The sequence below is a fragment of the Carex rostrata genome, chromosome 2, assembly GCF_964058835.1.
Source record: "Carex rostrata chromosome 2, lpCarRost1.2, whole genome shotgun sequence".
NCBI classification, from domain to species: Eukaryota; Viridiplantae; Streptophyta; class Magnoliopsida; order Poales; family Cyperaceae; genus Carex; species Carex rostrata.
Window position 1 is genome coordinate 6,086,868 of NC_135919.1, and position 128,338 is coordinate 6,215,205.

Genomic DNA, 128,338 nt, shown 5'->3' on the forward strand with positions numbered 1-128,338 from the left:
TGGTGAACAGTCGGGAGCGCTTTGGTGAACAGACGGAGCATGCTTTGGTGAACAGACCTTCCGCCAAAAAAATTTGTAGGGATCATATGCGGCGCTAGTGATGCGTGATTACGTGTTGAAGCTCAAAATTTGAAAAATTATGAGATGTGTGATCTGAAAATTGGATGGATGAGAATCATTCCGTCCAAAAAAGATTAAATCCTGACTCTTGCAGAATCTAGACAGTAAAGTCCTTAATAAGGAGGAGAGAGATATATATATATCCATAGAGCGGGCGGTTGCAAAACCCAAATCAGCTAACATATAATTAATGCGTCGAAATTCCACACTTGGTTTCCATGTGGTGAATTTGAACCATGCATAATTCCCCAAAACATCAAGCATTCCTAATTACCATTAACAATTAATTAATGTGAATGAATGATACTACAAATATATACATGATCATTGATCTGTCTCCAGTCTCCACAACATAGGATAGAGCACTTAATTAATTACTATGCGCGTCTGTTTTGCCACAGGTTGCCATGCACACCCATGGCGCATTCTGATTTATGACCAATTTCCACACATTCTTCCTGAGGAGATCCACATTTAGGCCCCCAGACTATGGAGAGGATCCCTCAAGTAACCCAACTTTTTAGTTTAGATCCAGACCGTCAGATTCCAATCCAGCCCAATTCAGCCTTCATGGAGCGCACGGGACCCCAATTTAAATCTGACGCTCCCAACGTAAAACTCAAAAATTAGATTAAGACCTCGTAGAGGAGGAAGCGCATGAGATAATTAGGGAATTCGCATCGTCTGCCTTAACTCAAAAATGAATCTTTTGAGTTAATACATCTGGACCGTTCGATCAGCTTTAAGATTCGTGTAAATTAAATCCACACTAACCACGGTCTGTCCACGTCGTTTATCTACTCCAGAAGAAGATAATCAGAGAGGGAAGGGAAGGAACACGGATACTGTAGTAAGGGGAACGCGGGATAACACGCTATACGAAGTTTCAAAATTTGTACCCTCCAATTGAGGGTGTAGGTTTCACTGTAGTGAGGGAACTCGCGCGGTGCTCCTTTCATTCCTCTTCTTTCCCCTTCCTCTCCGTACTAAGGTTGTGGAGCACAGCTTTAAGGTATGTATAGAGGATTAAGATCCGGACAAAAGAAAACTAAAGAAGATAATTTTAATTAGCGCTAAGGAACCGGTGTTTGGTAGGATTTAACAATTAAAAAAAGCTAAATGAAACGGATTAAATCTTAAGAAAGCTTAATTTCTTGTTGTTGAACAATCCCTTAAGGAGCTCGTTTTTTTTTCAATCCAATATTTTAATTTGTTATTTCAAATATCTCTTGTATTTGCGGCACTGTTTCTTGGATTCAATATAAAAAAGTCCAAACAACTACTTTAATCCAATTGTCATTTTTTCTTCTTGAACTATTAGTACGACGTTTATTTATTTTTATTTTTTTGTACTAATATTTATATATTTGGAATTTGGAACTATGTTTTCCAGCTTGTATAATAATTAATTAAACCATTTGTCTATTTGTTAATTTTGGGAATCATTTATCGAGAATAAAAGTATTTAGTAAATCATGCCACGAGAATAAAAATTTGTTGAAAGTGACACTAATATTTCATAACTATTTAAAATAAAAATATAAATTAATGAAAGTATTTCCTTCAAAGTGCCTTTTCTTAAATAAGAAATAAAGTTAATTGTGATAGAACTAAAAGTGCCTTTTTCTTTCCCCTGTTACCTGCTTAAATTGTTGGGGAATCAATTGCCTAGGCACGCACTCGTTTCTATTTCCCTTTTATAACTTAATACTATAAACAAGCTCTATTTTTATTGGTTGCTCGGCTCTTTTAGTTCTCATTCTGAAAATAAAGAGAAAATTGAGGAAGAGCGTTGAAGGGAACAAATTCTGCGACTGGGTCCGACCTTGTGGCCACGAGCGTGACCGTGATGTGATGATGCCACATTTTGGTCCCATACTACAAATATCTCTTTTTTCTTATACTTTTTGCTTGCAAATCAAGCCAAACATTCGAAAATATGTTGAGAAACGACAAATATTAATTAATTTGTTTTACCAGTAAACAACATTTTATTTACACCGAATGAGCAATAGATAGATAGCATGGAATGAAAAAAAAAAAGTTGATTACAGAAATGAGGCCCCGCTTTGACCACCGAATAACGAAAAATTGAGCATTGACCAAAAGTAGAACAGATATATTTAATTATTGTCTGGACCATATCGCCTCTGGCTCTGCCTCACACCAAAAAATAATTATACGCGGTGCCAACTTCAATTTTTGTTTCCTTGCTGGACGTTATTTATTTTTCACAAAACTGTGATGGAGTGACCAATTACTTGACAAGTTAAAGGATCAACAAAATATAAGCAGTTTTTTTCAGTTGAACAATTAATACAAATGCGTGCTGCTTTTTACAAACCCACCATGCACACATTTTCAATTGATACTCCTGGAACTCAAATTCTAATTCAACATAATCATCACACTTAATTTGGGTCGGATTCGGATATATACTCCAATGCAAATGCAAATGAAAATGAAATCAGAAAATTTTTCCTACACTTTTTTTGGTGAAATCCATAATTTTCTTTTTTTAAGACTAAGATGCATTCTTTTCTCTTAGATTACAATAAGTTCAATTCAAATTATTTGAAATCCTGCAACATCACGTTTACTTTGTTCAGCGAGAATACAATAATAAGAAATGCTTCAAATGAAAAAAGAAAAAGAAAAGTACAACAGATATATAGGAATATTATAAAGGGGGTTAGTTGTCACAGCCTCACAGGCCACACAGGGTGATAAAGGGGGTTAATTTCCTCCATTCACTTAGCATACCATCTAAATTCTACCGGCCATTTTTTTTAATACCCCAATAAAAAAGAAAAATATTAAAAATAACCTCTGTTTTGGATTTTTTTCATATATGCCCTGACCGCCTGGAAACGGGGCGGGCCAAAATTTTAGCAAACCGCCCATTAAATGGGCGCTTCATGCCATTACCAAACCGCCATATTATGGGCGGTCCACTTTTTCTTTTTGTTTTTTTTTTTTTTTTTTTAAGTTTTGTTTTTTTTTAAACAGAAATTTTTTTATTTTTTTTATTTTTTTTATTTTTTGTAGAAATATTAGAAATATTGAATATATTTCTTTAAAAATAGATGAAATACAATATAATTTAATTTATTAGAAAGACTACAACAAATAACCCGGATCAATATTTTCCAGGCTGGATTTTTCGCGGCTGTAAGAAAAATTAATATATTTCTTTATGTGTTATTGGACAAAAATAAAAATGCTTAGATTCCGAGTAATTGATCCCGGTTCAAAAGTTACTTCTATGTAATCTAGAAAATATTATAATCCTTCTAGGATATTTAATTTATAAAAAGTTGTATCTATTTTTGAAAAAAAATAAAAACTTTAAGTTATTTAATAATTGTTATTCAAAAAGAATTCTCAAAATAGATACAACTTTTTATAAATTAAATGTAATAGAAGGATTATAATATTTTTTAGATTACATAGAAGTGACTTTTGAACCGGGATCAATAACTCGGAATCTAAGCATTTTTATTTTTGTCCAATAACACATAAAGAAATATATTAATTTTTCTTACAGCTGCGAAAAATCCGCCCTGAAAAATATTGATTCGGGTTATTTGTTGCAGTCTTTCTAATAAATCAAATTATATTGTATTTCATCTATTTTTAAAAAAATATATTCAACATTTCTAATATTTCAATACAAAAAATAAAAAAAATAAAAAAATTTCTGTTTAAAAAAAAACTTTCAAAAAAAAAAAAAATGAACCGCCCCAGGTTTGGGCGGTTTGGGTTTCTAATTTTTTTTTTTTTTTTTTTTTTTTAAACAGAAATTTCTTTATTTTTTTATTTTTGGTATTGAAATATTAGAAATGTTGAATATATTTCTTTAAAAATAGATAAAATACAATATAATTTGATTTATTAGAAAGACTGCAACAAATAACCCGGATCAACATTTTTCAGGCCGGATTTTTCGCAGCTGTAAGAAAAATTAATATATTTCTTTATGTGTTATTGGACAAAAATAAAAATGCTTAGATTCCGAGTTATTGATCCCGGTTCAAAAGTCACTTCTATGTAATCTAAAAAATATTATAATCCTTCTAGTACATTTAATTTATAAAAAGTTGTATCTATTTTGAGAATTCTTTTTGAATAACAATTATTAAATAACTTAAAGTTTTTATTTTTTTTCAAAAATAGATACAACTTTTTATAAATTAAATGTCCTAGAAGGATTATAATATTTTCTAGATTACATAGAAGTAACTTTTGAACCGGGATCAATTACTCGGAATCTAAGCACTTTTATTTTTGTCCAATAACACATAAAGAAATATATTAATTTTTCTTACAGCCGCGAAAAGTCTGGCCTGAAAAATATTGATCTGGGTTATTTGTTGTAGTCTTTCTAGTAAATTAAATTATATTGTATTTCATCTATTTTTAAAGAAATATATTCAATATTTCTAATATTTTAATACAAAAAATAAAAAAAATAAAAAAATTTCTGTTTAAAAAAAAAACAAAACTTAAAAAAAAGAAAAAAAAAAAAGAAAAGATAAAGTGGACCGCCCATTATATGGGCGGTTTGGTAATGGCATGAAGCGCCCATACAATGGGCGGTTTGCTAAAATTTTGGCCCGCCCCGTTTTCAGGCGGTCAGGGCATATATGAAAAAAATCCAAAACAGAGGTTATTTTTAATATTTTTCTTTTTTTTTGGGGTATTAAAAAAAATGGCCGAAATTCTACATTAGCCATATTTTATTTTTTTTCATCCCTTTTTTATCTCTATTTTTTGTTTCTCATTTATTACAATCTGCACTTGATGAAGAATTAATCTTTATTATTTTCTTTAACTTATTTTAAGCTATACATTTCAGCAAAACTTGTGACAAGTGATGTTTCTCTTAAAAAACTTCAATGTGAAGTAAAATTAAATTAATCAAGTCATGGCATGTGAAAATTAAATATGTCTTGATTTCTTCTATTCATAGCGTGTGGAGGTGTGTTTTGGATATTTGTGAAAGGTGTTGGAAACATTAGTGCATGAATTTCTCTCTCAAAGGGATATATATATAGAAAAACCCACCAAGGGTTGCATTCCCTAGATGCAGTCCCCTTAAAAAAACTCCAATGTGAAATAAAATTAAATTAATCAAGTCATGGCATGTGAAAATTAAACATGCCTTACTTTCTTCTATTCATGGCATGTGGAGGTGTGTTTTGAGTATTTGTGAAAGGTATTGAAAACATTAGTGCATGAATTTCTCTCTCCATGAGAGATATATAGAAAAATCTATCAAGGGTCGCATCCCTTAGATGTGGTCCCCTTAAAAAACTCCAATGTGAAATAAAATCAAATTAATCAAGTCATAGCATGTGGAAATTAAACATGTCTTGCTTTCTTATATTCATGACATGTAGAGGTGTATTTTGAGTATTTGTGAAAGGTGTTGGAAACATTAGTGCATGAATTTCTCTCTTCAGGGGATATATATAGAAAAATTCGTCAAGGGCCCATCCCCTAGTTGAGGTCTTTCGGGGCCGCACTTCTTAGATGCGGTTTCCTTCATAAGTCCGCGTCTAGATGATGCGACCAGGATAAATTTATAATTTTGGAATATCAATGGTCTTTTTGTTTTTTTTTTTAATAATGGTATTTTTAAAAATTTCGGCAGCCTCACAAGCCACACAGGGTGATAAGATAGAAAATACGAGTAACGGTACCCGGTACCATGAAATTTTGGACATTATACAGAGCGAGGGGACCGTTTTTCTTGAAACCATAGTTTTGAGAATTTGTGGAAATAAAAAATTCGGGGACTGTTTGTAATAAATTATAAATTACGATCTAGAGAAATCATCCAAAAACAATTTGTTTCAAGTTAACAGGATAAAGCATTGTGATTATATAATTACCACAGGATCCTCTGTTAGACAGGTCGGTTAATGGTTCATTAGAGATCCATTGAACAGCTACTGTACTGTAATGGAAAGCAACAAACCGACCTCGACCTCGACCTCGACCTCGCAGGGACCAAAGTAGTAAAGTAACAAGGTTTCTTAAACCCAATGAATTTTTTTACACGTTTTGAGTACATACAAGGGAAGGAAAAGTATTTTCTAAACAATGAACCAATGAAGCATCGACACGTTTCACCACATAAAGTAAATTTTGGTACCTAAACGGGCTCTGAGCTCAAGCCATTTTATCCGGAGCTTTTGTCCCGTAGGCTCCATTTTCTAACACTGTCACCCAAAAAATAAATTATTCCTTTATACTTACAAAAATTTGACTAATACATAGTTACATATGGGGCTGCACAAAAAATTTGTAGTTGGTGATTCCATTTGAGTTTGATTCGAAAAAAGTTTGTAATTAGTTTGATTCAAAATTAGTTTGTTTTGAAATAAATCAAACCAGTTCGGTTCGAATCTTATTCAAACTGATTATAGTTCGTTCGAAATTGATTCGTGAACTATTTAATAATGCAACTAATGGTTTCAACCATCAATCTTTAATAATGCAGGAACCAAACTTATATCAGAGCTTAAAATTGTTGACAGTAGTAACTTATAATAGGAAAATGCTTCAGTAACGTAACAAATTAACAATGGAGATAAGTTTCATTTGACTAGATCATTGCCCTGATTTTAATCAATCCAGCAGCATAAAGGTAAGGAAATTTTAAGCTGGCCCATAATTAATGTGCATTCGTGAAAGGTAAAAGATAAAAGGAAACTGCGTGAATTTTGTTCCACGTGAAGAAAACTAATGTATAAACTATCAGTGACTGTCATAAAAATGATGAACTACGATTGACTTCAATTCTATTCAAAATAAAAATTCACAATTAATTCGTTCAATTAAAGTTCGTTTTTAAACAAATCAAACCAATTCAGTTCGAATCTTATTCAAACTCAAATTCAAACTGGGGTAAGTTTGATTTGGTTCGATTCATTTGCAGCCCTACACTTACATACACATCAGGGGGGAGGCAGGAGAGTTCAGATCCAGTGAAGTAACCCAATCTTTGAGCTTTAAATCGGGACCGTCCGATTCGAATATGTGATAATCTATTCGAAGTGGAGCGCACACATCCCGAGATATGAATTCGAATTGCGAAGCAATCTCGAGCAACAAATTCGAATCAGACGGTCTCGATCTAAAACCAAAAGATCAGGTTACTTTAGGGTATCCGGACCCGAGGCAGGAGGGTCACAACTAGGGCTAGCAAAAAAATTCGAGGTTCGTGATTCGATTCGGGTTTGATTCGAGTTTAATTCGATTCGAAATGGATTCGAATTGAAACGAACTCAACCAGGTTCGGTTCAGAATTAATTCAAACCAAACTCAAACCTAGCCTGGTTCGATCGAAATAGGTTCGTGATTTTTTTGTGGTTCGAATCTCATAAAATCACCGACCATCCATTTACCTGATGAAATTAAAATCCAAGATAGAGAGTCATAATTTAACTTAGTCGACACTCCCTCGCTCTCAAATCTCAAAAACCTAGTTCTCTCTCCACCTCTCCCTAACTCACTCTCCCTCTAGCTCTAAAATCTAGCTGACGCTCTCGGCGACTGGCTGTCTCTCCGGCTGTCACTCCTCTCTCCGGCCTAGATGACTATCTCTCCTCTCTCTTCGGTCGTCTCTCATAGTTCATACCAGGAAAGCCGTCTCTGATGTATTTTTTTCATGAACAATTTTTTAACTTAAAAACACTCATTTTATAGTTCATACCGGTAAAAGGAAGTCATGTGAATTTTGTCTCACGAGAAAAAATTAATGTATAAACTACCGGTATAACTAGGGCTGCTAAAAAATAATTTAGTTCGTGATTTGATTCGGGTTCGATTCGAAAAATGTGTAGTTCGCAATTAATTCAATTCGAAATGGGTTCGGTTCGAAACAAATCAAACCAAGTTCGGTTCGAAATTAATTCAAACCAAACTCAAACCTAAGGTAAGTTCGGTTCGGTTCGGTTCGGTTCGTTGCCACCACAAGTCACAACTCACAACAGTTTGAATGTTGCAACGTTAATTAAATTAGCACTAATAAAAGGAAGCAACACAGAATAAAAATGAAAAGATTTGAAAGAGAGAGGCAGCCTTTGTCCATAGTTTGTTCCCCTGCAAACCCCACATTCTCTGTCCCCTCGTGCTCTGTGGAGCCTCCTTCCCTTCCCTTCCCTGGCTATAAATATACAATTACAACTCGTACCATCGATCAATCCACTTGTAAGTTGTAACAATGGAGAATAGATACTTGTTTGGGAGAAAGAAGAGGAGAGACCAGCTTGTGATGAGTTTAGAGAATGGAGAGGATGACAGAGAAAGGGATATTAATAATAAAATAGTAGTGCCCGAGATATCTATGGAGCCGATGAAGTTTCTCGCGAGATCGTGGAGTGCGTCGACTTCTGGACTATCAAAGGTGCTCGTTTCTGGTAATCGTAAAAGGAATTTTGTGGTGGAGAGGCTGCCAGAGTTGGTGGCCCCAGAGACTGTTACGCTCGCAGCAGCAGTTTCGAATGATGATTGGAACAGTCGTCATAAGAGGGTAAAATTCAAATTTATTTATAGCTAAAACAGCAACCAATTAACAAATTAAGTAAGCAAAAGGTATATATTATTCAGACTTGCAGGAGCTGGAACTCAATCCATCACCATTCAATTGGAGGTTGGTTCCATTACAAGGATCATCACTACAGAAGAGGCAATGAAAAGACAAAGGAGAGAGTGCGAGCAGAGCAAGCACAACTGCATGCTGCCATTTCTGTGGCAGGGGTAGCTGCAGCTGCTGCTGCTGCTGCGGTGGCTTCAACCACGGTTGCTAACACTGATACCGATGCAGCAAAAATGAATGCCGCCATGGCTTTGGCAACAGAGTTGCTTGCTTCACACTGCATCGAGATGGCCGAGCTCTCTGGGGCCCACCACGAGCAGGTGGTGGCTGCCGTTGAGTCAGCGGTTGATATGACAACTCCAGGGGATTTGATGACTTTAACGGCTGCTGCTGCAACAGGTACGGTCAGAATAAAATTAATTATAAATATAAAAAATGTGAAAGAGGGATGGTTGAATAATAGAATTGTATTGTATTGTATTGTGGCAGCTTTGAGGGGAGCTGCGACATTGAAGCAGAGATTGCAGAGAGAAGGGAGGAGCAACGCTGCGGTAATACCTTACGAGAAGAGTAGTACTTGTTGTAGCCCTGATATTTGGTGCAAGGAAGGAGAGCTACTCAAGCGAACAAGAAAAGGTAATTCATTTATTTATAACTAATTGCCTCCTCAACACCAGATCGATCGATCATGAGCAATTCAGCTTCAGCATCCAGGCCAGGCTCAAAATTAATATTGAACATTAATTTTTTTGCAGGGGTTTTGCATAGGAAGAAAGTATCAGTCTACGTAAACAAAAAATCACAGGTAAAATCGGTAACATAACATAACATATCTATTACATGCTAAATAAATAAATACTTTTAACTGAAAAATTATTCAAATGGCAGGTCATTGTAAAGCTCAAAAGCAAGCTTATGGGGGGTGCTATCTCCAAGAAAAGAAAAGGTACGTTTTGGTTTCACTGATCGATCAAAGCCTAGCTAATAAAAAGTTTCACCGAAGACTCAATCAATGCAAGGAAATTAATTAACTATTGCTGGGACTATGCTCAGGCTCAGCTCAATGTAAGATTGCAAGTGGTTTATTGGGCCTTTTTGGGCCTTATCTAAGCCTCTAGCTACAATTTTACAAAAGGTTAGGAAAACGGAAGTGCAAATCAAAGCACAAGTTTAGAGAAAATACAAATAAACAAGAGATGAAACTGACGTATATATATTTGTACAATATGATTGAGTAGGTGTTGTTTATGGTGTGTACGAAGAACTTCCGGCGTGGCCGGCCGGGCAAGAAAGGGAGAGAGGAAAATACGGGTGCAGCTTCGGGCTGAGAACAGCGCAAGGTCTGATAGAATTTGAGTGTGAAAATGGAAACAGTAAGAAAAAGTGGGTGGCCGGAATCAATAACTTGCTCAAACAAGTAGCTGTCAAGGGAATCGGAGAACTTTCCGTTCCGTTGGAACGCCCCTTTGAATCGCTACAACTCGGTTGATCCATCCATGTACTTTGATTTAGATGTATAGTACATAAGCGACTTGATTGCTACTTTTTTGTGAGCAATGCTGCGCTCTTGCACTATATATATACATATTCGATCTAGCTAGGACTTAAAATGTAAAAACCAATTAACTAGTACTCATAATATGAGAAGAGGAGGTGATGCACTCATAAATTTAAAATTTCAAAAGGAATCAGATGACATTATTGATTGTGTTATAGTTTTACTAAACATTATTGATTGATTAACAGAATTATCATAATTATTCCAATATACTCACTTTAAAAAATGGATGACTAATTTTTTTAACTGTTACAAATTAAAATTCAGCATTCAAATAACAGAAAAAAAAATCATTATTTTGAAGTGATTCGTATATATATCCCCTTTTCTTTGTATATGTACATTGGTTTCATATTGATGACATCAAGAGATTCGTAACATTTTCATGTGGATAATATCTAAGAATTGATTTTGTGTGTTCTTAATGTCTAATAAAATAAATTTATAACAACAAAAAACACATTATATGCCGGCAAAAAAAAATTAATATATATCAAATGACTTCCGCAGTTTTATTTTGCTTTTGCCATTTAATTGTCAAAATAAAATCATTAGACGTGATATATATGATTTTCACTACGTGTTCATAAAAAATTATTACATTTTAATTTTCTTGATGACAAATAACACAAAGTTGATATATTATAATTTTTTACAAGTGCGTAGATAAAATGATATAATCACATCTAACAGTTTTATTTTGACATTTATTGTTTAAATTTTGAATTTTTAAATTTTTTAAAAATGGAGACATGATGAAAGCATAAAAATAGAGACATTTGAACTCTCTTCTTTTATAATTTATAAGGACTTAACTATATAATAATTTAAAGAAATTTTTTAATTAAATTCCAATATACATAATTGAAAAAATTAGCGACAAAGTTACTGATCAAAAAGTAAGGTAATTTAATCGTTGTTGGTGAATCCGGCTAGTATAACATCAGTGTCATATGACACTAACTTCAAGATCAATTAAATAAACTTCAAATGACTAATCCAAACCGTTCAAACCGATTTACTTTATAAGTGATGCGTTTACATACAATTTTTTTTATATTTTCGAGTTATTTTAGTATCAAATCAAGCGGTAAAAATGTTGAAAAATTAATGTATTAAAATTAACTTAAAACCTCACACATTTGACCGCTTGACTTGATACTAAATAAATTCAAAAAATGATAAATTTTGATGTAAATGCACAACTAATGAAGTAGATCGGTTTGAACGGTTTGGATTCACCGTTTGAAGTCGATTCGATAGAGTTTGGAGTTGATATTATATAGACTGAAATGACACTGATGTTATATTCGATAGATTTTGATCCAAAAAAACAATGAAAGCAGATAGAAAAGGAACCGAAATTTTTATTAATAATATTAAAATTAATCGAACTAAGAAAATAATATTAGTATTTGAATATTTCAAATATAATACTTTTACTGAATAATTCAGCAAAATTAAATGGACCAATTCTACTTAATAATTCATCAAAATTACAATTTATTTAAACAAACCGCAACTTTTAAGCAATTTAACTGACGTAATTTTTGTAATATTTTAATAAATAAAAACAAAAGGTCATGATTACCTTTATATTATTATTATTTTAATTAAAATAGTGGATTCATACTGGATTCAACGAGTCAAACGTTAATAATTTAATATATAAAAACAAAGGAGTATATTCGAATATTTTTTTTAATGGATGAATTGTTGGTTTTGTTGGATTAATTCAACAGAATTAATCATTTCTCTAAATTATTCAGTAGAATTGGGTCATGTAAGTCTGTTGAATAATTCAACAAAATTAGCTATGCATTCCACTAAATTATTCAACAAAAATGTTATTTCTAATTTAATTCAGAAAATATTGTTATTTTCTTTAATTTAATTTATTTTAATGTTATTAATGAAAAAAGTTCGGGAAAAGGAAATTTAAGTTTTTATATAACACGGACACTTGTGCGATTAAAATGTGCGTTGACATGCCACAGGCTTTGATGATCAACTCGGACATTGACACGTGTAGGACACTCCTTAGACACGGACAGACACGCTATATAAATAAAATCAAGCGGTGTGTGGAATGGGATTGAAATTTGAGAGTGCATGACATAAAATCCAGCGGTCTGTGGAATTGGACAGACACGTGTAGGACACTCCTTAGACACGGACTTCATCATGTTTGGTTGTGGCCTAAAGGGTGGAATAAGGAGTTTAGGCTTCGTTATTCCACCAAACGTGCCTTAATTGAGTCGGACTAAGATGACATAAGCCAATCTTTAAACTGGCCTAAACTAAACCACCTCACATGGTGGTTTAATTTTTATTCCACCTCGTGGCCTAACTTGAATGATTATAATAATATTTTATTTGTATATAATTAGTATATTATTATTAATAATTATTGTTAATATATAATTATATAATTAATACCTTTTATTGTTAATATATTAAATAATTATTATAATAACATTATATAATTAATATCTTTTTATTAATAATTATTAATAATAAATAATTATATAATTATTATGTTATATTGTTAATATATTAAATAATTATTATATAATATTGTAATATATTATAGTTATTATTAATATATTAATATTATATAATTAGTATCTTATTAACGATATATAACTATATAATAAATATGTCATACTGTTAATATATTAAATAATTATTATAATAATATTATAATATTTAATAGTTATTATTAATATATAATTATGTAATTAATATTCTATATTGTTAATTATTAAAGAATTATTAGAATAATATTATAATATATTAATATTATAAAATAATATTTTCTTATTCATAATTATTATTAATATGTAATTCTATAATTAATATGTTATATTGTTAATATATTAAATAATTTTTATAATAATATTACAATATATTATAGTTGTTATTAATATATTAATATTATATAAGTAGTATCTTATTATTAATAATTATTATTAATTTATAATTATGTAATTAATAATTAATATTGTTAATATAGTAAATCATTATTATAATATATTATAGTTGTTATTGATATATTAATATTATATAATTAGTATCTTATTATTAATAATTATTATTAATATATAATTATATAATTAATATTTTATATTGTTAATATATTAAATAAATATTTTAATAAGATTATATAATTAGTGTCTTTTTATTAATAATTATTATTAATTTATAATTATATAATTAATATTTTATTATTAATAATAATTATTAATGTATAATTAATATTTTATATTATTAATATATTAAATAAATTTTATAATACTATATAATATATTACAGTTATTATTAATATATTAATATTATATAATTAGTATCTTATTATAAATAATTAACCAATTTAGACTTCAAAACTTTAGTCCTCCACCAACTCTAACCAAACAAGGAATAATTTAAGCTATAATTTAACTTTAGACCTCAACCAAACATAAATAATTTAGACCGGCCTAAGTTGGAATAACCAATTTAGGTCTCCTTAGCTTTAGGCCACAACCAAACATAAGGCGGAATTAAGGAGATTAAGGGAGCACCTCATTTCAAATAAATAAAATTAATTAAGAGAAAAATGCATTTTCAGCAGATGTGTTGAGTAGGTGAAAGGTGAAAGGATGTAGTGACGGTAAATTGCTTGAAAAATTCTTCACTTTTTGGAAATTCGTTTATTTAGTCCACAATTGCATTGGATGTTAAAACTTGGTTTGCCCCACCTAAAATGGATTATCAAAATATATAATAAGCAAGTGAAAAATATATATAATTGAACGAGTGCACGTACCATGTTAACACCAGATTAACATTAATTATTGTCTAGTTTTTTATTTAATTGCTCTTTTACTCAAGTTATGGTGCTCTTGATTTGGTGAAACAACTTAATTTCAATGAGAATTAAAACCCTTTCTTTTTCTGTATGTATAGACATATTTATCATTACTTGTATTGAATATAATTTATATTTTGCTAAACAAATTTTGTTCTTCTTTCTTCATAAACCCTTTAAATGAAACTATCGCACCAAAAATTTAATAATTATAATTTTTTTTGGAAATCTAAACCGTTCAAATATTTATATGAAACTATCGCACCAAAAATTTAATAATTATAATTTTTTTTGGAAATCTAAACCGTTCAAATACATTCTGCACAAATTATACTGCCTAATGCTCCATCTCTGAATAGGCACCGGACACGTAAGTCATGCAAAAGTTGTTAGAAAGCTCCGGCTTCATGATGAACAAAGAAAATATCATTATGTGAGGTAGTCATTTGTTCCAAAAATTTTATTGGTAGCATTTAAGAAATTTGAAAATAAGAAGTAGCCTCCATTCCTCAAAATCTCAAAACTTAGAAGAAACACAAACTCATATTTTTTAAAATTTAAAAGTTACATTTTATTTGTCGTTGTAATTGAAAATATTATGGATTAATATTTGTCATTGTTAGTCGTTTTAAACAATATACATTATTATTTGAAAACAAAGTATTAATAATAAGAAATGTCTCCAACTTTTTTAAGAAAAGTATTAATTTTGAGTCATTGAGTTGATGAAATCTAAAGGTGTGACACTTTAGGGTTCCGTATCCTTCCAGGTATCTGACTCAAGCAAATTGAAATTGACGGGATAGATTAATCCCAGCTGGATCAAACTCAATTCGGTTCCTGGGAGACTGTAGGGGTCCTTTTTGAGATTCGTGCTTAACTAAAAGAACCGAACCGTCCGATTATAATTGTACTTATGCCACAGAAGATCAGAAGTTCTTCCGCAGAGGCAAGACGCAAGAGCTTTGCTAGCCGAATCGGGCCTTTTTTCTTTAAAATCAAACCGAATCGGATTTGGGCTTTTATTTATTTTTTAATGAGCCCAGGACCTCAAATTAGCAGGCCTAATCATTTGTTTCGGGCTGTTACAAAAGCAGCCCGCAGATCTTAAAACCCTACAAACCTAACGACTGGGATCAAAAGTTCATAAATCGGACGGTCCTATCGGGATATCTCGCTATATATATATGCCACACTACAACTAAAACCCTAGTCCCCTTCTCTAGCGCCGTCTGTCTTCCGTAGAGAGAGAGAGAGGCGAGAGGCAACCATGGGTATACAGATCCTTCTCCCTCTCCAATGCCCGCTCTTCTCCGCTTTAGAGATTGATTTATAACGCCTTGTCGATTTTGTTGTTTGAGCAGGTGCTTACAAGTACGTGTCGGAGCTATGGAGGAAGAAGCAGTCTGATGTCATGAGGTTTCTCCAGCGTGTCAGATGCTGGGAATACCGTCAGCACCCATCCATCGTGCGGGTCACCAGGCCAACCCGACCCGACAAGGCACGCCGCCTTGGCTACAAAGCCAAGCAGGTATTCACTTATTTCTCTATTCAGATAAGCAACTAGTTTCTAGGTATTGTCCTCAATTAGAATGAATGCTCCTCTTTTCACTGCTGTGTATTATGTATTTATTAAATGAATTAGCTATTTTATTGGACGGCAGTAAACCAATTACTCTTTGAAAGGGGGGAAAACATGTTATTGTACTCTCTTGTACTTTGATTCAAACGAAATTATTGTTTTTAAATATATTCTCATTAAATTGCATCTTCATACCAGCACCTTGATAACATTTGCTCTATTTGCCCAAGTATGGTTATTGAATTTTATCCTGTGCTGGAAGTTCATTTTTGAAAATTACATGTTCAGATTAAAATGTGCTGACCTTGTGATGATTCTTCATATCAGAATGTAGATCTGAATTTATCCAGGCCTATTATACCAGGATCCAATAGCTTCTAATGCTTAATTTCCTCGTAAAAATAGATATGCTATGTTTGTCATTTTATCAAGTTATTTATAATACTGTTGGTCTCAGGGGCGGAGCCAGACCTTCAGAGTATGAGGGTCAAATGTAAATGGGGGTCAATTATATACACATTTATACTACGAATGGGGGTCACTTTATAGTATTCATAGTATTTTGTTCTAAACTATATAAAAATTTCTGAAAAACACATGTTAATATAAAAATTGCTGAAAAATAATGGGGGTCAGTTGACCCCCATACCTTGTGCATATCACTGCCTCTGGTTGGTCTGTACATTTTCTTATAGGGCAGCTCAAATTTTGAATTTAGTATGCTCCTTGCCAATATTGAAAACATCGAATGTAATAGTACTTCATTGATATATTCATGTCTGACATGTATATATATCAACTGGGTGCTTTTAGTTCTACTTGGTTGGTTGCATAGAACTCTGTTTCATTTTTTATTAAAATGGTTATATATCTTTGTGCAGGGTTATGTTGTCTACCGTGTGCGGGTAAGGCGTGGTGGCAGGAAGAGGCCTGTTCCAAAGGGTATTGTGTATGGTAAGCCCAAACACCAGGGTATTACCCAGCTCAAGTTCCAGAGGAACAAGAGGTCTGTTGCTGAGGAAAGAGCCGGACGCAGGCTTGGTGGTCTTCGTGTGCTCAACTCATATTGGGTCAATGAGGTTAGTTTATCTTGGTTGCAACTATTCAATCAAAACAATTTTTGTATGTCTGTCTATCGGAGGATAGTGTTAGTACATACCTTCGGTATGCTTTTGGCAAGGAACAAAAGTAGGTTTACTCTCAAACCAACCTGGGGTTGATTTCTTAGTCTGTGAAATGTCGGTTCTGGTACCGCACACAAGTGCAAGTAGTAATGCAATGTTATTATATTAGAAGGAAGTATTTTTAAACACTCACTAATGTATCTCCTCCATACGAGTGCAGGATTCATCCTACAAGTACTTTGAGGTTATCCTTGTTGATGCTGCCCATGCAGCAGTGCGTAATGATCCTAGGATCAACTGGATATGTAATGGAGTCCATAAGCACCGTGAGCTCCGTGGTCTTACCTCGGCAGGAAAGAAATTCCGTGGTCTGCGTGGCAAGGGTCACAGACACCACAAGATGAGGCCATCACGCCGTGCCACCTGGAAGAGGAACCAGACACTCTCCCTCCGCCGCTACCGCTGAACTTAGACACTATAATATCTTTGTGGTTGTTTGGAGTGTCTTGTTATTTTCAGATTTTTGTTTCTGGTAGAATTTTGCAGTTTTAACAATTGGATACTTGAGTAATTGCAGCGTTGAGTATCAGTTTAAAGACTGGTTTGTTAGTTTCTTTTTGTTTGGACAAAGTAAGAGTAATGCATGAGCAATTGGAATTTTTCAGTTTTCATGTGGTTATATAATATCATTTGCATCTATTTATATTAAATGTCGGGTTAGCTAGTTATTTGATTGATTTCTGGTTATCCTTTACATCAATGGAGAATCTGGTACGCAGCCATTGTAAACTCTTGGGATCTCAAGAATCATATTACTAGAAACTGTGAGGAATTTGGTATCTTTTTTAATTTATGACAACACAAGTCTAGAAGGAAGTATGCCTGGATGCTGATTCAATGAGATATCAATCTAGCAACGGATGATCTATTGCTTTATTTTTGCAATCAATTAAGCTGCTAATGAATCAGGTCAGAATAATTTTAGCTAATGCGTCCCTATTAAGCATCTAGCTAATTAGCATGTGGAGATGGGTAATAGAGAAAGGAAGGAACGAATCAGGCATTTGTTTCAACTAAAGTGTTAAGAGGGGCAGAAGAAGCTGGTACGCATCCAAATGCATGCAAAAGAAGCCGGTACGCAGGAGAGGGAGACGAAACTTTGTATACACCAAAAAATTGAAAGAAAAATTCAAGGTAAGGAGGCTAAGAATGAGAAATAAAAAGATTTGTATAGATGAAGCCAGTTTTGAAGGTAAATATCACAAATATATTTCATAATTAATACTCTTTGCTTGAATTGATATACTTAAGCATAATTTTTTTCCTTCAATAATAGTGCAACATAAATCTAATTTATTCATATATCAGTGCTAAAACGAAGTGTCGGTGTGTGTATTATGTGTGATGGTTCTGTCCTGGAATTATCCACCAAGTTAAAAGTTTGAATATTTACAAATTATGGTGTGTAAATATATATGATCTCCTGGCCATTTGTTATATATCTGCATCTCTCATAAAATAGCACCACAAAGAGGCCTCCCAGTCCCAGTTTGCATAGAATTTGCTATTCTTCCTTGCTTGTTGTCTCAGTTAACAGTACTCTGTGCACCGGCTTATCTCTTGCCTTTTTGCAATTAACTTCTAAAAAAGTAGAGGTAACTTGTTGTATATACTAAATATTAAAATGATCTATGAGGAGCTACATATAATATGTTTCCCTTAAAAATGTTACCTCTACTTTGATTGTATATGCAATTCAGCAAATTGCTCGCTTGTAAGCTACTTTGAGTTAATTCTGGACACACTTTTAAATTGATTAAATCATAATAACTAACACATGATTCAACAGGATAATATAAATTTTATGTCAAAAATAGATGTAGTGCGACAATTTGTTGCAAATTGCTTAAATAATAATTATTTTCGATCAACTCTGATGATTAAACAATTGTCCCTGGTCGATTTTCTTCCGAGTCCCGTACGGTCTGTAATGTTGGTCATTCTCTGTACTGCCTTCATCTTGAAGTTCCTAAGATCTTCATGATCCGTAATAGCATGATTACAACCCGTAAAGTGCAGTTTTTGGACTGATTCCTTTAATTCCTACAATGACAAGCTAATAACCGTAAGTCAATTTTTGGTGTAAAATCTAAGCTACTCGAAAGTTAAGGAAATTGGTATGGTTTTAGAGGTAAAATCCTATCCAAAAACATATATAATTTGCGGCTATCACCATCTAATATCAATTACTTGATTATCCTTCAATTAAATGGATGAGATATTCACATGGAAGGGTCTCCTAGTAATTAGTCACTATATTGGTCTAATAGACCATAAGTCTATTTAAATAAACATAGCTCTCATAATGCTGTCCCAGTCAACACAACTCTCCGTTTAATATTGCAACTAATTACAACAATACCACTCTGATTATGATATATAAGCCGAAATTTCGAATCCGTTTTTCACTGCCACATAATATAACCTCTGTTATCGGTCCGTAGAACTTAGACTTTGTTAAAATTTTAGAAACGCTCCCGCTCGGATGCTCTTTCCCACAAAAAAAAACAAAGCAGGACGCTCTTCCCCCACACAAAAAAACAAATCAGCTCTCGTTTCAAATATCATCCAACGATCCATGAAAGATAATACATTGGAGCTCAAGAGAAGGATTATCATTATTGGTGCTTTGGAGCACTTCGGTACATACATTACAAGAACCTGCGCAGAACACGCTAACTTTACTTTGGTTCTGATGCTAGACATACAAAGTGCTAATGGCAAGATAAATGCATGATTAAAAAAATTTCACGAATTGGGAGTAGCATTCATTAAGGTAACGACTTCAATGTTTTTTTTTTTTATTATTTTGACGTTTTTGTCATCTTTTATGAAAAAATTGATTTCCTCCAATATTTATTTGTGAGAAATTAATTAAAGGTATTGTTCCAAATTGAATAAAAATAATTATATATCAAATGATTAATATTGCTAATATATTTATAGAAAACGTATATGACATCCCGTTAAAAATAATGATATAGAATCGTTGAGCATGCTAAAGATATGAATTTTGACAAACAAAAAACTAAATACATGTGATCATATCACACAATTACGATGAAATCTTAGTACATGGAAAGTTAAACAACCTTAAAAACAATATCTATTGAAACAAAAACAATCAAACGGCCCAAATGTTTCGTCATGCGCTTCCTAATAGGAAGTTCCTATGTTACTCCAATACTCCACATACCGTCTCGCATACATACATGTATGCGAATCTGTATCGAACACGCATCCAATACAGATTCGCATAAATACACGTGTGGTGCATGTAAATCCTACCCAGGACTCAGGACAGCACCCGAAGGGGCTACGAATGAAGAGCATGTGGAGCAACAAATTTATAATTGAAAATAACAACTTGTCACACTTTGTTCAGTTCATTCACCAAATCAGACCTACACATTTCAATCAACTCGTGGATCATTTCACACCCTAATTTTATTAAAAAAAGGTCCTCAAATAAATCAATTTAAAAATCATCTTGAAAATTATGTAGATATCTATCTATTATCTTTATTATATATATGAAGTTGAAGACAAATTTGATGCGAATCGAGAGTAATCTGGTTATTAATAAACTGATCATAAAACTGAATTGTTAATTTGATTGTTGTTTAAATCGCAAACTGGTATAAGTCTCATCATTTTAGTGAGAATATAAGAAAAGGAAAAAGATTATCAATTTGCATAATGTGAAATCAACAAACTGTGAAAATATTTTTATTTAAGTACAAGCATATGTTGCAATCTATGTTACTCTAATCTAGGGTTGTAAATGAGCCGAATTTGAGCGAGTTACGTACCTCCAACTCGTACTCAACTCATTCAATAAACGAACGAGTCAAATCGAGTTGGGATGATAATAACGAGCTGTAGGGCCAACTCGAATTCAGTTCGTTATCAACTCGAGTTGACTCGCAACTCGTTTAACCAGTCAAATTCTTAGGTATTATTATACACTAGTATGTGTTTATCTATACCCAAATAATTGAAATGATCTAGTAATAATTTATCTAAATACAAACAATCTAACACATAGATAATAGATTAGCTCAAAGCAAATAACAACTTAGAATCCAACAATTTTTCATACAACAACTTAGTACATAAGCACCAGCAAACTCATGTTATTTATAAATAAGCGAGTTGGGCTATGCTCAAACTTAGCTCATTTATTAAACAAGTCAACCAACTCGAGTTAAAACTGACTCAAATTGTAAATGAACGAGTTAAAGCGAGCCACTAACGAGCGAGTTATGAGTTCGAGCAATTTTGTACAGCCCTACTCTAATCTATGTTTGATACCTTAGGTAGGACTCCGCACTCGTGTTTGACACGTATCCGACACTACAGCCATGATACGTATCAGCATTATGATACGCGATACCTCGTTGAATTGTGCCGATACGGTGTCGGGACACTTCTAAATTTTTGTTTTGTCTCCGCAGAATTTGCTCTTGGTCCCAAGTTTTTAGAATATTTCATAATTTTGCTCCTGGACCTGGTCCAATACACCCGGCCGAAATATTCCTTGCAATAATTGAGCTATTTTGCTCCCTGCGTGGTGCGAAACCAAGCCACTTGGTAAGTACGGTATTTAATTTAGGGAGCATCTAGCTATCCCCCGTAACAATCCTCCATTTCATCCCCCAGTCATTAACTACTTCAATAACTACTAACTACCTAGGGGGACCACTTACTATTTGGGGACCACATAATATTTGAAAGATTTTACAACTGGCGCGCGCAAGTATTCATCTATAATGTATCAAGTATTCATCTATAACACATCAAGTATTCATACCTAATATATCAAGTATTTTAAAAAAAAACTGGACACGTTTTTAGAGGTGGGATTTTTTTTTCTTCGTTCAATCTAATTAATATTTCTGACGATCGGTGAGGAATTTTTGCAAATCTAAAACAACGAATGTTTTTGACATAATTTTATCTTTAAAATGAGATCCATGATGATATACTTTCGAGTTGTCCGTTGTACAAGTATTCATCCTTATCGAGAAAGTATTCATCCTCGTCGTGCAAGTGCAAATATAGAAACTGGACACATCACTCATCCATCTTTTACACATTTTTAGAGGTGGTTTTTTTCTCCGTTCAATATAACCAATATTTCTGACGATCTATGAGGAATTTTGCAAATCTAAAACCACGAACGTTTTCTACACAATTTTATCTTTCAAATGAGATCCATGATGACATACTTTCGAGTTGTCCGTTGCACAAGTATTCATCTCTTATCGAGAAAGTATTAATCTCTTATCGAGAAAGTATTAATCCTCATCGTGTAAGTGTAAATATAAACACTGGACACATCACTCATCCATTTTTTACATGTTTTTAGAGGTGGGTTTTTTTTTCTCCGTTCAATCTAACCAATATTTTTGACGATCTGGGAAGAATTTTGCAAATCTAAAACCACGAACGTTTTCTACACAATTTTATCTTTCAAATGAGATCCATGATGACATACTTTCGAGTTGTCTGTTGCACAAGTATTAATATCTTGTCACGCAAGTATTCATACATAAGATATTAAGTATTCATTTATACACATTGAAGTATTCATATCTAAGACATCAAGTATTCATTCATATATCTCTATTTTTTTTTTCAAAATTTGTTTTTATGTCATTTATTTAATACGCAGTGGCCTAATTCACCATTAATAAAGCTTTGTTCTTTGTAAAACTCGCTACTTCATGAGGAAGGGGAACATAAACATGAAAAAGATTAATTGCATATACATATACAAATTTTTTTTGATATGATCGACAGTGACGGATCTGACCCGGTAGAGACGTGTTCTAGTATTCATTCAAACACATTGAAGTATTCATTCATACACATTAAAGTATTCATTCTTGGCAGAGGTGTGCTTGATTGGGATGGAGTGACGGATGATCTCCGGCAGAACGTTCGCTAGAGCAGGAGCAGCAGGCATAGAGGGAAAAAACCGAGGCGAAAGAGTAAGAGGGAGGGAGCTTATTGTATTTATTATTTCGAGGTGGGAGAGGGAGGGGAGCTTATCAATGGAAAAACGGAGGTGGAGGAGGAGGTAGGATGCGGAGGTGAGAGAGGGAGGTAGAGGCGGAGGTGAGGTGAGGTGAAGGTGAGAGAAGGAGGTGGGAGGCGGAGGTGGGAGAGGGAGGCGGAGGCGGAGGTGGGAGAAGAAGATGGATGTGAAAGAGGAAAATAGAGGTGGAAGAGAAAGGGAGAAAGAAGAAAGAAATAAAGGTTGTTAGAAATAGTAGTTATAGTTATAGTTAAAATAGAAAGTTAGTTGGGGGATGAAATGGGGGATGGATAGGTGGGGAATATTATAATTACCCTTTAATTTATACTTGAGTTAAGTCTTTGTGCAAGTTTGGTTTAAATTTAATATTAATCTAAATATCATAATTAAAATTTAAAATAATATATATAATTGACGTATCGTATCCTAAATTTTTTTTAAGATTTCCGTATGGCCGTATCCGTATCATATCTGATACAACACCCGTACCCGTATCCATGCAACATATGTTGCAATGTATCAAATTAGCTACATTTTCAGGACTCTTAGTCCGTTCATGTAGTAACAAATAACTGAAAAATAACAATAAGATCATGAAAGAGAAAATAAACAAGTCATTATAATTGATTTGCAGATTTAAGATCAATGGCCTTGGCTCCTGTGGTTCATCGCCGAGGCCGATCGAAGGGGACATGCATTCTATGCTCTCAAGTAGCTCAATTATATATACTGTCAACCGAGGTATTTGGTGAGGCAGGAGATAAGGTAGAGAAGGATGAATTAGATGGAATGCGAGGTCTGTACGTAATATATACGAATATAAAGATCATAAATACATATATGCATAAACCACATAAGATTTATACATAAATTAAGATTATATCGGATTTTATGATATGAGAACTTACATGGAGCACTCAAATGTAGGTGTAAGAGGGTTAAGAGACGGCTCTGTGCACATTTCTTGGCTGCCTATAATAATGTTGGGTCCTGACTCCTGACAGTTCAGTGCCTCTCTCTGTTCCAATTATATATATTCTTGTTCAGTTCTACCTTAGTTAATTTACCACATCCTACACAAGAAAGAGAGGAAAAATACATTAAACATATATAGTACTGGTACAGTACTGTGCTAGTACAGCTATATATATATCACCATGTCCATGTCAGTTCCCATTGCTTCAAATAAAGCTGATAAAACCTCAGTTGACCCAAGATTCAATTAAATTCAGAAACAATTAACCCTAGCTTGCAAAATATATAGCTACTGAGACCTAAAAGATGAAAATATATTGGCATTCTCTCTGCAGCCTTTTTTTTTTTGCCACTGACAACTGTCTATGTACTACATATAGCCTCATGTATGAAACAAATTAAAACACAACAACACATACATAAATTAACACCACAAAGAGGCCTCCCAGTCCCAGTTTGCATAGAATTTTCTATTCTTCCTTGCTTGTTGTCTCAGTTAACACTACTCTGTGCACCGGCTTAATTCTCTCTTGCCTTTTTGCAATTAACTTTTAAAAAGTTAGAGGTAATTAAATTGTTGTATATACTAAATATATATTAAAATGATCTATGAGGAGCTATATATATATAATATGTTTCCCTTAAAAAATTAAGGTCACCTCTACTTTGATTGTAACAGTGCAATTCAGCAAATTGCTCGCATGTAAGCTACTTTGAGTTAATTAATTCGATCTGGACACACATTTAAATTGATTAAATCATAATAACTAACACTTATCATTCAACACGATAATATATCTAGTGCGACAATTTGTTGTTGCAATTAAATTGCTTAAATAATATATTTTTTTTCAATCAATTCTGATGATTAAACAATTAAATATTATTGGCAGATATACCTAATAACTCTTAATTTTATCTGTTACAATTACTATATTTAAATTGCAACTAATTTTATAAGATTAGCATATCATCCGTCGTTTCTTTCAGGTGCGGACAATAAATTAATGCATTTATGGAGAATTTGAAAAAAAAAAAAAACTTCAACAATCAACATCTTTCATTGGACGTATTTATTAAACTATTCATGATTAATCGACCGAACAAAAGTTAGACGTCAATTCCTCTGTTATATTTTCCTATGACAAATTTAGAATCGGTAAAATTATGATAAAGTCTAAAATTCATTGTTGAAATATATATATAACATGAATTTATTAATAAATACTTCGTTATCTTACGATCGACAATATAATACATATAAAATATATCAGAATTCTTAGGTATTAAGAAATGAAAATAAAGCATTTGAATAATCCGTGTATAATTAAACATTATTCGTATATATAATTTATGACAAATGTAAGATTCTCAAATACCTGGTGAAAAGGAATAAGTCTTGAACTATTTGTGAATTTGATTACCATCTCACCTCTACATTACCACTAAGTAAGTTACAAAAGTGGTGGCAGTGACTCGTCACATAAATTGATCTCCTGGAATGACAGTAGAGGAACAAACGGTTACAAACATGTAACCTCTAACCACGCACCGCTTGTTGTGAAAGGAAATGCCAAAAATCAAAAGGCAAAAAAGACGAACAGATTCCCACCTCCTCTCCTCAGCTCTAATCTCCCTTATCCTATCCAGATTCCAGCACTCAATAGATAATTAGATATAGTCTATAGACATACCCCTTTGGGAATTGGGACACAGAGAAGAGAAAGAACACGAATAAAAACCATGATGAGATCATCGCGAGTGGGAGGAGGGAACATGCTTCGCGCCGCTAGCCGGGTCGTCTCCGGCAAGGAGGCGTTCTCCTTCGGCGCCGGAAGCTCCACGGCGAGGGGTGGTGGCACGGAACTCCGTACCGTGAATGTCCCCTCTCCGCTTCCCCCTGCTGCCTCCACTTCACCGACCTTGGCCGGTGAGGAGGCCGCGTGGAATGAGTGGGAGACTATTAATCCAGAGGCAGGAGAGGTAGGATCACACGAGTTTTGGCTTCTCGAAACGATGCCCAGTTCAGAAGAGGTCGAGGCCGCAATCTGGAGTCTTCAACAGTTACTCCCTTTCTTCTATTCTATCCTTTTTTTGCATCCTCTTTCTTAAATTAGTACATTTGTTTTCTAGTGAATTTGATCTTTGCACCCAAATAATGGACAAATGTTGGAACTTGTGAAACGTTACTGACCAATTTAAACAGCTTGAATCTTTGCAAAATTAGTACTGTCCAGAGTAATGGCTCTGCGCAGAACTGTACAATTGAAATTTTGAGAAGTCACTGGTAAGGTTAAATTTTTTAAATATTAAGATGGTAACTAACTGTTAAATTTTTGAATCGGTAAAAAAGTGTCTCAGTAGTATCTCCAACCCTTGGTATTGAGTCCTCACTCAGCTGCTCCGAAATTATAACACTTTTGGACTTCAATTGCAGGATGTCAATACCTTCCACATTTCCTCAACAAAGAGATGATGGTGATGACGCTTATGAAGATTCAAATTCTGACACTGCTGAGAGAGAAATAATGTCAGTATCAAGGACATCAGCTACAACTGAACCAGAATCAGATTGGATAGAGCCAGCACTTAATGCATGCAGCGAAATATCTACTACACCAAACAATTGCCAGAAAGCTTTGGAAGCATTTCACTTGCTCAAAGTTAACCCGTCAATTAAGGCATGCTATTATATTTTTAAAGGCATTTTCTGATTGTTAGATATATGTTTATATTTTATCATATAGTCCACATTGAATTTTCTTCCCTCCGTAGAGAATGGTGGTCTCACTCTCATCTGACAGAGCTGTGTGGGATGCTGTTATGAAGAATGAGGCAGTACAAGAAATAAAGAAATCACTCTCTGAAGGTATCTTAGTTTGATTGTTGTATTGTTCTAATTTACAGAAAGGCAGAAATGATTGCTCAGCTATACAATTTTTTGTTTTAACCTGTAGGAGCAGGCTATATTTTGTCTTTGTTGATGATGATTGATGAATATTATTGCGAAAAAAAATTAGTTTTTATGCCAGGAGGGTTGTATAACTACATTCGCTATGAATCTCATTCAAAGAATGCAACTTTTGTCAAATCAGAGAAACTTGTGGCCAATTTTATAATAATTGCGTAATTTAGGTGAATATAATATGGATGGATATATCTTGTCTTTCTTTGGTTGCACGAGTTGCGTCACTAGATTTGATCATACTAATTAATATAGATTGCATGATTGGCTTCTAAGTTGTTGTGATGCCCCTGAGATGGAATCATTGATAGTATCTTTGTTCATTTGAAATCCTTGTTTTCATTTGTCTTGTGCAGCAGGAGTTGCTGATGCAAAAAGTAGGGACAGCACAGGTCCTCTAGAAGCCATTGTTTCAGTTCTAGGTAGTTTATACAGCAACACCAAGACAACCGTAACGGAATTAATCGAAAAGGTGACAACCTTTGTGAACAATTTAGTTCATTCCTCAGAGAAGAAGGATAACGAGGAATCAGAGTTCTTTTCTGATGCAGTGAAGTCGTCGCTAATGCTTTCTGTCTTTGTTTTTCTTATTGTGATTCTGGGACGTCTTCAAAAATAATTTGCCGACATGACCTTTCGGAGATGATACTTTTGTTCTGGTTGTAGTGTATTTGTGGTTATTTTGGTACAACTGTAGTGGTTAGTTTGAAAGATGATTTTAGTTACTTGTATCTCAACTATTTCCGGAAACTTGTTTATGAATTTGGTTGTTTGACATCAATATTATCCCACAATGGATGATTTATCGTTTATTGCATGCTTTATTTCTGATGTATATATCATATCAACAAGTGTCATGTATTTGTAATTATCTGCCATGCATTGTGCCAGTGTTCTTAATTTGGTTCTCAATGGTAGATCATGCATTAGTCACTATAATTTGATAATTTGTGTTTAGGTGCTCACAATTCTCTTTTGCTTCATTTCCTTTTGGGTTTTTTTTTCTGTCTTTTTATTTCTGGGCCTTCTTAAAGCGCTATAAAATTCCAACCTAAAACGGAGATATTGATCAAGCTATAAAATTCCAACTTTTTTTCTCTAGGGCTTCTTGATAATTTATTTGCTTAGGTACTCAGCTCTCTCTTGCTTCAAATTTACATTTTTTTTTTAATTTAATGGATAGAAAATCACTATATTTAAATAGTTTATGATCTTTAGGTCAAGTAATTTTCTATTTATATAAGAAAACAATAAAAGTTTTGAAAATATAAATTTGATCTACAAGTATATTTTCATACGATAATGAAGTTGAACGGTTCAAATAGACTATTTTGATTTTGTAACGAAGATATTGATCAAAAGTACATACTAATGTTTAGGGTCTAGGGTTTAGGAACACACACAGCTTTGTTTGATGGGTTTGCTGAACTCAGCTACTTAACACAACGGAGATTTTGAAGTTTTGTGGGGTCTTCATTGCAATTTGGCAATGATTGCAGTGTTTTCATATTTTTCTCTTTTGTTGCTCAGATCTTGTGAACTTGAATTAAGAATCGATTGTGGTTTTGGCTTGTTGAATATTAATTGAATGTTGCTTTTGTTTTGTTTGGGCTTGAAGGCTAGCTAGGTAATGGTACCTGTTCTGATACGATGGAGAGTTGGTCAGGTTTCTTACAGTTTCTGGTTTTGGGTCCAAGTATCAATAAGACATATACTGACACTGTGTACGGTTCTATTTGCGATAGAATTCAGCAACTGTTGTTGCTGGTTTTTCCAAAAAAAACGGAAGAAAAACAGAAGAGACATGTTGTCTGGAATTTGCTTTTTGATTGATTTTTTTTGTTTGCTTGTTTGTTTGAGGATGATGGCTGTATTGTACAAGAAGTAACTAGTATTCTTCAACTCCTTTTAAAATCATTATCGTAGATTTTTGGTACTATTGTGCTACTACTTGTATTATATACTGTTTAAAGATATAGATACTTCTTGTCTTCAATTAAAATGGAAATAAAATCATATACATGATATTTTAGTTCCAGCAGATTGGTGAAATTTTGACGAAGAATCAAGCTATCACTATATTTTCTCCTTTTCCTACTTCTTTCAAGCGCAGGATAACCCCAAGGGTAGTTGTAGAATCATAACTAGGATGCTCGAGTTTTTTTTTTATTATTATTTTTTTTTAATATCCTTGATGAAATATAGAATACTGGTGATATTGTGTTTTCGTTGCCAGTTTTAAGGGTAGAAAAAATGCTGATTTTTTAAAAAAAGAAAAAAAGAAAAAGAAAGCAGTAAGAGAATGAAATTATTTCAAGTATGCTATAAAAATAATGTTTTGTGGTAATTTTAGTTGATGGAAGACGGTCAGTTTTAGACTCCTAGTTCGACAAATTACAATTGTTTGTTAAATTTCTTAGACATGTGTTTTATTATCCATCTTGGGTTAAATTAGAAACTCTTTGAATTTTAATTTCACTTGAAGTACATAAAGCTTTTGAGGTGAGACTGTATCTTATCCTATTTTCAGATTAGTATCATACTGTCAATCTATCATACCCCTCGAATTCCCATTAAGTTAGAAAATATATAGTGTTACAAAAAGCTAAAAGGGGGTCATGCCATGTTGGATTTGTGTGTATATAACCATTTAAACACATGAGCCTTTGGTATTTAGTGTTCAATTATAGAGATCTCTGTTTGCCCAGAAGCCATGAAATCCAAATGGAAATCTCAGCTTTTTTGGCACCTCAAATTTTGCAACCAGTGCATCCTTCCCTCCTATTTTCTTTGCATCCAGCACAACAAGGTAGCATTTTTGCTTTGATACTGCATACTGTATGCAATCATAAAAGAAGACGTATCAACAAGGTAGCTTGATTTATATTTTATATTTTATTTATTATTTATTTACTCTTTTTTAACATTACAACTGGAACATGATTCTGATCCTATTAAATATTCAAGTTTTTTTTTTTTTGTTCCAAATGATTTCACCATTACCTAAGATATTCCTGGGTATATAATCAATTTATTTTCTTACCTCCACAACTAAAATGTAGCCATCATCCTCAGCATCTCCTTTGTAAATGCTTCTTGGAACAAAGGCAGGTTCTCCAACAAACGCCCTGCTGCCTGACGACCATGATGCAACTTTGCCATTATTCGTGTTCAATTTAACAACACTGTCAAATGGAAAAGACGGCAATAACCTCCGTTTTCCTGAAGCAGCACTAGTGTATATGTAAGCGTTCTTTCGGCCACAAAATGCGGGATTTATGACTGTGAAGTCGGCTGGTCTATTCCATTTGTTCGATAGATTTTCAGCTGAGCAACCAGCACATTTACCTCTTGAATCCAACTTAATCGACACCTATTTACACGATCGAGTAGAACGAAGTATAAAGGGATTATTATCATTAAAAAAATAATATAGTCATACTTTGGTGACTAACAAAACTACCTGTATTAAGTGAGGCAGTAAATCCTCACCCCTGGCATTTGTATTCATGAAAGAAGGATCCAGCTTGGCATTACGCCAATTATATCCTACAAATAATATTCGCAAAAGCTGAATTAAAACAGTTTACATGCTTCATATTCTTAATTTATGATAAACAAAAGAGCAATAAGTTATCAAATTAGGATCCATAAACTAATATACCAAACATTCTGTGGAAGTCAAACCACTGGTATGAACATGCTGACAGTTGTAATTGGATCTCCACATTTCCTAAATCATCTCTTTCTTCAAAAGCATTTGCAGAATGGGTAGCCCAAAACTGCCGAGGGGTTTCAATAGGCTTTCTCCAATTCATTCTAATTCCATTTTTGTCATTTGCAAAACGGGGTAGGACATATACCGGTGTAGTCCGCCGAGTTGGGTTCACAGATAGAGATGATATCATTGGTTGTGTACCACACAGTGCAAGGACTGATGCTGTTCAATTGACTTGAGAATTTAGCAGAATATTGGAAGAAAATGAAAAATGAAATAGTAATTGAAATTCCTTAATTATAATTAATGTATTGTAAGAATACCAGAGATGTCAAGTTTAATGCGGTTTCCGACTAGTATGTAGTAGCTGTCAGTGAAAGTCCAGTCGTGAATCATCAGATGATCAGGAATTATGAACTCTCTCTTCTGCTTTAGTTTGAAATCCAAGTCAAATTCTGAAAACAAGAGGTAAAAGTAAAGAAAATTTCTCATTAGCACATTGCAGCAGTGTTAATTAATAAATTATAGAAAGAAGTACCTTTGTTAAAAGAATATTATATTTGAATGTTTCTTCTTACATTTTAAAAAGATGATACTAAAAAGGTATTTACAGTACTTTCTATTGTTCTATAACTGGAGTTTGAGAAAATTTAGTGAAAAAATTAAATCCTGAAGAGAGTGCTAACCATAGAAAGTGAAGTTGGAGCGTGCTAGAAGCATGTCTTCGGCATTACATGAAAGCATCAGGAGCCTCTTTCTCTCAGGATCAATCTTGTAGTGAGCTAACAATCTTTTTGGTGGCATGTTAAATAACCCTGCATCACAAGTAATTAGATCAATTAACAAAATAGCTTCTTAATTTACACTACAAGAAAGAATAAACATATTATATATATATCAGAAATGCACTTGCCATGAAGAATAGGCTTTAAAAAACAGGAAGCAATATCAATTCCAACCATTTTAATTCCCCCTGGTAATAACTCTTTCCTCCAATCCTCATCCTTTACTGTCTGATCAGCATCAACTCCAGTCAGATCAACTGGCCCAAGTGTTTCTAACGACTGAGGATCGATCTCATAAGGCTCCCCTCCTTCCCAGAGACAGAGCAATCGACCGCCCCACTGCACCACACTGGTATTGGCAACATTTTTCATCACTTTCACATTTCCTATCCTTGTTCCTCCTCTCAATACCGAAAAAGGGCCTCTGTGTGTAAACCTCCACTCTTTCTCTCCCTTCCTTTCCTCTCTCTCTGCATCAGTTGAAACATACCTGTTTTTACAATAAAATCATTACAGGAAAATCAATACCCCTTAATAAAAGAAAATTGCACAAAGGTAGCTAAACTGTTGGGAATACAGGCGGTGGTCGAACCAAAAATAATTTAAATGACTCAAAAAGGAGAAGAATTACTTCATTATCAAATTGAACTGTTCTTAGACATGTCAGAATTATTTATTATTTATTAAAAATTAATACCGTGCTGAGTAGTTGACTCCCCCATTGGAGAAATCAAAAGAGCGAAGATAGCCGTGGCCATCTAAAGGGTGTACAGTAGATCCATAATCGTCAGAGAATAGACCTGGGCCGACAAGGTAGTATGTGCCGGCAGGGAAGTCCGTCGGAAGCGAGCCAAATATCGGTTGTAGATGGATTGGTCGATGCAACTCAGAGCGCTGTGAGAAGAAGAGAAGGTTGTAGTCCCAGAAAGCATTTGATGGTGAATCAGAAGTCCATAATGCTGTTACAGTTGATCGTTTAAATTTGGGACGAGGAAGGATAAATGTAGAGGAGATGAAGAATCGGAGATGATGACTCATGCTCGATCTGCATATGGTTTAAATACTATGTTTTTATTTAATTTAATTTTCCCTCTTTTTCTTCCTCTGTCTATGTCTCAGAGACAGAGTGGTTCTGTTTGAAGAAAATGTGTTGGATCTTTAGAAAATATGGATACAGAAGCAGCATCCAAAGGAAACATTGAAAGACAAGCAACTTGACCAGTGCACTAACAAGTCACTGGTGTAAGAGGAATCTCAAATAGAAATGGAATCCAGGTGTACTCCATCCTTTATTTCTTTTAAATATAATTCCAGCATCTTTATATTTGAGCATGATTTCATTTCTACCTCATGTCTTAAAGCTGAAATATCAACAAAGAGAATTTTTCAATTAGTGACGCATATCTCGGAATTTTATTTTAATAATAATAAATTGGAAACTAAATCTTTAAAAGCATAACAAATAAATATCTAAAAGAATATAGAGCTGGCATTACCTATTCCATATTTCCATTCCATTCCAACCCTTTTTTCACTGGTAAAACTAACACAAGAAGAACTTAATTATACGCGGTTGCCAGGTAAACACGGGGTGCAAACTATGCAGTAGTACCAGTGTGGAGACATCGGGCCACATCATTTGGTCCTGCCCGCTTGCTAAGAGTTTCTGGCAAGGGTTATGTGCCCAAATTAATGTTCCAACGCGCACGGAGCAGAACATAGAGGATGCATGGCTCCGCGGCCGTAATTCATTACAGGGAAGGACTAGGCAGCAATGGGACATGGCCTGGGCAGGTGGATGTTGGACACTTTGGAAAGAAAGGAACAGAAGGACTTTCTCTGGGACAAGCAAGACAGTGAGAATATTAATAGATGAATCCACAACCGATTTGCACAACTGGGAACTCTTTATATAGTTATAGGAGTGCGGGAGGGTTGTTAGATCAGGCAGGAGAGTATTGTGTACTTCTTGCAGTTTTATTTACTAAGTAGCTTAAATTCAAGTAGCTAGAGTGTATTGTAAATACTTTTCTTTTAATATATATCGTTGCCGACAAATTATCGACAACCTTCAAAAAAAAAAAAAACTAACACAAGAAGTAGGAATGAAAGATGTACGTCAATTCAAATCCTAGGACGAATAGCAATTCCTTATTTCTAATGTATTGTATTCCCTCTTCTACCGATTTTTTTATTAATATTCAACATTAATTTAAAAATTACACAAATGTTTATGTTTTTTTGAATTTTTTTAAAAATAGTTGAGATTTTAGCCGGTCCACTTTATTTCCCAAAATTTTTATTATTACCATAATAAAAAAAAAAAACAAAACACACTTGTTTGGTCAGAATTCGGAAATTGTCCAGGCCGCAGACCCATTTAATGAGGTTCGCGCAGCTGATCTGTGGCCCCACAGATTTTTTTACAAAAGTATTATTAATTAATAACAAAACTCAAAGTTTGAGATATCTCAGACAGTACCAAACAAAGCTCAAAGTTTGAGTACGATTTTCAAGTAAAAGAGAAAAAGGAAAACTGGAGTCGCAGATTCAATCTGCGGACTTCAATTTAGGACCGTAGACTGGCCGTTCGGTCCTCATTAAATGGGAATATTGGTAGAATTTGTTAGTATTTGATAAAAACTTAATATATTTAATAGTGGAAGAGATAACACTCAATGACAGAAATAAAACTTATATGATCATATACTCTTGCTCTCTTACATGCAAAATGCTCCTTACACATTATATAGATCCATAGGAACTTTCTACACACTCAACTGTTACTAAATGATATTTAAACCTCTCATTAACCCTCTCTATTTCCTATATACGTTTTTAATCTTTCAAGACAATCTAGAAGACCACAACATGACTTCTAGATTACTCCAATACATTCATGACAATTCTAGAGAGTTCCAACAATTGACTAAGACATTTGACCAATAATTAAGTTTATTAATTTCTAACATCCCTCCTTAAACTTAATTATCTTCTTTCTCGCATTCCGAACAATTTCTTGAATTTCTCGAAAAGTTCTCCCGGTAGCAGTTTTGTGAAAATATCCGCCACTTGTTCACGACTCGCCACATAAGTCATCTCCACCTCTCCATTCTTCACATGTTCTTGTATGGAATGAAAACGCACATCAATGTGCTTGCTTCTTTCATGATGCACCGGGTTCTTTGCCAATTCTATTGCCGACTTGTTATCCACTCGAATTTCGATTGGCTTCTCTTGATTAAAATTCATTTCCTTCAATAATTTACGTAGCCATATAGCATGACATACGCAAGATGATGCAGCAACATATTCTGCTTCACATGTTGATAAAGTAACAATCGGTTGTTTCTTCGAGAGCCATGTGAAAGCCGTGCTTCCATTGAAAAATACGAAACCCGAAGTGCTCTTTCTATCATCCACATCTCCACACCAATCACTATCGGAATATCCAACAAAATTAAACTCATTAGTACAACTATAAAATAAGCCATGAGATAGTGTACCTTTGATGTAACGAAGAATTCGTTTTATGGCTTTCCAATGAGTTATTTTTGGCTCCTCCATATATCGGCTCACCAAGCCGACTCCATATGCTATATCCGGCCTCGTGCATGTGAGATACCGTAAACAGATGCATCAACTTCTTCATCCTCACTGTATCGAGATAATTTTGTGCCACTCTCAACCGGTGTACTAACGGGATTACAATCCTCAATTTTAAACCTCTTCAATATCTCCTTAGCATATGCTTCTTGAGACAAAAATTTCAGATTCGTCTTGCTTCACTTCTAACCCGAGAAAGTATGACATATGACCCAAGCCGGTCATCTCAAACTCCTTTGTCATTTCCAACTTAAACTTCTCAATCATGTCCAAATTATTTCCCGAAAAAATCAAATCATCAACATACAAGGCCACAAATAAAATATCATTTTTACGTACCTTCACATATAACGCATGCTCGTATGGACATTGCACAAACCCGTGCTCCTTGAAATATGTATCAATTCGGGTATTCCAAGTTCTCGGTGCTTGCTTCAACCCGTACAACGCCTTCTTCAATTTTAACACCTTGTTTTTTTTATCTTCTTTTACATATTCAAGAGGTTGTTCAATGTAAACTTCTTCTTCAAGTACTCCATTTAAGAATGCTGACTTGACATCCATTTGGAAAATACTCCATTTGTTTTGAGTCGCTAACGAAATTAGTAGTCGAATTGTCTCCATTCTTGCAACTGGGGCAAACACCTCTTCATAATCAATCCCGGCTTTTTGCTTGTATCATTTCACCACTAATCTTGCCTTGTATCTTTCTATCTTACCTTGTGCATTCATCTTCTTCTTGCAAACCCACTTCACACCAATAGGCTTATGACCCTCGGGTAACGTCGCAAGTTCCCAAGTGTCATTCTTCACAATAGCATTCATCTCCTCTTGAATTGCGGCTTGCCATTTTTTATCTTTAACGGCTTGCTCGAATGTGATGTCCTCCGCATCCGCCAGAAGACACACCAAGTGCAATTCATTTGTCGCCTCGTAAAGATCTCTCATGCTTCTAGTTTTTGGTGTTCTCGGCTCATCTTCATTGTCGGATAATGGCGAAGAAGTTTCAGCTTGTGTCGATGTATTTGTCTGTGTAGGGATTGTTGTCGATGTCGCCTTTTGCATCTCTTCATGTGACATCTCCTCCATGGAACTCCAATTCCACATACTTTCTTCATTAATATGCACATCACAACTCACATGTATTTTTTAGTAATAGGATCATAGAGGTTATACGCTTTGGACTTCTCATCATAGCCGATAAAAATCAGCTTCTTGCTTTTATCATCGAGTTTTGTGCGCTTTTGATCCGGAATGTGAGCATAAGCCACACTTCTGAACACCTTCAAATGAGCCACTGATGGCTTGACACCACACCAAGCTTCTTGTGGGGTTGAATTCTTCAAACTTGCTGTTGGACATCGGTTTTGTAAGTAAACCGCGCACCTCACCGCTTCAGCCCAAAATTCCTTTGGCATGTTTTTGCTCTTTAGCATGCTTCGAACCATGTCGAGTATGGTCCGATTCTTTCTCTCTGCTACTCCATTTTGTTGTGGTGAATAAGGGGCTGTTAAGAACCTTCTACTAACCTTCTCTTCGCAGAATTTCATAAACTCCTTTGCAGTATATTCACCACCTCTATCGGACCTCAACCCCTTTATGCGCATACCGCTCAAATTTTCAACAAGTATTTTAAACATTTTAAAAACTGAAAGAGCCTCTGATTTTTCCTTCAAAAAATAAACCCAAGTTCTTCGGGAATAGTCATCAATAAAAGTAATAAAATAACGGTGATTACCAAAAGAGCTTGGAGTGATTGGACCACATATATCAGTATGAACCAATTCGAGCACCTTCTTTGCACGATAACTTGCTTCCTTCGGAAAAGAGTTTCTCTGGTGCTTTCCTAACATACAACATTCACAAAATTTGTCACAGTGGTCTATTTTTGGTATGCCCTTCACCATTCTTTTATTTGCTAATTCTTTCAAACCACCAAAATTTAGATGACCAAACCGCAAATGTCATAACCAAGTTTCATCCTCTACACATGTCTTTAAACACTTTGCTTCAACATTCACCAAATTTAATTTGAACATGCGATTTGTGGTCATTTCTACTTGGGCTAGCAACCGACTATTTTGGTCCCTCAAATAAAGTGTTCGGTCTTTCATAAAAATCGTGTAACCACGTTCCAACAATTGACCCAAACTCAAAATGTTACTCCTCATTTCTGGGCCATAGTAAACATTAGAGATAAACCCCTTACTTCCATCTTTGCATTGAAAAATAATTTTACCTTAGCCTTTAACTTGCACTTTTGAGGCATCTCCAAATGATACATGTCAATTAACAGCACCTTCTAATTCTATAAACAGATGCTTGTATCCACACATATGGTTGCTTGCACCGGTGTCCAAGTACCACACCAAATCATTTTTCGCATCGGCTTCTTTGCTTGCTAGCAGTAACACTCCATCACTGCCTTTCTCTTCATTTTTCTCATTCTCATCCTTCTTCTCACTGTAATAACATTCTGCTGCATAGTGCCCATATTTTCTACAATTATAACATTGAATGTTGTACTTACTTGATTTTCCTTTTCCTCGACCTTGACCTCCGCCGTACGAGTTTTGTTGGTTCTTCTCTTCCTTGTTCTCATGATATTGATCTTGTCCTCTACCACGGCCTCTGCCGCGACCTCTTCCTCGGCCTCTGCCACGATTATCTTCACTGCTGCCCATTTTTTCTTCTTTGATTTTCGCCTTGGCTTGAAGTGCTTCCTCCAACACTTCCTGCTTCTTTTTCTTCTTTCTTTGTTCATGAGCTTCTAACGACCCAGCGAGATCGTCGATAGTTAGCTCCTCTAGGTCTTTCGATTCTTCAATAACGCATATGACATTCTCGAAATCATCAGTTAGTGACCGCAAAATTTTCTCCACAACCCTCGAGTCCTTTAGAGTTTCACCGTTGCACTTGAGCTGATTTACCACGGTTTGCACACGCGTGATGTAGTCGGATACACCTTCTGACTCCTTCATCTTCATACCCTCCAACTCGCCGCGTAGAGTTTGGAGTCTTACTTGCTTTACTCGGTCAGCCCCCTTGAATACTTTTTGCAACGTATCCCATGCTTCCTTGCCAGTTGTCGCGCTCGCTATCTTTTCAAAGTCCGACTCGTCAACCGCTTGAAACAGCATATATAGCGCTGTCTTGTCCTTCATTCGTGTATTTTTCAATGTCTTGATTTCATTTACTATCATATTTTCGGTATTCTCTGGTTCGGTGAAATCATTCTCGACTACTTCCCATGCATCTTGGGCCCCGAGTAGTGCTCGTATTTGAATGCTCCAGTTGTTGTAGTTGGCTTTCGTCAGTCGTGGTAGTGGCATACCCGACATTTTCCCGTAATTTTCCATTGGCTCTGATACCAATTTGTTAGTATTTGATAAAAACTTAATATATTTAATAGTGGAAGAGATAACACTCAATGGCAGAAATAAAACTTATATTATCATATACTCTTGCTCTCTTACATGCAAAATGCTCCTTACACATTATATAGACTCATAGGAACTTTCTACACACTCAACTATTACTAAATGACATTTAAACCTCTCATTAACCCTCTCTATTTTCTATACACGTTTTTAATCTTTCAAGACAATCTAGAAGACCACAACATGACTTCTAGATTACTCCAATACATTCATGACAATTCTAGAGAGTTCCAACAATTAACTAAGACATTTGACCAATAATTAAGTTTATTAATTTCTAACAGAATTGTCCTAAAATGCAGGTGTTTTGTTTTTTTTTATTATTATTATTATGATAATAATAAAATTTCGGCTTTTTTCAGAACAGCCCGGATTGCAGTTCACTTTCCCCGTCTGTCCCCAATAGAATAGAATAGAACAGAACAGAACAGAACAGAATAGAATAGCAAAAATAGTTGTAGATTTTTCCTGGCGGTTGATAGTCGGGTTTGAAAGACCGGCACCATCATAACCATTTTCAGTGCCATTGACTAACAAACCAGCACAGCATAATATTTTTTTAATAAAGATTGTCTCGATGATAGCGGGCGGGATCCAATGGTCAAATTTAATCAAAGAACACTGCAATTACGAGACTTCACAGGAAAGAGAAATAGCGACAAAATAGTTAAAAATAAAACAAAGACTAAGACAAAAGAGAAGAATAGAGCCGCCGGTTGCTGAATGCTGGAGAATTAAGAAATAAGCAAAAGGAAATTAAGGGTCACTCTCTTTGGCTTCCTACGGCGCTCCATTTGTTTCACTACCATGTTCATCCTTTATCCTATGCCCACGGAGACCCATCTCACCCATACGCTCTAGCTATACCGATCACTATACGACTACAGCCACACCAATTGTATCTCTCCTCTCGAGTTCTACTTGGAAATATCGACGAAGATCAAATCAAATTCCTTCTCTCTCTCTGTGCCTCTTATATATAGTCTTATATATATATATATATATCTCTTATTATCTTCGTAACAACATCTATTAATTACTTTAATGGATCAGATAACCTCTGGTTTATTTCCCATCAACAGTACCTTGGGTTTAAGAAATGCAACGCCTACAAAAGTGGCGTCAAAGCACACTGTACCAGTTGCAGGTACTTGTAAGAGGTCTGTTTCTGTCTCTATTGCTTTTAGTAATAAAAGGTTAGAACATGTCGGGTTTTATTAACTGATGCTACTGGAAATATTAAGAATTAAGTTGTTTAAGTTTGTTTTAAATTTCAAGGGTCTTTTAGTAGTGCGTATGACTCTGTACATACCAGAATACCAGATTTCAAATTAAATGAGTACCAATTTTTTCACTATTGTACTGAGCCTAGCATTTTATTTGATCCGGTGTATTTTAGGAGAAGGGTGCTTAAATTTTTGGGAAAATTTCTTGTGTGCCCATCTAAATTTTTGAAATAGCCAATTTCCCCATCAAAACACCAAAATATCCAATATACCCATACAAATTTACCATCCTTTCTTCTATCCCCTTTTAACTATTTAATATTTTATTTAGTTATTTTAAAAATTAAATTAACCAATATACCCTCTAATTTTAAATGGATATGTCCATTATTTCTAATTGTCTTCTTCCGCCCTCCCTAAAATCCATCTCTCCTCAATCCTCACATCACTGCACTCTATCCCTCCTCTTGTTCCCAGTTAATACTATCTCCTCATCTAATTCTATCAATTTACACCACCTCAAAGCTGACTTGACACTTGCAATCACGCAAGATAAAATTTCAGAAAATTGAGTCTGCACTTCAAATCATATGCGTATAATTATTTGCGGGGGCAATTTCAGTAATAAAGTTTGAAATTCAGGGACGTGTTAATACCACCTCCTCTCTCCTAGGCCTATGCAAGTCCAATATCAATAACCTCATTCATTATTAAATTAATTATGTGGATTTCAGGGACGTGTTAATATACTTCATTCCGTGAAATTCAGGGACGTAGCAGAGAGACCATTTCGTTTGACATGGCACTTGTCTATCTCGGCCTGAGTAGAGCATTTTCATGCCGCTCTATATGCGTTGATCAGTTGAAATTAATATATACTTCATTGAATTTAAAATTAATAGATAGTTTGTTTAGTTTTGTATGATGTGGTTTTGGACCCAGAACTTGACCTGGCGGCTCTCCAAATTTAATTAATAAATAAAAAAGAAAAAGGATGATAGGATGATTGATTGGGGAAGGATTGAGAAGAAAGAGTTACGCTTCCGATTGAGTTCTTGGATTGTTCTTATTTGTTGTTATTTAATAAGTTTTCGGAGGGGAGAGATGGATTTCACAGAGAGAGGAAGAGGATATTAGAAACAATGGATATTAGAGGGTATATTGGTCAATTTAATTTTTAAAATAATTAAATATAATGTTAGATAGTTGTAAGGGGATAAAAGAAAGGATGTTAAATTTGTATGGATATATTGGATATTATGGTGTTTTGATGGGGAAATTGGCTATTTCAAAAGTTTATATGGGTACACTGGAAATTTTTCCTAAATTTTTTAAGGGTTCTCAATTTGGGATCAAGGTCTTTCCAGCTTTTTGATTTAGAATTAACTTAATGACTACAAGAATCTGTTATAGGGTAAAAAATGACTATTGCTGAGGGTAAACCGACAAAAATTGCTATTCCCGCAAGTATTGCTGGGAGTATCATTGACATGTGCTTATCAGAATACTTTTAGGAACATTATACTAATAAAATAGCAGCAAATTATAGTGGCGTTATACAGTTTCAAGTAAACACTGATTGTTTTATAATTTGTTCCCAAATTTTGATTCAGCAGAGCCTCCATCGAGGAATTAAAAAGTCTGAGGCTAATTACGGCAATGAAGACCCCTTACCTGCCAGACGGTCAGATTGACCTAGAAGCATATGATGAAATGATGAAGGTGCAGATAGTTAACGGTGTAGAGGGGGTGCTTATGGGGTCCACTGCTGGGGAGGGCCATTTGCTGAGCTGGGACGAACACATCATGTTAATTGGCCACACCGCCTACCACTTCGGCAAATCCATTCGTGTTATTGGTTTCACTGGCAGCAACTCAACTGGTGAGGCTGTTCGTGCTATTGAGCAGGGTTTTGCAGTAGGCATGGATGCTGCCCTTCAGATAAACCCTTACTATGGTAAAACCTCTATTCAAGGCCTTGTTGCCCATCTCGAGGCTGTTTTTGTTGTTTTAGCAATAATCCTTTTAGTCTATTTAACTAATTTGCAAAAACATACAATTATTGAATTTTACGATTTCTTCTATTTTAGAATTATGCAGGTTCAAGTCAAATGGAATTGCAATATGGAATACTTGAACTGAAGAAATCATGAAGACTTATCAAGAATGTAAATTGTAAAATCTAAACTTGGTAAAGTGTTTTTGATTTTGTTTCAACAGGATAAAAACGTTGGTAACGTTTGTAAAACGTTATAACGATTATACCTTAAGAAAACGCTGTGAAACAACTCGATCAAAGTCAAAAAACGGTGCTGTAACGTTTTAAAACGTTGGTAACGTTTTCTGAACGTTTTAAAACGTTGGTAACGTTTTCTGAACGTTTTAAAACGTTGGTAACGTTTTCTAAACGTTTTAAAACGTTGGTAACGTTTTAAAACGTTGGTAACGTTTTAATTAATTTCCAAACTTCAGAAATTCCTGATTTTGATCAAGTTTTTTACAGTGCAAAACGTTATGTAACGTTTTATAAACGTTGTAACGTTTTTGAAACGTTTGTGTAACGTTTTGGTGCAGCTCTCGGACTTTTGAAGGCTCATAAAACGTTACCAACGTTTCTGGAAAACGTTGTAACGTTTTAGCTCAATCAGCTCATTTTTGAGCTGCCACTATAAATAGACCGAAGGGATCACTTTCAAATCTAACCTAGCCGTCCCTAAACTTCAAAAGAGGCGATTTTCTGAGAGCTTGGTTCCACCATTGTTGATTGAGCTTAAAACTTCAATATCTCTCAATCAATCTCAAACAACCTCAAATCCACTTCACTAATCTCTAGTTAGATTAGGTTAGAGTGATCTATTGAGTGTTTCTCTTGTTCTCGAGTTGCTCGTGTGACATCCCTTGGTTGTAAGGGCTCGCCGGCGCTCATCTCTCGTTGGCCGTGACTTCCCGTTTTGTAAGGGCTCACGGTTCACAATTGTAATCCTTTCATATTGGGTAATAGAAAGGCGCACCTAGAAAGAGGTTGCGACACCCCGGAGACGTAGGCCATTGTTTTGCCGAACTCCGTTATCATCCCGCGTGTCAATTTCTCTAAACTCATCTCTTTTACTTTCAATTGCAATTAATTTTCAGTTTTCGAGCTAATTAGCGGTGCCCCTTAAGAATAACACAGTGGTATCAGAGCAAGTTGCTCAAATTAAGACTCACTTAGTTTGAGTTAGATCAACTTGGGAAATGACACCTTATAGATGTGTGAGAGAACCCCCAATTTTCGGTAATACAACCAACAATTTTAGTCATTGGAAAAATCTTATGATTCAATTTTTTAAAACCAATGAGGTTTGGGACATTGTAGAAAATGGATATGTACCGAAAATTGATGACAATAATAATGTGACCTCCACATCCAAACTTGAAAAGCAAATTAATCTAATTGCAATAAATTATATAATTAATTCGGTTAGTGAATCTATCTCATCATTAATTAATGATTCGTGTAGTGCCCATGAAATATGGGAGGATCTAACCAATCGATTTGAAGTAAATGCCCAGATTAAAATGAGTAAGACAAAGATGGATGAACAAGATCTCAATCTTGCGTTGACGGAAAATGTAGATGAAGGTCCCTCGGCAATTGATGTGGACTCAATTATTGCAAGCAAGAACATCACCGACGAGACCACTATCGAATTTCTCATAGACCTTGTGAAATCAAGGAACATCAAGAAGGGCGATGATGGAATCGAAGCCTCAACTAGCTCCGCTAATGAGGTACATTTAAATTGGGGTCTTGATGGTATTGAGTCTGAAGATGAATTGACCGATGAGGAAGAAGGTGGTGAAGAATACAATGGTACCATTGATGACACCGAAAATAACTTGTACACCAATCGGTTAGAAATCAATGAGTCAAGCATTTTCAAAAATGAGAGTATATCATGCTATGATGATGAATCAAAATTACAATCTCTCATTGATGAGTCCAATAGAATTTTGGTTGAAAAGGAAGGTATTATTCAAAAATTGATTGCTAAAAATGACATGTTAGAATGTGAAGTTAGGAATTTAAAAACATCGCACATAGGTGAAATAGACATATTAAAGGTTAAAGTTCAAACCTTAGAGACCGAAAATAGGGCATTAAGGTCTCCTAGTGAATCTTCAAATGTCACTAGTCTAGATCCTTATTATGTGAGTAATTTGATACATGATCAATCTTATCATAAAATAGATAGAGTTGGTCTTGGATTTGAGAAGGATAAATTCTCATTTAAATCCAATCACATAAAAGGCCCAAAAGAAAAAGGGGAACATTCTCAAACTTCAAGTATTCCAAATGCCAAACTTAAGTTTAATTGTGAGCAATACTCAACTTATCAATTCTTTACCAAAAAAGGTTTAACTCCCTTGAACAAGGAGTCATCCAAATTGAAGTCTTCTCATGCCTCAAATGCTAAACAAGATAAAAAGTCACCAAATTATGCATTTAGGTATAAGTACAATAAAAGAAATTTCAATAACAAAAATACTTTTCAAAATAGTGATAAGAACATGTTTAATCCAAAGGGGTCAAACAAAACTTATTTCAAAGGACCCGATGGATGGTTTTATGAACTTAAAAATAAAAATGTTTTACAAAACCAAACTCAAAGAAATGGTGTAGCTAGAGATGTTCCTCAACATCATAATCGATTTGATTTCAACAAAACTAAGAGTGTCACATCTAAAGTTGCAAATAGGTCTCATGATAGTCGTAGGTGTAGCATGCATGAAATTAAGCATCAATACCAATCCGCTTTCAAGCAAGGTTCTATTGCTCAAAAGCCATCAATTACATTTTGTAATTATTGTTACAAAATTGGCCATACCTCCTTAGAGTGTAGGTTTAGGAATGGAGACAACAACTCAAATGTTGTTTGGGTTCCTAAAGTTAAACTAGCTTAGATTCATACATAATCTCCCCTAATTTATTCAATTTGCCAAAAATCAAGGGGGAGATTAAACAACGTATGTGTTAGTTACTAACTCAACAATAACTAATATATACTATTGTAGGAGTGATTGATTGCATCTCATAAACAAAATGCTTGGATCATTGATAGTTGTTGTTACACACAAATATTATGCGCAATCTAAACTCTGCATAATTATGAAATTCGCTTCCGCTACATACCAATTATGTGTGACAACACTAGTGCCATAAAACTAAGCAAAATAAAAATATTTGTGTTAGCTATGACTCATACATATCGACACCAAAAACCAAATTGTCAATATTTTCACGAAATCCTTGAATTGTTGAGTCTCATGAATTGTGAACTTGTTAAGGGTTTGAATGCAAAAATGTTAATTGCTTGAATTGCTATATCTTAGTTAATTTGGTATTTGTTGTTGGTATGTATGAGATGTATGAATTATTTGAATTGTGTGAATTGATAACTTGTCAAGGGTTAAATTGCAAAATTGTTGAATGAGTAGAATTGTGTATCTTAGAATCTTGACAAGTTGTGTGATATATAGAAATGCATGAATTGAATTATTTTATATGAATTGATATGCATTGAATTGATTTGTCGATTGATAATCATTGCTTTAAAATTGCGACATTTAAATGGATTTGTAAAATGTTTGACATGAAGTATTAGAGTAATCCCTCAATTTTATCTCATTTGTGAATTATCGGTATCATATTATTAAATTGAGGGGGAGTGCATATTTTGAGGGGGAGCACTCTTAATTTGTGCTAATTTTTCTCCCTTTCGTCGATTTCCAAAAGGGGGAGAAATTGCTAAACGTGCAAAATAACAATTGGGTAAACCAAATTGAGAAAAAAAAAAATTCTCATTTATGCACTTACTCGCATTGTATGTTTTTGCAAATCGTCAAAAGGGGGAGATTGTTGTTCTAGCAATAATCCTTTTAGTCTATTTGACTAATTTGCAAAAACATACAATTATTGAATTTTACGATTTCTTCTATTTTAGAATTATGCAGGTTCAAGTCAAATGGAATTGCAATATGGAATACTTGAACTGAAGAAATCATGAAGACTTATCAAGAATGTAAATTGTAAAATCTAAACTTGGTAAAGTGTTTTTGATGTTGTTTCAACAGGATAAAAACGTTGGTAACGTTTGTAAAACGTTATAACGATTATACCTTAAGAAAACGCTATGAAACAACTCGATCAAAGTCAAAAAAAGTCAAAAAACGGTGCTGTAACGTTTTAAAACGTTGGTAACGTTTTCTGAACGTTTTAAAACGTTGGTAACGTTTTCTGAACGTTTTAAAACGTTGGTAACGTTTTCTGAACGTTTTAAAACGTTGGTAACGTTTTCTGAACGTTTTAAAACGTTGGTAACGTTTTAAAACGTTGGTAACGTTTTAATTAATTTCCAAACTTCAGAAATTCCTGATTTTGATCAAGTTTTTTACAGGGCAAAACGTTATGTAACGTTTTATAAACGTTGTAACGTTTTTGAAACGTTTGTGTAACGTTTTGGTGCAGCTCTCGGACTTTTGAAGGCTCATAAAACGTTACCAACGTTTCTGGAAAACGTTGTAACGTTTTAGCTCAATCAGCTCATTTTTGAGCTGCCACTATAAATAGACCGAAGGGATCACTTTCAAATCTAACCTAGCCGTCCCTAAACTTCAAAAGAGGCGATTTTCTGAGAGCTTGGTTCCACCATTGTTGATTGAGCTTAAAACTTCAATATCTCTCAATCAATCTCAAACAACCTCAAATCCACTTCACTAATCTCTAGTTAGATTAGGTTAGAGTGATCTATTGAGTGTTTCTCTTGTTCTCGAGTTGCTCGTGTGACATCCCTTGGTTGTAAGGGCTCGCCGGCGCTCATCTCTCGTTGGCCGTGATTTCCCGTTTTGTAAGGGCTCACGGTTCACAATTGTAATCCTTTCATATTGGGTAATAGAAAAGCGCACCTAGAAAGAGGTTGCGACGCCCCGGAGACGTAGGCCATTGTTTTGCCGAACTCCGTTATCATCCCGCGTGTCAATTTCTCTAAACTCATCTCTTTTACTTTCAATTGCAATTAATTTTCAGTTTTCGAGCTAATTAGCGGTGCCTCTTAAGAACAACAGTTTTATCTCTGGGACCCACTATTATATATGATGTTCCCTACCGGACCGGTCAAGATATACCTGCTGATGTCATGCATGATCTTGCTAGAAATAGCCCCAATTTTGTGGGGGTTAAAGAGTGTGTAGGGAATGAGAGGATCAGAGATTATGTGGATAAAGGTTTGGTTATATGGAGCGGGGGTGATAGGGTCTGCTATGAAGCCATGTGGGCTTGTGGGGCGGCTGTTGGTGTTACTTATATGGCTAGCAACCTTGTACCCGAGCTGATGCATAAGCTCGTATTTGGAGGAGAGAATTATTCGCTCCATGAGAAACTTAAACCTTTGTTCCAGTGGTTATCATGTGAGGCAAATCCTATTCCGATGAACACTGCTTTAATGCAGTTATGGGTGATACGTCCTGTCTTTTGATTGCCGTATTATCCACTACCTTTAGAGAAAAGAAAATAGTTTGTTGCAATTGTTAAGGCTATCGGATCAGATAATTTTGTGGGAGAGAAGGATGTGCAAGTTCTTAATGATGACGATTTTATATTGGTGAGTCGATATTGATGGGTTTAAGCTAATGTTTAAGTGGTTTGCTTTTTTCTTTTTTTTTATTAGAGGTTTGCTTCTTTCTTCAATTGAATAAATCGCTATCTATTCTCTTGTAGATAGTTTAATGCTGTGTCACCTGCATTGATGTCGTGTGTGGCTTATCCAATGTGTTTTGTTTCTAATATATATGAACTCTCTTTATTATTATGTTTTTATAGAACTTTAATATTGTTATAAAATATATTTATGTGGATGTTCATTCTATAACTTCCAATATTAATGCCCACTACCTCCACTACAATGGACATTCATTTTCTCCTTTATTATTGTTGTTCACACAAAAGTATGCACAAAGTTTCAGTACAGCAAGCTGTACCTTTTAACCTTGATTACACTTTCGACTCAGATTGCAAGTGTACAATCCTAATCGCGTAGTATTATCAGGTATCGATCCACAGGGACGGTTGAAACTTAACTGGACTTTACTTAAATTAAATAAACTCTAGAAGTTACAAATGTGATTTTGGTGTTTTAAAAAGATTAATAATAATATTCAAAACAATAAATCTTTTTGGGGTTTTGTTTAATAAGAATAAAAAGGCGTTTCCAGGGTTCAGATTTCATTTCTGTCCAGCCCCGAGGCATACGGCCCGTACGGATCCCCGTACGGCCCGTAGGGGACCCCGAGTTAATGCTGCAGCTACTGTTTTCTGCGTTGGTGCTAATGTTTAGGGTTTCTATCGACCAGATCTAAATACCTAACCTCAACTTTCGCATTTTGGCCTAGTACCCGATTACCGGACTCAAATACTTCCCTCTTAGATGCGTTAAACCTCAACTTTCGCATTTTGGCCTAATTTATCTAAGTCACTTGTCGGTTTACTAAAAGTATCCAAGGACTTTCGCCTCAAGGAAAGTTTCACCTTTCGGGTACTCCTTGGTTTCACCCTACTTCATATACTTTATTCGATTGGATTAAATGTCATAGACTTGGCTCCTAACACTTAGATGTGCGCATTCATCTAACGGGATGACTAATCGATTCAAGCAAGCACAAATAAAGCAATCAAAATATTACACAACAAGGTAAAAACAAAGCATTTAACACAAAATCCAAGTAGCATACAAACAAAACCAAACTAGAAACTACATCTTAGCCCTAGAAACTAAAAGAAAAGAAAGCAAATAAAACAAGTAAAGATAATGATAAGGGAGCTCATGGCAAAACTCGAAGAAGGAAGAAGATCCGTCGCAAAACTCTCGTTTTCCTCCTCTCTACTTGCTCTCCAAGCCGAGCCGTCGCTCCCAAACCCTAGGTTGATCCCCCCATGATGAGGAATGATCTCTCTCTCATGCCCCCTTTAATCTCTCCAAGAAGGATTCTATTTATTCCATGACCTAATCCCCCTTTTTCTGGTGTGTAATATCTCCTTTAATGACCCAGATTGTGTCTGCAGAGGCTTCCTTTTCGGCCTCCTTAAATTAAGCTGATTTCAGATTCCAGCTGGATTTTCCAATTTAGCGTCGTACGGGCCGTATGGGACCCTATACGGGCCGTATGGGACTCCGTACGGGCCGTATGGGCCGTATGGGACCCCGTACGGGCCGTATGCCTGTGCTTTGTCTTGGAGACTTTGTGCTTCTGTTGTGGAACCTTATGTGTGGTTGGGCAGATCTTGTACGGCCCGTAGGGAATGTCATACGGGCTGTATGAAAAATTGTCAGATCCAGTTTTTCGCCCTTTTTCCTGCAAAATACCAAACAAAGCATAGCAGTACCACATTTCATCGAAATATAAGTAAAAAGTCCACATTTATAGGCTTTAAAGCACAGGTTTCAGTGTAAATCAGGGCCGTAATTTAGATATAATATGGAGATATCAATTGTAACATCTCTTTCTAGCCTATAAATAGAGGCTTTGTAAATAGAGAAGACACACACATATTATATACAATAGTGGAGAATACAATTCTGTTATTGCTCTCTTTATATCTCTTGTTATTTACTTTACTTTTGTTGCAACTTTATCTTAATTTTACAACACGTTATCAGCATGAATTGCTCGGAAGAAGTTGCAAAGTAATAATGTAAGTAATTTGTGTGATTAATTATTATATCTTTCATTAATTTAAATTTCATTTAAATTTTTGATTATATTTGTTTGAGTTTATAAGAATCATTCCTTGAAGTGAATGATGAAATAATAACCTGAAGTTCATATTACCTGGATATAATAATAAGATTAATAACCTGAAGTTATTATCACAACTAAAATTTTATCAAGAACCTGAAGTTCATATTACTTGAATAGAATAATAACCTGAAGTTATTATTAGAATTATTTACAACTTGAAGTTATATTAGAAATTTTGTATAAAATTAATATAATAACCAGCAGTTATTATAAGCCACTGGATGAATAATAACCTGAAGTTATTCTCAATTAAAAAACCTGAAGTTTTATTAGAAATTTTTATATAAAATCAATATAATAACCGGAAGTTATTATAGGTCATTGGATGAAAATATAACCCGAAGTTATTTCAAATTAAATTTTGCAATTGCGCAGCCAAGCAATTTAATAACTAGAAGTTATTAAATAAAATATTTTATTATAACCTGAAGTTATGATATTGATAATTCAAAATTATGGCATTCATAACCCGAAGTTATGGCATTCATAACCCGAAGTTATGGTATTAATAACCTGAAGTTAATGCGTATCTATTTTGTAGTACATATGACAAATCTCACAAAGTTTAAATTTATCTCCTTTTTCATTTATCATAACTTGAAGTTATGGTAGTAATAACCTGATGTTGTAAATACATATTAATGAGAAAGAAAAACGTCCTGAAGATGTTTGTTTCAGATGTGGGATGATAAATCATTGGTCGCGTACCTATCGTACGCCAAAATATTTTGTAGAGCTATATCAAGCCACAATCAAGAAATAAGGGAAAAATGTGGAAACTAACTTTACTGAATATGACCCCAAAATGAATGCCATATGGATACACATCTTGATGTATCAGATTTCTTTCATAATGTCAATGAAGAAATATATATTATTAATTAGGAAGAAAATATAGTATAAAAATTTATATTTATGTTTAATAAAAGTTTAGTTTACTTTTTAAATTTTTATATGCAAATAAGTTTAATGAATAAAAGTAATTTATTTTTGCATTTTAAAGGAAAATGACTGACGCAATGATAAGTAATGAAGATCCATGTCTGGTAGACAGTGGAACAACTAATACCATATTGAAAAGTAAGAAATACTTTTCACAATTGTATCTTGGTGAGACTAATATTCACACTATATCTGGCACACGTAATTTAATAGAAGGCTCCGGAAGAACTTGTATTTTGTTACCTGAAGGAACAAAATTAATAATAGATGATGCATTATATTCAAGTAGATCCAGAAGAAATCTACTAAGCTTTAAAGATATTCGAAAGAATGGTTATCATATTGAAACTATGAATGAGAAAAATTGTGAGTATCTTCATATCACATCTATTAAGAATGGCCAGAAGATCATAATTAAAAAGATGCAAGCAATGTCATATGGATTATATATTACTTATATAAGTAAAATAGAATCAAATATGGTTGCTAACCCGAAGTTAGCCGTTACTAACCAGAAGTTAGTTGATCCAAAATTATTTACATTATGGCATGCCAGATTGGGTCATCCAGGAAATATAATGATGAGGAGAATAATTGAAAGTGCAAATGGGCATCCCCTAAAGGACCTGAAGATTCTATTATCAAAAGATATGACATGCGAAGCATGCTCTCTTGGAAAACTAATTATTAGGCCATCTCCAAATAAAGTTGGACCTGAAGCTCCTTCATTTTTAGAAAGAATTCAAGGTGATATATGTGGACCTATTACACCTCCATGTGGACCGTTTAGATATTTTATGGTGTTAATTGATGCATCAACACGCTGGTCACATGTGAGTTTGTTAGCAACAAGAAATGTTGCATTTGCTAGACTATTAGCACAAATTATTCAATTGAGAGCTAATTTTCCGGATTATCAAATCAGAAGAATCCGGCTTGATAATGCAGGTGAGTTCACTTCTCAAACTTTTAATGATTATTGCATGTCTATTGGAATTACGGTAGAACATCCAGTGGCCCATGTTCATACACAAAACGGTCTGGCAGAATCGTTGATTAAAATATTATAATTAATTGCTAGACCATTACTCATGAGGTCTAGTTTACCGTCTTCCGCATGGGGACATGCCATATTACATGCCGCTGCACTAATTAGATTAAGACCAACTGCTTATCATAAATATTCCCCATTACAATTGGTCTCCGGAAGAGAACCAAATTTGTCCCATCTAAAGGTATTTGGTTGTGCAGTATATGTTCCAATTTCTCCTCCACAACGCACAAAAATGGGACCTCAAAGAAGGTTGGGAATTTATATTGGTTTTAACTCTTCTTCTATTATTAGATATTTAGGGCCATTAACAGGAGATATTTTTACAGCAAGATTTGCTGATTGTCATTTTAATGAATCAATATTCCCAAATTTAGAGGAAGAAAAATAAAAACTGGATAAACAAGTAACTTGGAATTCATCGTTATCTTATCTTGACCCCTGAAGTGGTCAATGTGAACTTGAAGTTCAAAATATCATAAATATGCAAAGAATTGCAAATGAATTGCCTGATGCATTCACAGATACGAATAGAGTTACTAAATCACATATTCCAGCTATAAACGCACCTGCTCGAATTGACATTACAAAAATATCTAATGAATCTAATGTGCGTAGAAAACGTGGAAGACCACTTGGTTCTAAGGATGTAAATCCACGTAAAAGGAAAGAGAAGAATAAAGCAGTTGGTCCAACCCCAGAAGAGGTTGATGGTAAAACTCCTGCAGAAGTCAATAAAACCCCAGAAGAGGTTGATAGTAAAACTCCTGAAGAAGTATATAAAATCCCAGAAGAGATTAATAGTAGAACTCATGAAGAAGTTGATAAAAACCCAGAAGAGGTTGATGAAGTTCCAGAAGAAACTCAAGTACCAAATGATTATGAGATTTCTATAAATTATGTAATAAATGGTACTATATTAAATAGAAATAAAACACATGTTGATGAAATCTTTGTATTCGCTATAGCAAGCGATGTTATAAATGAAGAAGATAATGTGCCAAAAACTCTAGAAGAGTGTAGACATAGAAATGATTGGCCTAAATGGAAATATGCCATACAAGCAGAATTAAGTTCATTAGAAAAGCGGCAAGTATTTGGACCTGTAGTCCAAACGCTCAAAGATGTTAACCCTATAGGTTATAAATGGATATTTGTCATAAAAAGAAATGAGAAAAATGAGATTGTAAGATATAAAGCAAGGCTAGTGGCACAAGGCTTTACACAAATACCTGGAGTTGATTATGAAGAAACGTATTCACCTGTAGTGGATGCGATAACTCTCAGATTTCTAATAAGTCTCACAGTTGCAGAAAATCTAAAAATGCGACTTATGGATGTTGTAACAGCCTATTTATATGGGTCACTTGACAATGATATATACATGAAAGTCCCAGAAGGATTGAAAATGCCTGAAGCATATAAGTCAAAACCTAGAGAGATGTACTCTATAAAATTAAGAAAATCTTTTTACGGACTAAAACAATCTGGTCGAATGTGGTATAATCGACTGAGTGAATACCTTCTAAAAGAATGATATAAAAATAATATAATTAGTCCGTGTGTTTTTATTAAAAGATCAAATCTAGGTTTCATAATCATTGCAGTGTATGTTGATGATTTAAATATTATTGGATCTCCTGAAGAGATTGAGAATACTGCAAAATTAATGAAAAAAGAATTTGAGATGAAAGACCTTGGTGTAACAAAATTTTTTCTCGGCCTGCAGATCGAACATCTAAAGAATGGAATATTTATCCATCAATTAAATTATGTTGAAAAAATATTAAAGAGATTCAATATGGATAAAGCTCATCCTTTGAGCACACCAATGGTCGTGCGATCACTAAATGCAGAAAATGATCATTTTCGCCCACAAGAAAATAATGAAAAAGTGTTTGGTCCTGAAGTACCATACTTAAGTGCAATCGGGGCATTATTATATCTTGCAAATAATACGAGACCCGATATCTCATTTGCAGTAAATGTGTTAGCAAGATATAGTTCCAAACCAACCAGAAGACATTGGAATGGAATTAAACAAGTATTTCGGTATCTATGCGGAACTAGAGATATGGGGTTATACTATCAAAAAGATACAAAATCCAATTTAGTTGGATATGCAGATGCAGGATATTTATCAGATCCACATAAAGCACGATCTCAATCGGGATATGTATTCACCTATTGTGGAGCTGCAATTTCATGGCGATCGACAAAACAAACTCTTACAGCTACATCTTCAAATCACGCCGAACTGATCGCCTTATACGAGGCGGGTCGAGAATGTGTTTGGTTACGGTCAATGATTCAAAATATTCAAGAAGAATGCGGACTTGAAAACATCAAAGTAAATCCTACTCCGCTATATGAAGATAATGCAGCATGCATTGCACAAATCAAAGAATGATATATCAAAGGAGACCGAACTAAACATATTGCACCAAAGTTCTTTTCAACACATGACCTACAAAAGGAAGGCGTAATAGATGTTTGCCAAGTCCGATCAATCGATAATCTTGCAGACCTATTCACAAAATCTTTACCAACAAAGGTTTTTGTACAACTCACAAAGAAGATAGGTCTACATCGATTGAAGGATATTCAATGATATCAAATTGAGGGGAAGCATTATACGCACTGTACTCTTTTTCCCTTAACCAAGTTTTTATCCCAATAGATTTTTCTTGGTAAGGTTTTTAATGAGGCAATACATGGTCCTGAAGTATCATGTTAATATCGATCCTGAAGTATCATATTAACAGCGTATAATGAAAGATGAACATCCAAGGGGAAGTGTTATAAAATATATTTATGTGGATGTTCATTCTATAACTTCCAATATTAATGCCCACTACCTCCACTACCATGGACATTCATTTTCTCCTTTATTATTGTAACATCTCTTTCTAGCCTATAAATAGAGGCTTTGTAAATAGAGAAGACACATACATATTATATACAATAGTGGAGAATACAATTTTGTTATTGCTCTCTTTATATCTCTTGTTATTTACTTTACTTTTGTTGCAACTTTATCTTAATTTTACAACAAATATTTATTTTTTTAGAACAACTCTCTTTATTATCATGACTGAGTCATCTAGCTACTAAGTGATTTGCTTCTGTCTCCAATCGAATAAATTGATTTCTTTCTCTCAACTTGAAAGAAATCTCTATTATTGTAGATAATTTATTGCAGTGTCGCCTCCATTGATGTTGTGTTTTGTTTGTAATATATCAACTCTATTATTATGACTGAGTCATCTACTAATTAGAAGTGAACAGTAAGTATAACTACAATAGAAATTTATCATCATCACAACTATTTAAACTCTTTCTGAAATATGAACTGTGTACTCTTATGAACAAACCATCTATAGAAATATATATTAATATATGCCAAGTGCCAACTACTATAAATCTACTGTGAAGTATATACGGTTCTAGCAGAAATGCAGAATTGTACTAGAACAAATTGCACATGCTAGAATTTGGGTGTATTAATGTCATTTTAGCCAAACTTGTCTCTTTTAGGAATTTAAATTACCATCTGAATCCTTGTCAACAGAACTGCTTTTTTTAAGGGAAGAAACGAGGGAAAAGGGTGATTGCTTTGCCCAGCGTTTGATGTCATGATAAGCCTTCTTTGAGGATTTCTTCCCTTTCCCGTGTGCTTTCGCTCCATTGTTCTTATCTTTTGTAATGGCAATGGCAAGGTCATTCGGGAATAAAGATCGCCATACAAATGCATGTAGGAGAGTTGAAACAAAGAGCACAGTGACCATGGTAGAGGACATGACAGAGAGACTGAGAGCTAATCCTTTGCTAAAGAAGCAAGGGACCTCCTCTGCATATCTAATTGAAGCCAAGGATGCGGTTGTCATCGGGAAGGTGTAAGACCACCATGCCACCGAGAACCTGCCAAGAGAAGAAAAGGTGCCGTCAATTAAACACTTTTAGTTTAAACTGCAATTTGGTGCAAATTTGTATAATTAAGCTAAATACTTAATTGATTGATTGGGTAAATTGGCACAAGAGCAAATTAACTAGTGTAGCTAGACATTGAAAAATTAGCTAGGTCAATCAGACAAATTAAGTCCTTACTTAAATCCTCTGAAGAATTCAATCCGTACAACGAGTGAGATGTAGAGGAAGAGTGCTATGAAGAAAAAAGTTGTTGCAACTGCATCAAACTCTCCATAAATGGCTTTCCAAGCAATGCTTGCTGCTGATGGAGTGGCAACAAACATGGAATAAACTGGATGCAACTCCTTTGGTAGTGCCTCAGAGGTCGGTAGTCGCTGATAAAGAGTCACGAAAACGCACAAGTAATGTGCCAATCCAACTGCCCACATAAATTTCCCAGCCTCTAACCACCCGACCTTTGCTGCCAGAATAGCTCCCACAAAGTTCCCCACCACCGAAAGGTGAGACGACGGGTTTGCTACCTTGCAGAGGCGCCTTTTCCCACCAGATAACCACTGCCCATATATCTTTAACTCCAGTGCAAACACTGGAATTACAAATGCAAACCAGACTGCTGGATTAAGTCTAGCCGGTGCAAAGGCAGGAGGGATGCCAATTGCCAAGAACATGCAAGCAATCCATGGAGCAAAGAAGAAGTTGACTCGAACAGGGTGGAAGTACTCGCGTTTGATTGCCTCAAAGTAGAAGATACACTTGAGTGAATAAGTTGTTGCAACAAATACCAGCACCATAAGGGCAATGACCCACAGAACCAGGTTGATTATTGGGGTGACATGGAGGAATGACAGGGCCAGGCTGGATGACATGGCACCCCATAAGATTGCCTGGCTACCGAGGCCAAGACAAATACCAAAGCAACCAATTGGAAAGCGTAGGAGGAATGGCCATTTCTCGTCCTTGGGGAGTAGAATATCTTCCGAGTCCTGAATACGCATTATTAGTTTAGTAACTGGGTAGATTAACATTTAAAATAGGGAAAATTTCACAATAGATTAACCTTTTGTGTCAGTCCTATGTTTATTCTGTCAAAGTGTCGAATGCTATGTACAGGTAAGAAACACTATAGTATATATGAACCCAATTAAAGTTTCATTAATCAACATTATAATCAACTACTGCTTTCCTAAAAAAGGAATAAAAATATGAAACATTAAAAAGGAGAATCAGCGGTAGGGAAGATTAATTAATACCCGAACTTCGTCAAGCTCGGGGCCTCGAAGGGCAGCGAAGTATCTTCCTGCAGGCACATTTGTAGTAACAGGAACCTCTTGCCTAAGTGGTCCGGAAAATCCATTTAAATAGTGTGGATCAAGCTCTCTTGATGGAAGCAAGGAGTTTTGCTTGCTGAGAGTTGATTTTGTTCTGAACATGCTGAAATCCCCCTTTCTTGGAACAGCATCACCACAGGGATGACCACCTAAGCTCAGTCCACTACGGGGCAGAGCCGTTGACCCCTCTCCACCACTGCTGTAAGTGCCTTTGAAACGGTTGTCCATGCCTAGCACTGTCACTCCAGACTCGAGCGAGACTTGCCTGTTGAAGGTTTTGCTGGCCAGGGGTCTTCTTTCTCCACCAGCGATGCCGCCCCTAACTACACGGGGTTTCATTTGGTTGTTGTTCATGCGCTTATTAGTTCTCTTGGTCTGGTTGTTTGTATCATCTAGATGAATGTCTAAAGAATGGTGCCTGGTGGCAGTGGGTGAAGAAGGCTCCGTCGCCATATTTTGCGAGTTAAATTATTTGAATCAGCTTGTGCTGTTGTTAATGCAATGCATCATATCTATTTATTGAAGTTGAAGGGTTTGGGTCGGCTTGCATGATGTCAACATGTCTCAATTCACGTGCTCATGTTTATTAACTCAAGGAGCTACCCTTGTGTGTGACAATAATGGTTTCTTTAGTTATTTTAAGCTGGCATTTTAGTACACATAATAGTATGAATGTTAAAAAAAGGGGATCAATAGATTGACTAGACTTAATTAACCGTGAAGAACAGTCCCCGTGGCCTGAAAAATTAAATGATCAGAGTATCTCCATTATTGATTTATTATATTTTTTAACTGGTATATATGTGAAAGTGTTTATACTTTATAGAGCTTATAGATGAGCTATCCACGCATTAAGAAACTTTTTTATGGTAGTTGCTAGTTGGCTGGTATCTCTGGGCATGCACTCAAGTCATAGCTTTTCATATAAAGATTTAACACTCACGGGTGTACAATTAACTTCGAATGGGAAATGGGATCAATCGTGTGGTTCCAACCAAAGGAGCTGCTCCAATCTGAAATGACTTGAAGGAGAGTTGAGAGGGGCAATATCAAATATGTGATATTTCGTGGTCAACAAGAAGCGCTCGAGTTCTAAGGGTGGTAATAGGACAGGTCGGATCAAGTTGAGTCAGTTTTATTTATTATTCATCTCCCATCCATCCAATTTGGATTGGGTAAAAAAATGTTAAACTCATATTCAATCCATTTAACCATCGGTAAGTTCAAGTTCGGATCCATCAAAGTAAGACATTGATACCCCTTTTAACGAGCCCTCACTCACGAGTATTGAGTTGCATACTCATGGTAATCTAAACAGTTTCCAGTTGAAAAATAAAGAAAAAAAAACTTCGAAAAATTCAAGAAGATTTAGCTGGCCAAGTACTAATTAAGTCCTAAATAAGTCTCAAAATTTAGTACTGATTAAGATTTCCAAAAAGCTTCTGCAACAGGGGATTCGAAAAAGGAATAAGGCCGTAGTAAGGTTTGCATGACGTCAGCATTCTTTAAGGCATTGGAGAAATAAACAGACAGAAAGAAAGAATGTTGATTCTGTTTAAAACATGTACAATTTAACAGCAACTGCGAGGCTACATACTTTATAATTATTATAAAAATTAATATAAATTGGTTGATTTTAGTTAGGTTGCAGCATCTCTCCATGCACATGCATGCATGTTGGGCTGCAATACTGATAGTTGTACCGATGAAACGGTACTTTCCCAGCCAGAGAAGAGTGACAGTAAGAGCAAGTTACATCACTTGCTCCACTAGTAACTGTAAGTGCTGCCAATCTTCTCTCTGCTGCAGCTGCTCTCTTTTCTCTCTCCTCAGCCAGCTGCTTCTTCCGCTCCTCCTAATTACACATTTATTAATACTATCAATAGCTGGACTCAAAATTGAAGAGATGCAGTTAAAAACTTTCATACTCAAAAACCAACCTCCGATAAGAGACCAGGAGGATTCCAAGGATTCACTGGCAGTTTTTGCTTAGTTGCTGGTACTGGACCAGATGGTTGGCCCTTTGAAACTTCAACAGGACCTTTCTGAGAAACTGATGCTTGTGCCTGTAGGCAAAAAGGAAAAAGGAACTATGAGAAACAACACATGGCATGACTCTGCTTCCATCTGCCACTCTTACCAAAATAATATAAAAAAAGCAGGGGTGAAAACATGATAAAATGGGACCTTTGCTTTTTCTTTTTCTTTTTCTTTAGCTTTCTTCAGCTTCTTCAGCTCTTTTGCTTTGGCCTTCTTCTTGGCATCCTTCTCCGCCTGCACGGATCTCATCAGTCAAGTCACAACAAAATTCGAGTTTTGCTGATCCCATTGTTTTTTTTTTAACACGGTCTGGTTACCCGATCTCTTACATATCATGGTTATGTACAAAGGAGTTTACCTGTTTTGCCGCTTGAGATTCTTCCATTTCCTTTGTTAGAGCACTGGGCACATTTGCAGCATGCCAGTCCCATTTATCAAGGTTTAGTGCCATAAATCTTCTGAAAGTGTTTCGGACCTCCTTATCTGGGGCTAACATGTAAGGGGTTTTACCTCTTTCATCCCTGATACACGGATTCAAGCCCTGCTCAAGTAGCTCCAAGGTCCTTGTGACATCACCTGATTTTGCTGCCAGATGTAATGGTGTTGTTTCATTTTGAAGTAGCTGACTAGTTTGGTCCGTGATAACATCTGCATCTACAAGGAATGAAGAAAAGAAAGTTGCAAAAATGCAAAGATGAGTATGAAAATCAATGTCAATTTGTTATGAAATACAATTTCGTTTTAGCAAGAACAAGACCAACCCAATTTTTCAGGTATTAAGTGTTGCTTTTAAGAGCTAAAAATGTTATTCTACCCGAAGTCCTGAACTATTGCACTTGGATCAATTAGATCCTTAATTTCTCTTTTATTCAACCAATCACCCTCAATTATTACATATGCATGTGCCACGTCACCGATACATAATCACACTGCTGCCATGAAAGCACCATGTGAAAGCCATGTCATTACCTGAGTTCCATATCAACAAATTCAGCACATGACGTGCTGTCAACACATATTAGTGTTGGCTACAAGGGCTTGCTTGAACCAAGAGCAATAGTTGACCGTGACCACTTAAACCCAATAATTTCACCAAGTACAATAGTTTATGGGACAAAAAAACATGTTTCGCTCTCTTTTCTATTTTAATCGAGTTCTTGTCAATCTTCTGTCATGATAACTGTATAAGCTACTTTTGAAATTATAACTTGCTAGATTTAAAAAGGAATGTATAGAATTGCTTACTTTCGGAAAAGGTCATGCAAGTTGCAAAATAAAGAGGAAAATAAAGTATAAAAGCTGAAAGCTAAATCAGTATTCATTCATAGCTAACACCTATGTTCAGCTAAGTTGTTACAAGAGAGAAGTGAACCTTTAATTTATTTAGTTTTCAAAACAACATTGCCCTCAATAATTTACTTCCGTTTTTTAAAAACTAGAGTTCCTATCAGTAGTGCTCGTGCAGGCTATCTTACTTTACCAAACCAATTCCTATTAAATGGCAGGCAAACACTGCTGCACAAAACAAAAGGGCGCAAGAAAATCACACAAACAGAATAAACTAAATGCCCAAGAAAAAATAGATACTGAAACGAGACAAGTTTTTCCCAGTTGTTTTGCTTTTACTATTTATTTCCATTGCTTAAAGTGGACCAGGAAAATTCAGACAATATTTTCCTCTTGTAAGTTTCATTATTTTGTAATTTAATCTTGGTAGATTAAATATTTCTTCAATAGGCAATTGGAGGGGAGTCTTTTTCTATAGAAAAATCTCTCTGGCACTGAAAATCAATCAAAAATAGCAGAATAGCTTCTGCTAGATTAAACCCTATTTAACCTAGCTCTGATATTGATCTCATTGCCAATTGTACACATCTTACAGTTCTAACTTACCCGAATGACATTCTTCACCAGAAGATGAAACAGAACAAGATTCCTTAATTTCATTTCCATTGATTTCAATCTTCTCTCCCTCTTTCTTTTCTTTCGATTCTTCGACGACACCTTCATTGTCCTGAGAAAGGATCGCATCCTCTTCACTCTCAAAATTAACCTGTGACAGATGGTTATAAACCCGTTTGGCCTCCTTAAATGTTGGCCTACGAACCGTCAGTGGGACATTTCGTACAGTACACCCCTGTAAAATAGATTGAATCGTCCCTCCGTCAAAAAACATCTGGCGATTTCTCGATGGAGCATGCATCAAAATGCACTTGCATGTATCAAAGTATGGCTTCCAAGAAAGGACAAGCTCTCGTACTTCCTGTGCAAGTGTTAGAGCATGTACAATACAAGTCAAAAACTAATATACTGATTCTAAAGGAATAAGTATAAAGAAGGTTTGTTATAAAGCATAGGTACAGCACCCTTTTCAATGCTGCTTCATTGTGCCGGCGAATGGAGGACCCAGCAGAGTGTGCAACCTTACCACTAGCATCCTTTGAAGATTGTTTCTTTCCTGCTTTTGCCCTTACAACATACCTAGAAAATAAGAAGAGTCCTAATTGGTCATGAATATATAATATAGTGAATTCTCAAGCAAGGATCCAATGCATCTAGTATAAACCTGTACATGCAACATATATAGTCACAGCAGGACATACCTATGGAAGGTTTTATGTGCTGAGATTGATTTGCCATCAAATACGCATCCAACAAAGTGGCCTCCAGTTGCAAGAAAGACTATCCTTACACATGTTTTATCCCGTGGCTCATTAATTAATTGTTTTAGCCGATTTATCAACTCATTCTGCCCGATTTTTTTTGTATCCTCAGTATGTTCTGATTTGTTACCATCTAAGGATTGAGATATTTCTTCAGATTCATCCAAGAGCAGGCATCGCCACATAGAAACCGTGTCTCCGCTATTGAGACGGAAATAAAGCTTTTGTTTGAACAGATCTCTTTTTTTCCTTGCTAGCCTGCCAGGAACAGATTCCTCCTCTTCAGACTCATCATCTGATCCTGATATACTTGAAACCTCAAGTGTATCAAAAAAGGAGTTGTTTTCAGTTTCCAGTCCTTCAAAATCCTCTTCATTGACACATTTTTTACCAGCAATGCTCAGTTTCACCTACAAAAACGTAACATTGTCCAGCAAAGATGGAACAGATATTGTAAATATTCTCATGGAAATATGAGAAAAAAGCTTATACAATAAAAGAGCAACAACATACTAAAATAAGCATAAATTGCATAACAATAATCAAACAGAAAATAAATTCCGACAATAAATCCGGTTGAGTATGAATCTTCTTCCAACCACGCAAATCACCCCAATTATTCATTTACAATTGGTTTTTGATACCAATATAGTAGAAAATTTCAATTAAAGAAAAAAAATGAAGAAAGTACATTGAGGCGATGGAGGTCGGACTTGAAGTGGGAGCGTTGGTCGAAAAGCGACTCAAACTCAGCACGGCATGTATTGCATGTCCAGCGCGACGTAGAGGGTTCCTTTCCTTTTGTCTCCGTCTGACTAGAATCGCCTCTTCCTGTTTCTTCCGAGGCAATCAGGGTATCCTCGGAAATGGTATGGAGAGAAGGAGATGGAATCGAAGGATATGTTGAGCAGCCATTACCGTTGGAGAAAAGAAGGCAACTGGAATCGAAGAAATCTGGAGAGAGATCGAATAGCGAGAGGGGCTTCTTCTCCGGTGCCGCCATTGGAGACTCAGAAAAGGAAGCGGGAAGGGCAAGAAAGAGATTAATAAGCGCCGTAGTTACAGGATAGGAGAGTATCCTCTGCGGAGCTTTTAATCTGATCCGTTCGTTTTAATCGGACGGACCAGATCAGAGAGGGCCCAAATTTTGAGATCTGATCTGATCCGTCCGATCAAAACGAACGGACCAGATTAAAATCTCCGCACAACTCCGCGAAGGATAGCGTTCCAGGAGACCACCAGTCTACAAGTTCATGCTCCTCTTCCTCTTCCTCTTCTTCTTCTATCTGAATCCGTATCACCCAGGTACCTGAGATGCAATCTGAAAACCACGACCGTTCTTTTAGCGTGGAACAAATCTTAAAGCATCCCCTACAGTCACACGCCTCAGCTACTGAATTAAGTTTGATTTAAATAGAATTAATCTGGACCGTTTATTCTTTCAAATTGCATCTCAGGTACCTGGGCGGATATGCACTCCCTCTATCTGGCCTCTGACATAAGCAGGGAGCCAGGGCCTGTTTTGTTTCGTTTGTGGGCTATGAATGCATCATCGGGTTATTGGGCCTTTGAAAACAAACTTATTTATAATATTTTTAGCTCACAAGCCTCTTGTTAAGCTTGGTTATACAAGTAGTTGCAATAGAATGTTGTGACATGTTTCATGTAAGACGGAAAAAAGAGAGAGATTGACAAACTTGGACTATAAAGCTTATCAGGAACGCAATAATTATTTTGACTAAGAATAACTAAAATTCAAAGGATCTATTTGTAAAATGAGAAATAACTAATAAATATATCCGATGTGAAATTGATAGAACAATTTTTTATTATCTGCTTGCTTTTGTCAAAATTAATCGGCCTATTAAAAAATGCATTATAATTTATAAGTTATCATCTCAATCCCTCAATACTATTTTTTTTTTTGTCATGCAAAAGGAATTATCATCAGAAATACAATTTTCCTGAATATTCTGTTTCAGGCATTTCAATTTCATGCAGTACTATCTTCCTCATTTTACGATAGATAAACAATGTCAGAGTAACCTTTTTTTTTTATTTACCACCCTAATAAATCAGAATTACCACCCGATTAGCCAGATTTCAAATTATACCACGAACGTATACCCAATCTGTGCACCGATTTATTTGGTGAGCGGACTGGGTATGCGTACCGAAATTGATTTTTTTAATATTTTTTTTTATTAATCCGTCCGCATACTTAGTATGCGCATGGATTTTTATTTTTATTTTAGTTTTGTTATGAATTGTTTGAAATTTTTTGACCAAATATTTTCTTTGTTCTATTATGTTTCGTTATGTAGTATTTAAAATTATATGTGCACATAAAATTTGACGGTGAAATTGTAGAAAATAAAATGCACTTATTTAACAAATAATTTTTTTGACTAAATTTGAACTAAAAATTACTACAACAAATTATACACACAAATCTAACCAACATTTTGTACTAAGTTGGTGCACAAATCGCTACAAATTACACGCACAATTTGATAAATGTTTTATACTACAAATTACATACGCATAATAGAAAAAAAAAATTAGTCAAAATATTTCAAACAATTCATAACATAACTTAAAAAAAAAATCCATGCGCATACTGAGTATGCAGACAGATTAATAAAAAATTCAAAAAAATATATTAAAAAAATTAATTTCAGTATGCATGCCCAGTCTGCGCACCGATCCGTTCGCGTACTAAGTATGCGTTTCGATTGAGATCCGTCCGTATACTGGGTATGCGTTCATAGTGGAATCTTAAATCCGATTAATCGGGGTGGTAATGATTTAATTCTGATTTATTAGGATGGTTAGAAAAAAAAATCGGTGAGAGTAAAAAATGTTCTAAGGCGTGAAATAGATTTGGACAGATCATGTGCTGAATTTTTGTTTCCAATGAAAATGAATGAGCTGAATTTGATTCCCAAGTTGAAAAACAGCGAACCTACAGTAAACAAGCTTCATACATATGCGCATGCTGTGCGAATTCATATCCTCTGAGATATCTCAAACTTTGCGTGACTTTATGGAAAATCACAACCGTTTAACTACATTCTGCACGAATCTCAAAGCAGAGATAATACCAACCCCCTACATCACCCCCGAATAGGCACCGGACACGTCGGTCACGCAAAAGTTGAGATATCTCAGAGGATACGCACTCATGCTGTGCCCCCCACCCCACCTTATCTGACAAGTCCCGTGCTGGGAATTATTGGGCATGCGCAGCGCATTCAAACAACAAAGTCAAGCTACAAACGTTACAAAGCCAACCAAGCAAATACTACAACTTTGTTGTTGCTACACAGGATACAAGACCACTGATTAGAAAGATAGATCAAAATATCAAATGAAAACAATTTTTTCCCAAAAATAAAGGACAAAATAATACAAAGAGCTCGCTGGATTCCAATTCCAAAAAACAGACCAGCAACTGCCTGCCTCCGCAGTCAAAATATCAAACAATTAATTAAACCTACAAACCCCTAAAACTAAAGACATCACAGTTTCCAGTAAAAAAAAACAATTAAACTAATTAACCTGCCCTGTTCTACAGACTCCCGCATTTTGCAAGACACTAATAGGAGAGAATCCAAGTCTTGGCGGTGACACTCTGTCGGTGCTGCTGCTATTGTTGCCAGTATCTGCGGTGCCATTATCGTTGGGTTGCATTTGACTTGGATTTGAACTGACATGAGCATAAGCAGCAGTGGAAGCTGCGCCTGTGCCTTCCACAGGCTTTCTTGAACGACCGCGGCCACGGTGTACGTGACGCTCACAGTATTTCTGGCCAGGAACAACATCTCTAGAGCACCTCCATTTCTTACCGTCAGTCCTTCGGCACCGCCCTGGCTCTGGCTCCATGCTGTTCCTGTAATCAAAGCAGAGACTTCCCAACCCCATCACTGCCATGCACCACACACACAACACCATTTACCAGATTGATCAGCAAATAAATTTATGATTTAAGAAAAGAAAAAAATGACATGGTACAAATACAATATATATATGCAGAGGTCAGAGGATGGATTTACACGAGGAATAGTGATGCGGGCCGAAAGAAGAGGCAGCGACACTTTTCCAAATGGGAAGGACCAGATGAACTGGAACAGGGACGCCAGCTGACATGTACTTGTATATTAGAGCTTGGTGCTCCAGCTCCTGCAATTGCATAAATGTAAAGGCCGATTTTGAACCAGCGTTGGCATTTCGGTTTCCATTTGCGAGCCCATTGTCAAGCCCTAATCCCAACCCAAGAGACAATGGAGAAGGAACCGCCATGGTTACTGTACCTTCATTACAAACGCACCAACAGAAGATATCACTATATATATATAATTAGCTTAATTATATGATATATATGTGTGTGTGTGTGTGTGTTCAACATGCATAACTTGTATTTAATAATAAATTATAAAGAAGAAGAAGGCATTAATTAATTAATTACCTCCATTGTTATCTGATGAGAGGCGTGGGTGTTTGGAGGGCGGTGACAAGGGGCTTCTATGGAGGCCTTTATCACTGGCCATGGAATATGCTTTGGAGTTTTGATAAAGATAGATTGTGAAAGAAGAAAGAGAGGTTTTGGCTTATTGGGTTTCTGCTCTTGAGAAAAGAGTAGTAGTAAGTGTTTTATAGTTTGAATATGGAAGACAGCTCCAGCCTCCAGCTAGCTAGAATAACTACGGTTGAAAGTTGAAACTGACTCAGACTGACAAATACAGACTAGTTAAGTAGCTAAAGCTAATTAAGGCGGGAATGGAATGGAATGGACGCATTAAAAATTTGTTATATATATAAAAGTCGCTGTTCCATGTAACGGGTCGGGCTCAAACGGAATTATAATTTATAACTGACTAGGCAGGGGAAATATGATAAAAGAAATAAAAAAAAAAACTTTATATGTTCTGCGCTTAATTATCAATCATTTACACAGAGAGTCAGAGACTAGTAATTAATTAATAACAAACAGTCCCGAAACCCAAGCGACAACCAAATTTACACAGAAGTCCGACCATTGTACCGCGCGCGGAAGGGTATCTTTCCGGATCCGAATTCTCATCCTCTGAGATATCTCAAACTTTTGAGTATTTTTTTTCCAAAAATCTGAAACGTTAAAATACGTTACACACAAATCTCAAAGCAACAATAATATTAGCCTTAGCCCCTGCGCTATAGCCGAATAGTCAGCAAAGTTGAGATATCTGAGAGGATACGCAGTGAGAAAGACTAGTAGCATGGGCACTGGTACGTTCGTTAGGGACAGTGGTCTGACAAATGTGTCAGCTTTTAACCTTTATCTTTCCCATGTAACCATGTTGCGCTGCGCCTGCGCCTGCGCTTGCCTTTAGTGCCTTGGTCTCTTCATCTCGTCTCATGCCTCATGGTCCTCCCACGTCATCCCAACTTCGATTTGCGGGGCTACTCCATCGCAATAGACGGCCCAGATCACTGCTGCCCGTCGTCCTCACGTGAAAAGACATCGCCTCGCTAATCGCTATCTATATAAAGTGATACGTACTACATTTCCTTTATTTATTTATTTATTTAACAGTTTAATTGTTTGAGCGCGGTGCATTTGCATCTTTCTGCCTCCGTTTTGTCTTATTCTGAAATCTGAATATTCAAATAAAAATATAAAATACCTATCGATCGGGAGATTAAGCTAAATTTATGCATATAATCCGATGCACCGCTAGGTGTCATGCTCTAAACAAACTGCACAAGGTAACCAAAGCTTAATGGTTAATTATCACCTAGAATTCAAGATAAACAATGGTAAAAAAACTGAATGATTACTTCAATTCCCAACTGAAGCTGTGATAAGGAATAACGGCCATCAATCCTTTCATTAATCACACACACACACACACACACACACACACATATATATATTCATGTTTTATATTTCTAATTATTGGATAATGAGTAAAATATAAATTTAAGCACAAGTTAATTCAAATTTTTATCATACTGTTAATTTCAATTCAAGATGCAATTATTTGGTTCTGATGACGGCCCTGTAATAGAAGATGCAATTATTTGCCTCTCCGGTCCCATGCCTTTCATGTACACTCTTAGTCTTAGATGTAGTTGGAATTGGATCTCCACAGCCACAGGCAAATAAGATATAGAGAGAGGGGTTATATATATGTGTGTGTGTGTTTGGCCTGTGTTCACATATTTACTGAACGTTGCGGTTAGTTAAAATATGCTATCGCTTCCATTGTAATAAAAATATAATTTTGTTGTAATGTTAGACCCATGTATTATTGTTGTTATTTAACAATTACAGATTCAAACGAAATTTAAATTATAAATCTCAATTTAATGAAACGGATCACGTACAGATACAGCAGCACCCGGTAACTTGTACAAGTTCCATTCAGATGCTGTTAAGAGCGCGTGGCACCAATTTGAAGACTTGACTTCTGACAGCAAGCCAGCTGTACAGAATCTAAACCGTTTATGTAAAGCAATCTTTTAACATTCGTTCCATGGATGCATCGACCGTTAAACTTTTGTTGTATAGAATCCAGACCGTTAAATTATGGGATATATTAATATCTTGGAGCTCGGGGAGGCGTGCTCTATCATCAGGATAATAAAATCAGGGAATTTAATGAAGTGAAGTAAAGATTCAGATGATATTTATTTTATTATTTATTTTAGTTGTTGGTATCACGTGGTGCTCGAGGAGGTTCTGACACCATGTCAGGTCTGATACCTTTTCTTGTCTTATTTTCGAGGTCATTTTATTCCGTTAACCAAAAAAAAAAAATGAGACTAATTTTTTTTTTAAGCAAATCAGATCCATTGAGAAATGGAAACAATTTTCTGGAATAAGATATGCATAATAAATAAATATTTTGCTATATTTCTTACGAGAAATCTTATAAGGTACTCTATTTTTGTAAAACACAGAATAAATTTATTCCTCAAGTTTCTTAACAAAATCTTCTTAGACCCAATTTTCCCTCCATTATACTCCCTCGCATTTACTCACACTGAAATAATTACTTTTTGAAGGTTATAAATAGCAATTATCATGACATTCCGAAAAGATTTTAAAATAATACATAATGAATAGCGTAGTTATAACAAAAACTATGTACATAACTTATTTTTTTCAAATATTATATATATATATATATATATATATATATATATATATATAGGGTCTTTCTAAATTGCTGCTGGCAGCATTTCGGTAGAGGTGCTGCCGGGGCTATATTTAGCTATGTGATGTCCAAACAACAAATCCAAACCGTTAGATGTTTAATCTATATTATAATCTACTTGGAGACCAAATTTTATATTTTTTGGAATTTTTTTACTATATATTAAGCTGGTTTGAAAACCGCTGATTTCAGTAAATTTCTGCAGCATTGAAATCAGCGGTTTTCAAACCAGCTTAATATATAGTAAAAAAATTCCAAAAAATGTAAAATTTGGTCTCCAAGTAGATTATAATATAGATTAAACATCTAACGGTTTAGATTTGTCGTTTGAACATCAAAAAATAGAAAAAACAGTGGCAGCACCGCCGGCAGCAAATTAGCCACAGCCTATATATATATATATGAGGAGGGTTCAAATGCACCCAAATGCACTCTATCTTTCAAATCTTTTTTCTCCGTTTTCAAAGTCCAAATAGTCAATCCGAACCGTTAGATGCGATCTATATATTAAGATGTACTTGGAGATCAAATTTTACATTTTTTGGAATTTGTTTATTATTTATTAAACCACTTTGAAAATGGCTGATCCAATGGTCCAGAAAATGTAAAATCAGCGATTTTCAAAGTGGCTTAATAAATAGTAAATAATTTCCAAAAAATGTAAAATTTGGTCTCCAAGCACATCTTAATATATAGATCGCATCTAACGGTTCGGATTGACTATTCGGACTTTGAAAACGGAGAAAAAGAATTTGAAAGATAGGGTGCATTTGAACCCTCCTCTATATATATATATATTTTTTACAAATTATTAACATAATCTAATATCTCATATATTCATATTGATCCAATACAAAGTTAAAATTGTCATTCAAAATATCCCTTGTATATATCATAAACTATTTATATTTTTCTATTCAAAATATCAATATTTTTACTTAAAAAGCAAACACAATCTGAACTTTAAAAAAAAAAAAATTTAAATAAATTTTCAGTTTGATCCTTGAAATAAAAGCAAAAACATAGCATGTGTTATTTAAGCTACACACTACGCGCTATTGGAGACCACTATTACTGCTAAAGCGGTCGTAATTGAATTAGTACATTTTTATTCCATATTTTAGTTTTTATGGTCATAAAACTTTACAGTGTAGTTCCTGTGCTGCTATAACATGATATTTAAAAGACTGAATTTTTTAACTCTTATCGAATATTTCAGCATCTGATTTAATGCATTTTCTGGAAATAATTCTGTTTTATGTATAAAATTTTGACAGAAAGCACACATAATGGACAAAATATCGTAATATATACGATCAATACTAATATTAAATAAGAAAATAACAACAATTAATAAGTAATTTAAAAAACAAGTGTATGGCAACTTCAATTAGAAGTTACAAAAATATATACTATAAACATAGCTAATTATAACTCAAAATGTGTTGTTCGTTCCAAAAAAGTTCATTTCAGTAATTTTAAGTCACAGCTAAAAGATTCAAACAAAAATAATGTAATAACTTCTAACGATTTACAACAATAAAAAAAAAAACTTCAAACAATTTAAAAGCAAAAAATGATATAAAAAGTTGGAAAGAAAGTACAAAAAAATTGTTTTAGTAATATCTTCATTTTGTCAAGAAATTCCAGTAATACGCAAATAGAAATTAAAAAAACGATTAGAAAGTATAAACGTAAGTGGAAGATTTTAGTTAACTAATTAAGCAATTTAAAGACAAAATTGTAACGAAGTTCAGGAAATATAGGAAGCAAATCAATAGACAAAACTTCGGGTTTCTGAAAAAAAAAAGACAGTCTTAAGAATCTGTCTCTGATCTAATGACAAAGACACATAACTCCTATGTAAGAGATCATTGATTTGAAACTCACAAATTGTGAAAATCTTCTATATTAATACATAGGAATCTGAAATGTATTTGGTGGCTTGATCTCCAATTCATATTTCGAAAACAAATGTCGGTTTTGCTGAAAGAGCTGAATCATAACGGTGCAATCACCGAAAATTAGAATCCTTGCAAGGAGCTGTATTTGGTGAAAATTCTCAATTTGAAGTTTTTGAATTTTCTACAAATAATGATGAAAGGTTACATACTTCAAAAAAAAAAAATAACGAAAGGTTACATGTGTGGTTTGCAGATTAAAAATGTAGTTTTCTGGTTGATTAATCAAGATTTGTTTCAATTTGAAAATCTATTATATTGGCGCGCAATCACCCAAACTATTGTTGATGCTTCTCTCTGTACCCTAAATATTGTTGACCACCTTTTGATTAATTATCTAATTAATCACTTTAGATTAAATATTAAAAATGATAGTACTATAATATAATTATTGCTTAAGCTAGTATTACATTTGTTACTTAAAATTCTTAGGATTTAATATCATATGGCGAAACCAGAATACTAGAAATAAATATGGAAATGCACAATAAAAAAAGAAAACAGAACATGTGAGTTTAGTGATAATAAACAAGATAACTGTGATACATCACACAATATAAATGGTTTTACTTGTATAAGTTCGTTACATTGAAAGATAATAAAATTATAACAAAAAAAAATTGTTTAGAGTTCCATTGCTTAAATGTAAATTACAAAATATTAGAGGAGACCAAAATATATTAATTTTTATTATTTTAAATTATGCACCGTGTAAATGAAAAGAGCAGTGTATCAACATCTAAAGAAGAGCTTTAATTGAAATCCGACCGTAATCTGGAGAAAAAATAGAAACCACACCATCATAGACTCATAGTACATTTGAACCCTCTGGCTCCGGGTAAAGTCGTAATATAAATATAAATAGTACAGTATCGATCCATCCATCCATCAAATAAAATTGTTTCTTTTATTGAATCGGCAGTCCCTTGTGAGTTGTGAGTTGTGACCTTGTACCATTGTACAAGTTACAAGTACAACAGATGAGGCCCCCGACCCGAGCACGCTAAAAGGACCCCATCCGCATCCGCATCTGCATCTGGTCCGGCCTATGAAAAATAAATTTACTAATAAGTACCGATTCCTTAAAATTTAAAAGGGTTCGGACGTTTGCAAGTACCGGTAAAAGGGAATTAAGTATGAATTCCATTCAGATGCTTATTGGTCTGTTAAAAAATAATTGTATTATTTATAAAAACTATTCCCAATTCCATTTAAAAAAATAAACAATACATATTTACCAACTTGGATGGCAATTACGACTTGACATATAATATGCCGCAACTCTTCTAACGTCATATCATGGATCAACTTCGCAAAATACCATTTTTTATACACAAATGGATCAACTTCGCATTCTAGATTTTAATCCGACTCAAATTGGTAGGATTATGAGAATCTGTATCCCTCAGGTTAATTGAGACTACGTTCTTTACTGAGAATAAATTCATAAAAACTGCTAAAAGTCTCCGGATATCAATTCTCCCATTTAACTAAAGAGTGTATGTAAACTTTTTCATGAGATTATGTAAACTTGAATATTAAATTATGTAAACCAATTTGACGAATTATACAGACATAACAACTTTTCATTACCGTGTGGTCCCCAATAAACCTTCAGTTTAACAGCTTTAACTGCTTTGACCAGGACCAATTCACATCTAGAAGATCTTTAATAACTTTTCAAAACTATTAACTAATAGGGACCACTTTAAAATTATGTAAAGAGACACATGTAATTTTTTTTAAATTGTTTTTCAAACGTTTTTTCTCTCTCTTTTTTCAAATTTGCAGCTAGATGTTACTTCCTATTGTTTTGAATTTTATAAACCTTATAATATTACTCTGTAAACAGTTTCGTTGAATATTGTAAATCGATAAAACAAAAAATGATTTTTTTTTTAAATTGAACTAGATACTACATCCAATTGTTTTGAATTATGTAAGCTAAATTGTAAAATGTGAATTTTTATCTTTTTTTGATGTGCTGCATCCAAAAACTAGAATTTTATTTTTTGAATTCTATAAACCTTATTGTAAATTATATAATATGATACTCTATATAATGTAAACAAAACAACCAACTTCAAAAACACAGTTATTATCACTATAATAAGTCATAACAACATAAACAAAATGAATTGCAAATAAAAATTATAGATATTTTCCATCAAACAAAACATTTATTACAAATCAAAGTAAACATAAAAAAGTCTAACATAACACTACTTATCATTTGGCACTGCTTCCACCAACAGTCGGTAATATGAAAATACCGTATATTTTTGCTCCGGCCCCATTGATTTTACAAAATTCAATGCTCCCATAATGCGTGAATTATGTAAACTTAAGTCATGAATTATGTAAACCTCGCTCAGTCAAGAATTTTGTAAACTTAATGGATTAATTTTACAAATTTAAGATGATCTCAAGTGTTTAAAATCTAAAATAATATGTCAAATTATTAGAAATCTCAATCAAGAATTCTATAAACCTAATTAATGTATAAATTTAGTACAAGCATGAATTTGAATGTAACCATACTTCCAAGTTGCTACTAGACATGAACTGCAGGTTACAATTTATATTTATATCAGAATGAAATGAAAAAAAATCTCAACTCCTATGATATATACCCGTACTCAGTAGTCAGTACTGCTCTAAACATAGAGTACAACTAGGGTGCTCTCAAGCTCACCAAATTGTTTGGTGAGCTTGACTCTAAAACCCATCAAATTGATTTCAAATGACGAATCCAAACCGTTGAAACCCGCCTACCTTATGTGTGATGCGTCTACATGTGAAATTTTTAAATATTCGAATTAGTTTAGTATAAAGTCAAGCGGTCAAAAAACATTCAAAAAATGAATGCACTAAAATTAATTTATTAACCTTCTAATTTTGACCGATTGACTTTATACTAAACTAATTCGAATATTTAAAAATTTCACATGTAGACGCATCACACGTAAGGTAGGCGGGTTTCAACGGTTCGGATTCGTCATTTGAAATTGATTTGATGGATTTTAGAGTCAAGCTCACCAAACACTCTGGTGAGCTTGAGAGCACCCTAGTTCTACTCCTAAACATATTATATTTTCTCTCTGTCCAAACAAGAAGCATCTCTCGTATGTACGTGGCGCGGATCCCAACGATTCCCAACAACAAATATTCGCCACGTCCTCTTCTGTCGCTCTGACAAGTTATTTTCATTTTAGGCCCAATTGTAGTTTAGTTATGTTGGAAACTTCAGGCCCAAAAATATCCATTAAAGATCAAAAGTTAGCTTAGTAAATTATAATGGAAAAGAGTCCGCGGTGGGTAATAGAGTCATACCAGCAGCTCCAGAACAGTCAAACGAAGTAGTCCAGTCAACGGAGTTAGTTAACAAGAGTGATTAGTTGGATAGTTAGTTAGCATAGAGATATAACAAATCATTGTAACTAACTACAGCTATTAGACTCTCTGTGATATTGATGCATCCTATATATAGGGAACCTCTGTACTAAGATACATGATCAAGAAATAAAGAAATCATTCTTACATTCAATTGTCTAAATTTTGTATCTCGTTTCATGGTATCAGAGCACCATGGCTTCTGATCCAATCTCTTCTTCAACAAATCCCCTCCCAAACCCTGTTTCTATAGCTACCCTATCTTCTCCTTCTCAGCCTGATCGTTTGGTGGTTCTCAATATTCCTATTTCCACCAAGCTCACTCGTACCAATTTCTTGACATGGCGTTGCCAAATCGAGCCAGCCCTGCATGGCCACGGCTTGTTCAGGTATCTTACCGATGATCCACCGTCTCCGAATGTTGTTGTTAATGGGATAGAATCCAGCAATCCAGTCTATTTCCATTGGTATCAACAAGACCAATTATTACTTACCTGGCTTCGTTCTTCCCTGTCTGAGACAATTCTCAACCAGACGGTGTCTTGTACGACCTCCTCTCAGCTTTGGCAACAGCTCCGCCAGTCTTTTTCTGCCTCTTCTCGAGCCAGACTTACTGAGCTTCGCCGCTCCTTACAGACCACTACCAAGGGTGGCTCTAGCTGTTTGGAATTTTGTCAGCGGATGCGTGCTATTGCTGATGAATTGGCGTTCATCGGATCTCCCATTTCTGATGATGATTTGGTTATTCAGATTCTAGCCGGACTCGGTTCTGACTTCAATTCCGTAGTTGCCGCAGCAAATGCTAAAGATCATCTCAGTTTTGCTGAACTCCAGTCCATGTTACTCAGCCATGAGGCTCTTCTTTTCTCTCAGCTTGGCGGCTCTCTCTCTACCGCCGCACCTTCCGCTCTCTTCACGCAGCAGCGTTCTAATTCGGGTCCGCGCGGGTCTAACTCTAGATCCGGTAAGGGATATCGGCCCCGCTACTCTCAACCCTCTCATTCAGGCTCCAGACCGACTAATCCATCTCATACCTCTTCCAGGCCGCCACATTCATCTCGGCCCAATTCAAGTTTTATTCAAAGGCCCAGTGGGAATAAAAATGACCAAGGCCTCAATCTGGACAGAGATGTTATCTGTCAGATCTGTTCAAAAAGAGGCCATAATGCCCGTATTTGTTGGTACAGGTCCGACTTCACTAATTACCCAGAGCAGTCATCTTTTCAAGCTAATCTCTCTCAATCCGGGTTTCAAGCAAACAATGCGCAAACTGACTCTTTCTCAGCCGGATCCGAGTGGTTCTTAGATTCCGGTGCCACCCATCACGTCACGAATGACGTGAACAATCTTTCCTCCTATCTACCCTATGAGGGAATGGATTCTCTTCACATTGGAGATGGACATGGTATGAAAATCTCTCATATCGGCTCTTGCACCTTATCTTTCTCTACATTTAACTTTGTCTTGACTGATGTCTTACATGTCCCCTCTTTTACCAAGAATCTATTGAGCCTCTCTAAGCTTGTTCTTGATAATTCGATTTTAATTGAATTTTGCTCTTCCTTTTGTGTCATCAAGGATAGGCACACGTTGAAGGAATTACTTCAAGTCAAGCTCTTAAATGGACTTTTTATCTTACCACCTCAAATAATGGCATCTCCTCAAGCATTGTTTGGTGCAAGAGCCTCGGCAAATTTGTGGCATCTTAGACTTGGACACCCCTCATCCGCTACTACTAAGAAAATTTTAGAGTTACATGATTTGCCTTGTAGTAATAAAGAATTGACCTTGTGTCATTCATGTTGTTTAGCTAAGGCGCATCGATTGCCTTTTTCTTCTAGTTCTTCATGTACTCTTTCTCCTCTAGAGCTAATTCATTCGGATTTATGGGGACCTAATCCAACTTTATCTCATAACGGTTTTCGTTATTATGTCACATTTATTGATGATTTTTCCCGATTTACGTGGATTTATTTTTTGCGATCTAAGGATGAAGTACTACATGTCTTCACATTATTTAAATCACAAGTTGAGAATTTACTTAGTCACAAGATAAAAATTCTCCGCACGGATGGTGGTACCGAATATAAACCAATCACACGAGCTTTCCCCTCTCTCTTACATCAAACCTCGTGTCCTCATACCCCACAACAAAACGGCGTCTCCGAATGCAAACATCGGCATATTGTCGAATTGGCACTTGCTTCTATGGCCCATGCTCACATTCCCGATCGTTTTTGGGATGATGTCTTTTCAAGTGTGGTGTTTCTCATTAATAGACAACCCTCTACCAATAACTCCTTCTCTCCTTTCTTTACTCTCTTCCAAGAGCAACCGGATTATTCTTCTTTCCGGGTTTTGGGTTGTTTATGTTTCCCATACACGCGACCGTATAATGACCGCAAGTTTCAACAAAGATCCAAACCATGTGTATTTCTTGGATATCCACTTACTCAAAAAGGTTATAAGTGTTTACATCTTTAGTCTAACCGAATTTTTATGTCTAGACACGTAATTTTTGATGAAACACAGTTTCCTTTCAAAGCCAATCAGGTTCTTTCAGGTTTGGATGCAGCAGCTCAGTCCACTGGTTCAGTTCACTTGTTACCACTGCCTCCAGTGTCACAGCCGCAGCTTCTTGTTCCTGCCACAATCAATCCGCCTGCAGCTCCAGCTCGGCTTCAGTCACAAGCTTCAGCGGATCTGCCCTCCCGATCTCCATCTGGTGCTTCACAAAGATTTTCGGGTCCTTCCTCAATTGGAGGGGATCCGGGCTTGCTTCCCACTCCCACCGCTGCTTCTCCTCATATTGTTTCGGGTCCTTCTTCAATTGGAGGGGATCCGGGATTGCTCTCCACTCCTGCCGATGCTATTCCTATAGGGGTGCTTCCACTTTCGGGTGCTTCAAGGCTTGGACCGGATCAGCGCCCTGGTTTAAAAGTGTATACCCGCCAGAAACCTGTTCCTTCACACAGTGAGCTATCTGTTCCCATTCCAACCCCTGTTTCCCCTCATTTCAACCCCAGTTCCATTTCTTCTCACCAGATGATCACTAGAACGCGTGATAACTCTCATAAACCCAAGCAATTTCCAGATCATGTAGCTTTTATCACCGAATCCTATGATCAAGTTGAGCCCAAAACATACGTGCAAGCCAAGGCGCATCCTCATTGGGTCGAGGCCATGACAAATGAGTACAAGGCGCTTCTTTCAAATTGCACTTGGGATTTGGTTCCAGCTCCTCCTGACCAGAATATAGTGGGTTGTAAATGGATTTTCAAGATCAAGCGACGTGCGGATGGTTCGTTAGAACGCTACAAGGCGCGCCTCGTAGCCCAAGGCTTTACTCAAGAGGAAGGTCTCGATTATTTCGACACTTTTAGTCCAGTGGTCCGTCCCACGACTATTAGGCTCGTGCTCACTCTTGCTCTCACCCATGGTTGGCCCATTCAACAATTAGACGTGCATAATGCCTTTTTACATGGTGTTCTTACCGAAACCGTGTACATGCGCCAACCGCCCGGTTTTGAAGATGCTTCTCATCCCTCTCATGTTTGCCGTCTTACCAAGGCTATCTATGGTCTTAAACAAAGTCCGCGTGCTTGGTTTCATTCCTTAAGTTCCGCTCTTCTTGCCCAAGGGTTCACGGCCTCTCGTTACGACCCTTCCCTCTTTATTCTTTCTTATCATGGAGCCTCTCTTGTTGTTCTCGTTTATGTGGATGATATTATAGTTACCGGGTCCAGTCGGGAGCTTATTCACGCTCTCATTCTCTCCCTTCAACAGAAATTTCCCATCAAGGATCTTGGTAACATTCATTTCTTTCTTGGGATTGAGGTTAAATCGGTTTCTAATGGTCTTCACCTTTCTCAAACCAAGTATATTCATGAGATTCTTACTCGGGCTAACATGCACAATTCCAATCCTCTTCCCTCTCCCATGGTACCGCATACCTCCCTCTCTAAGTTTGATGGCGATCCTTTTGATAACCCTCACCTATACCGTTCTATTGTGGGTGCCCTTCAATATGCCACTCTTACACGACCCGACATCACTTTTGCGGTCAACCGCGTGTCTCAATTTATGCAATCCCCTTCAACTTTCCATTGGGCAGCCGTCAAAAGGATCCTTCGCTATCTAAATGGCTCGTTATCTCATGGCATCCTCCTTCGCCCGGCTTCTTCTCTTACTCTCCACGCTTATTGCGACGCGGATTGGGCCGGTTCTTGTGATGACCGCAAGTCCACTTCGGGTTTTTGCATATTCCTTGGTGATAATCTTATTTCTTGGAGTTCAAAGAAGCAACCCACTGTGGCACGTTCGAGTACCGAAGCCGAATATAAGTCTTTAGCCAATGCTAGTTCCGAGCTTCTATGGTTGCGGTTTCTCTTAACCGAATTGCACACTTCTCTTTCCTCTCCTCCTATCTTATGGTGTGACAATATTGGCGCCACATATTTGGCCTCCAATCCAATCATTCATGCACGTACCAAGCATGTGGAGATCGATTACCATTTTGTGCGAGAAAAAGTGGCTGCCAAGACGCTTCAAGTTCGGTTCCTATCCTCTCATGATCAGCTCGCTGACATTTTTACCAAGCCGTTAGCCTCTCCTCGTTTTCTCCTTCTTTCTTCCAAGCTCACCGTGTGTACACCCGGCTCAGCTTGCGGGGGGGCTAATAGAGTCATACCAGCAGCTCCAGAACAGTCAAACGAAGTAGTCCAGTCAACGGAGTTAGTTAACAAGAGTGATTAGTTGGATAGTTAGTTAGCATAGAGATGTAACAAATCATTGTAACTAACTACAGCTATTAGACTCTCTGTGATATTGATGCATCCTATATATAGGGAACCTCTGTACTAAGATACATGATCAAGAAATAAAGAAATCATTCTTACATTCAATTCTCTAAATTTTGTATCTCGTTTCAGTGGGAAAAGAAATGGGTCTGTCTTTTGATCCGCTAGAAACAATGCCCACAATAAGCAATCTGTCGTGTTTATTTCTCTAAAATAGATTTGTTGAAGGAATTGTTCCATAATTTTATGCGTCGAATAAAAGAGGGTTACTCAGGCACTTTCCTATCCAGAAAGCAAAAGGCAAAAATCATATAAAATGCCTAAATAATTTCTTTTGAGTATAAACATTGTGGCCAGTAATACCAATATTTCATTGAATTAGTTTTTAATTTTATACATTTTTCAGCTGTTAACAAGAATGAAACTATGTTTGCTCCGTGGATCCATTCTCTCAAGTCTCAACTGTAGACTCCAGTAGTCTTTTAAAACCAATTGATTCCGTCCAGAAATAAATGTTGGCCGTCTGATCAGGATCGGAGCAAATCCGGCCTCCATCTATGATGCACAGGCCCCTTTAATAGTAGTGCGGATCTTAATGCAATTCGCATCCCCTCAGGTTACCTGATTGAGTTCAATTGAAATGAACGGTTCAAAATCCCTAGTTTAACTTGGCACAAATCTCAAAGCAAAATAATACTGGCCCTGTGCCATCCTGAATTGGCATCGGCTAAGAGTAAATCTGGACGATCCGTTTCAATATGCACCTCTCTACCGTACGATTACAATTTACAAACCAGATTGCTTGAACAATAATCAATTTATTGCACTTGCACCCGCAATCCCGCATAGAGGTTTTACAAGGGAATCACACAGAGACTAAGCGATAAAGCAGAAATCCCAATTATAGTTAAACTCCGTTACGGTTCTCAACGGCAGTTAGTGGTGGTCGTTATAAACAGTTAACCACACTAACCATGGTTACCTCTTGACGTTAAACCCTTAACCAGGCCCAAATTAAACCCCATATTTGAGCTATAAATACCTCTATATTGGCCTCTGTCTTTCCTTGCTTAATTTCCCATTCCTGGCCATGGCTGTTTATGAGCATCATCTCCTCATTTTCCTCTACTTAACTCTCATTATTCCAACCATTTCACACAACATTTCATCACCGACCCCCTTCTCTGCCCCTTCCAACCTCACGGCTCTCTTAGAGAAGGCTGGATGTAAGATGTTTGCTTCGCTAATCACCACTTCTGGCGTGCTCAAGACTTACGAATCGGCCTTGGACAAGCGAGGTTTTACACTCTTTGCTCCAACGGACATTGCCTTCAAGGCTGATGGTGCACCTGATTTCTCTAATCTGTCAAGAACCGATCTTGTTACTATTCTTCAGTACCATGCACTGCCTTCTTACACTCCCAAGGCCTCGCTTAGAACTGTCAGGGGATCGATTGCTACTATGGCGTCAAGCAGCTTGGGGAAGTACAATCTCTCAGTTATTTGTCATGGCGATGAGGTGTCTCTCAGTACCGGTGTGAGCATCGCACACGTTGCTTCTACTGTGGTTGATGACACACCAATGAGTGTTCTCACTGTTGAGAGCTTGCTCTTACCAAGCAAACTGTTAATTGGTGCACCAGTGCCAACCGCACCGGGCCAGGTGACCCTTACACCTACACCGGTTCCAAGTACAACACTAGCTCCTGGAGCTGAGGCTCCACTAACTGAGCCAGATAGAGGAATAAGGCCTAACCGACGCCCACCTCGTAGATGACGTACCTTCTCCACCTCAAGATGACGTACCTTCTCCACCTCACGATGACGTACCTTCTCCACCTCACGATGATGTACCTCTTCCACCTTACGCTGACGTACCTCCTCCATCACCACCATCTCCCGATGGTGATGCACCTTCCCCTGCTAAAAATGGTGCAACCAGGAGGTCGATTGCCTGTTTGGCGAGTTTGGTGATGGCTTCAGTCTGCATTACTGTTTTTTTAGTGAGAGTATAGAATAGATTGTTTTTGTTCAAATTTTTTTTTTTTATGTTTTAGACAGATTATGAAGAATTGTCTGCTATTATGAGAGCAATCTTAGTTATTCTTTGTTTTGTCCTCTGTAGATGAATAATCCAAAATTTCGTGGGTTTCTATTTGTTTGAATGATTGAATCCGAGTTGATGAAATGCTCATGGACTAACGCACGCAACACATTCTTTATTTCAAGAAACATGTGCTGACAAATCTAGTAATTCTCTTGTTACTAACAACTAACTAACTAACTAATTAATTAATTTTTTTTTGAGATAAACTAATTAACTAACTATCTAAATCTCTTTTAATTAATCAGTTTATCAGTTTACCAGTCAATGCTGTTATCGTTTGACCAGTCAAGCTAGTGATGGTTTGCAAACTGATGCAGGGTTTATGAGGCTTATTGTACAAGTGTACAGTGATATACTGACAGGAGTTTTGTTTTGTTTTTTTAATTGTCTTTTGCCGGAGAAAATTGTTGGCAAAATTAGGGCTGATTGGCAGCCCGACCGTATGATGGACTTAGAATATTTTTCCGTAGATTTAGGGCTGTAAATTTGAGTTTAAAAGTAGGTTCAAGAATTTGATATGTTGGTAAATTTGGAGCCAGAATATGGATTCTCAGTAAAAAGTGGCACCGGCAGTTAATTATACTGTAGGATTCAAATTTGACACTGACAAATGTAGGCTTGAAACTTGTTACCATACTTGCAATGACAAACATAGGCCTCAATGAGAGTTTTGAACATAGGATTAATAGTACTCAGCACTGTCAAACATAGGCTTGATGAGATATTTTTATAGTTTATACCCTATTAAGTTCTAGAATAGCATAGTTGAGCAAACCTCGACCTATGAATGTAAATTCTGCAAAATATTACTTCAATATTGGCAAGAAATAACTTAAACTGACCTTCTGATTATATATATAGGCATCAAGAACTTGCACCAGATCAATAAACTGAACAATTTTGTCCTCAATAACCCAACATCACATTGATACACATCACAAACCAATACAAAGATTATGAACTATTACTAGTTTCTTACTCTATAATAGCATCATATCAATATGATAGGTTGAAAAGGCTTCCAGTTGTGATGAATTGAGGATACATTCTGGAATTGTCTAACCATAATGGCCTAAATATAGGAACCTGAACTTCACGCAATGTGAAATACAGTCCCCTCACACACCTTCCATCTGTGCTGTAGAAACCCAAAAAAATAACTGGATTTGAAATTGCCAGACCTAAATTTAATTGACATGGATCATTTCTGCTAAAAAATTAGCCAACTATTGGTTTTTGCGTATTTCAGCGAAATTGAATCGAGCTTTTTATGTATTTCAACTATTTATTTTCATAAAGGAACAGAAGAAATAATAATACATACAGGTGAAATATGCAAAAAGCCATTGTGATATATAGGTCTCAGCAGCTAGTACAAAATTATGTGATTTATTCTGACTGTAAGGTGTTGCTCGCTGCTACAAAGAACTATGCTTAACAAGACCTACCAGACTACCATCATGGAGAGCTACAGAGACTATTGCTCAATGTGTTCAAATATACCAGTCCATGCAAGATGGCGTCATGCCATGCCATGCCAAAAGAGATAAACTGAACAATCGCACCAGCTAAATGCACAATCTTTCACAGGATTACCATCCCAAACTTTCATAACAGAGATTGATTTTCATATTCAGATATAGCTACTCCACAGCTATTGCAGGTAATGGCTTCTGAGAACGTTGATCAGGTCCCCTCCTTGCATGCATTAGAGATGGTCGCAAGATGTTTGCGTTTTCTTCCAACAAAATCAGGTCAGAGTAGCGATCAGATATATAAATAGAGAGGTTCTGCAAACTCCGTATAGTCTGCCAAACTAGGCCAGGACAATGGGCAAACACTAGAAGACATTTCAGCTTATGTGCCAGCATGATTCTGTACATTGAAAGGCGGCTAAATTGATACTTCAATTGTAATGGGATAAACAATTAGGATAATCTCAGTAGTATGTGCCTTTTATTTTCAGTTTTTTGTGGTTTTTAGGATAATCTCAGTTGTGGATTTTCTTTTAATTTCAATTATTTATAGAGTTTTTCTTCAACTCTAGAGGAGCTTTACTGTACTGGTAATGTACTGGTAACTATCATTTTGAATTAAATACTTGTCTATGGGGTTTTACGAGAGAAGCTGTGCTGTACTGGTAATGTAATGTATATCTCATCATTTTTTTTTGGTTCAGTAAAAAAAAAAACACTTTTTCCCTTCATACATACAACTGTTTATCAAAGCTTTTATTGGACAGAGAAATTTTATTTAATGAATTTCAAAGTAGTATGACAAAAGCATATTAGCTGACAAGCAGAGCAAACCAAAGATGAGATGTACAGTTTTTACTCTTTGTCCATTTGTAAATTGTAAATTTTGGATTTAAAGTGAGGCCGGATTTTTTAGTTAGCTAGTAAGGGCAAAAAAAGCCTTATGAAGATATTCACTATATTACAAAATAAATATGGATCAGATTCACACTCCAGTGACCAGTGCTACAATATGAAAGAAATCTGATTTTTATATTTGCTCGAGATGAGAAAAGGCAAGATAAATAATATTTGAAATTTGAAATGAACTATCTGGTTGAGAGTATGAAGTCCATCTCCTTCACTAACTAGCTTAAAAAATGACTCGTATTAAACTGACAAACAAGCCCTCACTAATGACTTAAGAGCTGACTTATTTTAAAAGGACTGCACAAGAAAATTATCTTTTACCAAAAAAAAAATATTTCATTAGATTGAAATACATCCAATGGACCCTGGCTCGAGGGCACCAACACATATTCTCGACAGGAAATTGAAAATAGTTACCATTACATGAAGCACAAAATTGAAATTACTTGGAAGAAGAAAAATTACTTACTTGATGCTCCAATTAAAGATTGCCTGTTTCATGAATAAGTGCGAGGTGCTGAAGGAGTTGTTGTTTTAGTTGCCGGGTGAAAGCTGACCACAGGTTTGTACTAATTAGATTTACAGTTCTAGAGTACATATAATATACCAATGCAGCATTTGTTTGCTAATAAAAACCAAACTGGTGGCAGTAGCAACTTTTTGAAGTAGTCGCTTTTTAAACTAGGCGGCAATAGCAATTTGTTAATAATAATAATAATAATAATAAAAGATGAAGATACTGAGAAAATTCCATAGCTAATCTTCATGTTCAGATACTTAGCAAAAGTAATTAGATCCCTGGCTCATGACTCATGTACCTTCGTTATGTTTTTATCCAACGTAGTAAAAAATAACCAATATTACCATCAACTGAATATATCTGGCGGGCTGAGCACTCTACTAGATGCTGTAAGTTATTTTCATTTTAGGCCCAATTCAACTGTAAGAATTTCAGGCCTGAAGGCTAAAAAATCCATTAAAAGGATCAAAACTATAAGCTTTTTACCAAAAAAGAAAAATATAAGCACACAGATAGAAATCATGTCTTCAAGCAAAAAACAAAAGAAAATCATATAATATGAGATGAGATGCCAACATAATTTCGAGTAGGGAACTGTGTTTGAGTTTGTGATTTCTGTCATATTTTTCCAGCTGTAATCAATAAACAATATTTTGCAACGCTAATTCAGTATGCAGGAGACTTTTGACGAAACTTTTTATGCGGGTAACACGGAGAGGTTACAATGACGTTATTTTAACGCAACGGCTCCATCCCTATTGTACGAGGGTATATATATATAGTAGATTGCTTAAAATTGTACAGCTAAAGAGTTAATAAAAAATATATATACATATTTTTTTTAAGAAAAATTCAACACAACTTCAAATTTAACTTGAATCTCTCAAATATATGGGGTGATCTGAACTCTGAAGTCTGCCTCAGCCCGGCAGCCTGGCCACCTCATGTCCTCATCATGTCCTCATGCTCGCAGACGAAGTCACGAGCTTGCCTCGTTACAACTTACAAGTTACAACAACTACACTGAACGGAATGGAACACCCAAACCCAAACCCGAGTTAACCCAACCATGGTTAACTTGTCACCTTAAACCCTAACCCAGTCAGTCCCAAAACCCCAAAATCAGCTATACGGCTATACGGCGATACCCTTTTTTGAGTACCTTTTCTCTTTCCTCCATTTCAGCTAGAGCTAGCCATGGCTTTCTATCATCTTCTTATTTTCGTCTACCTAACTCTCCTAATTCCTACTGATTCCCACAACATTACAGCCATTTTAGATGCTTTCCCCGAGTACTCAGTCTACAACAGCTACCTCTCCCAAACCAAGATATGCGATGAAATCAACTCACACGAGACGGTCACGTGCCTTGTTCTCTCCAACTCTGTCATGTCTTCTCTCGTCACCAAGCAAAGCCTTCCCGGCATCAAGAACGCCCTCCGCCTCCTCAGCCTTTTAGACTACTTCGACCCACAAAAGCTCCATGACCTCACACATGGCACCACCCTCACCACCACTCTCTACCAAACCACTGGCAACGCACCGGGCAACCTTGGCTTTGTTAATATCACAAACTTGCGAGGTGGCCGGGTTGGTTTTGCCTCTGCTAAACCAGGCTCGGCTTTTGATGCCACATACACTAAGTCAGTGAAGCAAATCCCGTATAACCTCTCGGTGCTTGAGATTTCAGCACCGATCACCTTCCCTGGGCTAATGGATGACTCTTCCCCTTCCACTTCCAACCTCACAGCTCTCCTAGAGAAGGCTGGATGTAAGATATTTTCTTCGCTAATCACCTCCTCTGGCGTGCTGAAAATGTACCAATCAGCCATGGACAACGGTTTTACTCTCTTCGCTCCAAATGACGATGCTTTCAAGGCTGATGGTGCACCCGATCTTACTACCCTGTCAAGTGCCGACCTTGTTACCGTTCTTCAGTACCATGCGCTGCCTTCTTACACTCCCAAGGCCTCACTTAAGACTGCCAAAGGGCCGATCGCTACTATGGCGTCTACCAGCTCAGGGAAATACGATCTCTCGGTAATTTCTCATGGCGACGATGTTTCTCTTGATACTGGGGTTGACACCTCACGTGTGGCGTCTACTGTGTTGGATGACACACCCATGTGTGTTCTCACTGTGGATAGCTTGCTTTTACCAAGTGAGTTGTTTGGTAACGCATCCGCCCCAGCTGCACCAGGTCCGGTGGCCCGTGCACCTACGTTGGCTCCTGCTACAGCACCGGGCCCTGCTATAGTACCAGGTCCGGTGGCTGACAGTCCTGTTGCACCTTCTCCACACGCCAGGAAGCCTAGAAGCAAGAAGGCACCAACTCATTCTCATTCACCTCCGTCACCGCCAGAGTCTCCTGATGCGGCACCGTCTGATGCACCTGCCGCTGATGAGGATGCAACGCCTGCTGATGTGAAGGCTGCGGCCGTGAGATCTGTTGTTTGTTCAGCAGCAAGTTTGGTAGCTGCATCAATCTGCATTGTGGTTTTCCTTTTGTAGGAGTAATTTAATTGATGAGTTGTGTCTAATTTTTTTGTATGGATTATGCATGGCAGATTGTGGAGAAATTCATCCTCTTTATTTTAGTCTATCTTTGATTTAGCTCTAGCTCTGTTATTGTGGGTATATATATTTTGTTGGAGATTGGCTTCGCCAGAAGAGTTGGGAGTTCAATTAATTTTCATAAAATATTAAAATACCCTCTTTAAAAATCTTCAAAGATATTATTAACAAAATGACATTGTAGGTTTTAATTTTATTCCTTCTACCCCGTCCTCTTCCTCCTATTTACTCTTATTAAACTACTAGTATAAGTATTAAAAATAAAGTGCTCCATATATATTGCTCAATTTAAATCAACATGCTACATTTTAAAATATCTTGTCTGATATGTTGCTACATCTTATTTGTAACTGATGAAGGTGTAATAACAACACAATACTATTACCCTATGATCGGAACGAATTTTTTTTTGCTCAAACGAGAAATAGAATAAGAATTCTTTTCCGTTGTCTGATCGGAACATAGATCTCAAAGGGAGATGATTTGATTCGGATGGATTTGAGAGGGCATATTTCCTCCAAAATCACGTGAAAGTTGAAGGTATTTGACGAGAAACGATTTCGTTGAGATAAAATTATGTCGCTACCCTCATCTATCTGCTGTTGCACGTACCCTGCCCTTTCGTTGTTGTGGGAGAAGCTGTGGACCCCAGCTTTATGAGAAAGTCGTAACTAAAGGAGGAGAAGAAGAGGCGGGGAGGAAAGAGTTAAAGTATGGATCTGGCTGAGTTAATGAGGAGCCGTGAGTTTCACCTCTTCGTTTTCACTTCGTTTTAGGTTTTTTTGACTATTTCTTCCTTCTGTTACGAAGGTTTCCTTTTGAGTAATGGCAATGGCAGTCCTTTGTAAATTAATTGAACTTTTAGATTTTTCTTTCATTGTCAAATATTGAATTCGCTTATGCATTTTACTCCTTCCAGTCAACAAAATTCAATTCCAAATCAATCCCAATCCTTTCTTTTCTATTGAATTGAATTATTCTCTCCTCAGTTTTTATTCCGATCAGAGTATTAGTTTTAACCATTTTTATTGGGTTCAGCAAACTTTGTTCGGATTAGAAAATGGACCGCTATGATCAATGATCAATGATCAATGAGTCCAGATTAGATAAACGTTCATTTTCCCCTTTCTCTATTTTTTGAATAAGCCAATTAGAGAAAGAGAAAGAAATTAATCAATAGAGAGTAAAAATTACATACTGGAAAAAGAAATTGTTATAGTCCGATTTCACTTTCAAATTGATACAGGTATTAATCCTAAGATTGCCAACCTGCATTGCTATCTAAAATAAAGAAATAGCTGTTGAGTTTGTGCTCGATTTCAAGATGCCCTCCCTTTGTGCTTGCAATTAACGCAGATTGTGAGGACCCCTTGGTAACTTTCCTTCCAACTCTGACAGCTTATTCCCTTGTTACCAGTATGTGGTACCGGTAACCGGCCCCTACACCTGCAGTCCTGCACCATCAATTTATACTGAACCAAAAAAACCATTTCCCAAAAATAAATAGCACTGAGCAGGCAACTCAACCGTACCGTTTGGACCATCCAATTATCATGTGCCACGTATAACTGTAATTGATACGATTGAGAGTCCACGGATCTGCATATGTTTCTACTCCGGACGTTATGGATTATAACGTCCGGTTGGGGCTGCGTAGTGTAGTTGGGTGTTATGGATTATATACAAACCATAATTTAGAAAACTAACATGATATTTTTTTTAACAAAAATTATAATTATCAAATAATAGGCTATTTTGTACCTTCCCTTAAAATTCAAGGGGTACCAAATTGTCTATTTGATTTTGATACCTTCTATTTTTACCTTTTTATTTGACAGTCCATAGAAAATCTGTCTATCTCATGTACTGAATATTCGGTTCCAATCCGAATTCGCTATAAAATTATAGCATCGAAAAAAATTAAAAATAAATAAATAAATAAACTCTATACCGAATAGTAGTACAAAACTATTTAAGAGAAGGCCACACAGTTAGTAGCGAAAAACTTATGACATAGAAGGTGCTAAAATACTAAATAGCCTATTCAGTATCCCTTGAATTTAAATAAAACGTACTGAATAGCTTATTCGATGCTTATAATTTTTGTTAAAAGAAAATAAACCATCACGTAATCACGTTGGTTTCTAACTATTGGTTTCTAAATTATAATTTATAAAAAGTTTCCTGTGAAGAAGCATTAATTGATGAATAAACAAATAAATAAAGTATATTTGATGAGTTTTATTTTTTATTTTTTTGATGAGTATTTGATGAATGCGGTTGTTGAAAGAATGGTCAACTCGTAGTCCCGTGTCGGTCAGACGGTCCCCCCCCCTACCCCGCATGAAAGAATTTAGGTTAGGGTGACCGTACATAATTATGCATTTAAATAAATAAATAAATAAATAATGTATTCAAGTTTGTCATAGTCCGTACCCTGTGGCTGTTGCTCTCTGCTCTAGTGCTCTGGCATCTCAATGTTTCCAATACCATAATATTAATTAATTGTTAAGGAGTAGAACTGGGTGTTCTTAAGTTCACCAATGTAGAATTGTAGACAACTTCACTTTATAAATTAATTGTTATTTTTCCTTTTTATATTTAGTGTGGGTATGATTTTTTTTTCTTCTAAATTCTATCTTTTCATTCTTTCAATAAATCGTGAGAAAAAAATAATTCAATCTAACTTCGTTATATGCTTGTCTTTTGCCCTGACTCCTTGTTAGTTTGAGCAATTACTAAACGTTTTCATAAATATATTATAATTTAGGTTATATTTTGTCATGCAACTATTTTTACACTTACAAATAAAAATGTACGAGTATTAAGAATTTTGAATTTCTTAAATATCACTATAAATTTTGTTGAATTATATAAACATTATTATCAGTTTCATAATTGGGAAATTTTTTTTTTAAAACGTTTTATTTTCTTTTTAATTTGTGAAAATAATGACATAGATACTAATGTCCTTATCCACGTCATATATATATACATATTGATATCGACAACATAATCCTATCTCTCTTTCTCTGGAATATGAGTTTCCGTAAATTAATTTGTGGATTTCCATGTCATGTCTGTGAAATTTCATTACGTATAATTCCGACAAAGAAACATATCTTAACTGAAACATATCTTTCTATTGTTTGGATCATCTAATCATCCCAAGCAATACAAGTTTTTGTATTCTCTACGCATTCCATATATAGTTGCATTTGTATTTTAAACTGGATGTTGCCAATTTTTCAAATTGCTGAATTTAATTAAGGTTACAAAACTTTTGGAAGCAAAACAAGTTTTGAGATAATCGGTCCAACAGAGACGTTATAAACAAAATGAAATTTCAACTAAAATGAATTAACAGAATAGGCCAGATGGCCCAGATCTCAATTCCTTTCATTCTCTCTTCACTAATCACTACTGCATTAATTGATGATCCGACCCGATCCGATCAGCAGCACACGCTGACGCTGACGCTGTACAGTACAAGTTTTCCATAACTAAGACACGTTGAATGAAATCATGAATCATGATTGTTCTTCATTTCTGTAAACGTGGTTCATATAATTGTTGTGTGCTTCAAGTTATGAACTAAAATGAGGCCCAATAATGTCTTCTCTTAAATTTTCCCAGCCCAATATGTTTCGCTCAGTAATAAATGGGCTGCTCTTTGTAAAAAACGAATTACAAATTTACAATGCAGTAGCTATCTAAAACATGGACCCTTCTTAGCCACAAAGAGCTTGTGGCAACCACAACCTTTTTTATTTGTTCTATGATTCTATCCCATCTCCCACCTCGCACCTACCCAGAGAAACTGATCTGTCAAGTGAGCAATCAAGTCCATCCCATGGCCTCTACCATCGCAAGCGCAGTGCTCGGAGTCGGAGCAGGAGCACACTTCTCCTACACCTCCTCTGTCGCTTTCAATCAGAAGACTAGGCGCGGATCGGTTTCGGTTCGGGCGGAGGGAGGCATAAACCCGCAAATTCGCAAAGATGAAACCAAGGTCGTTGATTCCGTGGTCGTTGCGGAACTCGAAAAGCCTCTCACCGCCTATTGCAGGTATACCTTATACATACATCTCTTTGCTCAAATTTTTTAGTTTATTTATTTTTTTCTAAATTTGAATACGTTGGTATGGATTATTTTGAAGATGTTGGAGGTCAGGGACTTTCCCTCTGTGTGATGGGACCCACGTGAAGCACAACAAGGCTACTGGAGATAACGTTGGTCCTTTGCTTGTCAAGAAATGAGACAAGGTTTTGCTTGTATTTAAATCCTTTTCAGTTTATATATGTTACGCTCAGTAGTTATATTCTGTATGCTAAATAACTTGGCTGGCTTTGAGGATGTTCATTTTCTATAAACTCTTTTATTAATTCATTTTATTTGCTCATACGCGGCTTCTTCATTTCAATGATTTATGAGTGTTCCATCAAAGAGAGTAAGGAAAAACAATGGAGAAAATTCTTAACATGATTGGATGTGGCAGTTTTTCTTTTAATTTGATAGAGTTATTGTATCAGGACTAGGACTATGGGGAAAAAATATTATACAAGAAAAACAATTAAAAAGGAAAATCTGATTGTATTTAATTAGGTGTGCAAATTAACCTACAAAATATTCAAACTAAATATTTAGCTTATAGTAGTCATATTATCGTGGAAAAAAGATCTAGTCGGCCAGCTGACCTTTTAAAAAAAGGGAAACAAATACAACTCTTAGGACCAGTGAAAGTTCAATACATATGTACAACTCTTGGGATTTTTACTGAAAGTTCATTATGTATGTACCATTTTAGTTCCAGATTTAAAATATCATATTTTCCAAATTTGACCCCTGTAACATATCATAGTCATATTTTTCTCACTTCCAGGGGCGTTTTTTTTTTTTTTTTTTGTGGGTCTGATGAGCAATTTTGAAGCTTGCTTACCCAAAATATTAAGAATCTTTTTTTTCTTTTGAAAGAAAACATTAAGGAAAAATGGATGAAAAATCTTTTGAATTAACTCTAGTGTTATTTAACAGTTATACAATTTAAACAGAATAATAACTGATACCTTAATTTTCTTGAGATCTTTTCCTTCATCAACCTCATCAAGATTGAATTTCAATAGGTTATGAATGCATTTAAACAAATAATGCCTTTTAGTAGAGTACAATGTCCCTCCTTTTCTTGCATCAGTAAATATTTCACTCTATTCAAGAAGAAATGCTCTACCAAAAAAACAGGTGAAACTGAGATCTAAAACAAACTCAAATACATCTTACACATTTTTCAAAAATTTATTGTTGCTGCTTATAAATTTGGAGAGCAGATAAAACTTGGAGAGCAATCAATAATTTTATGTCCTGAGTCTAACATGCATCTTCATTAGATTGGTCCATCAACAATCCAAATATTAACTGTGCAGTGTACTCTCATATATTCAATAGCAATACAAGCTAGAAATATACAATATATTTTGTAAGAATTGACATATTTAATGTGCAGTAATTCAAAAATAGCAAGCATCATTTTTACATCTGGTAGTTTAAAAACAGTGAATGAAACAGATAGCCCTACATACTGTACATTTCCCTTTTACGATCCAGATTTTTTATATTTTGGTTCTAGTTCATCCTCATTTGTACCAGTTAAATCTATGCAGTCATTTTATTTTACTAAAATGATGAAAATCATAGTCTTAGCGTTGTGGCAGGCAATTTGGTTTCCATAACTTCTAATTTTTAAAAGATGGCCAGTTCATATCAATGGTAACGAATTTCTGTTCATTTCCTGATATTAATCAAGTAATCTGTGAATTTTTTTACAACGGCTGTATAATTTGCACTACTTAAAAACCAAAATTACATTAACTCTTGTATTTGGGGGAAAAAAAGTATACCAGACGTCTCTAAGAGGACAAAACGGACATTGTCTAGCAATTCCCACTGGATATTTGATGTAATTGTCACTCCTGAAAATTCAGAAATTTAAATAATTAAAAAACTCAAATTTCAATAAAGCCAAGTAAACAGCCAAAAAAAATCTATAAAAATTACCTTGTGATGTTTCTTTAAATTTTGTATCAGTTGACAAGAAGATGAATGTTGGGATAAGACTGTTTCCAGGTAAGGTAATACAGATTGATATGGCACATTAGAGCAATTTATGATATTACCAGCTACTAAAGTATGAAAAAGCAGTGTAGTCTCACAAATAAAAGGACCTGACCTCACATGCACAAAAAAGAATACTTGAAAATTATTTTTGCTGTAGAGATCAGGCATGAGGCAACCAGTGATAGGTGTGAGGCTAGTTGCCACAACTTTGTAATTGGGGGCAAAGATGTCAGTGAAGCTGGAGTCCAGGGGCTTCTTCATGTCTCCCATTGCTTTGGACTGGCCCTCATACAGACACTGTTTGTCGTAAGGAACTAGTAACATGTCAGCTGTCCTGTTGCAAAGGAAGACAGAGAGAGAGAGAGGGAAGTGCAGTACCAAAAGGCGGCAAAGGAGGTGAGATCAGACTTATCGGACGTGGAGACCAGGATGGAGGCAGCTGCCATGGGCACATCGGAGGTTGTTCCTGGGATTTGGTTGAGAGAGGATGAGATTAGATGAGATCAATACGAGGAGAGATGCTGAATTTTGGCATGGCCTTTCCGCAATTTGTCATGTGCAGAGCATAGACATAATAACATAGAGTAGGTCGGTGTTTTGGCAGAACAAAGAACGATCAGTGTGAAGCATGTAGAATCGGATAGCGTGTAGTAAGAAATTTGGTCGGTCCGATCAGATGTTAACTAGGTAATTCGACAAGGAAAATGGATCGAGTAAGATGCCAGGTGCTCTGTCTTACTGGCTTCACTAATTGTTTTCTAATATAAAATGAGTTTGGGAAGGGGCGTCTTTAACGGAGCTCTCGACAAAATTAATTGAAAGATTGCCTCAAGAATCTGCTGCTGTTAGTTTATTTCTCATCTGTTCCAAAGCATCTTGATTTAAGAAATATATATTTTTAAAGAGATCTCGACAGCCACACAGGCATCGATCTTGATCTAAGCGATGGAAATTAATTTTAAGGCATTTCACCTTGGATATATATATATAGAGAGAGAGAGAGATTAAGCTAAAAAAATAATAATGCTGCATTCGCGACAGCTGCTAACCAATTTCTAGACTTTTCTTACACTCTTGAGCAATAACTAGCCACGGCTATGGTCCATGGTTTTTGTTTAAAAATGCTGCATCCACGTGATAACTAGCGTTTTTAGGCTTTACTTTTCTTAACAAATTAATGTATATTAATTAATTAATCACCTTAAAACTCAATCTTCTGGAATACAGCTATAGCCTATAGGCTATAGGCATAGGTGTAATTTAATAATCTCTTCTAATGAAGCAACTAACGGAGCACTTCTCGGATCGAAAAATACTTAAAAAAATAATATATTTGATTCATCCTTTCACAGTATATGGCAACCGAACCGAACTGAAGTAGAGTGCAAAGCATTTCATAGTTCATACCACTAAATTAGCAAGATTTTCCTCTCTAAGCAATAATGGGCTACTGTACACTGAACACTTCCTCCGAACCCAAATTTAAAGCAAGGCAACGCATAAGTAAGGTTGAGGTTGATCCTCCTATCTATCCACCGCTACAGAAAGACAAGATCACCATAACAATTCTTCTCACCCCTTTCAATCGGGCCGCTCTCGTGCTTTCCATAATCTCCATTCAAATCTTTCTTCATATATATTTCTCCAACCTCTACTTCTCCGCTGGTGATGGCTTCTTGCCTCTCATTCCGCCCTCAGTCACCACCTCTTGCAAAGACGGTTTAGTCTATGTCTATGAACTTCCCAAATCTTTCAACGCAGATCTCTTAAGTGGCCGGGATGCACTTGACAATAGGTTCATGATATCGGAGGTTTATGCCAATGCTGGTTTTGGACCTCAGGTCTCTTCTGAGTTTGCCTCAATAATCCCCTCCCGATTTCTTTCTGCATGGTACGCCACTGACCAATTTGCTGCCGAACAAATATTTCATCGCCGGATGCTTTACCACCAGTGTCGTACGTCTGACCCCACTATAGCAACTGCATTCTATGTGCCATTTTATGTTGGCCTCGCTGTTGACCGCCATCTTTGGAATCCGAGTGCTACTCCTGAACAACGAGATCAAGACTGTTCTCTCTTGCTCCGTTGGCTCCAGGACCAACCACCTTTCAAAAGATCCAACGGCCACGATCACTTCCTCACTGTCAGTCGGATTACATGGAATTTCCGACGGCAACCAGGAGAAAAATGGGGTAGTAACTTCTTCCTCATGCCAGAGATGCAGAATGTGACACGGCTTATAATAGAAAGAAGCCCGTGGGACAAAATGGATGTGGCGATACCTTACCCAACCTCATTCCATCCCCAATCTGCTATGCAACTTCGTGATTGGCAAAACTTTGTTCTTCAGCAGGATAGGAGAATACTATTTGGATTTGCCGGTGCGACCAGACCGAATATTAGAGGTGATTTCAGGATCTTGCTTAACAGATCATGTGAAGAAGCTGGGCCTGTCGCATGCCAGTCCGTTGATTGTACCGATATCAAGTGCTTGCATGGTAGTGCCGAGACACTTGATCTATTTTTAAATTCAAATTTCTGTCTGCAGCCAAAAGGGGACAGCTTCACACGACGTTCGGTATTTGACTGCATAATAGCTGGTGCTGTGCCGGTATTTTTCTGGCGGAGGACGACACGTGATCAGCATAGTTGGTTTTTACCCGAGGAGGGAAAAGAGGATGAGTGGTCAGTGTTTATAGACCGTAAAAAGGTGAGGAGGGGTAGTGTAAATATTAGAGAGGTGTTGGAAGGAATTGGTGAGGAAAAATTGAGGAAGATGAGGGAGCGGGTGGTCGATATGATACCGAGATTGGTTTATGCGGCTGGTGCACGAGGGCTTGGAGAAGGGATGGATGATGCTTTCGATATCGCTCTTAAGGGGATATTTGCACGGTTTGAGGAAGAACAGAAAAAATGGAGATGATCTAGTTGGTGATCTACTATATATATATCTCTCTTGTTAGCTAGGAGTTTTAGAGGTTCTTCATTACTAATTCTTTTCCTGTCCTTCTTCTCTTGTTAATTAATTTGTTTTATTTTCAATTGGTACTAGACTTTTATTTTTTGTTACAAATAGAATTAAGCTTGATATGCTGGCTTAATTTCCAGCTGGTCTGATATACATTTATTCATGTTGGTTCTGATATGATGTTAATTTATCGAACTTTTGCTCTTATTTTGTAGAAAAGACAAAAGAGAAAAATGTGGCAGAGTTAATATATACGTCTTGATTATTTGAAAGTCAATGCACTCTCAAGCGTTGAACTCAGATTAGGTAATATTAATTTATATCAGAAAAGAAGAGGAATCATAATGGTCAGATGAGATGTGAATATATCATTATTCTTCTATGCTCGCTCGGTATTACGACTTACGAGGCAAGAATTGTGATTAGATTTGTCATTTGGTCAAAATCTGAAATGTCTAGGCTTTTTAATTTTACTGTCAACAGATAAGAAGCTGTCAATTCTTCCTTGTTAGTGAAGCAAAGACTTAGCCCAATATTTTGTTTCCCCTGCGCCTGCGGTGTCCTGTCCCAGTCCCTCCTCTCAAAAGGAACCCATTATTTGATCTCCAAATATCTCCTCGCCTTCCGGCCTTCCTGGGTTTCTTCAATATCTTTCCATTCGGCCCATATTTATCTGCCTTTTTCTTTTCTTTTCTTTTCTTTTTTTGAGCAACGTACCGACTTGATTTCCTGCAACTTTGTCTGGCATGCTCAAGGGAATGTTGCTTTTCTCTGCATTTGTATGGGCAAATATAGCAACTTTGCCTCTTTCCATCATGTCTTTGCTTGTCTAACAAGGATAGAATTATGTTCAGTATTTATATGTAGCTAATCTAAATCGTTATTAAGTTCAATATTAATATTATTTAATTCAAGTTAATCTTAATATAAGTTAAACTGAATACTTGTATAAGCTAAATAATTATTAATAAAATGAAATGAACTTCAAAATATCTTAGTGAATTCTAAACAAGCAAAATGTGAATTTAAAATGAATAATTATGAACACATACCAAATATTAAAGCATTTAAGCTAAACAATAAACACAAAGACCGAACACTAAGCAATTAAATCTGAACAATATATGAAACACTAAGAAATTTGAATTGAGCAATAAAGCAAATTAATGAATATTAAAGCATTTAAACTAAATAATAAAACAAACAGACTGAGAAGCATTTAAACTAATCCTTAACATTTGAAATAAAAGACGGCCTAGTCCTTAACATAAGCTAATATTTGGGGTTTAATTAATTAGCGTTCAAAAAATGAGCTGTTTGATTATAAAAAAAAAATCATATAATAATAAAATGAACCTGCAAATTAAGTATCGACACGTACGAAAAAGAAGATTCATTAACTATTTTTCCGGTCATCATTAAATTAAATAATGGTATTGCAGAATCTCACTTTCACCAAAAACCTGGATATTAAGAAATTAAAAACAACAGGCATCAATGTTCGCCATCAGGTTTTATTCTTTTTTGAATTTTATATAAATTGAAAGAGAGATATTTTTATTATAATAATCGTTGGGGAGTGACAGGCAAGCACGACAGGCGTCAGCTCCCCCGCATAAAAGCGCTACAAGCCTACAACCAGTCAACCAATGAACCAAACCACAAATTCAGGCTCCAAGAGATAAACCATAACTAACACAGTGGCGGTGGCGCTGCTTTCATCCAAAACTCCATATCAGAGTCTGTACACAAAGGGAATTGAGAAAGATCAAATATGCATCTCCTTCTAAACAACTCCAAAGATATGGAGCAGCAGTTCCCTATCAAACCACGAAAACCTCAAACTCTACACCGAGTAATTCTTTTGGTATCCTTTCTATCAATACAGTTCATTCTCTTTTTATACGCTCACCCTATCCAGGTTTTTAGCCCCAGTTCCAAGTCGCCTTGCGATGCCGGCTTTGTCTACGTGTACAATCTCCCGCCGGCATTTAATCACGATTTAATTGAGAGATGTGAGAAGATCAACCCTTGGCCGTCTCGGTGTGCAGCCTTATCCAGTTCAGGTCTTGGACTTCCTGTCATGGACTCAGATAAAAAATTCACAGCTCTGATGCCAGCAAGTCTTCTCCAATCATGGTTTTCCACAGACCAGTTTGCTCTCGAGATCATATTTCATCACCGCATGCTTAATCACCAATGCCGAACCCTGAACCCGTCTAAAGCATCAGCATTTTATATACCTTTTTACGTTGGTCTTGCAATCGAACCACACCTCTGGTCTCCTAACTCCACCTCTTATGATCGAGACCAAGATTGCTTGTCACTCCTCAAATGGCTCCAGAATCAATCGCCATACCAGAAGTCGCACGGCTGGGACCACTTCATAACACTTGGGCGGATCACCTGGGACTTCCGCCGATCCCATCAGAGCGACTGGGGCAGTAGCTTTCTCTACATGACAGAGATGGAAAACACTACACGACTTTTGATTGAGCGAGACCCATGGGATGAAAAGGATGTGGCAGTGCCTTACCCCACCGGTTTCCACCCTCGTTCCGTGTCTGATGTCTATGAGTGGCAACAATTCGTACTGAATCGGAAAAGAAAGACTCTTTTTGGGTATGTAGGAGCACCGCGGTCAGGATTCAAAAACGACTTTCGAGGATTGCTTTTGAATGAATGTGGTCAAGCGGGGAGCAAATGCAGATCAGTTGATTGCAGCGAGGGCAAGTGCATTAACAGCAGTGCAGAAACAATGGATCTATTTTTAGATTCAGAGTTCTGTTTGCAGCCAAGGGGGGACAGTTTCACGAGGCGATCGCTGTTTGACTGCATGGTGGCAGGGTCAGTGCCGGTGTTATTTTGGAAGCGGAGTGCGTATATGCAGTACAAGTGGTATTTACCTGGAGACGGAGATGAGCCAGAGTGGTCGGTATTTATAGACCGGCAGGACATGCGAGAGAGGAATGTAAGTGTTAGGGCAGTGTTGGAAGGCATAAGTGAGCACAAGGTAAGGGAATTGAGAGAGCGCGTTGTGAAACTGATACCGAGATTGGTTTATGCGTCAGAATCTCTTGGCCAAGGGATAGACGATGCATTTGACATTGCTCTGAAGGGTATTCTACGGCAGCTGAAGGACCAGCGCCGGAGAAAGAAAATAGGCACCACGAAGTTTCAAAGGTTGTAGGTGGCGCATGCATGAATTGGTATTCTGGGACCAGTTCAGTAGGGATTTATATTTAATTAGTACGTTAACCAGTACACCTTCGATGCAGAGAATATATATATATATATTATATTCGTTGTGTTACCGGCTAGCATGTTGATGATTTAATTATCAATATGCGCATGTATTGTAATATATGTAATACACATTTTGATATTGCCAGGATTTCTAGTACGAGTACCAAAATTAAATTATGCGTTATTGGGATATTCGAATCTTCAACAACAGAAAACTTTCATGTAGATTCTTTTATTTATTTCTGGAAATGGGCCGGTTGTTAGTTGAAATTAATTAAATTGAAACTTGATTACGTTTCTGAGAAAATTAAATTACAAGCAATTAGAAAAAAAATAAGATTACAATATATATATATATAGCCTTTTATAATTAAGAGAGGAACTGGCAACTTGCCCAATTTGCAAGCGGGTACTGGTCCTAGATTAGTCTCCTTGTATACCAGAAAAATAATGGTTCCTCCCAAATACAGTTTCTTGTGACTTTTATCAACATTAATTGTTATTAATGGGAATACCAGCTGGGAAACTCGATCATGAAATCTTGCAGAGTTTGAATCATAGCACGTCTTAACTATCTGTATTTAGGTCTCAGGATATATGTGTGTGTGTGTGTGTGTGTGTGCCCAAATTAATATTTCATAGCACGTCTCAAGCACGGGGAGTTCGCTACTATTTTACATGGACGTCAAGTCGTCAAGCCTTTTTATGATATAAAACGTCAACTCTCCGTTAGATGCGATATTTTGATATACAAAATTCATTCAAGTTTGCCAAAGACAAATTTCAGCCAGGCTCCGCAAGTCGGAAATAAATCTGCTACGATCCTAAAAGGGATTGTAGGGTCCTCTGATTCTAAATCCAACCTTTCATTTATTTTGAGATTCACGTATAAAAACAATATCTATGGATTATCAATCCAAAAAGTAAAAGGTTGGATTTAGAATGGTAGGACCTTACAATCCCTCACCCTCAGGATCGTAACAGATTTATATCCCCGCAAGTCGGCAGTCAACAGCACAGAATGCATGGATTATCAATATGATATTATTTTCCTACCCTTTTTGTAGATTTATTCTAATTTATGCAAGATTGCTAGCTAGTGATTCAATCAATCATAAGCATAAAGGTTAAAACTTAAAACCCCCAATCCCCAAGCCAAAAGCCAAAAGTCAACCATGGATTTCTTTCCAATTCCAAGCTCGGTTCTTACCACAGCTATTGCTGCTCTGCTAATTTCCCTCTTTATCACTATCACTAAGCGTTTGCTGCTCCGTCCATCAAGGAACCGAAATTACCCACCAATTGCTGCTACAATTTTTCACGCATACCTCAATTTGCACAGATTAGCAGAATACCAAATCAGCCTCTCCAAAAAGTATAAAACCTTTCGCTTCCTCACCCCCTTTGTCAACTATGTCTCCACCGTCGATCCTGCCAACATAAAGTCAAAACTTCTCAAACTATGAAAAGGTACGTACCTCTAAACCCATACCATAAAGTCTCAACTTTCTAGAGTTAAATTGAATTGTGGGGAACTGCAGGGAGATTTTAATTATCAAGTGCTGAGCGACTTACTTGGGGATGGGATATTCGCTGTGGATGGTGAGAAATGGAGACAGCAGAGAAAGATTGCTAGTTTTCAGTTTTCTACAAAGATGCTAAGGAATTATAGCAGTCGAGTGTTTAACAACTCTACAGTAAAGCTTAGTCAGATAATATCAGACTTTGCCTCTTCCAATCAAATCATGGATATCCAAGTATTTTTTTCTCCATATTTTCTTCTTCTTTGTTCTTAATTTTTTTGTAGCCAATAAAACAAGGAGTTCAGTTACAAGCAACTTCCATTTAAATGAGAAAGTAATATGCTCAAAACAGTTGAGCCAGTACAAAAGCAAAAAGCAAAAACAAAAACAAAAACAAAAATAGGAAAAAAAGTAGTAAGTAAAAGCCAAAGGTAAAAAGGTAAAGTGTGCAAAAATGTAAAACTGAATCTGAGACAGTTTTTAATGAAATGCCGGTATGTCTATGTACATCAATTGATTGCTGACTTCTTCCACCATTTCTATCTCTCTTTTTTTTTTTAAACAAAAGTTGAAAGTTAAGTCACTTAACTATTTAATATCCACAAAGAATTGTTCTTTCCAGATTTCGAACTTATGACCTCCCACACGGAGAGCATTGCCTTAGTTCTCTTTCCTCTTTTGTTTATTTTTTTTAGAACTTTTATATATTGCATTTTTAGGATTTGATGATGAAATCCAGTATGGATTCAATATTCAAAATTGGGTTTGGTGTTGAATTGGGAGTGATGTCTAGGCTAGAAGAAGGCAAAGCATTCTCCAAAGCTTTTGACGAGGCCAGTTGTCAGATTATATATCGGTACTTTGACATATTCTGGAAAGTTAAGAGGTTTTTAAATGTTGGTTCAGAGGCAACAATGAAGAAGAACATCCAATTGATAGATGATTTTGTATATGCGGTGATCAATAGAAGAATAAAGCAATTGACTGAGCAAGGGCTAGATATTGTAAGTGTACAATATATTTCAAAAGTACCCGGTGAAGTATATATATACATATTTTTCAAATAGTAGCCATTTACTCCAGTGAAACTTTTGAGCCTAAGAAAATTGATTTACGCATTTGTTCCTTTGTTACAGCTGGAGAAGGAAGATATTTTGTCGAGATTTCTCATAGAAAAAAGAGAAACCTTGTAGTGGTATTGATAACAAGTATTGAACTTCATGGTTGCGGGAAGGGACACGACAGCTGGGACCCTGTCATGGTTTTTCTATATGAATCATATGATGTGTAAGCATCTACATATACAGGATAAGATTGCAAGAGAAGTGCGAGTAGCAACTAAACTGCAAGATGAAATTAAGGTTAAAATTGATGAGTTTGGGGATAAGATTGTAAGTGTACAAAATTCATGAAAATTCCAAAAATAAAGGAAAGATGCATTAAAAGGGGGATTGAAGTTCCAACTTGTGGGAAGAAAAAAACTGAAATAAATCTTCATCAGTTGAGAATGGTCCGAACAGAAAGTGTGCTCACGTGTTGGTTAATTTGATGACCTTTTTTTATTGTTTAATGTCTCCTCCTCCTTCATGACCAAAATATTCAAAACTCGTCTATAATATAATACAATTGTTAGAGCATTGATAAAGGTAAGGTAAGGCTTGTGAGGTTTTTGGTGCGTAGTGTGCACAGGCCCAATAAGAACGTTCTGCGACTGGGCTTTTCCGTTTGGATGAGGAGGGATAGAAAAGAGCAGATTTCAGGACACATTTCAGACTACATTTCAGACTAGCAAATGTCCAATTAATTGAGATAAACTGGGCCTTGTAGAGATCATCACTCCAGATTATCTCACCTCGCATGCAATACGAAAGCCTAACCCGTTAAAATTTTTCCATGCCATATCTCAACCTTTTGTTTTCTTTATCCCTCCAATTTGTTCTGAAAAATATAATAAATGTTTCCATATAAATTAAAATTGAACAACTATCATTTTACAATAAAAAAAAAAAGTTGAGATATGGGTAGAAACATAAATAAATAAAAGGGCTCTCACACATCCTTATATTTTACAAGGACGAGAGGAGTGCGTATCCTCTGAGATATGTCATAAAAATAAAAATAGAAGGTTGATAAACATTAAATACAGATCTGATGAGGTAGTACCGTAGTAGTGGTAGCATTAAATAGTTTGTAGGTTGGGCCGCTACTTGAATTGCAGCATTAAATATTTCCTTTTTTCCTTTGTTTGAATTTGGGAGTATCTGTTCAATTCTTCCTGCCACAGCCAGACCATAGTTATGGAGAGCGTATCCTTTGCGGAGGTTTTACCTGCGGTGCTGTGCGGTGGTTTTGATCTGGTCCGTTCGTTTCGGAACGGACGGACCAGATCAGATCTTGTCCGAATTTAAAAAAACTCAAAATTTGGTGAATCCTTAATCCAGCCCGTCCGATCCGAAACGAACGGACCAGATCAAAACCACCGCAGCACCGCAGGTAAAACCTCCGCAGAGGATAGCGTTTCATAGTTATGGGCCTTATCGGTGTCTAACAGGTACAGTAATTGTTGGGTGGAAACATTTTTACATCGGTACATGTTACAAATTGTTCTTACTCATTATAGTTATAGTTGATGGATAATGAAACGGTAGTAGGTAAATAACGAATATTATTAATATAATAATTGTTTTTATTATTTATTAAATAAAATATTAAAACATATACATTTATTTCACATATAGTTCTTTGTTGAAAAAAAAATTATGATAATGTTAAGCGCAAGTAAAAAAATTAAAGCACTCTTTTTAATGCTTATTAAATATATATAATATATATAATTATTTTTATAATTATCCAATCGGGTAACGAATACAAAATAGGCTTTACTCATATCTTTACTCGTATAGATATCGAAAAAAAATATTTACTCATATTCATACTCAATAAATTTACAAAAGAAAATCTTATTAATACTCATCTTATCAAATACGATACAAATTATAAATAGATAGAAAGGTGTCCTTGATTGACACTCCTAATTAAGGACGCCACGTCAGCCTCGGCTCCTCGGCTACTATCACCGCTAAGGCATGAGTTCCTATATAATTATAAATTATAGGAAAAAAAATAGGGTTTAGGTGATCAAATGAGAGCATAACTCTCATTTTTTTTCTCAAAAAAAATGATTCCATCCCAAGGATACGTCCAACTAAAATTTTATTCAATCTGTTTGTTTTTAGAGAAGTAAACTGACAGTGAAATGAAATTTGAGACAAGTCAAAATCGAACAATATGAAATCTGACCCAATTCAATTTAAAACCATATATTCCAAATTCTATATGAAAATCGACACGAATCAAAACCTAATTGATTTGAAACGAAAGGATCCAATATTCGACGCAATTCGAATCAGATTCCACTAACTCGAATTAACTTCAACCCAATTCGAGCTTGTCTCAACTCATAACAGAACTAAACTAGAAAATTTTAATAGAATGATTAAAAATTAAAATGCATAAAATAAAGATTTAACCGCTAAATTATATAAGAAATAATTTTTTTATAATAAATATTAATAATTTCAACATTTACCTATTTTTGAGTAGAAAAGTCTCAATAGTTCAAGTTGTGCTCATTGTACAACAGTTAGTTTTTTTCTTAAAAAAGAATGGAAGTATGGGATACTTTTTATAATGCCCGTAACAATTTACTATAAAATATATAGTAAATTAACCCTTAGTTCTAGTAAAATTATATAGTAATAACTTACTTCTGTAAAAATATAAGGATCAATTGACCTCTATTTAATGAATGTTCCTTCATCTCCGACTACAACTAAACATTTATTAATTATCGAAATAGAATGAACTACATAAAACGTTTAAAATAAATAAAATAAAATTAAATTTTTACGTACATAATTAAAATTTTAAAATATAAAGGTAGATGGCCTAGTCATCTTTAACTAATTCTTAGATCCTCCCATAGTCCCATGCAACTCATTACGTTAATACATTATCGTTCTAATTATCACACCGAATTATAATGAGTTGTGCAAATCATTGCCAATTATTCTTGGCATCGATTCTAGTAAATTTTTGTTTGTTATATGTTGAGAAATAGGATCTAGGATCTCAGATTAATAATCATCATAGATCTAAAAATAGAAGGCTAGGATTAAATCAAGGAAGTAAAGGGGCCTCCTTGCATATATTCAACAAATAGGTATACTGTACATAGGTACAAGGTACAAACGGTAACAAAACAATAGCTTAGATGTTTGTAATATATATAGGAATGGAAACTGTGTAAAGAAGGGTTTTTTTTTTAATGAAATAATTGTTTTCTCAAAATAATCTCTCCTCAGAAATTGCATAAATTCAACATGGTATCAGAGCATCAGTCTCTGTGACCGAAAAAATATCTTCCAAATTCTTACCAGCAAAACTGGTATATACACAAGCAAAATCAAAACCCATAAACAGAAGTCTAGCACGTCAAAGAGATGGCTTCAGAGGGGCAGCATTCGAAAGAAGCCACCAATACCTCAAAACTCACAAACTCATTGCTCAACGGCCAAAACTATCTCTCATAGGCAAGTGCCGCAAGATTATCTCTCAGTGGAAGAGATGTTTTAGAATTCATCACAGGAGAGTCTGAAAAGCCGGTTCCAAAAAAGAAAGATGAGGCAACTGAGGCCGAAAAAAAGGCAAGAAAACAGTGGCAATCTAAGAATGACAGAGTCATGACATGGATCATGCAATCCATGGAGTCGAGTGTTTCAGAAATATTCCTTGGCCATTAAACAACTTTCTCACTGTGGGAAGGCATAAAAACGATGTATGGCCGACAAAACAACAATTCCCACATTTATCGATTAAAACTAGAAATCCAGCAAGAACAACAAGGATCAAAGAGTAATATAGAGTATCTAAGTGCTCTTCAAAAGAAATGGCATGAACTTCGAGTTTATCGGCCACCCATAGCAGATCCAATAGCCATTCAGAGAGAAGAAGAAGATAAAATCTTCCAATATCTCGCGGGTCTCAATCCAAGCTATGAAGCCGTGAAATCACAACTTCTTTTAACAACTTCCCTTCCCTCCTTTGCTCAAATTACCACCATGGTGGAGCAAGAAGAAAGCCGACGGCTTGCTATGAGTGGTCCACAAGTCGGTGGCAGCGAGGGACACGAGACTCATAGCTTTGCCACAAAAAACCCCAATTTCGGAAAAAACCCTAACTTCCCAAATTACTCAAACCAGTCAAGTATCAAGGGAGATAGATGCTCTCACTGCAAAAAGGAGGGTCACCAAGCCGAAAAATGCTATTTTCTTCACCCACATCTCAGGCCGAAGTGGTGGGATTCAAAGAGGGGAGGGGGAGACGTGAAAATGGCGGACTGGAATGAAGGGAAGAAGAGAAAGAAAAGGGCTGAGTCGCGTGGGGGCTATTCTGCTCAAACTGAACCCAACCGGCCAATAAAAATGATTGGTTCAAGTGAACCAGGGTCTAACCCAGATGGCGCTGGCGGGTCAAGCGGGTCAGATCCGATGCAGCAGTTTTTTGAGCAGTTCTCTGTGTGGTTCTCCAAGAAAAATTCAAACAACACTTGTGGTATTGTCTCTAACTCAAATTATTTAAATTTGTATAATCAAATAATTATAGATAGCGGTGCCACTGACCATATGTTTGGAAATAAAGACCTTCTTACAAATTTAGACATGGCAAAAAATAATCAATTTGTATTAGTGGCCAACGGTATGAAAGCACAAATTAATGGTGTAGGAGAAATTGATATTTTTAACAAAAAAGTTCATAATGTTCTATATCTTGATACATTCCCTATAAATCTAATTTCCGTAAAAAAACTAACATATGAGTTTAATTGTGACGTAATTTTCTCATATAAAAATGTTATCTTTCAGGACCGGGAAACCGGGAGGAAGATTGGGGAATGTTTTCTTGAAAATGGACACTATCTCTTGAATTTACAAGAATTAAACGTTTGTGCTTCCGCTAAATCTATTAACCAAGACATTTGGCATAAGAGGCTTGGGCATCCTTCCAACAAGATTTTAAATAGTGCACTAGATTTTTCATTTTCAAATTGTATCAATTGTGATATATGCAAGTTGGCAAAACAAACAAAGCTTCCTTTTTTCCAATCAAATAGCAAAAGTGAAGCATTGTTTGATTTAGTCCACTCCGATGTATGGGATCCGGCCCCAATTAACTCTTATAATGGATTCAAATATTTTGTTATATTTATTGATGATTTTTCTAGAACTACTTGGTTGTATTTATTAAAATCAAAAGATGAGGTTTTCAATTGCTTTAAAGAATTTCTATGTCTCATAGAAAATCAATTTGATGCAAAACTTAAAATTTTTAGATCGGATAATGGAACGGAATTTGTAAACAAAAATTTCACAACTTTTTTTTAAAGAAAAATGAATCATACATCAAACTACTTGCATAAACACTCCCGAGCAAAATGGAGTGTCGGAAAGAAAAAATAGACATCTATTGGAAATGACACGTGCATTACTATTTCAAAATAATGTTCCAAAAAAATTTTGGTCGGATGCCATCCTTTGCGCCACTCATTTAATAAATAGATTACCAAGCGTTATTTTACAAAATAAAAGTCCAATGGAAATCCTTTACCAACGAAAAATTAATTTTGATTATCTAAGAGTATTTGGTTGCGTATGCTTTGTAAAAATTAAAAGAAAAGATAAATTTGACTATATGTCAACCAAAACTATTTTTTTGGGATATTCCTCATTTAGAAAGGGATATAAGTGTTATGATCCTATAACAAAAAAAATATTTACGTCTAGAGATGTTATATTTTGTGAAGATAAGTCATATTTCAAAACAATGGAAATGAGTGAGACACCACATGCAAGTGACCAAATAAATTTAGAACCAACGGTACTACCTCATGTAAATGACCAATTAGTTACACAAGATAATAACCAAGAGGTTGAGACAAGTGTTGTTGAAGAAACAATAGAAAATATTGAAACCAATGATAATGAGATAGAAGAAAATCAAGAAGTTAGACGGTCCTTAAGAACACCAATACCGTCCACAAGACTTAGAGACTATGAGACCTATACGGTGCAATACCCTATACAAGAATTCATATCATATAAAAATATTTCTTTTTCTTATAATGCATTTCTCACCTCCATTGAAAGAACACTAGAACCAAATAACTACCAAGAAGCCATAATTGATCCGGTATGGTGTGGTGCCATGAAGGAAGAGCTAAGAGCTCTTGAAAAAAATGGGACATGGGTAATTGTACAATTACCAAAAAACAAAAAACCCGTTGGTTGCAAATGGGTATACAAAACCAAATATAATAGTGATGGTACCATAGAACGGTACAAGGCTAGATTAGTTGCCAAAGGGTATACTCAAACATATGGAATAGATTACAATGAAACCTTTGCCCCGGTAGCTAAAATGAATACCGTTAGAATTTTATTTTCTATTGCGACGAATAACAATTGGAATTTGTACCAAATGGATGTAAAAAACGCCTTTCTTCAAGGAACACTTGAAGAAGAGGTATATATGAACCTACCACCCGGCCATAAATTGGAAAACAATTCTAATTTAGTTTGTAGGTTAAATAAATCGATTTATGGATTGAAACAATCTCCACGGGCATGGTATGGAAAACTTAGCTCTTATTTAATTTCTTGCAAGTTTAAAATTTGTAGTGCCGATCATTCATTATTTATTAAAAATGATGGAGAAAATATAACCCTTGTACTAGTATATGTAGATGATATTATAGTTACCGAAAATAACGTAGAAGAAATTAAAAGAGTTAAAAGCCAATTAAAAGAAAAATTTGACATCAAAGACCTTGGATATTTAAAATATTTTCTAGGAATAGAGGTAGCACATTCAAAATTGGGACTCTTCATCTCCCAAAGAAAGTATACTTTAGACCTCTTAAAGGAAACCGGTAAATTAGGATGCAAACCAATCTCTACCCCAATTGATAACCGGCATAAATTAAATGATGAGGATGGTGAACCAATTAAAGACATAAACCAATTTCAAAGGCTAGTTGGAAAGCTAATTTATCTAACGGTCACCCGTCCGGATATTTCTTTTTTCGTAAGCCAAATTAGTAGATTCATGCACTCGCCAAGAACTCCACACCTAGAGGCAATAAATAGAATTTTAAGGTATTTAAAGAAAAATCCCGGCAAGGGAATTTGGATGAAAAACAATAATTCTAATATCATATGTGGCTATTCCGATGCAGATTGGGCTGGAAGTTTTGATAGAAAATCCACTACCGGCTTTTGCACATTTGTAGGCGGAAATTTAGTCACATGGAAAAGCAAGAAACAAAACGTTGTGGCACGATCTAGCGCGGAGGCGGAATATCGTGCCATGGCATCAACCGCATGCGAATTAACTTGGATAAAACATCTACTCAAAGAAATAGGCATTGCTTGTGATCAACCAATGAAGATGTATTGTGATAATAACTCCGCAAGACATATCGCATCGAATCCGGTATTCCACGAGCGAACCAAACATATAGAAGTGGATTGTCACTTCATTAGAGAAAAAGTTCAAGCAAAGGAAATAGAAACACCATACGTTAAGAGTGAAGATCAACTAGCGGATATCCTCACCAAAGGCTTGGACCCGAGTTCATTTGAAAAAATTTCAAGCAAGCTAGGATTGTATGATATATACATTCCAAGCTTGAGGGGGAGTGTTGAGAAATAGGATCTAGGATCTCAGATTAATAATCATCATAGATCTAGAAATAGAAGGCTAGGATTAAATCAAGGAAGTAAAGGGGCCTCCTTGCATATATTCAACAAATAGGTATACTGTACATAGGTACAAAGTACAAACGGTAACAAAGCAATAGCTTAGATGTTTGTAATATATATAGGAATGGAAACTGTGTAAAGAAGGGTTTTTTTTGAATGAAATAATTGTTTTCTCAAAATAATCTCTCCTCAAAAATTGCATAAATTCAACATTATAATATTATTTATTATAGACGTATGAAGTTATTTGGACAATTTCTTATGTCCACTTTAGACGCACAAAATATTTTCATACCTTAGTATAGAAAAACCAATACAAATATATTATAAATATTTATTTTTTTGTGGTGGAGACGTGCAGTAATTAGATTGATAGACTTAATTAGTTACAGTATAACAAAATATACATTTAATTTGTATGGATTACATAGAAATATATCTTCATTATTTTTGTTTTGTTTTTGATATTTTTCTTCTCAGTTTAATTCCACTATTGCTAAATAAATTTATTATCAAGAATAAAGAGTGTGCAGAAGAATATCCCTTGAGTTTAAAATTTAAAAATCAGGACATGGACATGGACATGGGGCAGGAAGAGAGTAAGGTATCCTTGTTGACGGTCACACTCTTTGAATCGAAACCAAGTCCAAATTAGATGACATGCACAATTGCACATGACCCATCTTTCTTTTATCTTTGGATTCCTTCCTACATCTACATGGTCCTTTACTCCTTTTCTTGACAGTACATTTATTGGCTAGCTAATTAAGCTACTTGTTTTTGTTTATTTTTGTTTGTTTTCTCAAGTTGTCTGACTTTATATAATATTCTCAGCCAATAATATTATGAATGTACATGTATCCTCTGCATTAACTCAAAAGAGATTTAATCTCAGCTTGTTTGGGATTCGGGTTAGTGCAGGAGGCAGTATTATTGGGCTTTGAGATTTGTGACAAGTTAGAAAGAACGATCCGATCCACTAATTGTAAAAGATTCCCTTTTCAGGTAATGAAAATATGTGATTCGATATTAGTTGCTATTTCATTGGAGGAATGAAGTAGAGACGTACCGGTTTAATTATTGCATACCGGAATAAATTTGTTTTTCATTATTTTAATTGTACATATTAAATACAATTGAAATAATATAAAATAACCCAATATTTAAAATTCTCACATATATTTTTTTCTTTTGTACCGATGAGGCCGTAGTATAGCTAGCAGTAGAAAAGCTACATCTAAATTTGATTTGTTTACTTGATCACTATCAGTCCAAGACCAAATCAAACTTCATATATATGTGATTTTCTATCTGCTCACAGGCTGACAGGCATCATGTTGTTATTGAACTCGAAACATGAAAAGTTTCCTCGGACAGGAACACGTGTCATGAGTAGTCTTTTTGTGTCATGGGAGGGACGCGATTAGAAAGAAAACAACAATATGTTGCAGCAGAGCCAGGATATGTCATGACTCATGAGTCATGACCCATGAGGCCAATTTCCAACATGCTCCTTGTCTTTAGCTATTTTTACACACCTCACATGTTACTCTTGCCGAGTTTCATTTTTATTTTTTAACCCCACTTCTTAAATCTGAATTCTGCTCACCGTTACAATTTAAAGCCACTAGCCAGGCAATTAAATGTTGTAGGCAGGTTTGCAAAATTATGACCCCATAAATTGCAGCCCCACCATGTTCTGCTCCAGTTCATCTACCCAAAATATCCTTTTTACCGTTTCGATCGGTGAAAATATTTTAGCATTTTTTATTTTATAATTTTGTAATACTGCCAGTGCCAGGCCAGCCATTGCTGAATAGTGCAAATATATATGTTTTTGTTTGTTGCTATAAAAGGGGAGGATTTTGACACATTATTTTAATTATTATTATTATAGCTAGTATTAACTATTAAGAGAAGGGCACCCGATCATAAAATTAAGTTGTCTAGTCAAGTGTCGACCACAGTCAGTCCACAGTGGAGAGGCTCTACTTCACATGGAATGACACAAGTCGAAATTAATTTCATCCATAGAGGTAGCAAGTAGCAACCACCCAATTTATTTTGCAATAAAGGATATATGTCCTATTATCATTAAATCAAACCCCGGCCCTCCAATTCTCCCTTCAAAAAACATCAAACCCTCTGCTTGACTTGTATAGCAACTCTATAACCTAGCTAGAAACCCTACTCTCTCTCTTTCTCCCTTTACAGTTTAAACCATTACCAGCACACCACCCTTAATTCTTTCATCTCTTGCACCCAACAATGGGAAGTCTCACAAAGCCATGCACATGGTTACCGGTACTTCTAACCCTCTCTCAAATTTGCATTCTCTGCATGGCTACACCCAGTCTACCAAAAACATACATAGTTCACATGGCTAAAGCCGAGATGCCCCGCATCTTCACTCACCATCATGACTGGTACACTTCCACCCTCAAATCAGTTACAGCTTCCACTAAATTACAATCAGAAACAGAACCCGATCCAACAAAAAGAATAATCTACAACTATGACACCGCCTTTCATGGGTTTTCTGCCCGGCTCAGTGAAGCCGAAGCTGAGAAATTGGAGAGCATCTCTGGTGTACTATCAGTGCTGCCAGAAACAATATACGAGCTGCACACTACAAGAAGCCCGCAATTTCTCGGGATAGGTCCTGATGTGGCCAATAATATATGGTCATCTTCGGTGGCCGATCATGATGTCATAACCGGTGTGCTTGACACGGGCATATGGCCAGAGAGCCCAAGCTTCAGTGACAAAGGTTTGGGCCCTGTGCCAGCCCGGTGGAAGGGTGAGTGTGAGGTAGGTCGTGGATTCACTGCCAAGCATTGCAACAGGAAGATTATCGGTGCGCGAATGTTCTATAAGGGATATGAGGCAGCTGCAGGATCCATAAATGAAACAAGCGAGGCCAAGTCACCAAGGGACCAAGATGGACATGGGACCCACACAGCTGCCACGGTTGCCGGCTCAGCAGTACCCAATGCCAACCTGTTTGGGTATGCATCTGGGACCGCTAGAGGCATGGCACCACGGGCCCGCATAGCAGCATACAAAGTGTGCTGGACCGGTGGTTGCTTCAGTTCTGACATTTTAGCTGCTGTAGACCGGGCGGTGGCAGATGGAGTTGATGTCCTGTCAATCTCACTTGGTGGTGGTGTCTCTTCATACTACCGTGACAGCCTATCTATTGCCGCATTTGGGGCTATGGAAATGGGGGTTTTGGTTGCTTGCTCTGCTGGCAATGGTGGCCCTGACCCGGTAAGTCTCACCAATGTTTCCCCATGGATAACCACTGTCGGAGCAAGCACAATGGATCGGGATTTTCCAGCCACAGTCAAATTAGGCAATGGGATGAATTTTACTGGCGTCTCACTCTATAAAGGCCAGGACAATCTCTCTCCTACAAAACAATACAATGTGGTTTACACGGGCAGAAATGGGAGCAGCATCACAGATCCGAGGTCCTTGTGCCTTGAGGGAACCTTGGATCCTCATGTTGTGGCAGGTAAAATAGTGATATGTGACCGTGGCATTAGCCCTCGAGTGCAAAAAGGGCAGGTAGTGAAGGATGCTGGTGGCATTGGCATGATTCTCGCCAACTCGGCTGCCAATGGCGAGGAACTCGTGGCTGATAGCCACCTCCTCCCTGCTCTGGCAGTAGGAGATACTGCTGGACAAGCAATTAAACAATACACCAAGTCTGTTACACGACCTACAGCTTCCATTTCCTTTCAGGGGACTAAAGTCGGGATCAAACCTTCACCAGTGGTGGCAGCTTTCTCCTCTAGAGGGCCCAACTTCCTAACATTAGAGATTCTAAAGCCTGATGTGATCGCTCCTGGAGTAAACATCCTGGCTGCATGGAGCGGCAATGTCGGGCCATCGAGTCTGTCGACTGACCACCGGAGAGTTCAGTTCAACATTTTGTCAGGCACATCCATGTCATGCCCACATGTGGGCGGTGTGGCAGCTCTAATCAAAGCTACTCACCCTGATTGGAGCCCTGCTGCTATCAAATCAGCCCTAATGACCACGGCATATGTGCACGACAACTCATTCCAACCACTGAAAGATGCATCAACAGGTGAGCCATCAACTCCATATGACCATGGCGCTGGCCACATACACCCTGTAAGAGCTGTTAACCCAGGATTGGTTTACGACATTAGCCCTGATGATTACTTTCAATTCCTTTGCACACAAAAGCTAACACCAATTCAGCTCAAGGCCTTCTCCAAAATAAAGAACTACACATGCAAACACAAACTTGATTCCCCTGGGGACCTTAACTATCCAGCCAATTCTGTAGTATTCAAGGAGCGACGTGTCTCGGTAGTAACCCAACATAGAACAGTCACTAATGTTGGAACGCCAGTCTCAACGTACATCGTCAAAATTACTCCTTTCAAAGGTGCTACTGTTGTTGTTGAGCCTAGTGTATTGCATTTCACAAGGCAAAATCAGAGGCTATCATACAAGATCACCTTCAAGGCCAAAACCCCACAGTCAGCACCTGAATTTGGTGCATTGACATGGTCTGATGGAACCCATTCAGTTCGTAGCACAGTAGCCCTGGCATGGCTTGTACCGCTGTAAAGCAATTTTATTGGTTTACTGGCTTAGGTAGTAGCAGTAGCAGCAAATCAGAAAGTTTGAGTGTAACAATATGAAATTATTGAACATGCAGAAGAGTGTAACTGGTTAATGAAAAGAGGAATTACATTTTGCAGTGACAAAGATTGTTCAACAAAACTTAGATTGCAGCGTCAATAACACATTACAGTCATAAAAAATCAATTTTATTCAGTTCCTTATTGAAGTCTCTTATAGCACAAAAAGTAAAAGACAGAAGAAAAAAAAAAAAAAAAAAAACATAAGAAAACAGTATACAAAGTGTTTGGAATGGTATCTAGCTAGATTCCCAAATGGTGACACCATCGCAAGTGCATAATTTCTTGTAATTCTCACCAACACCAGCACTCCGTGCTATCACTGCTGCAGCAATGCCCGTGTCAGATTTGTCTTGAGTGTCATATACAACAACAGCACGACCAATCAGCTCAGCAACTTTAAGCTTCTCTTTAGCAACAGACAATTGTGCATTGCCATTCTCTAGCACATCTAGTGTTCCCAGGTCACCCAATGGCTATACCAACAACATACATTTTAATTTAGTAGGTCATTTAAGTTTAATTATGATCATAACTCAACGTAAAGTTGTTATTTGAGGAAGATAATTGTGAGAATGTTCATGTCTCAAAATAGAAAATATACACAATATGAAATACTTTGATTACTCAGCTTGATGACATTTCAGGCCTTGAGAGTCCAACAAACCAAACTAAGGTTAATGGGGGCCTTTCCGGCATATAATTATCTAAAAGACATATAATTTGGTTAATGCAGTCAAAGCTAGCTACCTAAAGTTCCAGCGGCTGCTGGCCCACTGAATATAAGAATCTGGTCAATTACCTTACTGCTACAAAAATTTTCTAGCTTCTTCATAAAAGTCAGAATATTGGTCTAACAAAAATGGTCTGATGTTGATAAAATCTCTACTTGGTAACAGAAGAACACATCATAGTTATAGACTTATAGGGCTAAGAACTTAGAGATTATAAATGAAATTACTATTGAAAGCATACATGACTTGAGAATAAACATAACCTCAGCTTAATCTCATGACAAATCCAGTAAATAGTTACTCCAAATAATAGTTGTAATTAAAGGGTTGCTAGAAAAACAAATATAAATCGTTGAATAGAATTACAAAAAGAAAACTCTGGTCAAAGAGTGTGAGTATGTTGCAAAGGTCTAGTGCAAAAAAAAGGACCTCTACCAAGAAAGGCACACCGTACAGAGAAATGTGCTTTATCAAAAATGGTAAACTGAGGTAAAACATTGCAATGGCATCTTTATTCTTGGCGTGGCTGACAACATTGACCAATAGAAAATATTTTTTTGTATGTGATAGAAAACCAACTGCAGTGGGTCTCTTTCAGGGATGTATCAAGAGAAGAAGACAATCAAAATTACACAATAAGTACCTTTTCAGATAGAAAGTCAGGTAGATTATACACTTTCCCAGTACTAGCAGCACCTCTAGTGAGATCCCCAAACTCGTTTATTGACCAAGCATGTTTACCAGGGGAGAGCCCACTAAAGTTAGCCTCGATTCTAGCTAACTCCATGTTAACTTGAGCGAACCGCACCACACCAAATATGGAAGGGCCCTTGAACTCCGCAACAGCAGCAGATATTGAAAATTCTAATATAAAAAGGACAAAACAAATCAATATAAATATACAAGAAACTATATAGGATTGTGCAATTGCAGCCAATATTTTTGTATGTGCAGAGAACCCAATATTCCTTCTATCCAAGAATATTCACATTTTTATTTATTTATTTCTGCTCTTTCTTATTGAGATATTTGCAACTAATACCCAACCAATAAATTAATGTAATAAGAAGTGTATATCACATGCTGACAATTTTGCTTCCTTCAATAAAAAGTAAGCTAAAAGAAAACAAAACGATGATGTGTATGTTTGCTCGAAGTATAAACTTAATAGCTAGGAAGCGACTTGGTCAAGCCAATCATGAACAAGCCAGAGGCAACTTAGTCATTTTAACTTTGCCAAAACAGTTGGGTTCTTTATATTGTATGTTAATTGCAGATCTAGAAATGCAACTTGTTGCAAATGTCCAAGTACAGAGTGATGTAGGCTACTAGACCACAATTTGCAAAAGCTAGAAACAAGTACTTCAATTAATGGCTACACAAGCCCAAGTGGCTTACAAAATGGTACTGAAGTTGAGGAAATAAAAAAGGAAGGGGGAATCTACTAACCATTGGGGTTGCCTTGACCAATTAGCCGTGCATTCCGGCCGGTTTGCTCCAAAGCATCTAGCATGGTCTTTACTGGAAGAGATCCAAGAACTCTTACCACTTGATTGCTCAAATCTACATCCACACTTTTTATTCCTGATTTAAAAAAGCATCATATTCAGGCGTTTGATCCAACTTGAGCTTGAAAATTAGCTAGATGAGTAATTAGTTTTACCTTCAAGAGCATCAAGCCTCTTCTTCACAGCTGAAACACAACCATCACAATGCATGTCAACCATGAATTCCGTCTAAAATGACCAAAAAATTGCTCAAAATGAGAAGAACCATCAATGTATAAATAAAATAAACAGAAAACTAAAATTGGCCATCTGTTGCATTACTGTTTATTTCGTGCAAGGGACAAATTGATCCTAAGAAAGAACATAAGGTTTACTTCTCTTAGTACCTAAACAATACAGTGCAAACTTCAGGGTCTGATGCAGAACAGCATTAACAATTCAGATAGTGTGATTACACAATATCCATATCGGTAAAACACCTAAATCTAATAGTAATATCGAGATAAAAAAAAATCAATAAGTGGTAACAGGATTTTGTTATTGAGCTAATAAAATGTTGGCTTTGATTTATTAGAGACTAAAAATTATTTGGTGAGGACATTAAGAACTTGCGAGCAATACACAACAATAATAGTAATGGCAACTATGTTCATTCAATTAAACCATTAAATCATTTTCTAATTGTATGCATTCAACATTAAAGAATTTGTTAGCAATGGTCAACAATAATGGTGACAAAATTCATTTCGATAAAACAATTAAACATTCTTTAATTTATCCAATTAATATCATGATGACACTTCAGACTTTCTCAACAGCCACAATTAACAAAAACACATGATACTTTACCAAAAACAAGGAAAAAGACAGTATAGTTTGATCCACTGCAAACTTTCTCGGCAATCACAATTACAATATCACATAATAGGCCAACAACAAAGAAAAAGAAACGCTTCCCAACAGCATATTTTGATCTACTATAAAGTGCAAACCACTTGCCATGAGTTCAGGAAGAGCCCCATCCTGCAAAAAAAAAAAAAATGATAAGGCAATTAGCAACACAAAAAAAGAAAAAAGAAGAACAAATCGAGGAAAAATTAGGCTCTGAATAAAGGAGGAAGCAAAACCTTATCGGCTGGAGTCAACCCAGTCACGGGAGAATCCATCTGAACTGCAGCAAAGGCAAAAGTGGACCTTTTTAAGAATTCCAGGGGCTTCTTGGCAAAATTTGATTTGAGGGAGGGGACAAGAGGGAAATTCGCGCGGGAGGGGAACTGAGACTGAGAGGAAGAATAGGAAGATGTAAAAGAGAATGCTGTGAGCGCGGCAGGAACAGCTGTGACCGCTGTCAGAGCTCTCGCAAACGCTACCATTTCTATCGGTCTTTCATTTATTTTTTTTCTCCACTTGACAGCAGAGTCTCATTCATACTTTAATTATTCTTCCTTCTTCGATTCGAGTTGGTTCCAGAAAATTCATGTGGATCAAAACTACCATTTTTGTGGGCTGAATTCACTGCAGCCTCAATCAGCCCAACTCTCTTCAAAGGGAAAAAAAATTGCAAAAAATATTGAGGGCCCAACCGGGTTCGAACCGGTGACCTATTGATCTGCAGTCAATTGCTCTACCACTGAGCTATGGACCCAACATGTTATCATACTTCAAAGATATTAATTTAAGTAATAAACTCAAACTACAATCAAGTGTTCCCATCTTTTTTAATGAAATTGCTGGGAGGGTGATACATCAGATCACCTCCTCTTGACCGTTCATTTTAACTTGGCACGAATCTCAAAGTCCAATAATACTACCCCTGCACTAGCTCGAATCTCGAATCTGAAACCGTAAAGTGAGGATAATCCTCTATAGTATCTAGGAGGATACGAATCCGATACATCATACATGTCTATGTCTGGTTCTGTCTGCTGGTGTTCTGAGTCTGTCAAGTTTTGATTAGCTCGAATTAAGATCAGACTGGGTTAATTTTAAGTCATCTAGATCATTATTAATTGATCGATCTTGAGTCACGAGAAGGATCAACCAGTCGAAACTATACATATCATGTATAATCATAGAATTATTTGTTTAATCTATGGATTGATATATAATATAAAGTAATTATATTTACTCGTATTATGCATGTATTTGATTATTTTAAACGTATTAACTAAAACATCCAATCCAATATATATGATCCGAATTAGATCCGAAATTTGTTATCATAATAATATGGCTCTGCATATGCATCTTGTTAAATCATAGTTCAAACTATCATTCAGCGTACGATCAGCACCAATTTTATCTTTCATAATTCGTGCTGTTAACTTGGCTGGATCAAGCACTAACAGAGCGAGAGCGACTCCGTTACGTCTCTTATTTGCCTCTCCAGCGCCAGCGCGAAAAAGTCTCTCTCCAGCTAGGGTTTTCTCTCTTCTCCCTCGCGATTACCAGTTGGATTATTTTTTATTCAAGTAATAGATAATCACTTTGCTTAATTGGGTAATAGTCAGTAATAGATGCCACTTTTCAATTTAGTGTGCTTATTGTGCCTTGATTATGGTACATAACATGTCATGTAAATACTCAATAAAATGCAATTTCTGTATAAATGCTCAAATAGGTGGAAAAGATGTGGTAAAATTTGTAGGTTGTGATTACACATTTACACCTGAGACCGTAGACTCACTCATTTTAATTAGAAATGTTTCACTCTCCTCCCAAACAAAGAAATTAATGGTTCTTAACTAGTTGAAGAAACAAAAGAAACACAGGCTTAATTAATTATAGATAAGCTTAATCAAAGTTTATCTGATTATGCTCTTCAATCTACATATTCAACTTAATTTCACTTGAAGGTAGCAATGGTTACTATAATTAAGAATCATAACTTAAAAGTTAAATCCCAGTTCTGTTCAAGGATCTTAATCAACAACCCTTAATTCATGAACACAATCAATACCATCGAGTTAAATTAATGACACCACAATAATTACATGCAATTACGCATGGACATAACTTTGAGAAACGATAATCAGTATAAACGATCAATACTCTGACAGATTAAGATTTAGCACAGATGTCATTAGTACCTCCCTTGTGATACTGGCATCATCTTTTGTATTCGTTCCTTTAGGATTTTGACTCCCATGTACCTATCCAAATTTACACAACTATATATTGTCACTAAAACTGTGATTGATAAAAGGTATAAAAAGATTTGGAAAAAGAAAATCACCTGCCAAGCATCATGACAGTGGCTTGCGGATTGGTACCAGGTGAATCAATAAATGTCGAACCATCAACCACTCGAAGTGCATCGACACCCATAACCCTGTAGTCCCGATCAACGACCAGACCAACTTGACAACCGCCATGGTAATGCCATATAGTCATTACAGTGTCTCGGCAATACTGCTCTAGCGACTTGGAGTCATTATCATGCCTAGGAATCTTGTTCACGGGGAAACTAATTGTCATGTTGAGCAGAGACTCAATGGACAGATAGGGATAGGTGAATTTAGAGAATGCTTTGGATTGGATCACTTGCTCGATGGTTTTCAGACCTGCAACACACCGGCGTAAATCCTTTTCTTCTTTGAAGTAGTTGAATCTGATAGACGGATTATCGTCAGGATTTGTGTTTTTCAACTTGAGAAAGCCCTTTGAAAGTGGACCGATTATCTTTTCTAGAATAAAGCCACCTCGAAATCCAGACTCCGTGAGGTCGTTTCTGGTTTCTCCTGCACTTGCAATGGCTTCTGGGGTGGCTTGCTCGGATTTACCAATGGAAACCGGCTGGTTAACCTGTGTGAAATTAACCCTGTGAACAATTGATATGATTAACCATAGTACCACTACCATACTATAATTAAAGAGTTTAATTAATTAAATTACCTTGGGAAAGAACATGCCTAACTTATCAACCGGTCCACTAGCAAAATTAGAGCCGCTAGCCCCCTCAATGTACGTGCCAAACCGGGTTATACCTACGACCTGTATGAGAGAAACCTCAACCGGTATCGGGGATGGCACATACAAAGCGTTCATTGGATTGTCTGATAAACCCTGGCCAACCATTGGTAGGTCCAATAGTAGAGGTATGCCCATGGACTCGAGATGGCGCCTTGGCCCCACACCACTGAGCATGAGGATTTGGGGAGAGCCGATAGCGCCAGCTGACAGTATGATCTCGTTGTTGCTACCTTTGTTAATGTATGCCTTGTGCAATTTCCCAGCTGAGTCGCGATAGACTACTCCATGGGCGAGCGGCCTCGGTCTTCCTGTATCAGATTTAATTTAGATAAATAATTAATGTAGTAGCAATATCATTAATTTTTTATTCGTTTATATATTGTTCTGAACATGAGTCAGTACGTTTCCATATTTATTAATGAAAAAAAAAAATGCGAGCAGAGCAGAGCAGATCGAATTGACTACTCATATAATATAATTACCTCTGATCCTAAAGAGCAGTTTGGCGACACGTGCATGGAGCAAGACGGTGAGGTGTGGCGGGTTGGCATGGCGTAACAAGTCAGCGGCAGTGTGGCGATTGCCATGGTTGTCAAAAATAGATCCCCCAATTTTTGTTCCATAAATGTGGTCTAGATTGAAGCCGTTGTATGGGCCCACACCCACCTCAACAAGCCCATCTCGCAGCGCCGACTGCCATTGCTCTACCACCGGCTCAAATGCCACCGTCTCTTCCACCCACCTCAAATTCAATTGTATTATATATTTTTATTTTACAATATCACATACATTATATAAGTTTGTTATATTTTTTTAATTAGATAATATAAGCTACAAATTTATTCAATAATTATTCATTATTAGTTTGTTATATGTTACTTTTTAAGTTTTAACGGATAAAGATATCATACAATTACAAATATGGCAATAGTATACTCAAAAGATAATTAAATGTAGGGTATGATATACTTGATATCTTCGCATGTGCCATTTCTTATGCTAGAACAAATTAATGCATTAATTATTCTTCTGGGCACTAGATAGCTAGCTAATTAATACAATATACTTAATTAATTAACAGATCATTAAGATTAATTAGTGGAATACAATATATATATATACACACACATCACCTGTACCTGTAAGACTCATTAACCAGCGCTTGATCCCAACCAGCATGTAGCACGTAATCGGTGCCAGCACGAGTATAGAAGCCGGCATTCAAGCAACTTCCACCGCCGAGCACCCGGGCACGTGCATTAGCGACCCCATCTTCGGAGATAAATTGTTGTGCAGCTGAGTCTGGCGAGTTGTCGGCCAGTGTGTGGGCAAAGCCAACCAAATTAGTGATATTCTGATTCTTGTAAGGGGAACCGCCACGCTCCAACAATAATACTCTGGCATTTGTCGACAATGTGGCCGCCAAGGGGCAACCGGCTGTGCCACCACCAATTACGATGTAGTCATAGAAGGATATTTGCGGGGACTCTAGTGCATTCTTCATAAAGGCGTAGCTTGGTGCTGTAAATTAAGAGTGCTAATTAATATATATAGATTGAGACTAATTCTATTCCTATTGTTGTCTAATGGGTGGTATGAATATATATGATCATGGGAAGCTGGCTAGCTAGCCTAGGTACTTGCCTTTCTGTGAGTTAGTGAAGAAACCTAAAGAGAGCAATATTATGATTATAACAAAGGAGGAGGAAATTGTTGATTTCCGGAGGAGAGCGGCCATGGAGGAACAAGAGTCAGTCAGTCTCTCTTGTTGTTGTTCTAGGAACTAGGAGAGGAGGGAGAGACGACGTTAATGAAAAATAAGAAAATGGAGGATGTGCACAGCACAGTAGTAGCACAGTAGTTTGTTTTGTTGAGCTATCTAATCCAGGTGCATGCTGCCGTGCTGAACATACATATGGGAATATGCTAGCATGCTATGCATAGCATAGAGCCCCTCCATACAATTTCTTGGATTTTGACTTTTCAAAATCTTAACGGTCTATCCGAACCGTTTATCTTGTTCTTCATATTAATATGTGTTTGGAGACCAAATTTTACATTTTTTGGAATTTTTTTACTATTTCTTTAGATTTATTGAAAATCGCTGTTTTTTTATGGTTCAGATTTGCTGAAAACAGCGATTTTCAATAAATATAAAGAAATAGTAAAAATATTCCAAAAAATGTAAAATTTGGTCCCCAAATACATATTAATATGGAGAACAAGATGAATAGTTCGGATCGACCGTTAGAATTTTAAAAAGTCGAAATCCAAGGCGTTGCACGGAGGGGCTCTATGCTATGCATAGCATGCTAGCATATTCCCATACATATGATATAGAATTGGAAATTTTTATTTGATACAAATTAATAAAAAAAAAGTAGAGAGAGAAATAAAAAGAGGAGTAGAACTAGGGTGTTCTTAAGTTCACCAAGTTCTTTGGTGAACTTAAGTCTTAAAACCCATCGAATCAGTTTTAAACGACAAATTTGAACTGTTGAAACCTATCTTACGAGTGATGCGTCTAAATGTGAAAATTTTGAACTTTCGAATTAATTTAGTGTAAAATATAAAGTGGTCAAATTAGAATGCTAATAAATTAATTTTAATGCATTCATTTTTTGATGTTTTTTGACCACTTAACTTTATACTAAATTAATTTGAAAGTTCAAAATTTTCACATGTAGACAAATAACTCATAAAATAGATGAGTTTTAACTATTCAGATTCGTCGTTTAGAGTTGATTTGATGAGTTTTAGACTTGAGTTCACCAAAGAGCTTGGCGAACTTAAGAACACCCTTGTTCTACTCCAGAAAGAGTATGGCAGTTTTATTATTAATAGAAAGACTGGTAGAATTACCGATCCTAAAAATCAAAAGCGCTTAGAACAGTAACAGATTCACCGTTCCTAACTCTTTTTATTTATTTTAGTTTGTATATATGCAACAACACAGTCTCGTTGCAAAAATTAAAAAGTTGGAGTTTAGATAGGTATTTTTCTTACTGATCTAAACGTTGGAACTTTTTTGTTTTGTTAAAATATTCCTTGCGAGTTCTAGCTTTCAAATAGAAAAGAGAAAGAGAAGGGAAGGGACAGACCACCCAAAAAAAAAAAGGTAAAGTTTAGATCGGTATGAGTTATACCGATCTAAACTCCAAATACTTAATTTCGAATCTTCGGTGACGTTATTTTCCGATTTTTTTATTTATATCCAAAAAATAAATTAAATCACAAAAAATAACCATTGTGGTGTTGAAATTTGAAAATTACCCAATCCGGTTATTCAGTAACCGGATTTTTTTTTTTTTTTCCGGTTACCCAATTCCCGGATTAGTGAAATGGGTCCGGTTATTGGTTAACCGGAAATGTGAAATGGGTCCGGTTATTGGTTAACCGGAAAGGATGGAAATGTTTCATATGTATATGTCCGGTTAATGGTGCACCGGTTTTGTGGATTTTTTTTTTTTTTTTTTTTTTTTTTTTAAAACAGAAATTTTTTTTTCTTTATTTTTTGTATTAAAATATTAGAAATGTTGAATATATTTCTTTGAAAATAGATGGAATACAATATAATTTGTTTTATTAGAAAGACTGCAACGAATAACCCGGATCAATATTTTTCAGATCGGATTTTTCGCGGCTGTAAGAAAAATTAATATATTTTTTTATGTGTTATTGGAAAAAAATAAAAATGCTTAGATTCCGAGTTATTAATCCCGGTTCAAAAGTCACTTCTAGGTAATCTAGAAAATATTATGATCTTTCTAGTACATTTAATTTATTAAAAGTTGTATCTATTTTGAGAATTATTTTTGAATAACAATCATTAAATAAATTAAAGTTTTTATTTTTTTTTTCAAAATAGATACAACTTTTAATAAATTAAATCTATTAGAAAGATCATAATATTTTCTAGATTACTTAGAAGTGACTTTTGAACCGGGATCAATAACTCGGAATCTAAGCATTTTTATTTTTTTCCAATAATACATAAAGAAATATATTAATTTTTCTTACAGCCGCGAAAAATCCGATCTGAAAAATATTGATCCGGATTATTTGTTGCAGTCTTTCTAATAAATCAAATTATATTGTATTCCATCTATTTTCAAAGAAATATATTCAACATTTCTAATATTTTAATACAAAAAATAAAGAAAAAAAAAATTTCTGTTTTAAAAAAAAAAAAAAAAAAAAAAAACCACAAAACCGGTGCACCATTAACCGGACATATACATATCAAGCATTTCCATTCTTTTCGGTTAACCAATAACCGGACCCATTTCACATTTCCGGTTAACCAATAACCGGATCCATTTCACTAATCCGGGAATTGGGTAACCGGAAAAAAAATAAAAATCCGGTTACTAGATAACCGGATTGGATAGTTTTCAAATTTCAACGGCGCAGTGGTTATTTTTTGTAATTTAATTTATTTTTTGGATATAAATAAAAAAATCGGCGTTATTTTCATAACCTGCGGAAAAAAAATAAAACAGAAAAAATTATGTGTTAGAACCGGTGGATCTCTTACCGTTCTAAACCATTTTGATTTTTAAGATCCGTACAAAAAAAATAAAAATTCACTATAAATAAATTCAATAATAAATTGACTATATTCTTTCTGTTTCTCTATCTACATTTTTATTAATTTATAACAAAATAAAAAAAATTCCTATAGAATTAGTAGAGACTAGTATGTGTCGGGTGAGCTGGATCTGTCTAATCGGCGCACATTAAAGCTGAGTGCCCGATATATACACAACATAAATTAATTGTTGAATTAATAAATTAATTAATCCTAGCTAATGACCCAGAAAAGGTAATGGGATGGGACCATGATTCTGAAGCCTCATTTTGTAAATTAATTAAGATACCTTTTTTAGCTCTGTCTCTGTCTCAACTCTCAAGGGTCAGCTACTCTGCTCTTATCTTATATATATATAGCAATACTATTAATTGCTCATCCAAAATCCAAATGCATCAAAACTTACTTTAATTTCGGCCATTTTTATTAATACCCAAAAAAAAAAACATTTTTACAATAATAACCTGACAATTTTTTTTTTTTTAAATCTGACCAGACCGCCGGTAATTGGGGCGGTCCGATTCCATACCAGACCGCCAGGACCCTGGGCGGTCCAGTAGGGACCAGACCGCCGGTAATTGGGGCGGTCCACTATGCTGCCAGATACCCGACCCGTTAGCCCCCCCTCCCCTTCTTCCTTTCTCTGTTTACCGAACCAGAACGAAAAAAAAAAAGAAAAGCGCAGCGCCGCGCCCCCCACCCCGCCCAGCTCCGCCACGCCCGCCCAGCTCCGCCACGCCCGCCGCTCGGCTCCGCCAGGTGCACTCTCTCTCTCTGCTGCCCCTCTCTCTCTCTTCTGCCTCTCTCTCTCCCTCTCTCTCTCTTTCTGCCTCACTCTCCCTCTCTCTCTCTCTAACCAATTTTGAATATTTTTGCCCCTCTCTCTCTCGTAGGGGTGTCTTTGTGGTACATTGATCGTGATTTGGTGCTTTTGGGAAGGTTTGGAGGCGAAGCGAAGGATCTCGAAACCGACCGCAACCCGCTGACTCGTTGTGTGTTCAAGCTATCTCAGGTAATTATCTAAATCAAAACTCGTTATGAATTGGTTGTTCCGAATTGCTTGTGACCTTCCCGGGTTGTTGATTTTCCCGGAAGGCGACCCGATTAGGGTTTAGGGTTTGGGTTAATTGGTTAAATTTGTAAATGAATTGTGTTAATTGGTTGGTTTTGTAAATTAATCGGTTGAATCTGTAAATTAATTGGTTTAGTTCGTAAGATTGTTGTTGGTTGAATTTGTATGGAATTGGGGCCATGACTTTGTTGTTGGGCTATATTTGAATAAAATTAGTTGGATATCGGCTTTAGAATTGTAAAATTGTGGTCGAATTTGTCGAATTGGTTAAAATTTGGGTTATTAATAAAAATTTATGGTTAGGGTTTACGGATAAAAACTCAAATTGATAGTTTAGGGTTTTAAGAACAAAATTGATAATTTTTAAGAATTTGTAAGAATTGATTAGGAATTATAAGTCATAACTCTGTTAAATTGTATGTTTATGGAAGCTTCTCCTTTAATAACTATTTATGTATCTATTATTCTATTTATGCACTTGTAATTGGTTATACTTATAATTTTAAGCCTTATATATCTGATATGAGGACCCTACTATTTGTAGCTTGGATTGACCACTTAAATACAAATATTAATATATTATATCATTTAATATAATGGTTCCGAATATTCTTAGGAAAATCATAATTTTTTTTTATATTATGCAACATTGTTGTTTGAATTTAGAAATTTAAAAATTGTAAGTATGTTATTTAGTTAATTATTTTTTAAATATTTCTTTTAATTATTTGTAAAAATTGTAAATATTTCTTTTAATTAATTTTTAAATATTTATTTTAATTATTTTTAAAATATTTATTTTAATTATTTTTAAAATATTTATGTCAATTATTTTTTAAATATTTTGTAATTATTTTCTAATTAGTCGTTGATTACTGTACAGTTAGTATTTAATTACGCACATAATTAGCCTTCCTAATCAATTACTGTACAGTTAGTATTTAATTACGCACATAATTAGCCTTCCTAATCAATTGTTGTCACTTGAAACCCTAGTTATAATGGCACCCAAAGTTGGAAAAAATAGAGGAAGAACTGAAACCGAACGCGAAGCAAAAAGAGCACTCATTAATAATTTTTGGACGGCTGAAGCCTACGCGATGCGGAATTTGGAAAGATTGTTTTCACCCAAAAATAATGAAGAATTTCTGAGCACTCTTGATTCATCAATTAGAAAAATGCTGATGGAAGGCTGGGTGGACAGGGTCCCTCCACCTGGATGGGGACAGTGCTGCTTATGTGAGCTGAAGGGAGATATGGTGGATATGTTCTTCTGTTATAAATGTGGCAAAGCTGTTCATCCCAATTGCATGGACCTGCATGCAGATCTGCTGAATGACGCTCGTCTCACTACGTGGGAGTGTCCTGCGTGCGTGCGTCGGGGTGAGGAAAAAAAGGGAGCAAGCTCCTCGTCTCGTAAGGCTTAGACCCCAATTGTATGTTGTTGTAGTATTTTATGTTTTAACTGTAACGGTTTGTATAATTGCTATTTGAACTGGTTGTTGCTGTATTAATTTTATGTTACCTTATTCTATGGACTCGACGGTTCTGTATTATTTAGTAATGTATATGGATTTTATGAATTTTAAATTCCTGGTATTTTAGTTGAACATGAGCTGCATTATTTTTGAATATGCTAGAAATAAGTGTATGTGTATGTGTATATTATACATATAGTTCACCAAACAAATAAAAATAAAAATAAAAATCAAAGTTATAAAAATTTACGATATCACTTCGTAAATATATCAAATATTTTATCTTTTGGCATACACATACACATATACATAATATTTTATTTTTTGAACTGTTTAATTTTTTTTTTTTAAATGTAGTATGCCTAAATCTAGACGGTGGGGACTACGGCCTACGCCTGGAGCGGGTCCGGGTGGAGCGGGCCCGTCGTCTGATGAGGATGTGGCTGGAGATGGAGCAGGATTTGAGCATCCGACTGGAGCGGGTCAGTCGTCTGAGGCCGAGCCTAGTTATCGCTGCCACGATCCTGACACCTTCAGTCCTCTTCTGTGGACCCATCATGTTAAGCACCGTGTCTCATTGGCATCTCTTGAGGTACGTGATTATTATGCGTAATGTACATATTACTAAAAAAATAACACGATTTGAGTCTCATAAATTTATAATAAATACAGGACGATGGCTTACTTATGGTGAGGCACCGCAGGTCTGAGATTCCGTTTGTTCCCCATCCGCTGATGACCCAATGCCTCTTGCAGCTTGGGTTGTATCAGATTGCCATGATGCCACAGAGTAATATCAATCCGTATCTGATGCACGGTCTAGCGGAGAGATGGCGACCTGAGACGCATACATTTCATCTCCCGCCTGGGGAGATGACAGTCACCCTCGGTGATGTGAGCGCATTGTGGGGATTGCCTATCGATGGCGAGCCCATAGGTGGCGTCTCAGACCATCCAGACCTGCAGAGGATGATACCGGAGTTGTTAGGGTGTCATCCGAATCAGCTACAGAAGAAGTTCAACAAGAAGAAGGGGGAGGAGGAAGAGGCCCGGTCTTCTGCTTACTGTATTTCTCTGAGATCACTCCGGGCTCACTTCTTCCAGAATCAGAATCAGATATTCCCTGAGACAGACGATGTTGAGGCGGTCAGGAGGTACCATTACGCTTTTCAATATTGTTAATATTGTTCATATTCGTAATCTCAATAATTTCAATGTTTTATATTGATTGTTTCATGTTGCAGG

At 35.9% G+C, this 128,338-nt stretch overlaps 14 protein-coding genes, 1 non-coding gene and 3 pseudogenes across 20 annotated transcripts; 11 read left to right on the forward strand and 7 right to left on the reverse strand.

The window, feature by feature from the left end:
- Positions 1-8,353: 8,353 nt before the first annotated feature.
- On the forward strand, positions 8,354-10,426 carry LOC144549251 (VAN3-binding protein-like). The gene is made up of 6 exons (XM_078297977.1): positions 8,354-8,662; positions 8,740-9,127; positions 9,218-9,364; positions 9,484-9,533; positions 9,617-9,674; positions 9,967-10,426. Exons 1-6 carry the CDS (start codon positions 8,354-8,356, stop codon positions 10,215-10,217), a joined length of 1,203 nt encoding a protein of 400 aa, XP_078154103.1. The 3' UTR covers positions 10,218-10,426.
- Positions 10,427-15,284: 4,858 nt separating this feature from the next.
- LOC144571395 (large ribosomal subunit protein eL15) lies at positions 15,285-17,511 on the forward strand. Its single transcript, XM_078320671.1, has 4 exons — positions 15,285-15,410; positions 15,501-15,667; positions 16,600-16,797; positions 17,063-17,511. The coding sequence occupies exons 1-4, from the start codon at positions 15,407-15,409 to the stop codon at positions 17,306-17,308; spliced, it is 615 nt and encodes a 204-aa protein (XP_078176797.1). The 5' UTR covers positions 15,285-15,406; the 3' UTR covers positions 17,309-17,511.
- Positions 17,512-25,488: 7,977 nt separating this feature from the next.
- Positions 25,489-27,763, forward strand: LOC144571378 (uncharacterized). 2 transcript variants are annotated; one of them, XM_078320655.1, is made up of 4 exons: positions 25,489-25,983; positions 26,358-26,601; positions 26,696-26,789; positions 27,242-27,763. In XM_078320655.1, exons 1-4 carry the CDS (start codon positions 25,664-25,666, stop codon positions 27,502-27,504), a joined length of 921 nt encoding a protein of 306 aa, XP_078176781.1. In that variant the 5' UTR covers positions 25,489-25,663; the 3' UTR covers positions 27,505-27,763. The 2 variants fall into 2 exon arrangements, with proteins under 2 accessions (XP_078176781.1, XP_078176788.1); XM_078320662.1 differs by having other exon boundaries at positions 27,245-27,763.
- A 1,659-nt stretch (positions 27,764-29,422) lies between these two features.
- CCD7 (carotenoid cleavage dioxygenase 7) lies at positions 29,423-32,542 on the reverse strand. 2 transcript variants are annotated; one of them, XM_078320627.1, is made up of 8 exons: positions 32,086-32,541; positions 31,517-31,878; positions 31,290-31,418; positions 30,927-31,058; positions 30,550-30,825; positions 30,349-30,434; positions 29,929-30,258; positions 29,423-29,721 (listed from the first exon to the last, which is right to left on the reverse strand). In XM_078320627.1, exons 1-8 carry the CDS (start codon positions 32,424-32,426, stop codon positions 29,566-29,568), a joined length of 1,812 nt encoding a protein of 603 aa, XP_078176753.1. In that variant the 5' UTR covers positions 32,427-32,541; the 3' UTR covers positions 29,423-29,565. The 2 variants fall into 2 exon arrangements, with proteins under 2 accessions (XP_078176753.1, XP_078176762.1); XM_078320636.1 differs by lacking the exon at positions 30,550-30,825 and having other exon boundaries at positions 32,086-32,542.
- A 6,908-nt stretch (positions 32,543-39,450) lies between these two features.
- On the forward strand, positions 39,451-54,713 carry LOC144571401 (4-hydroxy-tetrahydrodipicolinate synthase, chloroplastic-like; annotated as a pseudogene). Its single transcript, XR_013517508.1, has 5 exons — positions 39,451-39,594; positions 41,274-41,658; position 44,989; positions 46,765-47,339; positions 54,603-54,713. The product of XR_013517508.1 is annotated as a 4-hydroxy-tetrahydrodipicolinate synthase, chloroplastic-like (transcript).
- Positions 54,714-54,796: 83 nt separating this feature from the next.
- On the reverse strand, positions 54,797-57,374 carry OZS1 (C4-dicarboxylate transporter/malic acid transport protein). Its single transcript, XM_078320643.1, has 3 exons — positions 56,668-57,374; positions 55,595-56,400; positions 54,797-55,408 (listed from the first exon to the last, which is right to left on the reverse strand). Exons 1-3 carry the CDS (start codon positions 57,196-57,198, stop codon positions 55,021-55,023), a joined length of 1,725 nt encoding a protein of 574 aa, XP_078176769.1. The 5' UTR covers positions 57,199-57,374; the 3' UTR covers positions 54,797-55,020.
- A 925-nt stretch (positions 57,375-58,299) lies between these two features.
- On the reverse strand, positions 58,300-62,521 carry LOC144571340 (zinc finger protein-like protein). Of its 2 annotated transcripts, none has more exons than XM_078320607.1 (8): positions 62,140-62,521; positions 61,389-61,858; positions 61,152-61,266; positions 60,679-61,048; positions 59,144-59,439; positions 58,933-59,019; positions 58,686-58,811; positions 58,300-58,600 (listed from the first exon to the last, which is right to left on the reverse strand). In XM_078320607.1, exons 1-8 carry the CDS (start codon positions 62,449-62,451, stop codon positions 58,382-58,384), a joined length of 1,995 nt encoding a protein of 664 aa, XP_078176733.1. In that variant the 5' UTR covers positions 62,452-62,521; the 3' UTR covers positions 58,300-58,381. The 2 variants fall into 2 exon arrangements, with proteins under 2 accessions (XP_078176733.1, XP_078176741.1); XM_078320615.1 differs by having other exon boundaries at positions 59,144-59,433; positions 62,140-62,509.
- A 2,479-nt stretch (positions 62,522-65,000) lies between these two features.
- On the reverse strand, positions 65,001-66,129 carry LOC144549650 (growth-regulating factor 10-like). The gene is made up of 3 exons (XM_078298424.1): positions 65,917-66,129; positions 65,504-65,761; positions 65,001-65,374 (listed from the first exon to the last, which is right to left on the reverse strand). The coding sequence occupies exons 1-3, from the start codon at positions 65,996-65,998 to the stop codon at positions 65,001-65,003; spliced, it is 714 nt and encodes a 237-aa protein (XP_078154550.1). The 5' UTR covers positions 65,999-66,129.
- Positions 66,130-79,893: 13,764 nt separating this feature from the next.
- On the forward strand, positions 79,894-80,580 carry LOC144547340 (fasciclin-like arabinogalactan protein 8 pseudogene; annotated as a pseudogene).
- A 4,391-nt stretch (positions 80,581-84,971) lies between these two features.
- On the forward strand, positions 84,972-86,474 carry LOC144549271 (fasciclin-like arabinogalactan protein 10). The gene has a single exon (XM_078297994.1). It carries the CDS (start codon positions 85,012-85,014, stop codon positions 86,323-86,325), a length of 1,314 nt encoding a protein of 437 aa, XP_078154120.1. The 5' UTR covers positions 84,972-85,011; the 3' UTR covers positions 86,326-86,474.
- Positions 86,475-90,170: 3,696 nt separating this feature from the next.
- Positions 90,171-90,790, forward strand: NEET (2 iron, 2 sulfur cluster binding protein). Its single transcript, XM_078320595.1, has 2 exons — positions 90,171-90,456; positions 90,548-90,790. Exons 1-2 carry the CDS (start codon positions 90,242-90,244, stop codon positions 90,645-90,647), a joined length of 315 nt encoding a protein of 104 aa, XP_078176721.1. The 5' UTR covers positions 90,171-90,241; the 3' UTR covers positions 90,648-90,790.
- A 3,133-nt stretch (positions 90,791-93,923) lies between these two features.
- LOC144549279 (xyloglucan galactosyltransferase XLT2 pseudogene) lies at positions 93,924-95,572 on the forward strand (annotated as a pseudogene). Its single transcript, XR_013509648.1, has one exon. The product of XR_013509648.1 is annotated as a xyloglucan galactosyltransferase XLT2 pseudogene (transcript).
- Positions 95,573-97,225: 1,653 nt separating this feature from the next.
- On the forward strand, positions 97,226-98,862 carry LOC144549289 (xyloglucan galactosyltransferase XLT2-like). Its single transcript, XM_078298011.1, has one exon. It carries the CDS (start codon positions 97,243-97,245, stop codon positions 98,656-98,658), a length of 1,416 nt encoding a protein of 471 aa, XP_078154137.1. The 5' UTR covers positions 97,226-97,242; the 3' UTR covers positions 98,659-98,862.
- A 1,476-nt stretch (positions 98,863-100,338) lies between these two features.
- LOC144549300 (cytochrome P450 704B1-like) lies at positions 100,339-101,747 on the forward strand. Its single transcript, XM_078298021.1, has 3 exons — positions 100,339-100,471; positions 100,957-101,241; positions 101,374-101,747. The coding sequence occupies exons 1-3, from the start codon at positions 100,370-100,372 to the stop codon at positions 101,428-101,430; spliced, it is 444 nt and encodes a 147-aa protein (XP_078154147.1). The 5' UTR covers positions 100,339-100,369; the 3' UTR covers positions 101,431-101,747.
- A 9,293-nt stretch (positions 101,748-111,040) lies between these two features.
- On the forward strand, positions 111,041-113,805 carry SBT1.3 (subtilase 1.3). The gene has a single exon (XM_078320696.1). The coding sequence runs from the start codon at positions 111,325-111,327 to the stop codon at positions 113,662-113,664; it is 2,340 nt and encodes a 779-aa protein (XP_078176822.1). The 5' UTR covers positions 111,041-111,324; the 3' UTR covers positions 113,665-113,805.
- Positions 113,806-113,850: 45 nt separating this feature from the next.
- On the reverse strand, positions 113,851-117,386 carry CCS (copper chaperone for SOD1). The gene is made up of 6 exons (XM_078320705.1): positions 117,108-117,386; positions 116,980-117,003; positions 116,136-116,208; positions 115,922-116,056; positions 115,116-115,336; positions 113,851-114,214 (listed from the first exon to the last, which is right to left on the reverse strand). Exons 1-6 carry the CDS (start codon positions 117,351-117,353, stop codon positions 113,978-113,980), a joined length of 936 nt encoding a protein of 311 aa, XP_078176831.1. The 5' UTR covers positions 117,354-117,386; the 3' UTR covers positions 113,851-113,977.
- Positions 117,387-117,553: 167 nt separating this feature from the next.
- TRNAC-GCA (transfer RNA cysteine (anticodon GCA)) lies at positions 117,554-117,625 on the reverse strand. The gene has a single exon. It is a non-coding gene; the product is annotated as a tRNA-Cys (tRNA).
- A 1,353-nt stretch (positions 117,626-118,978) lies between these two features.
- LOC144571426 (protein HOTHEAD-like) lies at positions 118,979-121,456 on the reverse strand. Its single transcript, XM_078320710.1, has 5 exons — positions 121,092-121,456; positions 120,435-120,694; positions 119,888-120,260; positions 119,216-119,800; positions 118,979-119,132 (listed from the first exon to the last, which is right to left on the reverse strand). The coding sequence occupies exons 1-5, from the start codon at positions 121,454-121,456 to the stop codon at positions 119,063-119,065; spliced, it is 1,653 nt and encodes a 550-aa protein (XP_078176836.1). The 3' UTR covers positions 118,979-119,062.
- Between the last annotated feature and the right edge of the window lie 6,882 nt (positions 121,457-128,338).

What these genes read in the sequence shown, in the direction of transcription:
- LOC144549251 (XM_078297977.1), top strand. Translation starts at nt 8,354, where the DNA reads ATGGAGAATAGATACTTGTTTGGGAGAAAGAAGAGGAGAGACCAGCTT. An exon ending in AACGGCTGCTGCTGCAACAG is followed by an intron (nt 9,128 to 9,217) that starts GTACGGTCAGAA and finishes GTATTGTGGCAG; the next exon opens with CTTTGAGGGGAGCTGCGACA. An exon ending in ACTCAAGCGAACAAGAAAAG is followed by an intron (nt 9,365 to 9,483) that starts GTAATTCATTTA and finishes ATTTTTTTGCAG; the next exon opens with GGGTTTTGCATAGGAAGAAA.
- LOC144571395 (XM_078320671.1), top strand. An exon ending in TTGGCTACAAAGCCAAGCAG is followed by an intron (nt 15,668 to 16,599) that starts GTATTCACTTAT and finishes ATCTTTGTGCAG; the next exon opens with GGTTATGTTGTCTACCGTGT. An exon ending in ACTCATATTGGGTCAATGAG is followed by an intron (nt 16,798 to 17,062) that starts GTTAGTTTATCT and finishes ATACGAGTGCAG; the next exon opens with GATTCATCCTACAAGTACTT.
- LOC144571378 (XM_078320655.1), top strand. Translation starts at nt 25,664, where the DNA reads ATGATGAGATCATCGCGAGTGGGAGGAGGGAACATGCTTCGCGCCGCT. An exon ending in GCAATCTGGAGTCTTCAACA is followed by an intron (nt 25,984 to 26,357) that starts GTTACTCCCTTT and finishes CTTCAATTGCAG; the next exon opens with GATGTCAATACCTTCCACAT. An exon ending in AAAGAAATCACTCTCTGAAG is followed by an intron (nt 26,790 to 27,241) that starts GTATCTTAGTTT and finishes TGTCTTGTGCAG; the next exon opens with CAGGAGTTGCTGATGCAAAA.
- CCD7 (XM_078320627.1), bottom strand. Translation starts at nt 32,426, where the DNA reads ATGAGTCATCATCTCCGATTCTTCATCTCCTCTACATTTATCCTTCCT. An exon ending in TTTAAAGCCTATTCTTCATG is followed by an intron (nt 31,419 to 31,516) that starts GCAAGTGCATTT and finishes CTTGTGATGCAG; the next exon opens with GGTTATTTAACATGCCACCA. An exon ending in GCTACATTTTAGTTGTGGAG is followed by an intron (nt 29,722 to 29,928) that starts GTAAGAAAATAA and finishes GATTGCATACAG; the next exon opens with TATGCAGTATCAAAGCAAAA.
- OZS1 (XM_078320643.1), bottom strand. Translation starts at nt 57,198, where the DNA reads ATGGCGACGGAGCCTTCTTCACCCACTGCCACCAGGCACCATTCTTTA. An exon ending in CCGAGCTTGACGAAGTTCGG is followed by an intron (nt 56,401 to 56,667) that starts GTATTAATTAAT and finishes ATGCGTATTCAG; the next exon opens with GACTCGGAAGATATTCTACT. An exon ending in GAATTCTTCAGAGGATTTAA is followed by an intron (nt 55,409 to 55,594) that starts GTAAGGACTTAA and finishes TTCTCTTGGCAG; the next exon opens with GTTCTCGGTGGCATGGTGGT.
- LOC144571340 (XM_078320607.1), bottom strand. Translation starts at nt 62,451, where the DNA reads ATGGCGGCACCGGAGAAGAAGCCCCTCTCGCTATTCGATCTCTCTCCA. An exon ending in TGGTGAAGAATGTCATTCGG is followed by an intron (nt 59,440 to 60,678) that starts GTAAGTTAGAAC and finishes CATTCCTTGTAG; the next exon opens with ATGCAGATGTTATCACGGAC. An exon ending in AAGAAAAAGAAAAAGCAAAG is followed by an intron (nt 58,812 to 58,932) that starts GTCCCATTTTAT and finishes TTTTGCCTACAG; the next exon opens with GCACAAGCATCAGTTTCTCA.
- LOC144549650 (XM_078298424.1), bottom strand. Translation starts at nt 65,998, where the DNA reads ATGGCCAGTGATAAAGGCCTCCATAGAAGCCCCTTGTCACCGCCCTCC. An exon ending in CTCATCAGATAACAATGGAG is followed by an intron (nt 65,762 to 65,916) that starts GTAATTAATTAA and finishes TTTGTAATGAAG; the next exon opens with GTACAGTAACCATGGCGGTT. An exon ending in CCCGCATCACTATTCCTCGT is followed by an intron (nt 65,375 to 65,503) that starts GTAAATCCATCC and finishes GGTGCATGGCAG; the next exon opens with TGATGGGGTTGGGAAGTCTC.
- LOC144549271 (XM_078297994.1), top strand. Translation starts at nt 85,012, where the DNA reads ATGGCTTTCTATCATCTTCTTATTTTCGTCTACCTAACTCTCCTAATT.
- NEET (XM_078320595.1), top strand. Translation starts at nt 90,242, where the DNA reads ATGGCCTCTACCATCGCAAGCGCAGTGCTCGGAGTCGGAGCAGGAGCA. An exon ending in CCTCTCACCGCCTATTGCAG is followed by an intron (nt 90,457 to 90,547) that starts GTATACCTTATA and finishes ATTATTTTGAAG; the next exon opens with ATGTTGGAGGTCAGGGACTT.
- LOC144549289 (XM_078298011.1), top strand. Translation starts at nt 97,243, where the DNA reads ATGCATCTCCTTCTAAACAACTCCAAAGATATGGAGCAGCAGTTCCCT.
- LOC144549300 (XM_078298021.1), top strand. Translation starts at nt 100,370, where the DNA reads ATGCTAAGGAATTATAGCAGTCGAGTGTTTAACAACTCTACAGTAAAG. An exon ending in ATCAAATCATGGATATCCAA is followed by an intron (nt 100,472 to 100,956) that starts GTATTTTTTTCT and finishes TTGCATTTTTAG; the next exon opens with GATTTGATGATGAAATCCAG. An exon ending in CTGAGCAAGGGCTAGATATT is followed by an intron (nt 101,242 to 101,373) that starts GTAAGTGTACAA and finishes CCTTTGTTACAG; the next exon opens with CTGGAGAAGGAAGATATTTT.
- SBT1.3 (XM_078320696.1), top strand. Translation starts at nt 111,325, where the DNA reads ATGGGAAGTCTCACAAAGCCATGCACATGGTTACCGGTACTTCTAACC.
- CCS (XM_078320705.1), bottom strand. Translation starts at nt 117,353, where the DNA reads ATGGTAGCGTTTGCGAGAGCTCTGACAGCGGTCACAGCTGTTCCTGCC. An exon ending in GGTTGACTCCAGCCGATAAG is followed by an intron (nt 117,004 to 117,107) that starts GTTTTGCTTCCT and finishes TTTTTTTTGCAG; the next exon opens with GATGGGGCTCTTCCTGAACT. An exon ending in TGGTCAAGGCAACCCCAATG is followed by an intron (nt 115,337 to 115,921) that starts GTTAGTAGATTC and finishes TTTTTATATTAG; the next exon opens with AATTTTCAATATCTGCTGCT.
- LOC144571426 (XM_078320710.1), bottom strand. Translation starts at nt 121,456, where the DNA reads ATGAAGAATGCACTAGAGTCCCCGCAAATATCCTTCTATGACTACATC. An exon ending in CCGGTTGATAAGTTAGGCAT is followed by an intron (nt 119,801 to 119,887) that starts GTTCTTTCCCAA and finishes AATTGTTCACAG; the next exon opens with GGTTAATTTCACACAGGTTA. An exon ending in ACTGTCATGATGCTTGGCAG is followed by an intron (nt 119,133 to 119,215) that starts GTGATTTTCTTT and finishes AAATTTGGATAG; the next exon opens with GTACATGGGAGTCAAAATCC.